This window comes from Anomalospiza imberbis, chromosome 27 (assembly GCF_031753505.1).
Source record: "Anomalospiza imberbis isolate Cuckoo-Finch-1a 21T00152 chromosome 27, ASM3175350v1, whole genome shotgun sequence".
NCBI classification, from domain to species: domain Eukaryota; kingdom Metazoa; phylum Chordata; class Aves; order Passeriformes; family Viduidae; genus Anomalospiza; species Anomalospiza imberbis.
The window spans coordinates 1,108,841-1,249,602 of NC_089707.1; the positions used below are offsets into that span (position 1 = coordinate 1,108,841).

Here is a 140,762-nt window from a genome sequence, read left to right on the forward strand (position 1 = left end):
AGGATTCCTCCTTGGCCTGCAGGACTAGGAGGGGATAAAGAAGTTCAGCAAATTTGTGAACAACTCACAAATCTTCTGAGGTTTCCAATTTTGTTGAATTTATGGATTTTTCTTGACTAGTCCCTTTAAGTCCAGTTGTCCATTACTGCCACCTCCAATTCTTGGGGCAAAATCAAAGGGTTTGTGAACCACTTTTAAATATTTTTTGTAGGGTTTCAAGCTTTCCAGGGCTGGGACACTGCTCCATCCCTCCTGCCCTGGGACAGGGGCACTGAGCCAGCCAAAACCCCTGAGCAGTGGGTACTTTGCAGCCCCAGCACTCTCACCAATAGAGCAGGAACTCCCATGGATGAAACAAAAAGCAGCTGCTGAGCCCTCCAATTTGCACTCCAGAGCATGAATGGGAGTCAAGACTGTCACACATGGAGGAAAACCTCATCCATCTCCCTGCCCACTGCCTCAGCACCCAGAATAGCCCCAGGGAGGGAAGTGGCAAACTTGAGCTGAGCATTTTAGGCTAAAATGTGTCTGTTGACACTGGCAAGAAGCATCTGGGTTACTGGAACCACTGAGTTTCCTGCCCTTCCCAGGGACAGAGCTGGGGCTGCTGAGCTCTCACCATGGTGGGAGCAGCAAGCTGGGGAAAGGCAGGAGCACCCAAAAGCTTCAGAGTGATGGCTGGATGATGGGGAGCCCCAGGGCAGGGCCAGGGGCAGCAAGGACAGTCCCATCCTGCTCTGGCACTTGGAGAGGCTCAGCTTGGAGCTGCCACAGGGGCTGAGGCCACAGTGCCCACGTGTGGGTGGGAGATAAGCACTGCCCTGAGCACTTCCAGCAGGGTTTGCCAGAGCACAAAGCACGTGGGGGAGCACTGGGTAATGCCAGGAGCCTGGGGTTGCTGGGAAGTGCCACAGGACCTAATCCTGTTTGCCAGTCCATCCCTTTCCCCGTGCCAAAGCAACACAGCTTCCCCAGGAGCCCAGGCTGGAGCAGCACAGGGAGAGATGGAGCCTGCAGGGGAGAGGGGAGTTCCCCACATCCCCCCAGACCAGTAGCCATGTCTCGTGTACCATCCTGCCTGACTGGGCTCTGCAGAGCTGGGAAGAACCAGGCACAAAATGTTTCACAAGGGGAAGGAGAGGGAAGAAACAAGATCAAATTCCTGGTGGATGTTTTTCCATGGCCATCTCCAGACCGGCTGCTGCAGCTCAGCACTGCCCAGCACCTCTTTGTTTGCTCCACACCTCCAGGGCACCCAGAGGGGCTGCCAGGGATCCTTCTCCTGCTGGGCACACCAGGGTGGTCTGGAGTGACTGGGAATCCCTTGGATTGAAGGGATAGCTGGCCCACTTTGGCTGCTGGACACACGGACAGGAGCTCCTGCTGCCCTCCTTCCCAGTGTCAAGAGAGGAGCCCATGTGCAGGTGATGGTGGCCACTCACATCCCACGGCACAGTGCTGAGCTCAGTTTGCCTCCAAGGATGCCTGGGAGCTGTGACAGCAGGTGACAGCGGGTGTGAAGCCACCCCTCTCCCCGAGCCAGCATTTTGCATTTCCGATGGCGGCGGCTCCACTGCAAGAAGGGATCCTGCTGCTGCTCATGGCTTTGCCCAGCTGGAGTGAGCCAGGCCGCTGCTCCTCTCCTGCCTCCAGCATCCTCGGTCTGCTGCTGCCTGCCTTCCTTATCCCACTGCTGCTCCGTGCTCCGGCTGCCTCGGCCTCTTCCCAGTGCTCCAGCTTTGTTCACTTGGTCTTTGTTCAGTGCTGCTTCCGGAAGCGCCTCTGGCAGCTCTGGCCTTTGGGAACAGGCGCTTCCCTCCTGCATCCCTTGCTGCTCTGCTCACCTGGAAGCACCTCAATCCCTTGTTCTCCTCCAGCCGGGGCTGCTCTCTCCCAGCAGCTCGTCCTCCCCACGGCGACGCTCTGGAACAGCCGTGGGCCATGTCCTGTCCCCTGCGGGGCCTCGGGATCTCCGGGAACAAAGCAAACCTCACCGAGCACCTCAGTCACTGCCCGGGGGGAGCGGGAGCACTGCTGCCACTCGCTTTGCTGTTTAACTTCCTTTTCCCAAATCAGAAGTGGCCGAAGAAAAGAGATGGTGAATTCAGCACATGAGTTTGTTTTTTGTCATGGAAGGTACAAGCCAGGCAAGGAAGAACATTCCCTCACTGTGGCTACATTCGCTTTTAGTGGCTTTCTGAGCCGAATCTGAGAATTCCTCTCTTTATATCCAGTCTCTCTTAATACAATTTTAATATTCTGGTTGATCCTAAAGATGCAACGTTAACTATAGAAACAGCAGCAGAAAAGCGGAGGGTACAAGACATGTTTTTATACAAAAAAAAAAAAAAATTTGTTGCTTACAAAACATATGCAAAAGAAGCTAAAAAAACCAAAAGGCATTGCTATTTGTTCTACATAAAAAATCTCATAACTAATGTTCTTTTTTTTTAAAAAAGAAATATCAAGCTTAGGCACAATTTTGCTGCTGGCTGCTTGTGAACAAGCCAAGAGAACACGCCACCCCCCTCCTAACTGAGTGATATGTATTGACTGTTCTGCACTTTATACTTAAGGCAATTTTTTGTTTCCGTTTTGTTTCTGACAAAGTGTTTTTTCCACCCCTTACGTCACGCCAGGATCCGTCTGCGTGTGTCAGTATGAGCAGTACTACAGTTTATGGTTCAACAGGGTTGCAGGTCACACCGAGGGTTTTCTTCCTACAGATCTCCGTATCCAGAGGAACAAAAAGATCTACAAATAAAATAAAATAAAAATAAGGAAAAGTCTGAAGTGATAGATGCCCAAATGAGAATAAAACTGTGCTTCTTGCACAGGGGGCCCCAAGGCTCCTGCTGCAGCTTGTCCCCGCAGGGCTGGGCTGGGCTGCAGCTGAGCTTTGTCTTTGTTTTGGTCAGGCCATCCCCAGGCACCCACTGGGGCAGGGGACACCAAGGGACTGTGTCCTCTCCATGTGCTCCATGGGATCAGCTCCTGACCTGCCACTCCTGGATCTGCTCAATCCCCCCACCATCTCTGCACTGCTCAGATGCTCCTAGGGTCCCTTAAAAATGGGAACAGCCCATGGGAGCCTGTGCCTGCCACAGCCTCACCAGGGGATTTTCACCTTCTCTGACTCTCTCGGCATTTCTGGGATCTGCCCGTTCCCTCTCATAGAGCCACAAGGAAAAAGAATTGCTGGTTTCCAGCAGCCAGCTGGGGCAGGACTGGGAGGTGCAGAGCAGAGCTGAGCCCACCCAGAGAGCTCCAAGCCCCCATCCCAGCTATGGGGCTACCACTCTCCTGTGGGCCAGAGGCTTTGGGTGTCCATGGAGCATGTGACACACAGAGAGAATCATGGAATGGGTTGGGCTGGAAGAGACCTTAAAGTTCATCTTATTCCACTCCCTGCCGCGGGCAGGGACACCTTCCACTATCCCAGGGTGCTCCAAGCCCCTCCAACCTGGCTTTGGACACTTCAGGGATGGGGCAGCCACAGCTGCTCTGGGCACCTGTGCCAGGCCTTGCACACATTCAAGTTGTTGGTTTCAGAGAAATGAAGCAGGGCCGTGGCTGCTGCTGAGGGAGTGGGGCTGACCAGCCAGAGCAGGGCATGGGCACAGGGCTGGACCCACGCTGGGATGTGGGATCAAAGGTGGGGACCGGTACCTTTACATGTGTCCAACAGGGTTGTGACCGTCTCCTAGACCAGGATGTGAGGCTGACAGTGTCATCTGGGGGTCTCCTACCACTCCGGACACTTTCTCCTCTTCCCGACGCTTCAAGCAGGCCGCTTTTGGGTTCAGATTGCGCTCTGTGCCCAAAACAGCAAGGGAGGGGAGCAACCTCAGTCTGGGCAACAGCATCACCCCTGGCAGCAGCATCCCAGAGGGACAGAGGGACCATCCCAGGCAGGCTTGTGTGAGGAGATGAGCCCCGTGCAGCGCTCGCTGCTGCCCGCAATCCCTGCAGGATCCTGCCAGGCCCCTGCTCGAGCAGAACCCCGGGCCCAGCTGCACCCCCACTTCAGCATGGAGTCATGGAATGGTTTGGGTTGGAAGGAATATTAAAGTCCATCTTGTTCCAACCCCTGCCATGGCAGGGACACCTTCCACTATCCCAGAGTGCTTCAAGCCCCTTCCAACCTGGCCTTGGACACTGCCAGGGATCCAGGGGCAGCCACAGCTGCTCTGGGCACCCTGGGCCAGGGCATCTCCATGTGCTTGTTACAGGAACCCCAAGTGCCTCAGCCAGCACTCAGAGTTAAGGACTGAATTTTCCAAAGCTGCATAATGGGATCCAGGTGCCAAATTATATTAAGCATGACCAGAGAGAGAGAGGAGCCTCAAATCCACCCCGGGCCGGGGCTGGGGAGAGCTCAGCAGCCAGAGGTGCTGCTGGCGCTGCAAACACACAGCTCAGACTGAAAGCAGGAGTCAGGACAGAGAAGCACGAGCATGCAGAGACAGGGGGAGAGCCAGGCCCCGAAATGCACCTGCCAGCGGTACCATACCTCGTACTTGCTGCTCCAGGCCCAGAATGACCTGCACCGCTTGCTGCAGGATGATCAGTTTGGTCTGTGCTTTGTCCGTTTTTAAGTGCATCTGGCACATGCGTCCCAGTTCTTTAAAGGCCTCGTTAATGTCCCGCACGCGCACCCTTTCCCTGGCGTTATTGGCCATTCTCCTCTCCCGGTCCCTCAGATCTTTGTCCTCCAGTGACAAGGCCTCGTCTGTACTGCTGGGTTCATAGCACCACAGGGGTTAGTCAGGGGGTGCCACCGAGGGGGGCTCTATGTTGCCGTGCTGGAAGTGCTCCGGGTGTCCACTGCAAATGGCCCAAACGGCCTCACTTTGCAAAGCCAATTCCTCCGGCTGCTTCCCAGAGCAGCCCAGGCTGTGTCACCTCTGCAAGCCCAGGGAAGGTGCTGCCAGCACAGGGCCAGGTGTCCAGGGGACTGGAGGAGCCACTGGGGGCAAGGGTGGGCATTGATGCAGCATCACCCACCCACACCTCCTACCCTCTGCAGAATTTGCCTTCCTGTTTGTTTTCAACTGAAAACTCGAAGACTGGGGGAGGCTCTCTGCCAAAAACATCAGGTTTGTCCCCCATGGAAAGATTTTGGCAGGAAGCAAATCCTTCTTTGTAGGATTTCCTTCCCGAATTCCATCTGCAGCTTCCAATGCTGGTGTTTGGAGCAGTGGTGCTGCAGCAGCAGGAGCAGCCTGGCCTGGCACCCTCTTAGGGGCCAGGGCAGGACTGGGAGCAGGAGCCAGGGCTGCTCTGAGGATCAGACTCGGATGCAGACACTGAATCCTGATCATTCCACACAGACAAAAGCCTGCCAGGAGGGGTGATTTTTTTTTTTTCAGGCACAGTCAGAAGCTCTGGGACAGCCCCCACTGCTGACAGCACCCCAGGATGCCCGACACAGGCAGGGATGGGGGAAGCAAAGTTGTGCTGGCAGCATCTTGAACCGAGGCCTTGCCCATCCCCTTGAAAACGCCAATTTAAGCCCAGACGACCTTCTCCCCCAGAGCAAAACTTCTTGCAGGAAGACACCTATCTGAGGAGGGTCCTTGGGTGAGTCCTGACACTGGGACAGCCTGTGGCCTCGGGCTCCTGGGGGGCCACGTGGGGATAAGCCTTTAGCAAAGAGGGGCCGCAGAGTCAGAGCCCTCCTGGAGAGCCTCCGGACAGTGCACGGCCATGTGAAGGGGGAGCAGGGGCTCCCTGGGCAAGCACTGCCTGTGTGGGTCAGAGGGCTGCCCACTGGCCCTGCTGCACCCTCTCCTCGCTGCCTTGTCCCTGCCTGTGTCCCCTCCTCACTGCCCCAGCTGGCACTGCCACCTCCTCTCCACATGCCCAGCACAGGTTGGGGGACAGGGCCATCCTGGCACCTGTGCCCCACGCAGGACCCCAGATCCTTCCTCCAGCACAGGCTGGTGGCTGCAGGTCCTTGCTGGTGGCCAGTCCTGGCTGGTGGCTCCCCCAGCAGGGACAAGGCTTGGATGTCACACCTGGGCAGGACAGAGCTGTGTCCCCACCACCAGCACGTACCACTGGCAGCTTGCACTGTGTGAGGATGGCATGCTCAGGCTGCCTTGTGCCCCTGGGGGTCACCAGCAGAGGTGACTCCTGGGGGTCTCCTCCTTTCCCTTCCTGCAGCTGCTGTGGCAGTGGGAGGATCCTGGCAGCCCCCCTGGGCACACAGGGACCTGGTGGCAGTGCTGCCAGAGGGGGTGGGAGGGTGGGGTTCTCTCCTGGAAAGCAGCACAAACCCAAGGAGGGGACACTGCCTGTCTGCACTATTTGCTGAGGGAGCCTGCAGGGCTCAGCCACCTCTCTGGCTGCCTCCAGGAAGGGTCTAAAAAGGGACAAGCATGGGAGACCAAAATGAACATGGTGCCAACTCTGCCTAAGCCCTGCCCCACCCTCAGTCCTGCCTGGGATCCGTGAGCAGCAAGTACTAGGTAGAGTGGGACCACCGAGAGGTCACGGCTGGGGCATGTCTGTAGGAGATTGGAAAGAACAGAACCAAAAAGTAAAAACTTGAAATAAAAAAAAAATCAAAAGGAAGGGGAAATTAAAAAAGAAGACAGGAAAAAATATACATGTTATGAAAGGCAAAAAATTACAAACTGAGGAGAGGCACAAAGGACTCCAACATCAAGGCACAGCAAGGCCAGCAGAGAGGAGCACAGGCAGGCACAGCCCCCGACGCGTGTTACACAGCTCTGCAGAGAGAAAGGGGTTAACCTGCCCCGGACCGCGGGGCAGGAGCATGCACTGCGGGATGGGGACAAAGCAGCCACGTCCTGGGGCGGGCCAGCCACCCTCCTTCCCTCCCTGCCACGGGTGCACACACACCGTGCTGCACACTCGCTCGGAGGGTGTCCCGGTGAGGGCAGAGGCTGCCGGCGCCCGCTGGCAGCTCCAGGCTCAGAATGCACAGTGCTGCCAGCCTGGGGCATCCGCTGCCCTCGCACAGCTCCCCTGGTCCCAGGGCTTTGCCAGGTGCCACGCTGCGGGGACAGGGGCACAGAGCCCCATCAGGCACACCGAGGGGAAAGGAACGGGCTCTGTGCTCAGAGCAGCCCTTGGAGACAGCAGAGCTGGACCCCTCTGGGAGATTCTCTAGTGGGGTTTCTGTCACTTTGCCGCCGAGCACTGAGCACAGGACGGCACAGGCGTCCCCGCGGGGACCGGCATGCAGCACACGCGGTGGCAGCGGGGGACAAAGGAGAGAACAGCAGGGATGGATGCAAAAAAGGCAAAAAAATAAAAAAAAAAAAAATAAAAGGACATCATAGCCTTGGGTTGTCCCCAAGGCTACAGGGGAGAGAGACAGTGCGAGGCACCACAGCACGTCACAGGAGACAGACAGACAGACAGCCCCGTGCCGATCAGGTACGTAAAATATCACCACTCCGGGACCCTCACTGACCTCTAACTTGTTGCTCCAGGTTCAGTATGACTGATACGGCCTGGTGTAGGATTAGCAGTTTGGTCTGCGGTTTTTCGCTGTTTAGGTGCAGTTGGCACATGCGTCCGAGCTCCTTAAAGGCCTCGTTGATGTCACGAACCCGCAGGCGCTCACGGGCATTATTGGCGACCCTCCTTTCTCTCTCTCTCTCGGCTTTTTGCTCTGGGGGAAGAAGATCGTCCTCCTCATCCTCATCTTGACTAATGGTTTAAAATAAGAACGAGACAGGGACATTCCTCGTGTGCACTCTCAGCACTGGTCAACTCACAGACAAGAAACACACGGTGACGCACCAAGATGCCGAGCCCCCCGTGTGCCCTGCCAGGACCTGCTGTGCCAGGTCCTGTGCCAGGTCCTGTGCCAGGACCACGTGCAGGAATACGCAGGGGCTTCAGAGAGAAGCAGTTAAGGCTCTTCTTCTGCCTCTTTTTTGTTTTCTTTTGTTTTTAAACAGCAAAGAAAGAAACCACAATGTGATTAAGGCCTGAGCTTGTTGCCAGGATAGTGCAGGGCAGCCCAGACAAGGTGAAGGCCAACACTGAAACCCCCGGCTGGAATTTGGGAAGATGCATCCCTCTGCCTCCAGGGCAAGAGTGGGGCTGGTGCTGCCTCTCTGGGCACCATCACCCTGCTGAGGTCTCCGAGCTGGTGGCAAGGCTGCAGAGCAGCCAACACACGGAAGGACTCCACCTGAGCCACTGCCACTCCTCTGGCTGGATGTGACAGAGGATAGAGGAACCCAAAGCAGAGAGCAGAGACGCCCCAAGGCAGGGAGGGGGTCAGACTGTGTCTGACTGGGGTTGAGCACTTGCTCCCTCCCTGCAAGGCCCCAAGTGCCCACACAGGCAGGTGGGGGATGAGGTGCATCCCTCTGCTTTAGGAGCATGAGGATGCCCTGAGGCCACAGGGACAGAAGCCAGCAGGAGGATGGCAGGGACCCTTCCCCCTGGGGCAGTAGCAGGAGCCCAGGCTGTGTGAGACCACACCAGGCTCCAGAGTGGGCAGGGGCTGGGGCGTCTGTGCCACAGGATGATCCCAGGCCAAGCCCAGTGCCTGGTGGGTCCTGGCAGCTGGACCCCAGCCCAAACACCCCTGGCCTGGGAACAGAGAAAGTGAAGGGAGAGACCTGTTCAAAGAGCACCTTGTTCTGTTCCGGGAGGGTTTCAGCTCCTTCTTCTCCTCTTCTGAGTTATCTGCCACCGACGTGTTCTCCTCATCCTCCTTCTCTTCCCTCTTTATTTCGCTCGTTCCTGAGGAGACGCTGCTCCGGCCCAGCCCCCCGGACAAGCCTGCAGAGAGAGCAGAGCCACATGCAGAGCTTGAGGGGCCTGACCCACAGAGGAGGCTGAGGGGTCCCCAGGCTCTGCTCCTGCAGTGGCATCCCAAACTCATCCTGCGTTGCTGCTCCACACTCAGGGAGGATGTGAGGGTGCTGCCTCTGCCCTGCTGATGCTCCCCGTTCTCCCTCTTACTTCCCTTACTTCCAGTTTGGGAACCAACCTACACAGCAGAGCACTGCAAACTGTGCACCCACACCTGGCAGGGGAAACAGGAAAATACAGTCAAACATGTAGGGTTTGATGGGATATTGGGCAGGAATTGTCCCCTGTGAGGGTGGGCAGGCCCTGGCACAGGGTGCCCAGAGCAGCTGTGGCTGCCCCTGGATCCCTGGAAGTGTTCCAGGCCAGGCTGGACGGGGCTTGGAACACCCTGGGACAGGGGAAGGTGTCCCTGCCCATGGGAGGCGGTGGAAGGGGACAAGCTTTAAGGTCCCTTCCAAGCCAGACCATTCTGGGACTCTGTGAAACTTCTGGAAAAGGGCCCAAGTAGAAACTGCCCTGTGAATGCTGCGAGGAAGCACCAGCCTTGCAGAGACATCCCCCTCCTCCCAGGCTGCACAGGCCTGGACCCAAGCCCCACAGGCGACTCCCCACACCCCCAGCAGGTGACCCTTAGCACCGGTGAACCCTGGGAGCCCCATCTGCAGAGCTGCCTTACCACTGTACGTGTCCTGCTGCCTGCTGAGGTCCGGGAGCGAGCTGGGCTGTGAGGGAAGTGTGACATGGTTGTGGAGCAAGCTGGGGTTGCTGGACAACCCATCTTCGGGGTGGCCTCCTCCCACCTGCAGCACAAGGAGCAGAGTGAGGCTCAGGGAGGGATGTGTCACGGCCAGCAGGCAGTGGGGACATTCACCTGAGCAGTCAGCCAAGGACAGCCCCGGGCTCCAGGGACCGGGCTGAGGCACAGCTGTGCGCTCCCCTCAGCCTCCCAGCCCTGCAGCTCCGGAATGCAGGAGGGTAGAGCCAGGCTGCTCCAGCACCAGCTCTCTGGGACCGTGCTGGGACCCTGCAGCTCCCTGCTCTGAGCAGGAGCTGCACCCAGCCCGGAGCTCCAGTCACTGCTGTCCCCTGCCCCGAGGAAAAGCCCCTCTGTGCCCGCTGCGAGGCCAGCACAGCAGAGAGGACACGTGTCCTGTGTCCATTGAGCACCACTGTGTCTGCCACCTCCCCAGTGCCACCGGAGCAAGGGACACCCCAGCAATGTGAACTTGGCTCCAAAGGGGCTGGAGGCAAAGGGAGAGGGGCCCTTCTGAGCCCAGGGCCCCGAGGCAGTGCCACACAGGTTGGGGACTGACAGGCAGAGCCAGCTCTGCTGGCTCCCCAGCTGGCAGCAGCCTACAGAGCATGCGTCTCATTCCCTGCTCAGGAGCAGAACCCAGGGAGCCTGGAAAGGGATCACAACTGGTTCTCTGGAGACTGGAGATGTGTCACTGCTGCAGCAGGCAAGTAGCTCTGCCAAAAATGTGCTGCTGTGGTCACCAACCTCTAGAAAAGGGGGGGCCCAGGTGACTCTGCATGGGACCCCAGCATCCACGTGCCCAGGGCACCCTGGATCCATCACATTCCCTGCACCTGGAATGAGCCCTCACACACCAGCACTCCCCACGTGCACAGAGGGACGTGGTGCCTGCCCAAACCATTGAAAGTTCCTGGTGACACCTGGCACTCCTGTACCCACTGGATCTCTCTCCTCCTCCCTGCATATCCCAGGGATGCCTTCAAGTTGTTTTGAGGGATTTTCAATCATGTTGCAGGGAAAGAAGAGCAGGTCTCTCACCATCTCTGCCTGCCCTGAGAAGGGGCACAAGGGAAGGGCACACAGAACTTGTGCCAAGGCTGGACTCAATGCCTCCAGAGCAGCTGCGGCTGCCCCTGGATCCCTGGCAGTGTCCAAGGCCAGGCTGGATGGGGCTTGGAGCAGCCTGGGACAGTGGAAGGTGTCCCTGCCATGGCAGGAGGTGGAACAAGATGAGCTTTGAGATCCCTCCATCCAACCCAAACCACTCTGGGATTCTATAACTCAGCTTTCCCTTGCAGGAACATGGGAAGTGACTTGTGTGCCTGTCACCCATGCAACGCTGCCAGCACCTGACCCAAGCTGGACCACACTGAGCTGCTCTTGCACCAAAGGCAATGTCCCTCTGAATGCCACGTCACACCACACGTGACACGTGTCCCCAGCGTGTCCCTGCCAGCTGCCACACTGCTCCCACACTCACCAGACTCGGGTGCCTGTTCCCCAGGGCCATGACTGAGGCAGGGAAGGCCTGGCCCAGGCTGCCCACGGCAGCACTGTGTGCTGGTGCTGAGCCCAGCAGCCCGTGCATGTCCCCGTGGTTGCTGGGCATGGCAGAGGTCTGGCCCACGGCGTGGTTCCTCAGCACGTGGATGGCTTCATCCAACCTGTCTTCCATTTTGTTTTGCTGGAAGGGCAGGACAGAGACAGGTCTGTGTTAAGTGCCCTATCCCTGGAGGTGTCCAAGGTTGGATGGGGCTTGGAGCACCCTGGTCTAGCAGAAGGTGTCTCTGCCTATGGGTTTATGATCCCTCCCAACCCGAACCTTTCCATGATTCCAATCCAATTCCAGGACTGCAATCCCATAAAGCCAGCAGCCCCCTCCTGCTCTGCAATACAGAATGGCTGGTGGCAATCCTGGACTCAGGTGCCACAGGGCAGGGATGGGGAGAAATAACCCCCCCAGCCAGTGCCATTCCCCAAAGGCACGACGGGTCACATGAGTGGAACTGCTCAGGGCAGGGAGGAGAAACCTGCCAGGAATCCCTTGGGCCGGGCCAGACCCCCGGGTGCCAGGGGACTCAGTTGCTGTGGGACTCCAGGGCAGGGATGCAGCACTCGGCTCTGCTCAGCTGCTGCTACCCAAATATCCATCCCTGGCCAACCCGCTGATTCCAGGTGTTCAGGGGAGAGGGCGCCACCCAAAAACCCTTCACCACCAGGCCCTGAGGGATGAGAGAGAAAAGGACAACACCGAGTTTTTGGTGCCACTCACCAAAGTGTGGAGGCTCCCTTCGTAACTGGGAGATAAGGCACCCGCTCCGCCCGCCCGCGGCCACTGCGACGAGCCTGGGGACAAACGCAGAGTTGGGGACCGACCATGGCCACGGCTGCCACTAGATGGGGCTGGAAGCTGGGCCACCGCGGCAGCACACCGGCCACCGTGCCACGCACAGCCCTGCTCGGGCCACACCAGCACCACCCGGCCCTGCACAGGCCACTGCGGCACTGCACGGCACTAAATGGATCACCACGGCACCACATGGGCCACTGCAGCACCTCACGGGCCACCACAGAGGTGTGTGGCACTGCGTGGACACTGTGGCACTGCGTGGCACTACGAGCTCTGCTCTGGCTCAGCCCTTCACCTCGAGAGGTGTCCCAGTGTCCCCGGTCCCAGTGACTCACTGTGACCTCGGGGCCAGGTCATGCTGCACCCCAGGCACAGGGAGCCTGGGCACCAGCTCTGCTGGGCACAACGGGACCTGTCCTGCCCGAGGGGACCAGGAATGGGCTTTCAGCAGGTGCTGAACATGGGGTTTAACACTTGGCTGCTTCCCAGTTCCCACTGCACTTCTTCCACGGGAGGCAAATCCAGCCACAGCCTATCTGAGATGGGACACGCAGGGACAGGGTCAGGAAGGGCAGGAGAAGGAACCGGGGTTGCTGCCAGCCCTGGGCTGAGGGTTTGGGGCTGACCTGGGAAATTGGCTGCCTGGGAGCTCCCCAAAGCAAATGCCACCCCCCTCACCCTTCACATTGTCACTCACCTGCGAGGCCCTGCGGGGACCCGACCGGGGTGGAGGGGTTGGAGGAGAAGTTATTGCTAGAGTGGTCAGGGGAGTAGATCTGCAGGGACAGAAGGGGGATGGTCAGCAGTGCCATCCTGAGCTAGCTGTCCCCTCCCAGTGGCATCCACCACCTGCTGGGACCTCCCTTCCCAAACCCACAGCCAGCACAAAGACCGAGCCCAGTTCCCCCCAGTTCCCCCATTAACCCCGGGGTCTCTCTCTGTCCCCACTGTCACCACCCCTGAGTGCAGCCTCTGCTCTTTGGGACCCCTCTCAGGAGGAAGCAGGAGCTCTCAGGAATTATTGCAGGGTGCACTGTCAGCACCCCTCTGCCACCGTGCAAAGATCACTGAACGGGACAGAGGCAACTCTCTGGTAACCCAGTGAGACCAGCGCCCTCCAGTTCGAACCAGCACCCACAGGGCAAGGGCTACTGGGACCTGCAAGTCCTGCCACAAGGTCTGTGCAGGGTGGTCTTGGCAGAGAGACCACCTGTGGGAGGGCACAGAGCAGGAAATGGGGCTGCAGGGCCACTATAACCTGCAGTGCCTCAGTTTCCCCATCCACCAAAAGGTGCCGGGACTGAGATGATAGCACATGGAGAGGGGAAAACATTCCCTCAGAGGCTGCTGAGGATTTGGGGTGCATTCACCAAATGTGTCCATGTTCCCTGCTGGTAGAAGGTCCCTGCAGCAGCAGGACTGGGATTGGGTCAGGACTGTCCCAAACTCTTACCGAGGCCAGAGCCTTCCCAAGCGCGTCTCCGGAGCTCCCGGCTGTGGTTCCTCTGTTACCTGCCAAGAGAGACACAGATGCCACTGCCAAGGCCCCAGACCCCAGCAGGACACAGAACCCTACAAGACCTTCTTTGGGGACACACGCTCTGGGGTGGAAATTTTCTGCTTTTAGTGCTTTGCTTGAAAATTAAATGTTTGTCCAGCTCGGAGCAGCTCGGACATGAGACACCTTCCCCTGGAAGCCATCAAGGGGCTGCAGGGACATCTCTCCAAGCTCTGGGCTGGAGGTGTAGTGCCACCAACAGCTATCAGACATCTCTGCTGCAGCACAGCCATCGCCATGGTGCATCTCAAACCCCCACAAAACCACCAAAGAGGCACTGGAAGATCCCAGAGGTCTTTTCCAACCTTAACGATACTTTCATTCTATGAATCCCAAACTTCTCCATAGAAAAACAAGGGTTTTTTCTACAAATCTATGTCAGGATCCTCATTTCCTGGGGAGCACAAGCTCATTTCAGTGACAGGTTCAGCAGGGTCAGAGATTAAAGCACATGGAGGTTAACGTGGTATCCAAACCCAGCAAAAACATTCCCATTCTGGATCTAGGGGAGCAGCTTCGCACAGCTGTAAATCCATCCCAGAACTCATCTAAGCCATAGCACCTCCAGGGGATAATACCAGAGCTGCTGGGCTTCTCCCAGACCCACCCCATGAGCTGTAAACCCCCAGACCAGCACCCAGGTGCTCCAGCAGCCGGAACCTCCCCGTGCCTCTTCCCCAGGCAGGGACTCCAGGCCCAGGTGACACACAAGGGACCAAAGGTGTCTGGGTGTGTTGGATGCCTCAGGCACCAGGTCTGCACAAGCCTTGCTTTTCCAGGTGAGCCTGTGCCCGGCCGTGGAGCAAGGGGGTCACTCTGTGACTGGCCATACCCATGATGGTGTCCGTGCCGCTGATCGGGGGGGTGTGACTGGACACTCCGTACGCCGTGGAGGCCGAGGAGAAGCCGGACACGGAGGGGAGCCCGCCGTTCACCTCTCCTGAATGCAGCTGGTAGTTCTGGCAGGGAGGGGGAGCGGGGTGAGAGGGGCCCTGGAAAAGCTGTGGGGTTCAGCAGCCAGGGCAGGACCCGGGTGGCTCGGGCCCACAGCCAGGGGAGAAGGTGCCAGGGAGGTGACACAGCCACGGGGACACGTTACCATGCGTTCGTGCTGGTGTAAACTGTTGAAGCCACTGGACTGTGGGAGTGGGGACGAGGAGCTGCCCAGCATGGCACCGTAACTCGACTGGCTCATGGCACCCGGGGAACTCCACAGGTCTGGCGAGTTATGGAGTCCATCTGCAAGGAACCCAGAGCTGAGTGGGGCAGGGACAGCAGCCCCCAGCACCCAGGGGGGAACAGGTCAGCCCTGGCTGAGGGGCTGGGACTGACCCCACCGTGTTCTGCCTGTGCTGAGCATCACCCACTGAGCAAATCAGGAAAATCTCTCTGGGACAGGGACAGGAGCCCAGGAAGGGCTGGAGCTGTGCCGGGGCTTGGCATGGAGCTCAGGGAAAGGTTCTTCCCCCCGAGGGTGCTGGCACTGCCCAGGCTCCCCAGGGAATGGTCCCGGCCCCAAGGCTGCCAGAGCTGCAGGAGCGTTTGGACAGCGCTGCCAGGGATGCTCAGGGTGGCGGTGTTGGGGTGGCAGTGCAGGGACAGGGGCTGCACTGATGGTCCCCGTGGGTGCCTTCCCACTCAGGATATTGGATGATTTTGGGGTGCATTGTGTCTCATGCACTCCTGCACTGAGCTCCCTTCAGATGTGCAGTCCCTACCATGGTCCATAACGGGCAAGGCTGCCCTGCTGTGCCTGGCTTGTGGATCACCGGGCTGGGAACAACTCACCTGTCATGTAAAAGGCTCCAGGATACACAGTGCTGGGAGGTTTCGAGGGAGTATATCCAGCTGGATCCCTGCTGTAGTCATCACCTGAGTTGGATGGATACACCTGTGGGGCAGGAAAGGGCTTGAAGACAAGGGCTTGCTCAGTCCACAGCCCCACACCCTCACTGTGGCTGCCCCCAGCCCTGCACAGCCTAAACTTCAAACTTCAGCAGTATTTGACCACCTCTCCCATGGCAACAGAGCAGCAAGTGCTTCACTCAACTGACCTTTCAAGGGATGGAGGGACAGCTGTGGCTGCCCTGGATCCCTGGAAGTATTCCAGGCCAGGCTGGATGGGGCTTGGAGCACCCTGGGACAGTGGAAGGTGTCCCTGCCATGGCAGGGGGTGGCACAGGATGGGCTTTAAAGTCCCTTCCAACCCAAACCATCTGATGTGTCCAAGAGCTTTGCTTTGATTCATCCCACAGCAGATCATGGTGGGGACTGGATCAGCTCAGTCAAAGTCCTCAAGGGACACAGCCCTACATAGAGCAGAGCAGGGGACAGGACACAGAGGACAGGGCAGAGGGCACAGATGACACAGCAGAGCGCAGAGGGCACAGAGGACAGGTCACAGGGTTCCTTTCTGTTTGTTCCTGTTGCCCTCCTTGGTCCCCAAAACCTGCCCAGCTCCAGCAGAAGTTTCGACTCTGGTCCAGTTCCGTTTTCCATGGTTATAACTTTTTCTGGGTAACCACAAAAGCCACCACTGCTGCAGTGACCCCACACTGGGGGGACAGGCTGGGCAGTGGCAGCAGGCACCTGTGTGGCCTTGGGACCCCTCTGTGCCAACCCTGCCCTGTGCCAGGCTCCTGAGCACAGCCCCTGCTCAAAGCCCTCAGGAAAACCAGGCTGAGGGGAAACTGAGGCACGTGGGGCTGAGCAGCCCCTCATAGCCATCATCACAGGGGAGGGACAACTCTCAGAGGGCTGTCAATCTGACCCAAGAGCCCTCACACAGCTCTTGGGTCAGATTTCTGCAGCACTGCTCAGCTCCGTGATTTAACAGCACATTAAGCAGAAGAAAAAGCTTTTCCTTCCCTTCTAAATTAATCAAACCCATCCTAGAAAGCCCTGACTGAAAATCAGCTTCTGCCAGGACAAAAACAGCCTTTTCTTTTTTTAAAGCAGAAATTCGACATGCAAAGAAACCGAAATGGCATTCAAAGAAACTGAAATAGCACTCAGATGATGTGAGAACTTTTGTCACAGGTTATTTTCATCTCCTTTGATTCATTCTGAAACCGATAATCTTTTTTTTTAATCCAGCCGAAAGCAGAGGTGGGGCAGGGGCCAGGCTATGCCTGGCACACACAGTTCTCTTTGGGAAGGAAACTTGCCTGAGTTTCTTTTTCCCCACAGCCAGCTGCTCCCTTCCAGCCCTTGTCCTCACCAGCAAAAAGGGACAAAATTGTTGGTGGGGAATAAAAGACACAATCAGAGAATCCTTAAGGTTGGAAGACACCCTTAAGATCAAGTCCAACTACAAAAGCAGCAGAACCACCATGTTCACCACCAACCCATGTCCTCAAGTGCCACATCCACGTTTTTTGAACTATTCCAAGATGGTAGCTCCACCACGGCCCTGGACAGCCTGTGCCAGGCTTCTTTTTGTTTAAAAAAACAACCCCAAAACCCTCCCGAAATCCAACAAGGGTCAGTGGAGCTGGGAAGGGTCTGCAGCACCAGGAGCAGCTGAGGGAGCTGGGGAGGCTCAGCCTGGAGAAAAGGAGGCTCAGGGGGGACCTTGTGGCTCTGCACAGCTCCTGACAGGAGGGGACAGCTGGGGGGGTCAGGCTCTGCTCCAGGGAACAGGGACAGGAGGAGAGGGAACGGCCTCAGGCTGGGCCAGGGGAGGTTTAGATTGGATATTGAGAAATTTCTTCACTGAAAGTGTTGGGAAGCATTGGAACAGACTGCCCGGGGCAGGAGGGAGTCACCATCCCCGGAATTTCCAATCAACGTGTGAATGTGGCACTTGGGGACATGGGTCAGCAGTGGCCTTGGCAGTGCTGGGGAACAGTTGGACTCTGTGACCCTTAGAGGGCTTTTCCAACCTTAATGACTCTGTGACTCTACAGAGAACTCGTAAAATAAAGACAAAAAAAAAAAAAGAGAGAGGGGGAAGGGCAAATCCTGACAGACACTGGCAGCTGCCCTTTGTCCCTTGCTCAAAAGAGAGAATTCCAGGCCTGGTCCCCAGGATGCTGCCGGGTGCTGTGGGCAGAGGGAGCCACGCGTGGGCTGGGGGGGATGGGGGAGGCACTGGAGAACGGGAATGCAGCAAATTGACTTTTCCTATAATTTGATTAAATAGCGGGAGCCGGGACAGGGAATGGAGTGCAGCACGTCTGAGAGCCCCGCGCCATCTGGCAGGGGCTGGCTCGGGGCCAGGCGCCCGGCAGCTGCACCAACAGCCAAGCCAGGAACCCACGGAGAAAACAACGGCGATAAAATGGCAGGGATGGAGGGACCAGGGCTGCAAAGCAGGGGGAGGTTCACCTTGCTGTGTGCCCACCCTGCTCCACCACCCCTGGAACATCTCCTGCAGGACCATGGGGGGCTAAGTTTCAGCACACTCCTGGCCCTGACCCCTGCCAATTGTTCCTTTTGCTGTCCAGCACAGGGGAGGCTGTGAAAAGCCAATTCCATTCTGTGCACGGAGCCGTGTGCGGGCACGGCGGCGGGGCCGGGCCGGGCGCTGCAGGCAGCTGGAAATCAGGGCCAGGCCCCGCTCCCCAGCCCCTGGCCCCAGCCCTCAGGCCGGCGGCCCCGGGGACCTCCAGGTGAGGTCATTTCCTCCGGTTAAAATTTGCCAGCGCGGCGAGAGCCGCTCGAAAAGCCCCAGAGCTGGGATTCGCAGCGCTTTGTGGTCTGGGGTTGTTTTTCCCTCCCTGTTTTTCTTGCTTAAATGCAGGAGCTGGGGTGGGACTCTGGGCGGACTGAGGCTAAACAGAGCAGTGACCAGACTGGGAATGCAGAGCCTGAAACAGCTCCCAGGCACTGAACTCACTGTGGCAATAAAATCCTGCAGGAACCAACTTGCACAAAATCCCTGCCCAGGTTCCTCTGGCACCGCAGCCGATGTGGGGCCACATCCAGCCCTGGATTCTGTGCCCAGACACAGCAGCCCGTGGCCAGGAGCTGCAGGGAGGCTCCCAGGGGCTCCATGCCCTGAGGGCAGCCCCAGTCCAGCACCTACTGCATAGAATCATGGAATGGTTTGGGTTCAGAGGGACCCCAAAGCCCATCTCATTCCACCCCCTGCCATGGGCAGGAACACCTTCCCAGGCTGCTCCAAGCCCTGTCCAGCCTGGTCTTGGGCACTTCCAGGGATCCCGGGGCAGCCACAGCTGCTCTGGGCACCTGTGCCAGGGCCTGCCCACCCTCCCAGGGAACAATTCCTGCCCAATATCCCATCCATGCCTGCCCTCTGGCTCCTGGAGCCCCTTCAGGCCCTGCAAGGGGCTCTGAGCTCTCCCTGGAGCCTTCTCCTCTCCAGGGGAGCACCCCCAGCTCTCCCAGCCTGGCTCCAGGGCAGAGGGGCTCCAGACCTGGGAGCAGCTCCATGGCCTCCTTGGGACAGAAGCACTGAGCCCAAAGGCCATGGGTTCCCAGCATGGGTTCCTCTGTGCCCGTCCCTGCCTGGCATTGCTGCTCACACTCCCTGAACCCCCTCACGCTGCCGCTGCCTCTCGCTGCCTTTGGCATCACTCCCTGCCCACCCACCCACCCTCAGCTCCTGCAGCCGCTGACCTCGGCGAGTTTTCAAAGCAGCTCGGGAATTACAGATTAAAGCACTTCATTTTAATAAGATGCTGATTAACCTATTTATTTTGCACGGGGTCCAGCGATAACACGGGGCGTGCTCCTGCATGGGCGAGTCAGACAAGAAAGAGCCTTTGATCCGCTGCCTTTGAGGCCACTCCTGCTTCACACTTCTCCTGCCGCCTAGGCACAGATCTGTCTCCCCAGGTGTGGAAGTTCAAAAACAAACCAGGAAGCTGGAGCTCCCAGCACAGGGAGGGTGAGGGAAAGAGGCAGAACCAGCCCGTGCTCTGAAAACTGGAGCTTTGGCATCAAGGGGCATTTGAGGCAACAGCCAGGGCAGAGAGGGAGATTTAGGTTGGATGCTGGGGAAAAATTCCTTCCTGGTACAGGTTTCCCAGAGAAACCGTGGCTGCCCCTGGATCCCTGGAAGTGTCCAAGGCCAGGGCTTTGAACACCCTGGGATAGTGGAGGGTGCCCCTGGCTATGGCAGAGGTGGCACTGGATGAACTTTAATGTCCCTTCCAGCCCAAACCATTCTACAATCCTATGAAAGGCTGGAGTGCAGGTGTCACTCAGACACAGGGAAGGGGCTGAGCTGTGGCAAACGCCAAGAAGCTCTTCCTGTGGGAATCAGGGCCCTCCAGGGCTCTGCCAGCAGGACAGGCCAAGCCCCAGCACTTTGAAATTCGAGGCCAATAAAGGCCATTTGTTGGGGCGATGTTTTCCCCACATGTCGACTGGGGTTTAAAGCTCCAAATTTCACACAGAAACTTGAGGCAGTGTCACAGATTGTGACTCAAGCAGGTTTTCCCTGTCAAAACACAGACTCCTGGAACTGGTTTCTGCCTCATGTGGATTCACATGGATCCTCCAACACCCCCAGGTCTGTGAGCTGAACCTGGCAAGGCCTCAGTGCCCTCCTCTCCCTCTATCCTCCAAAACCAGCACCTCGGGGTCCAATCCCAAAGGCAAAGCCTGTGGTGGAGGTTACAGCTGTGCACCAGCAGTCAGGGAATGCCACAGCACGGATTTCCTCCAGGGATGGGGGTGTTCCCTGGGGAATGGGGCAGTGTCACACCAGCTTTGGCAGAGAGCGAGGGCATGTCTCCAGCACAGCCCCGGTCTGGGGACCGAGCCCAATGGGACAGAGCCGTCCCCCTCCAAGCACGCAAACATTCCAGCCAGGAATGCAGCCCCGGCCGCCAGACAGCTCCCGTGTTCCTGCAGGAACCCTGCAGCCCGCTCCAATTAGCTTTCCTGGAGATCCCATTACTTGCAGCCACAAAGACATTGTTCAGTTTATTCCCCTGGAACAGCCGCGGGAGCAGGGGTAGCGTATTCCTGCAGGCTGCTCAGCTTTCCTATAAAGCAGCGCACACCTGGAGCGGGCTCAGCTGCCTGCCCCCAGCGCAACTGCGAAACCCGAGGCGCCGGTGTCGCCTTTCACCCGGACATAGCGGCAAACACGGCACTGCGGGCCACGGCTCCTTCCCCACGGAGCTCCCCATCCCATCGCTTCCCCACGGAGCTCCCCATCCCATCGCTTCCCCACGGAGCTCCCCATCCCATCGCTTCCCCACGGAGCTCCCCATCCCATCGCTTCCCCACGGAGCTCCCCATCCCATCGCTTCCCCACGGAGCTCCCCATCCCATCCCTTCCCCACGGAGCTCCCCATCCCATCGCTTCCCCACGGAGCTCCCCATCCCATCGCTTCCCCAGGGAGCTCCCCATCCCTTCCTTTCCCCACGGAGCTCCCCATCCCATCGCTTCCCCGTTCTCCCGCACGAGGATTCCCTTCCCCATTCCACTAAAATCCCAGCCTGCGATGCATGCGGGGCATGCAGGGTCCTAGTTGCCGGCAGCTTTAGTTTGGGAGAAATCCTGCAAAGTTTGCAAATTTTTAGGTTTGGCACCCCAGTGCGAGTGGCCACAAACAGAGGCCCTTTTCCATGGGAAGGAGAACTCATTTCCCCAGGGTCTGGCTATCAGCCCAGAGGTGGTGTTTGGGGCTCTAACAGCAGCAGGGTCCTAGCTGCTGGCAGCTTTGCTTTGGGAGAAATCCTGCAAAGTTTGCAGATGTTGGCGTCGGCACCCCACTGTCGGCCAGCTTGGGGCTGCAGGTGCCCGGCGGTTTTGGGGCAGAGGGAGCAGGGATGGCTCCCAGGGCACGGGGAAATGGGGAACACGCTGCTGCCACTTACCGAGGAGGGGAGTCCAGGAGGCACCTTCCGAACCTTTTTGGGCTGTCCATCTGTGTCAGAGAAGAGAGGATCTGAGTTTTCAAGGGGGTTAGAGGGAGGGGAAACGAGCTTCAGCAAAAGTCTCTGGGCTTGGAAACTACAGGTACAGACAGGGCTGAGATCCCAAATGTCCCTTGGCCAAGGAAGCATCAACAGTGAAAATGTCCAAGGATGAGTCTCTCCAAATCTTATCGGCTCACTTTGGGGGCAGGTTTCACACCCACACAGAGATCCCAGGACAGGAAGGGCTTGTTGGGGGAGACTGAGCCCATAAATATAATATCATTTAATGTTATAACCCCTCACTGGGGTTTTTTTGGAAATACTTTTAAGTTGAAGTGGGTTTGTGGAGAGAGGATGCAGAAAGGGAACGCATGCAGCGCTGGGCTGTATTTTCATTTGCTTCCTACACAGGGATAGACTTGGGAAAGCTTTACTGCTGCAGGAGGCAGGGATGTGCTTCCCAGGGACAGACCCAGCCCCTCCCTCCAGTTCCAGCTCTGGAGGGAGACACAGTGTCCTGGGGGAAGGGGACAGTTCAGGGAGGTGTTGGGGGAGCATTCAGAAGTGTCTCAAGGGGAAGCACTGGCTAAATTTAAAAAAAAATCTATTTTTCATAATTATTATTTTATAACTATTTTTTCTATAATTATTGTTTATTATTTTTCATAATTATTTTTTATTATTTTTATAATTAAGGAAAGCCCTGGCTGGGGGGTGCAGGGTGCTAACACAGCAACCTGCCAAGCCATCCCTCCATCTGCTGGGATGTACCTCCAGAGCAGAAATTAATCCCACAGAATGCTAGAGAATCATTTTCCAGGCTGAAGTGGCAGCACCAGAATAGGTGCCTTTTTCTGAAAAGCACTGAAAAATGCACCCATCACTGGGTCACTTCTGGTTTCACTCGTTGGGGAAAGCCCGAAATAGCAGCAGGAAAGTGGCTCTGGAGGGTGCAGGGGGAACTGTGATGAGAAACACAAATTCTGGGGAACTGGAGCTTGTGTTCCCTCTGAAGTTAAACTCACACCTGAGCCCAGCTTTTGGGAAAAGCTTATTCCCAGGTCTATGCAGACATGGGCAAGCTCTGCTTGGGAACAGTGGGGTGGGCAGGGGGAGTTCCTGGAGCAAACATTCCCTGAGTCCCAGGCACAGCTCCACAGCCATTTGCTGCTTTCAGCTAATCTGGCATTTTCCAGAAAGAGGAAAACCTGATTCTGAGCACCCCTTTTTTGAGGTTAGATATCTCTCTCTCTATATATATATAAAAGATATATTTATATGCATTCCCTCCCCAAAAAAGTGAATGCCAATTTCATGCCAGGGACACACATGGCAACATCAGTCCCTCGTTCCCAGCATCAATGTCCACATTCCCAAAGGCAGATCTGATGAGGGCACCTGCCCAGGTGGCATGGTGGCACCCAGGGGACACGCAGTCACTCACCTATGCTGCTCTCAGCACCTCTCCTGCGAGGATTGTTGGGGTAAGAGAAATACTGAGACCCTCCTTTTCCCCCCGTGGGGGAAAGTGTGCTCGGGCTGGCGATTCCCATCTCGCTGGGCAGGAAACCAGGCTGCAAACAAGGAGAGAGAAAAGCCCTTCCATGGAATTACACTGAAAACGACTCACTGGGAGAGAACAGAGCTGCTTTGAGCCACCTTCACACCAATTCAGCTGAGGGGAAAAATAAACACGAGCCAAGGGGCCAGGAGGGAAAGCAAATCCGTAAATATGGGGGTGGAGGTGGGGGAATAGGTGTGGAGGAACAAAAGAGGCTTTCAGCTTGTGCTTTCCTGCTGGACCCCAGCAAGGAACCTCTACCAACCAGGGATGCAAACCAGCAGGTGCCATGGTGGGGGACATCGTGGTGCCACAGTCACCTTGCAGGTGCCATGGTAGGACCAGTGTGGTCCCATGCTCACCTTGATGTCCAGGAGGACAGTTTGAGCCCCATGTCACCAGCCCATGTTGTGGCCAATGCCCTGGAACAGCGCTGCCATTGCTCAGGGTGGTTATCTCCTGAGTTTTATCAGGGAAAAGCCAAATCCCTCTTTGTAAAGCCAGGAAACTCCTCCCTTTGTTTATCCCAGCTGACCTTGGGCACGCTGGGAAGCAGCAGAGCCACAGCCCAGGGTGCTCCCTCCTGGGATGGAGCCTCTCCTCCAGCACTGCCCCTCTCACCTCGGGAGGAAGTTCAGTGTATTTACATGGAGTTGCACAGGGCTGCCAAAGGGCCCTCAAGTCCCAAAAGCTCAGCTTTGACCCATCTTCCGAGGGCAACACATGGAAATAAAGGAGGATTTCAGGCTTTTGAGAAACTGGAAAGAAAAACCTTTGCTTTCAAACTCCGTCTCCTCCAGAAAGGGGTCAGGGAGGGAAAGAGGAGCTCGTGTGTTCACAGCTGGTGACATTCCTGCAATCTGTTCCACTGCTCAGGTTTCCTCTGCTCTGGACCCGCTCCGTGCGTGGCCAAGGAAAGCACCCGGAGGGATCCCGGGAGCTGCTGCCCTGCTCCTCCTGCAGGCAGGAGACACACTGGGACTTTGAGGCAGTGTCCCAGCGAAAGGGGTTTTCTTCCTGTTTCCTCTCCCTGGGGATGCCCCAGGAGATGGTTCAGGGTTAAACAAAAGGGAAATGCCCTGCCAGCTCTACCCTACCAGAGCAGGGTACTTTTGGCAAGATCTTGATCCCCATCCAGGGCATCTCCACCAGACAATTTTTCATCTTTTCACAAACAAAACAAAACAAAACAAAACAAAAAAAAAAAGTCAACCCCCTCACTCCCCCAAACTGGAGACAGAAGCAACAACTGCTCTGGGGGCCACAAAGGCTCCATTGGCCTCCCCCCACCCCCCACAAGGGGGTTTTGTCTCCTCTCCACATCAAGTGGGATTTGCCACCCGATCCCCAGCCCTGTGCCCGCCTCTCCCGGGGCCTCTCCTGGCCATTTGCCCCCCCATTTCTGTTACCTTATATTCCCCCTCCTCCACGAAAGCCCAGCAAAACCATCACATCCAAAAGCAACACTTGGCACCGGGCCCGGTTTTCTTTGAGCAGCTTCAGTGGTAAATGAAATCCACTCTGGCACAGCCAGCACAGCTGCTCCAGCAAAGGAAACATCCTCACTTCAGAGAGGAGGAAATTATGACAAATTTGTGTAAAATTAAAACATGTAATATGTGTGTGTGTACATGGACAAAATAAAAGCTGTCCGGCCAAAAGCTCCTCCCTTGGCTCCAGAGCTGGGACTGCTTCCCCAGGGCCACGCCAGGCACTGAGGGGGCACTTGGAGCCACACATCAAAGGGAGGTGCTCACTCCTTCCCAAAAACTATTTCTGGATGCTGGTGGCAGCAGGGGAGGTTATCTCAAGGCTGCTCCACTGTGTTCTGAGCTTGGACTGATGCCTGTGGTATTCCCCACAGGAAGCAAAGTTGTTCCCCCCAGCAGAGCCCTGGGGTTCACATGGGGTGACCCAACAGGGCTGGGCTGTGTCTGCAAGAGGTGGCTCTGATGTGCTGGGTCCCTTCCAGGATTGTGGAGATCATGGAATCCTAGAAGGATTTGGGTTGGGAGATACCTTAAAGCCCATTCAGCTCCTCCCTCTGCAATGGGCAGGGACACCTCCCACTGTCCCAGGCTGCTCTAAGCCCTGTCCAGCCTGGCCTTGGGCACTGCCAGGGATCCAGGGGCAGCCACAGGTGCTCTGGGCACCCTGGGCCAGGGCCTGCCCACCCTCCCAGGGAACAATTCCTAATTCCCAATATCCCATCCATGCCTGCCCTCTGGCAGTGGGAGCCATTCCCTGTGTCCTGTCCCTCCAGGCCTTGTCCCCAGTCCCTCTCCAGCTCTCCTGGAGCCCCTTCAGGCCCTGCAAGGGGCTCTGAGCTCTCCCTGGAGCCTTCTCCTCTCCAGGGGAGCACCCCCAGCTCTCCCAGCCTGGCTCCAGAGCAGAGGGGCTCCAGCAGCTCCATGTCCTGATGCTGGCCCCAGGGCTGGACAGAGAGCTCCTGCTGCAGGTCCTGCATCAACAGCCCCACCATAAAACCAAAGCTCCACCTGACAGTCACTCAAATGATGCTGCAGCAGCACAGAAACCACCTCAGAGACCCTCCCCAGAACTGGGACACTGGACACTGGCCAGGGAGCTGGGAGGTGCTGCTGAAGAGGAAGAGGGAAAGCCCAGGGCAGGCAGTGGAGAGGGAAGGAGCCTCCTGGAACGTTCCCCTGCCCACAGCCAGCCTGGCACAGGGAAAGGTGTTGCTTGGATCTGACTCCCTGGAACTCCCCAGCAAGGCAGCGTGGCTGGGTCAGGGCTGACCAAATACAAACCAGGAGTAACAATAATGAAACGAGTGAGGCTGAAGAAGATTGGGAAAGAAGTGAGAAGCTGCTACAACCAACATTCTCTAACCTTTGACAACTCTTCTGAGCCAGCAGCACACACCAGTATGAATCCCCAACACTCCACAGAGGTTTTGGAGCAGAGCAGAGGCTTCCCAGAACCCCGTGAATGGAGATGAGATGTAAACCCAGGCTGGTTTTCATTACCAGACTCTCACTCTCGGGAGCCAGTAAATGAAGCAGAAAATCTCACTGCATTTTATCATTACCTGGTTTAGTCCTGGCATCCCTGTGTCTCTTCCAAACGTGGAGTATGAGGCTCTTTCACTGCTCTTCCCTGCAGAAGGAGAAGAGAAAAGACAAGGTTTGGGGTAAGAAGGAAGTGGTTGGTTTTTTTTCTTTTTTTTGCCCCCAGGCACCTGGATCCTGCCAAGGGACAAATTCTGTTGCCATGAGGCAGCTCACCCTGCCCTCCCATGAAGGGACAGCCTGAAAAGCTTGTGCTAAAGCAGGAGCTGTGTTAAGTTCACAGAAAGCAGGTCCAAAACCACCAAAAGCTCGGAGCTGCAGCGGCACAGGGAAGTGCTGGGGGCCGTGGAAACTGGCAGTGTCAGCCCGAGCCAAAACCTCCCTGCAGACACCGAGACCCGGCCAGCTGGGCTTGGCAGGGGCAGGGCTAAGCAGACCAAGGGCCAGGACAAGGGACCAGACCCTGGGGGTGCTTTCCAGACAACAGGACATGCAATCCCTGCAAACGAGAGATGAGCTCCTGCTCTACACAGGGCACTGGGCACCTTCTTCCTCTCTCCTGGGGGAGGTTCAACTTCCCAAAACCTGCGGCTCCTCACAGCCAGCTGGGGTCTGTGTGGGCACAGCCCCGTGCCAGCAGTGTCCCTGTGAAGCTACAGATTCCTAGAAGGATTTGGGTTGGAAAGGACCATAAAGCCCATCCAATGCCATTCCCTGCCATGGGCAGGGACACCTTCCATTATCCCAGGTTGGTCCAAGCCCCATCCAGCCTGGCCTTGGACACTTCCAGGGATCCAGGGGCAGCCACAGCTACTCTGGGCACCCTGTGCCAGGGATTCCCCACCCTCACAGGGCAAAATTCCTTTTCAACATCCCATCCATCCCTGCCCTCTGGCAGTGGGAAGCCATTACTCCTTGTCATGGCACTCAGGATCAATGAGGGCTTCTCTTACAACCACCTCACCATGCACACATGCAGCTGAAAATAAAGTTTTGAAGGGCCAAAAAAAAACTAGGCCGCATACCGGCTGGGATGTTCCCTCTCCAAAACTTCCTGGCTCTCCTGCCTCATGGTCACTGCCCCAGCCAGCAGCACCCAGGGGTGCCAGGACAGCAAAGGACACAAGGAAGGGAGGAAGGGAATGGTTCTGTGCTGTGCCTGCAGCAGCTGGAGGAACAACAGTGTCTTTTGGGATTCTGTCCATCCCTCTAAAGCAAAACCAGACACTCTTCTAGTGGGGAACAGGCACTCCACCAGCCCCCACCGCCAAACCCTTCCCAAAAAGGGGATCACAGATCACATCCTGCCTCTGGTTGGCTTAGTGAGCAAAATTGGGAGGGGCAGGATTTTGCCAATCTACTTAGCCTAAGGCCAGCCCTGAGGCCACTAAGATGCAGGTTAATGCACTGGGGCAATGCTGGGGCTGGCAGGGCCCTCCCCACACCACTAAGAGGTTTTGGGGAGCGGATGAAGAGGAGATGGGAAGCAAAATGCCTCAAACCATCCCCTCTGAAGCACAGGGCCAAGAGAATGCCAGAGTGGTTTGGGTTGAAAGGGATCTTAAAGCTCATCCCATTCTACCCCTGCCATGGCAGGGAGACCTTCCGCTGTCCCAGGCTGCTCCAAGCCCTGTCCAACCTGGCCTTGGGCACTTCCAGGGATCCAGGGCAGCCACAGCTGCTCTGGGCACCCTGTGCCAGATGGGAAAAGAGAAGAGGCTGCTCATTTTGCAACCTTACCATGGAGGTCTTGAACTCAACCCAAAAACTTTAGAGTGGATTCTCCCACTACGACCCCCAAGCCCCAGACCCCCATTCCTGCTGGGAAGGTCCTGGCATGGTGCAGCCTCCCCCTGTCCCTCCATCCAGGGACCGCCAGAGGCCCCGGGTGCTGCTGCCATTTCCTTTCAGAGGCTTAAATGTTAAGTAAACAAAGGTCAAAATGTCAGAGGATGGATCCCCTAAATGACCTAATTTCTAAAAGAGCTTAAGAGCTCGATCCACCGCAGCACCAGCCACGGGCACAAAGGACACAGCAGGTTGTGGCATCAGGCAGGTTCTGACTGCTCCTAAAGCAGAGGAAAAGCAGGGTAATGCCAGGGGGGGTGGGCTGGACAGCAGCAGCCAGGTCTCCCATCTGCTAACACATTGCTGCTTCCATGTGTGACTGCAGCGGGGAGTCACAGAATCACAGAATGGTTTGGGTTGGAAGGGACCCTAAAGCTCTCCCAGTTCCACCCCTGCCATGGGCAGGGGCACCTTCCACTGTCCCAGGGTGCTCCAAACCCCATCCAGCAGCCTCTGCCATTACCAGAGAACTTGAGCTGAACCAGGGGGCTCCTGGATGCGTGTGGGAAGGTGAAGGGACACTGGACAATCCCCAACCATTTGAAGTTTAAAAGGGCAAGTGTCTGATCCTGCCCTAGGACCAGGCAGTCCTGGATGCAGAGACACACTGGGAATGAGAGGCTGGAGAGCAGCACCATGGAAGGCACCAGGGGGTCCTGGTCAGTGGCAAGTTGGATCTGAGTCACTGCTCTGTCCTGGCAGCCCAAAGGGCCACCCTGTCCTGGGGGCACCAGGCCCAGGGAGGGATTGTCCCACTCTGCTCTGCACTGGGGCAGCCTCACCTCCAGTGCTGGGGGCACTTTGGGCACCACAAGGTCAGAAGGATCCAAAGCTGTTGGAGAGTGTCCCAAGGAGGGACACGGAGCTGGGAAGGGTCTGAGGAGCGGCTGAGGGCACTTGGCTCGTTCAGCTGCAGCACAGGAGACTGAGGGGAGGCTCCTCGGGGGCTGCAGCTCCTCCCGAGGGGAGGCAGAGGGGCAGGGGCTGAGCTCTGCTCTGGGACAGGGACAGGAGCCCAGGAAGGGCTGGAGCTGGGCCAGGCCTTGGCACGGAGCTCAGGGAAAGGTTCTTCCCCCCGAGGGTGCTGGCACTGCCCAGGCTCCCCAGGGAATGGTCCCGGCCCCAAGGCTGCCAGAGCTGCAGGAGCGTTTGGACAGCGCTGCCAGGGATGCTCAGGGTGGGGGTGTTGGGGTGCCTGGGCAGGGCCAGGGGCTGCACTGATGATCCCTGTGGGTCCCTTCCAGCTCAGCATATTCCAGGAATCTATGAACCCAGTGCCTGCTGTGCACTGCTCCAAACCCACAACCTTCTCTGGATGTCTCTCATTCTTCACTCAGCATCTGCTGCACCCTTGGGTCTGCGGGTGCCCCATGGGATGGGGGACATTGGGAAAGAGAGGGCAGCCCTGGCCAGCCCCAGCTCCTGCACCCTCCATCATCACATAACAAGGGAAAAAAGCAGTAAAAAACTCAGCAGAAGAGATTTTACATTTAACTGTCTATGAAAAGAAGGCAGAAGAAAGAATGGCAATTTTTTCTGCATTGGAATGTACCTAAGCCTGCTGAAATTCAAAAGGTGCACAAGCTGGGCAAGGAAAGGCTGGCCTTGCCAGCAGAAGGAGTTGTTTCTGTGGGCATGCAGATGGCACAGGTGGCAAGCCCAGACCCACCCTATCACCCTTTGGCAGCCACAGCCCAGGGCACCAACCAGGAAAAGTGGAAAAACCCCAGGTAGGAGGCAAGGACCAGGATGGATACAAGTCTCAGTAACTTGGGAAAAACCCACCAGGAATCGTCCCAAACCCCATCTTGCTCCCAGCAGAATTACTGAAATCCTGCAGATGGATGTGAAGGGATCTTGTGGGAGGAGGAGATAGTGGGAAGAAATCCCTTGAAAAGGAAAGGGGTTTCCTTTGGAAAGGAGGTGAAGCACAGTGGAGGCACCTCAAGTCAGTGCAGCCAGACACTGGCTGAGAGCATTCAGCATTTCCAGATCTTTCTGGCATCCCCCTCCTGCCTTTCCCCCTGCCAGCTCCTTCTCCTGCCCCTCATCTGCCTGTGCTGCCTCCAGCCCTGCCTAAAGAGCCGTTCCCAGCCTCTCTCCTCTCCCAGCATGTTCCCTCTTGCAGGATCTGGCTGTGTGGGGCTCTGGGAAGCCTCCCCCAGCCCTGCCTTCACCCAGGGCTTTTCCAGGGGAACCCCCCACGCCGTTTGTGCTGCTCCTCCCAAGTGCACATCTGCTTCTGAGCTTGGAGATGAGGTAGAAAAATAAAAACTGCTCTTCCCAGAGGTTCCCACCCGCTCTGGCAGTGTCAGGGATTGGCTTTGGCACCCTGGATCATGGCTGCATCTCACCTCCACTGGAGCAAACTGCTTTTACATAAACTCATGGGTTTGCCATTTCCCTCACAGACCACAGAATCACAGAATAGCCTGAGTTGGAAGGGATCCACAGGGATCATCGAAGTCCAACTCCTGGGTCTGCACTTGACAGCCCAAGAAAAAAATATTTAAATGCTGCCTACAAGTTTTTCCAGCACCCACTGGCAGAACCAGTGCCCCCACATCACCCCAGCCCCAGCACAGCTACCACCCACCATGCACCTCCCCCAGCCCCACACTGCTAATTCCATTAGAATTCCATTAGAATTCTGGCCTGGGGGAAAAGGGGAGGCAAAACACAGCCAGGGATTAAAAACGGGGAAGAAAAAAAGAAGTTAAAAAACCAGGAGCAGTGACAACCCCCTGATTAAACCCATTGTCCAGGAAGACCCCAATCTACCGGCGCTGACAATACCCACCCGATTAGGAACACTGCTCTGAAAGGCAGCTAATTACTAGAAATAATTACTAGAAAGAAATCTGTTATGGCTTATCAGTTTCCTCGCTGTTTAACCACCCCACTCTCCGCCTGTCCCTGCTGAAGATGAATGGCAAATTGTGAACCTGGTGAGTTAGAAAAGCCCTCCTCACCCTTCTCATCCTCTGGGATGAGCTGAGCTGGTTTGTCACTTTGTGGTGTACTGGCACCAAACCTGGGACAGCCAGGGCTGCTCCTGTCACCTCTCCCCACCCCAGGCTGGGCAGCTCAGAACTCCTCAGGAGGTTCCCTGTCCTCCAGCAGCAGCACCAAAGGCTCAAAGCTGGAAAACTTGGAGGAGGGAGCAATGGAGAGCTCAGACATTGGTTCTGCACCTGCTCACCTGGTTCAAAGCCCCCCACCCAGCAGCCTGGAATGCTTCTCATTCAGAGCACTGATGGTGTTTCCATTCAGGGGTTTAGAATCATGGAATCCCAGAATACCCTGAGCTAGAAGGGACCCTCAGGGATCATCGGTGCAGCCCCTGTCCCTGCACTGCCACCCCAACACCCCCACCCTGAGCATCCCTGGCAGCGCTGTCCAAACGCTCCTGCAGCTCTGGCAGCCTTGGGGCCGGGACCATTCCCTGGGGAGCCTGGGCAGTGCCAGCACCCTCGGGGGGAAGAACCTTTCCCTGAGCTCCATGCCAAGCCCTGGCCCAGCTCCAGCCCTTCCTGGGCTCCTGTCCCTGTCCCAGAGCAGAGCTCAGCCCCTGCCCCTCTGCCTCCCCTCGGGAGGAGCTGCAGCCCCCGAGGAGCCTCCCCTCAGTCTCCTGTGCTGCAGCTGAACGAGCCAAGTGCCCTCAGCCACTCCTCAGACCCTTCCCAGCTCCGTGCCCCTCCTTGGGACACTTTCTAATTTATTTTCTTATTCTTTTGACAAATTTAGGTTATTCTATCCAGTGCAACACAGCCCAGAGGTCCCTGCCCAGTCTGTCCTGCAGGAGCTCTGATTTTCCCCATCACCTGTGGAGCTGAAGCTGTGGCTTGGGGAAGTAACTGAAGATTCTCCCCACACTGTGGCTTTAATGAGAGCAGGAGGGGCATCACCCCCAGCCCTGTGGGAGCCTGGGTGGGGGAACATCTCCCCCAGGTGCTGTGTCAGTGCAGCCCCTCTCGGCTCCGTGCTGAAGGTGCCTCCTAAAGCCAAGCTCCCATCGTGCCCCATGTTCATCCAAAGAACATCCATGAGCTCAGACTCAACAGCTGAACAGAAATCAGTGCTTTTCCTATCAAACTGCTTTTGGATCAGGTGTGCACCCTGTGAGCCACAAGGTCACCACCCCAGGACTGGCTGGACTGGGGTGAGGAGCAGTGACCGTCCCCTGGGGCCACTGCAGGGAAGAACAGGGATTCAATCAGAACTTTGTACTCCCCCAGCTCCACCCCAGGGGCTGAGCACCCCTTCCTCACTGCCCCTGGGAGGGGACTCCGGCTGGGGAGAGGGAACCTGGGCAGGGGAGGAGGGCTTGGGCTGGGGTGACACCAAAGGGCTCAACCGGCACAGGAACAAAGGGCAGGGATGCAGCCTGCAGGGGTTTCAGGGATGTGCTGGCAATGTCCTGCTCCCCTCCAACTCAGACCTGCTTTCCTTCTCTCCTGGGCCAGGCAGATGCCTCCAGCCCTGCCTTTCCCACCGAGTTTGCTGCTCGTGGAGTTTGTGACAGCAGCTCCCAGCACAGAGACACACTGGGCAGAAATCTGGATGGACACATCCCACTGCTCCTTTACCCAAAGGGCCACTCCGCCCTGCAGCTTCCCAGTTTCTCTCCTTGCTCCCTGCTCCTGTCAGATCAGTCTGAGTGGTGACAGGAATTGTGCAGGAGGGTGAGCACTGGCTGCATCTGGGATCCCCCTCGGGATCTCCTGGGCCCCAAAATGCAACCAGCCTGCAGGGACAGGCCCTGGAAGGGATGTGGTCACTGCTTCAAAGCTCAGGCTGGCAGGAGCTCCTCAGCCCACCAAAGTCTGGTCAGAGCACAGCCTCCTTTTCCATGGGGAAAACTGAGACAAAAAATCACCATTTGTTCAATTTCTCCAACAATGCTGCCAGCTGTTGTGTCCCTTTGCTGGGGAAAGGTGCTCCCTGCCCCTAAAGCCCATTCTCAGAGGACAGGGAGCTGGAGCCTGGCCCTGGGACATGCACGGACTGCGGGAACACAAAATCCAAAGGATGGGGGTCCCAGGAGGAGCCATCACCACCCTGACTGCTCAGAGCCCCAGCACTGACTTTGGGGGGCCCTTTCAGCTCAGCCTCCCTCTCTACTGGCCCAAACCACCATTGCCAACAGAGAGCATCCAGGCTGCTCCCAAAATGGTTCCTCCCACAGTTCCTGATCCTCCTTGAATAAATAGAGGTTGAGTAGTAAAGAGATAAAAATCCTGATCTTGGAAAAGGGCTTAGTTGTTTCACACACCTTTCATCCATCAACAGCCACAACATGTTCATCCTCATCTGCTCCCTCCACCTCCTCAGATTTTGAAATTCCCTGGTTCCACTCAACCACCCCATTAACATGAACTTCCCGCCCTGAGGGGCATCTTGCTGGCAACCAGGGCCTGGCAGACAGGGGGACACATTTCCGAAACTCCATTTTCCCTCCCATTTTTCCTCTGCTTTTCAGAAGCATTATTTTATTTTCCTGCCTGTCCTCTCCCTCGTCCCTTTGCATTTTGCCACTCTAAAAGTTTTCAGATGCAGCTTGGAAAAGAGGAGGAGAAAATCTCACCCCTGCTCTTCCCCATGTCCGTCCTTCCCAGCACATGAGCAAAGAGGTTTATATGGGATATTGGACAGGAATTGTTCCCTGGGAGGGTGGGCAGGCCCTGGCACAGGTGCCCAGAGCAGCTGGGGCTGCCCCTGGATCCCTGGCAGTGTCCAAGGCCAGGCTGGACATTGGGGCTTGGAGCAGCCTGGGACAGTGGAAGATGTCCCTGCCATGGCAGGGGTGGCACTGGATGGGCTTTGAGGTCCCTTCCCACCCAAAGTACTCCATAATTCTTTGATTCTACAATGAAAAGTGATTTAGGTGTTTTGGAACCTGCTCCCAGAATCGATGCTTTCTACTTCAACCGTGTTCAATTCTAGAAACAAAAGGGAGTTGGAAATGTGAGGAACCCTTCCCCCCTTCCTGTTCCCTATTTCAGTGGTGGAGCTCCTGGTGCTGCCCCTGACCCCCCTGGGGAGATGCAGCCCCTTGAGCCTGGGGCCAGAGTGTGGCCACGGTCCTGCTGGCCACAGGGTCAGTGCTCAACCTTGGCCCCAGAGCCACTGGAAATCACCCACGGAGGCCCCACGTGCCGGGGACCGGTCGGGCTTGCAGGGAGAGCGTGGTGGCTGCCAGGGAGCTGGAGCCCCGGCTTTGGGAGGCAGCCAAAGGCGTCTTCCCCGCACACATCAAAGGGGGAAACCTCCGTGTTCCTCCCCGTGTTCCTCCCCGGCAGCTCCTTCTCAGCTGGAATCTCTCAAGGCTGCCTTGGCCCCAGGGGTGGGATGGGCTGGGATGGGTCCCCCCACGCACATCCCCCCCAAGCCCCGCTGAGCTGCAGCAAGGCTCCCCTGTCCTACCCAAAACCTTCTCTGTGCTCCACTTACATCCTCCTGGGGCACAGAGGGAGAAGGAAATCCTCCCTTGCAGAGGGACGGGGGAGCTGCTCAGAAAGGCTCCTCCCCTGCACAGATCCCCAAGGGACACCCAAAGGTTGTCCCCAACAGCACAAGGGGTGAAAGGGGGAAGCAGAGCTCACAGCAAGCCCCAAGGCCTGACCCAGGCCAGGAGGGGGTCAAGGTGTGGCCAGAATGACCCTGCTCTGCTGGTTCCCTTTGGCCACCACATCTACAGGGGGGATTCTGTGTCGGGGAATTTTCTGTTTCAAACAGGATTCCCTTTTCTTACTCCTCCCTTCCAACCACGAGCAAGCTGTGCCCCGGCCCCGCTCCTTCCCCATGTGCTGGAGCGTTTTAACCACCCCTGCGTGGGCAAAGATGGGGAGGACTAACCCCAATTCCTGACCTAATGCCATTAGAGCTCTCTAAGCCCTCCAGGAGGGATATTTTCTGCTTTTAATCTCTCCTCCCACCCCTGAGCTGGGAGATGTGACTGAGTGAATGGTCACACGCATCTGCTCATGCAGGATCACCGTCCCTGTGAGCTCCTCACGCTGCCTGCCTGGAGCTGGGGATGGAGGGGCCAGACAAGGCTGCTGGAGCCTGGCAGGATATGGGAAGAGGCCCCTCCAAACCCCACTGCAGCAAAGGCAGCACCCTCAGCTCTCTGGGAAGTGACACAGCCACCAGCACATCACAGTCACCTAGTGGGTCTAGTTGGAAGTGACCATGGTGGGATCAGCTGGTGCCACCTCCCCATTCAAGCAGGGTCATCCCAAGTCCTTAATAAATCCTTAACAATAAGCATCTCTCCCACCCTAATTCCCAGCTCCCAGGAGCACACTCAGCCCATCCTGGGGGGCATCGACCTGGAGTGGGCACCCCTGCCTCAGGGTGCTACCATAAAGCAGGGAAACATAACCACACACATAAAACAGCTGGCACAGCTGGCACTGATGGAACCCTCTGGGTGCCACCTCCCTGGACACAGCTTGGAGAACACCTGGAGCAGGTCCAGCAACGCTGTCCCAGCACTTCCCCACCACGTGTCCCCTGCCCTGGGGATGTGCCAGGCAGCTGCAGGCACTCACCCACGAGTCCAGCTCCCAGGAACGGTGACGAGGAGATGCTGTTGTGGGATGGCAGGTCCCGGTGCTCACCGTAGTGGGGGCCTTCTCCATAGCTCTGCTGGGACAACAGGGGACAGTCACACACAGCGTGGGGACAAAACACGAGGCTGCCAGGGCCCAGCCTCCCCCAGGAAGGGGCAAAGCCAAAGGCTCCTTGTGAAAAGGGCATGGAAAGGATTTTATCCTCTTGCCAAAAGAGAGCTGGGCAGTGCAGAGGCCGTGGCATTGGGAGGGAACCTGGCAGCTGGGGACATGGCAAGAGGGGACATGGAACCATGCTTTGCTCCATGCTGGCAGCTCTTTGGCACCCACCAGGTAAGAGCCAGGCAGCCCCTCCCTGAACCAGGGGGTGAAGGGGCAAGAAAAAGGCTGGATAAATATAAATGTATATTTTTAGATATATTTATATAAATATATAAATTCTAAATATACAAGTGAGAGTTGACATCACAGCCCCAGCTCTGCTGCTGATGGGAGAGGAGGGAAAGGTGCCATTGCAAAAACGAATCACACAAACCCATTAAAACAAAAATTACACCATTTCCATGAAGTTTGCAGCATTTCTCTCTTCCCATACTCAGACCCCAGTCATGAGTGTTGCAGCAGCCTCAACTCCTTCCCTGCAAAACCCCTCCCAAGTTCTCCATCCCCACCAAGGGTGTCATGGCCAGACAATGTGGTGGATTGCAGGGATTCCCTCCACAGGTTCCCAAAGTCTTGTGGGGTGGATGCTCAGGAAGCTTTGCCATCAGATGAGATCCCTCAACCCACTCAGATCCCTCGACCCACCCATCTGTGTCTCCCCTGGGGACCTGTCCCACCCCCTGGGTCCCCTCTCCCCACACCAACACCGCGTGCAGGGAGGGAGATGCCTGAGCAGGTCTGGGAGAGGTTTTTGGAGGAGAAACCTCAAGGCACCAAAGCCTGGGGAGATGGGGATGGGGACAACCCTAGAGAGTTCACAGAACCCATGTCCAAAATGGAGCAAGAAAAGCTGCTCTAGGGTTAGACCCAAGGCTCTGAAAGGCCTGGGAAAGACCCCGTTTGCTTTGGTTGGAGCTTGGTGTTTGTGCTTTGTCCTTACCCTTCCTTGGTCAAACGTGGAGCTGTTTTGATCTGCCGTTCCCCAGGAACCTGATCCCGGTCTTTCATCCAAGCCTACCGAAAAACAGGAAGAACAAAGGTTACTCTTTGCTTTATCAGCAAAGCCTCAAAGGTGTTCTCGTAAAATTAACTCTTCCTTCTACAAACAAAACAATATTTTCATTAATAAACCACTTCCACTTGGCGTGACCGAGGCTCCCCTCTGCCTCCTCACCTTCCCACTCCCACTGGGAGTTATTCCACAAACTTCAAAGCAAATCCTACCACAGCCTGGAAATGGTTCAAAACATGGGACAGTGGGAAGAGGAGAAACAAGTATTTTAACTCCTTTATTCCAGAGAGCACCCTTACACACCTCCTTCCCCCGGAGAGTGACAGTGAAAGGGACTGAACTGCAAATCAAAAACATATTGCATCCATTTGGATGCTCCAACAGAACTTGACTTTTGCCCATGGTGGTGTAAAATCATAGGCCACACTCTATTCAACCTGGGCAGAGTGAAAGAGTGCCCAGAGGGGAAATCCTCAGGTGGGATTTGCTGAGGGTCCAACGTTACAGTCACCTGTCCAGGGGGGCTCTTTCAGCCCCTAAAGGTTCCCCTGAGGAAGTGGGGCCATCAGAGCACACCCCCAGCCTTCTCAGCTTTAGACCTCCCGAAAATATCCTCAGCAAAAAGGGGTCCAGCCCAAACAGCAGAGGAGCAGGCAGGAGGTTTTGCAATGTTTCTGCACAGGCTGCGGTGGGAGATCGGCTCCTTTCATCCCCTGCCAAGTCCACACAGGTGGCACCTCCTGGGCTGCACCCAGGGGAGTCAGAGAACCATGGAATGGTTTGGGCTGGAAGGGACCTGAATCAGCTCATGCCATCCCCTGCCATGGCAGGGACACCTTCCACTGTCCCAGGCTGCTCCAAGCCCCGTCCAGCCTGGCCTTGGGCACTGCCAGGGATCCAGGGGCAGCCCCAGCTGCTCTGGGCACCCTGGGCCAGGGCCTGCCCACCCTCCCAGGGAACAATTCCTAATTCCCAATATCCCATCCAGCCCTGCTCTCTGGCAGTGGGAGCCATTCCCTGTGTCCTGTCCCTCCAGGCCTTGTCCCCAGTCCCTCTCCAGCTCTCCTGGAGCCCCTGCAGTGAGCTGGGAATGTCCACCATGACACAAAAACCTTGGGATGTTGCATCAGCACAGTTCCAGCTGATACCACAACCACACGGAAGGAACCTTCCCTGGAAAACAGCCTCGACCTGACTCAGCTGCAGGTTCTCACTGTGCTGCTCCATCTCCTGCTCCTGTGGGTGACCAGGTGCTGGGGAGCAGCACTTGATGTTCTAAGGGAGCTAATCCAGGATGTGAGAGGGGCTGGGCAGGGTGGGGGCATCCATCATCTTCTGAGGTGCTGCACAAACACTGTGACTCTGCTGGGTTGGACAGAAGAAATCCCAGATCTGCAGAAGGCTGAAAGTGAGGGTGGCAGCAGCCATGGGCACTTCCCAACCCATGGACACCCCCAGTCCCCACCAGGGGTCACGGCCACACTGCAGTGACACCAGACTCTCCCAGCAGCATCGCTCTGTGGCAGCACCAGGGTCCTGTGGCTCTCTGGGGACCCATCCTGTGCTGGTTCTTCCAATGGGATGGCACCTCCAGGTGCCCCAGGATGCCCTTTTGGGAGCAGGGAGCTGGGTGGCAGCAAGGACATGGGGGCAGGGGGTCAGGGCTCACTTCCATTTTGCTTGGCAAAGCTGATTATTATGGCAAACATGCCTCAGATTTGTCTCCTCCACTCCCCTCACTGTTCATTTAACCAGAAACTTCTTTCAAATTACATCCTTCTATTTCTGTGCCTTTGTGTTAATCATTTCCCCGGAGAATTGGTGTTTAATTGCTGTCTAATTTGCATAATTATGCATATTAATCTCCACACCTAATGAATATTCATAATTCTCATTTAGATTTTGTTTTCTAATCAAAAATTTCCAATGTGATTACTGTGCAGAGCAGGGATAAGCCTCTAATAATACCTTGGATACTAGGGAGAATTACTGCCAATTCTCCCACCTCCTACTTCCTAGAATAAACTTTTGCTTTGCTAATGTGTTTTTCCAAAGCAATTCATCTGCAATCCCTGGCAAGGCAGGAGGCAGAAATGCTCCTTTGAGTAATTTTGCTGTCATGGGTGGTTTTAAAGCTCCCCAAGGGTTGGGGAGAAGACATGAGCAGGATCAGCAGCCTTGGACATGGTTGGAAAAGTGGTTCCTTCGGGCTGGAAGGACAAGGGCTGCAGTACCACAGTACCCATGAGCAACCCCAGGAGCCCCAGAGGCAGAGGGGGAGCCAAGGCGTGGGGGTCCAGACCCTCACACCCATCCCTGCCCCACGCAGGATGGGCTTTGGGGGGGCCGGGTCACCCTGGATCACCCTGACCTCTCCCAGAGCCCTCAGTCCTGCCACCACCCCACCACCAGCAGAGCAGCATTCCCAGGCCAGAATATGCCTGGAGAGGATGCTCAGGGGGCTCTGGAGGGAGATGGGGTGCCTGGAAGACCAGGGAAATTTTCCTCAGGTTGTTGAGTCTTCCTTCCTTGAATGTCCCTTCAGATATTCAAGAACCTTCAGATATTCTCTTGAATTATGCCAAAACAGTCTGGACACAATCCTGTGCCCTGTGACATGGGCCCAGATGAGCCACTGTGGTCCTTGCAACCTGCCCCATTCTGGGATTCTGTGCCAAAATTCCTGAAAAATAAAAGTAAACCCTTGCCCGCTCTCCCCAAGGAAGGAAGGAGAGGAGACAGCGAGTGGCACAGGGGGCAAAGGCTGAGGGTGAGGGTCACACGTCCCTCGACAAGGACAAACCCCTGGCACGAGCTGCTGCACCCTGTGGTGCCACCACCATGGCAGAGACCCTGGAGAGGGTCAGGAGCAAGGCCAGGTCCCCCAACCCCTCCTTGGCCCCTTTGTGACCCCAAACGGGGTCGCAGCAAACCAACCCTTTTTTTCAGGAAGAAAACAAGGAGGGCAGGCCCTGGCACAGGGTGCCCAGAGCAGCTGTGGCTGCCCCTGGATCCCTGGCAGTGCCCAAGGCCAGGCTGGATGGGGCTTGGAGCAGCCTGGGACAGTGGAAATTGTCCCTGCCATGGCAGGGCTGGCACTGGATGGGATTTAAGGTCCCTCCCAATCCAAACTGGTCTGGGATTCTGGGATTCTATAACCCTCAAGGAAACCCAAAAGGTTTCTTGTACCCTCCAGGTAGTTCCTGTGGCTGCCAAGGTGAAGTGAGGCTCCACTCTCCCACCAAAGCAGCAAAGAGCTTCCCAAGGTTCTGGAAGCACCTCTGAAGGTGCCCATGCCAGCTCTGTCTGATGTCTCCTGGAAAATAGAGTCTTGCACCTTCCCCAGCCTGCAGCCACGGCTTGAAAAGTGCCAGCAAAAAATCTCCCCATTTTCAGCACCTGCAGGTGTTTTAGGAATTCAGGGATTTCTGGGATGAAGCCAGGAAAAAAGCAGACTGCCCTATTTCAACGTCTGGCATCTGTCCTACATTCCCTGCCAGCCCACTCTTCCCTCCCTTCGTATTCCTAAGGATCTACAATTTGGCAGCAAATGCCCTCGGCCAGCCCTGCAAAATCCCGGTGTTTGGCCATGGGCAGCTGTGTCTGGAAGAGCTCCCCTCAGCAGGATTTGTTCCACTCACAGCACAAAGCCCCCTGGGCACGGTGTCACCCCAAACACAGTCCCACATCCTGGCTCTGGGAGCACGGAGCAGCCAGCCTGGGCACGGGTGAGGGAGAGGAAGGGGAGAAGAGAGGGAAGCTGCATGGGAAGGACATGGCTCAGCAGCTCCAGAGCTCATCCAAGGGCACCCCAGCAGCTGTAGAGGTGACCCAGGTGCCCAGGAAGGGTCAGAGGCACCTCAGGGCACATGGGAATGTGTGTCTGCCTCTGGGCATCACCCAGGAGCTCCTTCAGATGAGATGGAGATCCCTGAGAATCTTTCTGGACCCAACTGCTCCATAGTTATGGACAGATCTGCTGCCTTAAAACACCCCCAAGGCTGGCAAAAAACCCCATAAATCCAAGTCACCAAAGAGAGATCATGTCCAGAGGAGCCACGGAGATGCTGGAGCCCCTCTGCTCTGGAGCCAGGCTGGGAGAGCTGGGGGTGCTCCCCTGGAGAGGAGAAGGCTCCAGGGAGAGCTCAGAGCCCCTTGCAGGGCCTGAAGGGGCTCCAGGAGAGCTGGAGAGGGACTGGGGACAAGGCCTGGAGGGACAGGACACAGGGAATGGCTCCCACTGCCAGAGGGCAGGGCTGGGTGGGATATTGGGAATTAGGAATTGTTCCCTGGCAGGGCGGGCAGGCCCTGGCACAGGGTGCCCAGAGCAGCTGTGCTGCCCCTGGATCCCTGGCAGTGTCCAAGGCCAGGCTGGACGGGGCTTGGAGCAGCCTGGGACAGTGGAAGTTGTCCCTCCCATGGCAGAGGGTAGCACTGGGTTGGCTTTAAGGTCTTTCCCAACCCAAACCTTTCTGGGATTTTGTGCTTCTGTGGCTGAAAACTCCCATGGCACTGAGCTGAATTCTGTCTGCACTAGAGAGCTCCATCCTGGCAGGGCTTGGCTTTGCCACTCTTCCAGTGCTCTCCCACCCTGAGCTGTGTGAGTTTTGGAGACACCCATGTGCCCATGCTGCTGACAGGAGCCAAACTGATTTTAAAATAACCCCACTTCCCAGCTACCCAAGTTAAGGCATACTTTCCAATTGAGAAATGACAAAAATAGGAGCTACCTCCTCTCACCATTAATACAGTTATTAAACTGAGTACAGATTAATTGTGCATTTTAATAACCTGAGCATGAATATTCATAACACATTTCTTGCTCATGTTCTAATTAAAACATACTAATAGAATAAGATGTAGCTGTCAGACAGTAATTTTTTTTCCTCACGGTTTTCCTGCCACAGCAAGAAGAGCTGACAGACAAGAGCTGTCCTAAGCTTCAGCAGGGATAAAAATAATTTAACCACATTTAGGCTCAGAAAAGCCAACCTTAGTGCAGCAATGAACCATAGTAAAGGCCATGGACAGTGGCACAGAAATGACAGCTGTTCCCATCCAGCAGGAACGGAACCACGTTGGACACACGAGTCCATCAAGAAAACACAGGAGAGTGACAGGAAAGGGGAACTGTTTTTACCTAAAGGAGGACAGATTTACTTCAGATACTGGGAGGAAATTCTCTCCTGGGAGGGTGGGCAGGCCCTGGCCCAGGGTGCCCAGAGCAGCTGTGGCTGCCCCTGGATCCCTGGCAGTGCCCAAGGCCAGGCTGGATGGGGCTTGGAGTGAGCTGGGACAGTGGAAGTTGTCCCTGCCATGCCAGGGGTGGCACTGGATGGGCTTTGAGGTCCCTCCACCCAAACTATTCCTGGATTCTATGTAAAAGCATTAAAAGGGGGCAGGGCTTTGTGATCCATCCCACATCCTTCTAGCTCAGTTCCTAGCCTGTGCCATCCACAGGAGCCAAAAATGCTGCACTAAGAGAGGCTGCCCTGGTTTAACAACCAGAGTCCCCAAACCCACCTGGACACAGGTGCTGGTCCTTGAGCCCTGAGCTCTGAACGCCCTGGTCTGAGCACAGCACTTGGAGATGGTGTGGAGGGAATGTGGCTCTGGAGGCAGCTCTGACCACCTGGACACAGCCAAGGACCCCACAACCTTTGTGTGAATGGGACAGGGTCACGAGTTGGACTCGATGGTCCTTGTGTGTCCCTCCCAAATCAGGATATTCCAGGATTCTGTGAAAGGTCTTTTAGAACAAGCTCAGTCCCTAACAATTGCTTTGCTCAAAGCAAAGCTCAGGGGGTGTGCAGCCATCTCTCTGGATCCAGAGGACACACAGGGATGGAGAACGGGATGTTTTGCTCCTGAACCCCTCTCAGATACCATTTGTAAAGCAAATACAGAGTTTTTGCTCTTAAATCCTGTACCAAGGGGTACCCTGAGGAGAACATGCAGTGCTGGATAGCTGCAGTGCTGCAAGCTCCAATCATGGAATGGGTGGGTGGGAAGGGACCTCAAAGCCCATCCAGTGCCACCCCTGCCATGGCCAGGGACACCTTCCACTGTCCCAAGCCCCATCCAGCCTGGCCTGGAACGCTTCTAGGGATCCAGGGGCAGCCCCAGCTGCTCTGGGCACCCTGTGCCAGGGCCTGCCCACCCTCACAGGGAGAAATTTCTGGGATTTCTTCCTGTGACTCTAAATGTCTCAAAGGCAGGTACCTTGTTTTCATGTGTCAGGAGGAGGAGGCATTGAGGGACCCTCCCAGCAGCCCCAGGGGTGACACTGGGGGACACTGCTGGGGTCTCTGTGCTGCTGGAGCTGTGACTGAGCTGGCTCAGCCTCTCCCTCCCCCTGGCCTCCACAATCTGCCCTCCCTAATCTGATTCCAACAAAACTACTGGGCCAGGCTTTTTTTTTTTTTTTTTTTTTTTTTTTTTATTCTATTAAAGATATTTAGGCCAAATCTCTCCTGTGGCTGGAGGAGGTTTGGAAGCAGCTGTACCTGCCACAAAGGTGCATCTTCCATCCTCAGAGAGATCACACAGTGCCCATGGTGGGGATTTGAGGGCCAGGAGGGAAATTCCAGCTCTGCAGCCACAGCAGTGCCTGAGGGCTGGAGCAGGACAACGATGTGGTGGCAGCTGGGAGTAAAAAGCCCAAAGCCAGCAGCTTTTCCAGCTCATGGAATACTTAGATCCATAGAATGCTTTGGGTTGGAAGGAGCCTTAAAGACCATCTAGTTCCAAACACCCTGCCTTGGTCATTTAAGGCAGAGAAGCCCTGCTGCCCACCTGCCTCCCTCGGGGGTGGGACAGCACAAGCCACCACAGACAGGGCCACCGGTGCCACCATAATTTGATTTGAAGCAGAGGTGACAGAAGGCTGCTTGATAAACACTTCCAAATTAAGCAGCTTTGTGTGCTAATCGCTCTGGCAATCAGCCCCACAGCAAAATCTCTGCTAAAAGGGATTGGAAATCAATAAAATTAGTTGACTAGTAATTAGCTTTAGTCCCAGGAAAACCAGCAAAGTTGTTTTTCTTGATGAGAGTTTGCTCCACTTGGTGAGGAACAACCCACCCAACCCACTCTGGCAACCCCAAGAAAGGCTCTGAGGTGCTGGCACAGCCCCTGCAAGAGAGAAGGGGGTGCTGGAAGCAGCTCCCAGAATTCCTGTTTATTTACCAGCCCCATCCACCCCCAAATAGGAAAAAACAGCTGTGAGTGGAAGGCAGCCGGGAGCTGTTTACAGGACGTCGATTGTAGAGGGGACCATACAATTTGTTCACTTCCTTTTCCCGGTGCATGACAAAACAATTAAAATAAAAATAAGGGGGGAGGCGGATAAAAAAACCCACCCTGAGCACCTGGAGGGCAGCACGCGGTCCCTGGAAATGCCACCCTGGAGGGCTCTGTTCATGGGCAGGTCAGAGGATGTTTTATCCCCTTCACTGCCTTGAAATTTGAGGTTGCACCAGAACTGACTGGTTGGGACAGTGAGGCTCAGCTGTTCTGCTGCCCTGGAAGCGTCCAAGGCCAGGCTGGATGGGGCTTGGAGCAGCCTGGGACACTGGAAGGTGTCCCTGCCATGGCAGGGGGCTGGAATGTGCTGCCACTTCCTGACCTGTCCAAGGATGTCAAAGGGGCCAGGTGGCATTTCCCTCTGGGACAGGGACAGGAGCCCAGGAAGGGCTGGAGCTGGGCCAGGGCTTGGCATGGAGCTCAGGGAAAGGTTCTTCCCCCCGAGGGTGCTGGCACTGCCCAGGCTCCCCAGGGAATGGTCCCGGCCCCAAGGCTGCCAGAGCTGCAGGAGCGTTTGGACAGCGCTGCCAGGGATGCTCAGGGTGGGGTGTTGGGGTGGCTGTGCAGGGACAGGGGCTGCACTGATGATCCCTGAGGGTCCCTCCCAGCTCAGGATATTCCAGGATTCCATAAACAGATGCTCTGGACTAGGAGAGACCAGTGACATCATCCCCCAGACCAGGCACCCCAAGGGGGACACAGCAGCACCCACATTAAACTCACAGATCCTGCACCATTTCTGGGCCAGATTCTGCCCCTTTATCTTTGTGATGATGAATGAACCCAGAACCACAAACAGGCCCATCCACCCCACACACAGCCCTGATTCAGGGAAGCACCTGCTGCTGCCACCCCCTCCCCAAATGTGCACTCAGGGATAATTTTTGACTTCAAAAAGCTGATGCCACCACTTCGGTGATTGTCAATTCCTCTGCTCAGCATCTGCTTGGCATCTCCTGCATGTATTCCAGTTCAGCAGTTTCTGCACACACAGATGGGGTTTAGGAAATGTTTGGGGCTGGAGAAAAATAGGAGAAAGCCAGGGAAGGAGTGGGGAAAAATGATCCATTCCCCACTGGCTTTCCATGAGGGATAACTAGGGGGAGAAATTGAACCTACACCAAAACCAAACAAAGCCAGAAAGAGGGGGAAAGAGTCAAAGAAGATCTTTACCAAGTCCTGGTCTTTTGGAAGATGCTCTGGCATCACTGAAACTGCTCTCAAAGGACAGGGCAGGCTCCATGGCAGCCCCTGAGCTGGTTTTGGGGGTGCTGGTGTGACATCCCAGAAACAGACTCCTGGAATGTTCTGAGCCAGAAGTGAGCCACAAAGGATTACTGAGTCCAACTCCTGGTCCTGCTCAGGACACCCTAACAATGCCACCATGTACATAAACAGTAATAATTATATGCAATAACAAATGTACAAACCAGTGCCCAACACATGGATGAAGAAGTTTTAAAAAAACCAAAAAAACCCAACCAGCAAATTTGGCCATCACTCACTTTAGACACAAATCATATTTGCAGATGTAAAGGAAGGTCCGCATTGCATTTTACAGAGTGATTTTATGGTAATCAAAATAAAAGCTTGCCTTTAAGTCATCATTAAGGAAATTAATGACTTGGGCCAGCCCAAGTCTCATCAAGGCCTTGCAGAAGAACTGCACAGGGCTCCCATGGGGGCACGTCACCGCCACCATCCCCTGTGTCCAGAACATGGCCAAAGACCTGAGTCAGGTGCCAAGGTTCACACCAGTAGTGAATTGTTGGGCTGTGATCCTCCAGGAGAATGGGTCAGACTGGACAGGATTTATTGAACTAAAAAAAAGGGGATGGGTGGATGGATGGATGGATGGATGGATGGATGGATGGATGGATGGATGGATGGATGGAAGCAGCCCTGGGGGAAGGATTGGGGTGTTGGTGGGTGAGAGGCTCAGCCTGCCCCGGCCATGGGCACTGACCCCAGAAACCCCCCTGGGCTGGGCTGAGCCCCCAGCGTGGGCAGCAGGGGAGGGGGGATTCTGCCCCTCTGCCCCGCTCAGGTGAGAGCCCACCTGCAGAGCTGCCCCAGCCCTGGGGAACCACAGCAGGAGGACGTGGAGCTGCTGGAGCCAGGCCAGAGGAGCCACGGAGATGCTGCAAGGGCTGGAGCCCCTCTGCTCTGGAGCCAGGCTGGGAGAGCTGGGGGTGCTCCCCTGGAGAGGAGAAGGCTCCAGGGAGAGCTCAGAGCCCCTTCCTTCCCCGTGAAGGTGGGCAGGCCCTGGCACAGAGTGCCCAGAGCAGCTGTGGATGCCCCTGGATCCCTGGCACTGATCAAGGTCAGGTTGGTTGGGGCTCAGAGCAGCCTGGGATGGTGGAAGATGTCCCTGCCATGGCAGGGGTGGAATGGGATGTGCTTTAAGGTCCCTTCCAGCCCAAGCCATTCTAGGAGTCTGTGATAAAAATTCAGTAAGAGAAGTGAAGGCAGAGAGGCTTTTGGGCCTCCCAAATGCAGGGAAGATCCTTCTCCTTCCAGCAGGAAAGCCCCGAGAGCAGCAGCCAGTCCCTCTCCCAGCCCCTGGGAGAGCCAGCAAGATGCCACACGGAGAAAGAAAACAAACCTGTGACGACAACCAGAGGGAAGAAAATAAACTTTAAAGCTCAAAACACTTCCCCCAGCTGTAAAAACAAAGGCCAGCAGTGACCAAACACGAGCACAAAGGAGCGGCAGGAGAAGGGGATGGAGGATAACACAGTCAGGGCTTTCTAAAGGTCATCAGCCTGTGGGACGAACCCACCGTGTCCCTTGTCCCCAGCCTCTTCAGGACAAACCTATCCATGTCCCTCATCCCCAGCCTCCATCCAAGCCTGACAGCTCTGCAAGAAGCAGGATGTCAAGGAGGGTCCAAGGCACAAAAGTGCAGGGAAACAGACCAAGAATAACACTGGGCTGAGTCAGACCCACAACAGGTGTCAGAGGAGTCGCTTTTCTGCACTGTCCCTCGGATCAGCTGTGTTCTGGAGGGGCAGCTCTGCTCCCTCCGTGCAGATGGAAACAGAGACCCAGGGTGAGGTGAAAGTGGGGACCCCACAGCCAGGCTGGCCAGCCCTGCGATGCCACTGCACTGTGACAGGGTGGGTGACAGGGACCACAGAGGCTGGGACAGCACAAGGGGATGTCCCAAAGCTCTGGGACCAACCCTGCAGAACAACAAGGAGATAGTCCAGACCTGAACCTTTGATACCTCCTTTACAGGAAGGTGTCACACAGCACAATGTCTGCCATTATAGAATCATGGAGAGGTTTGGGTTGGAAGGGATGCTAAAGCCCATCCAGTTCCACCACATGCCCTGGCAGGGACACCTCCCACTGTCCCAGGCTGCTCCAAGACCTGTTCAACCTGGCCTTGGGCACTGCCAGGGATCCAGGGGCAGCCCCAGCTGCTCTGGGCACCCTGTGCCAGGGCCTGCCCACCCTGCCAGGGAACAATTCCTAATTCCCAATCTCCCATCCATGCCTGCCCTCTGGCAGTGGGAGCCATTCCCTGTGTCCTGTCCCTCCAGGCCTTGTCCCCAGTCCCTCTCCAGCTCTCCTGGAGCCCCTTCAGGCCCTGCAAGGGGCTCTGAGCTCTCCCTGGAGCCTTCTCCTCTCCAGGGGAGCACCCCCAGCTCTCCCAGCCTGGCTCCAGAGCAGAGGGGCTCCAGCCCTTGCAGCATCTCCGTGGCTCCTCTGGCCTGGCTCCAGCAGCTCCACGTCCTCCTGCTGTGGTTCCCCAGGGCTGGGCAGCTCTGCAGGTGGGCTCTCACCTGAGCGGGGCAGAATCCCCCCTCCCCTGCTGCCCACGCTGGGGGCTCAGCCCAGCCCAGGGGGGTTTCTGGGGTCAGTGCCCATGGCCAGGGCAGGCTGAGCCTCTCACCCACCAACACCCCAATCCTTCCCCCAGGGCTGCTCTTGATCCATTCTCCCATAAACACACAGCCCCATGGAGAACCTTCCTTATTTCTGCCTCACACACACTCAACATCAACCCATTTGCTACCACAAAACAATTGAAATTCTGTAGATATGGGGTAATTCCCAAAGCCAGGGGTTATATTCCATTAAACAGAAAGCTTCAGGGAGAAGACTGAGTGTAAATCCACATGCTGGTTTTTCCAGGTCATGTATTGTACACAGAGTTGCACACTCATGGCAGGGCAGACACTCCACACTCACACCTGGATTGCTGTCCAAAGGGAGAAAACTCATTCTGCTGAGTGAGCAAGAGAACTCAGCAGCCTGAAGGCAGCGAGGACTGAAACACACCGGGTCCCCTGGGACACTCTCAGAGACCTCTCGTGTTCCTCCAGCCACGGGGTGTTTTGCACACCCCCACAGATGCATGGAGGAGCTGCAACACCCCCACTTACTCCGCTTAGCAGCACCCACCTCTACTTCCGCTCTGATTTGCATCTTTCCAAGTATTGTTTAATTTGCAATGTAAAATCAAATTACAGCCGCAGAGATGCAACCGGAACACTGGGGAACAGAAATCTTCTCCCACTTGGTTTCCATTACTCACCAAGAAGACGAATGGGGACAGAAACTTGTTTACTTACAAGTGACCAAAAAAACCCCCAGAAGTTTGCCAGAGAGGCATTTGAGATCAAACAGGCAGGCAATGCCAGCCGTGTGTACGTGAGCCCTCCCAGCCATGCACTGCTGCAGCCCCACAGGTAGGGAGGCCAGGGGCTGTTAAAAATTAGACAAATTAAGGATGGCTTCCAAATAATGTAGAAATTACGCGAGGAAGTGGCCAAACACACGTACACCCCACCAGGGTGGCCTTGGCAATTTGTTTGTGAGCCTCCTCTCAGCAGGGAGAGGGATGGTGGGGAATGACTTCTGCACTAATGCACGAGTCCCTGTGAGCTTCCTCGGGAAAAACAGACCCCAAAGGGGTGAGGAAGACAGCCAGGGGTGGTTGTTCCAACCCAGGGGCTGTGATCCTGCGGGGTGCTGGGCCCCTGTGGATGCCCCCAGGGCGCAGGATGCGGCCACGGCCCAAGAGCCAGCTCTGGCCCAGACGATGATTCAGCCCACAGGAAGGATCATCTCAGAAGAATTGTTGGACACAATGAGGAAAACTTTCCCAAACAAAGCGTTCTCAGCACCACCTGCCTCCCTCACTCAGCCCTGGCTCCTGCTCGCAAGTAACCTCTAGGCTCTGGTCACCACAACAAAAGTCGGTGTTTTTGTTTTCCCCTTTCTCAAGGTGAGTGTTCCTGGGGCACAGCAGGCTCAGGATCCCATCCTGGTCCCCAAGAGCAACACAGAAGCTGCCAACAAACCCCTGGCCATGTCCAGTTACAACCAGCAACCTCAGGCTGCAAACTTCAGGAGCTGGATATACCCAAAATATACGAGCCAGGCTTCCTAAGGAATCCCTAAAGCAAATCCATGGGTCAGAGCACACCAGGTGCAGAGTTCTGGGGATAACTGCATGGAGGAGTTCTCCCTCCCAGACAGTAGCTCTTACAGAATTTGGCCCACGTGACACCACACAGTGAGGTATTTACCTGAAGAACAATTTAAAGACAGATGTGACCTATTTAGAGCTCTGCCAAATATTTCTGTAATTGAATAGACCATTGATTATTTAAATTGCATTAAAAAGGGCTGAATCCAATCCACTTGCTCCTACAAAGCACCATTTCCATGAACCACAACTGTCTTCCCCTCCTCTTTAAACATAAACACTTCAAGATGATCACTTGTCCCTTGCCCTGAAAGGTTCCACATCTTTCTATCACCATACCTCATGCCCTAAATTCCCCTTGTAGCCCTAAAGCCAAAAGGACGAGTCACAGGAAGAGTTTACCTGAAGACAAATCCCAACCCATCAGCTTTCAGGCTACCAAGGCTTATGGTGTGTATGGGGCAGGGCCGTCAGCCCTCATGACCTTGGCAGGAGCCACTGAAGCATGGCACTGTGGGTTTAGGCTGCCAATCAGCCCTCGAGACCTTGTTTGCCACACACTGTTCAGGGGACACCAAAAAGTTGCTCCAGCCCCTTGTGCCCTCGTCCCCTTGTCCCTAAATCCAGCTCCCAACACACATCTCCAAGCAGTGCCTAAGCACTGGTGGAGGGATTAAGGCACCGAGCTGGTGGGGAGGAAGGTTTTATAAATGTCAGTGTGTCACCTGGGATGTAGAGAAGTGCCCGGGGCAGCTCCAGGGAGAGGCCAGGACAGAGCCAAGGGCAGCCTGGATCCAACCTGTGTGTGATGGATCGTGGTGGCACCAGCTCTGGCTGGCACGTGCCACCCTCGGCAGGTGTTGCCAGGCTCCTCCTGCCCTACGATGGGCAGGGACTGCACGGCTGAGAAGCAAAGGGAGCCCACCCTCACCATTCCTGCACTGACTGTCCCTGGGCAAATGGTGGCACGGGTGAGGTGCCAGTAGATGGCACTCAATGAGTAGCACGGATCCTCCTCTTTCCCAGGACTAACCAGCACCTTTCTCCTGCCTGCACATTTCAAACCATTTCCTGGGTGCAGCTTTGGCATCTCTCAACAGTGACTGGCAGGAGCTGGTGCTCCTTGGTCTCATCCCTTGTGCTGGGCAACAAAAAAAGCACTGAAAAAACCCCACAGCCCAGCCCCCTGAAAGCCCCAGAGGTGTCAGGAAAGCGGATTTTATTATTTTTATTGACATCTCTCATGCTCTGGGCACATGCTGGCCATTGTTTGGGTTGTGGATAGGTGACCCCAGGAAGGTGGGAAGCAGTTTCCCCTCCCTGCTGCACAGCCAGCATGGCAAACCAACAGCAGCATCAGCCTGGCCTCACAGCCCATGTCAGCCCCTCCAGGGCTCTCTGCTGCTCAGAACAAGCTGGAGACAAAAAAGAGACCCATTAGATTATCTTGTCTGTGTCTCCTCTACATGAGGCTTCGATTTCTGGTGCTTTTGTCAAGCCAAGCACTAACACTCCTTATCAGGAATCCTAATACAACTGTCTAGGAAAATTGACAATTAACAAGCTCCTCTGATATTTTGCTCAAAGATTGCTTTCTTTTAACTATGAGAAGCTCAAAGAAATGTTTTCCTACATGAACAAAAAGAGCTGCAGCAGTTAAAAACCTGGAGCTGCAGTTTGCTAGGATGGTGAGAGCTGAGCTCACCACTGTGGATGAGAAGCTGCTGTCTCAAAGGAAAGTGGCTGCATTTTGCAAATGCAAGTTTGAAACAAAAAAAAATTAAAAATTATATGTATAAAAATGAGAATGGAAAAGAAAAACGCATGCAATTCTCAGACTAGTGTTTCAAGGAAAACAAAGACCAAAGTCATGCCCAAATCCCTGGACTGCCTCCAGCATGTGAGCTCTGCTGGCAGCTCCCACCTCTGCTCTGGGGACACCCAGGGCCATGCTGGCCCCTGACAAAGCTCCTTCCAGATCCTCATTGCACCAGGTTCCTGAGTGGCTCAGGGCAGGGCAGCACTGGCTGCTGTGGGAGGAAAGGGACCTTCTCACCCTGCATTTCTCTTGAGTGATTTCTGGGCTTGCTGGACTTTCCAGGGGCTGCTGAACACGTAAGGCAGCAGGAAACCCAAAGAAAATCGGTTCCCCATTTGGAGCACAACGTGCCCCAGAAGCCCCTAAGATGGGGCAGGCCAGGATGGACGGGAAGAGGAAGATCTCAGCTGGCAGCTGGTTTGCAAAACCACAGCCCCACACCTTCGCCTCTCAGAGCCCCAGCGCTGGTGCCACCATGGCACAGGGAGCAGGGACAGGCTGGAGGGAATAAACTGCCCTGGCTGCTCCCACCAGAGCCCTCCTTTCCCAACAGAACCAAGGGGAAACAAGTTGTTAGCAGTCTCTCTGGTGCCCAGGATCCACCACACTCTGGGGTTGTTCATCCAGCTCCTGACCACACTGCTGTGGTCAAGGTGAGGAGCTCATGGGAACCTGCTCCTGGGCTTGCATGGCTCTGTCCACCCTGCAATTCCCCCTGATCTTGCAGCATCCCAAAGCCTCAGCTGCTCCCTGGCATCCCAGAGCCCAGTCTGCATCCAGGATGCTGCCTCACCTACACACAAGCCCATGTTTATTTAAAACTCAGAGGTGCAGATTTCCCAAGGTGTCCCAGTACCCCACCTCAGTTCAAAGCAGGCACCACATGCAGCAGACTAAATGATTCCTCTTAAGTTACAACTCCACGCACAAAAAAAAAAACTCCAATCAAAGCCAGACCACCTCCAGGGAGCTGCGCCTTGTTTGATTCATGTCTAAAACCACCTGAAATATAAACCATCCCACGAGCCCCTTGTAGGGCAAGGAAACCCCACATCCAGGCCATGTCACCACAGTAATTAACAATACAGCAATTAACTGTGCCAGCAATGGGCTCATGGTGTGGGGGCCATGGGTGACCCTACACAGGACACCCTCAGCTGGCACCTGAACTTTGTGCTGTGTCACCAACCTTCAGACCCCTCTCCTCCTGCAGCCCTGCCCTGGTCACAGCTATAACAGGTTTAGGGGACCAGGGCACACACAGTGGGGAGGCAGCAGACAAAGCTGATCTGTTCCAGCTCCCAAAAGGGGTTGGGTGTCCTCAAGCAGCTTTAAGGCTCTCAGTTCCTGCCCACGAGCACACGTGAAGAAGAAGATCCCTGCACAATTCCAGCCTGACCCTCCACAGCCCACCTGCCACCCAATCCCTGGAGAGTGCAACTCCCAGCCCACCCACTACAAACCACCCTTCCACCCTTTAGCAAAACATCCTGCCAGCTGTGTGGCAGGAGCACGTACCCCTGGACAGCTTGTTCTGGGCTGCCATGTCCCCGGAGCCGCTGGCAGTGAGCAGCCTCGGTCCCTGCGCCGAGCGCTCCAGCCCCAGCCCCAGCCCCAGCCCCGGGGAGGGAGGAGCAGCTCCCGGTGCCTCTGTCCTGTCCTGCCCACCGCTGCCTGTCTTTGTTTGGGGGACTGCAGAGAGTTCACTGCTGGGACAGGCAGAGGCAGTGAAAGGAAAGTTAATGAAGTTTATGGGGTGGATCAGGTTTACCAGGGAGTTTATGAAGCGCTGCCTGGAGAGCAAAGAGAAAATGGACAGCACCTCTTCCAGATCAGGATTGTTCCTAGGGAGCACTGGAAAAAAAATCACCCAAGTGCTTCAGTCATGCTCTGATCGACAGATGAGGGTGGGCAGGCCCTGGCACAGGGTGCCCAGAGCAGCCGTGGCTGCCCCCGGATCCCTGGGAGTGTCCAAGGCCAGGCTGGATGGGGCTTGGAGCACCCTGGGATGGTGGAAGATGTCCCTAGGCATGGCAGGGGGTGGGATGAGATGATCCCTAAGGTCTCTTCCAGCCCAAAGCACTCTGTGATCCCATAATGTTCTCTTCTTGTTATCCCCTTGTCAGGAGCCCTTTAAAGGCCAGGTCAGCACCGGTGCTGCAGCTGGAGCAGTTTTTGCTCTCTCACAAAAGCCACCTCCACCCCATCCTGCACAGATCTGCCATGGTGATCCAGGAACTCCTTTGGCACAGCCCTGGGCACTGGTTATTGTTTGGCTTTCGTTTATCTGCAGATCTCAAAGCATTTTGTAAATGTTAAACCTTGAAGCCTCTCCAGGGAACAAAACTCTTTCTGCTATTGTACAGATGGAGAAACTTGCCCAAAAATGAGGGCAGAGCTAAGGGAGGCAGCAGAGCCCAGAGCTGAGCCAGCTCAGCTTTTTACTGGCACAAAGTACAGTGGCACAGATTATCCCTGGAAGACCTGCATGGACAAACACAGCTCCTGGGAGAAGCACCCACTCTCCAGGTGGGAAAACCTGTCATGCTGGAATACCCAAAAATTTATTTACAACTGGTGCTCCAAACCACAGCATCTCAGCCATCTTTCAGTTTTCTTTTTTGGGTAAAAAAAAAAGAAAAAAAAAAAAAGAAAAAAAAACTAAAAAAAAAAACCCAGTTCTATAGTTTCAACTTTTCAAACAATTATTTAAAGAATACAGAACAAAAAACCACAACTATTTTAAAAATATAAAGCAAGCAGGGGGAGAAGTGCTCTTCTCTATTTCTGAGCTGAGCCAGGAGGGCTGGGCAGGGCAGGGAGCTGGGGGAGATGCTCCTGCCTGGTTCTCAGGTCCTGCTGGCCATGGAGAGCTCCCTATCATTTCACCCAGCTTTATTTCCCACACACTTCAATTTAAAGGAACCAGCAGGAACTGGGAATTCAGTGCCACCCAGCATGGCTTTGCCCAGTGCTGCAGGGAAATGCTGCAGTGAGCCAGATGGGATGGAACTGTAGCAGCACTTCACTCGGGACATCACTCAGCGCCTGGAAGCTCCAGCTCAGGGAGAAACCCCACATCACTGAGTGTCTGGGATAGGAAGGAGCCAGCACAAGGGTGCCCTGGCAGCTGGAAAACCTCACAGGAACGAAGACAAGCAGCAGCAAGAGCAGCCCAGCACAGGCATCCTCTGGGATGCACAAACCTGCTCTGCTTGGGCTGTAAGGGTGTTGGGAGCAGCTCCCACGGGAAGCAAGCGAAGTGCCAGGCCTAAGGAACCTCCAGTGGTGACCAAGACAGCAACCAAAGAGAACCTCAGAAGTTTGCTGTGAACTCATGATTCCAGACATCACTTCCCTGAGATGCCTCAATTCCCAGACACTCCTCAGAGCATCATCTCTCAGCCCAGGATCTCAGGTGACAGACACTCCTCCAGTTTCTGACCTACAGCCAGTGCTCTGCGCCACAGGAAGCCTGGAAGAGCAAAACTGGCCATGGAGAAGGCATGGAGTGACAGGACATGGGGGGATGGCTTCCTACTGCCAGAGGGCAGGGTTAGATGTGATTTTGGGAATAAATTCTTCTCTATGAGGGTGGGGAGGCCCTGGCACAGGGTGCCCAGAGCAGCTGTGGCTGCCCCTGGATCCCTGGAAGTGTCCAAGGCCAGGCTGGACACTGGGGCTTGGAGCAGCCTGGGACAGTGGAAGGGTGTCCCTGCCCATGGGAAGGGGTGGAACAGGATGAGCTTTGAGGTCCCTTTCATCCCAAATCATTCTGGAATTCTGTGAAGAGCATGTAAAAACCCCACAGGACAGAATTCAGGACTCATTTTCCACTCCAAGCTGCTCATATCCAAGTGGTGTTTCCAGCACGACAGAACTCCACTTGGATCAACCTCACGCATCCCAGTAGAGCCAGGCAGTTCCTGGAAAGTCAGCACAGGGACAGCAACACCTCGGTGCCACGAGCCCTGGAAAGGGGGAACACCAGAACTGCCAGCCTCTTCCAGGACTTCCCTGCAGCTCAGGAAGGAGCCAGAGCTGGAGGGGACACGAGGCAGCTCTTGGTGACCGACAGGGAGAGACCGGGCAGAGGCTCCAGGCACCTCAGCCAGAAACAGCAGCTTAACATTCAACAAGCCCCAGGTTGTGAGTTCTGAACTAATGGAAACTGAGAGGACCTGAGCAGGGTCTCTGCTGCCCACAAGGCAGCCCAGGCTCCTTCCCCTTCAGCTGTTTCACCCCTGGTCGCTTCTGCAGCTGCCCCAGCCTCAGAGGCTGCTCCTTACATCACGGCCAGGCAGCAGAAAATGAAGGAAACACAGCTGGGTCGGGCACCACTGACTAGCTCCACACTTGGCCAAAAGGAAATTGGATTCAACCAAACCCAAATCAGGAGTCTCAGGCATGAAGGTCAAGCAAGAAGGTGCAAAGTGGAGCTGTTTGGGTGAGGAGAGGCTGTGCATGGCAGCCTCGGGGTGCTGGGGATGCTCCCCAAGCAAGTTCAACATGTAGGTACCCCCTCAAAGGTTCAGATTGGCTCAGCTGACCAAACCCACCCTGCCCTTTCTCTCCATCCTGCACCTTCATTCCCCACTGATTTCCATGGAAGCACTTAATTAATTAATTAAAGTGGTGACGGCTGCTGGGCTTCATATTACCAACAGTGAATCAACAGCAGGTGGGTGAGCAAAGGGACGGGGGACAAGAGGCAGGAGAGCTCCAAGGTTTGGGGCAAACACTGCCCAGATGGGATCACTGCCACTGGGAGAGCAGCCACACACCTGAGGACAGGGGCCCAGGATCCACTCCTTCCATGCCCACCAGTGCCACATCCCCAAAGCTGGCTGTGCCAGGATGGAGATGGCTTTTGCTCTGCACATCCCTGGGCTCAGGTGATACCTTTGGATTGTCCCAAGTGACCCTTCAGAGAGGCAGAGATAACAAGGCTGACCCAGAGCTCGATGGTGCAATCCCAGACCAGAATAACTCTGCTCCTGGGATGCACCTCCCATCCCAAAGCATGCACAGGGTACAGAGGTGACAGTCCTCCCATTAATGGCACAGCCAGAGCCTCCTGCCTCAGTGCCCAGCACCTATGAGGCCAGAGAGCCTCTCATGCCATGGGAAGGTGCCCAGGGCACAGCACCCAGCCTCTCCTGGGAGAGATTTTAGAGTTAAAGCAACACCGGTAGTGGGATTGTCAGCAGCACAAATGCACAATCAGGAGGGGAAGATGTGGGGGGAAAGCATCCAACTGGCAAATATAATACTTGGAAGGAAAAGTAGATTTTTAAAAAAATAAAAAATGAGGGGGTGGCAAAAAAAAAATCTCAGGAAGTCATCTAGTCATTCCTGCTCTTTGCAGAAACAATAGACTCGGGATGCTGGCTAAGTTATAAATAATCCTGCTGGCTACACAACACAAATCCAAGACAGGAGCAGGGTAACTATCAGCTCCATGGAAAGTGAGTCACTACCTTCTTACAGCATTCCCAAAAAGGGAAAACACCACAGCCCCATTCCCGCTCTGCTCCACTGGCCAGGACCCCATCCCAGAGGGCAGGAGCAGCTCGGTGACACAATGTATGACACTGAGCCACAGCGAGCTCCAGCAGCAGTGAGGCTGATCCCAGAGCACAGCAGGACACACAACCTGACACTCACAGAATCACAGAATGCTGGAATATCCTGAGCTGGAAGGGACCCTCAGGGATCATCAGTGCAGCCCCTGTCCCTGCCCAGCCACCCCAACACCCCCACCCTGAGCATCCCTGGCAGCGCTGTCCAAACGCTCCTGCAGCTCTGGCAGCCTTGGGGCCGGGACCATTCCCTGGGGAGCCTGGGCAGTGCCAGCACCCTCGGGGGGAAGAACCTTTCTCTGAGCTCCGTGCCAAGCCCTGGCCCAGCTCCAGCCCTTCCTGGGCTCCTGTCCCTGTCCCAGAGCAGAGCTCAGCCCCTGCCCCTCTGCCTCCCCTCGGGAGGAGCTGCAGCCCCCGAGGAGCCTCCCCTCAGTCTCCTGTGCTGCAGCTGAACCAGCCAAGTGCCCTCAGCCGCTCCTCAGACCCTTCCCAGCTCCGTGTCCCTCCTTGGGACACTCTCCAACAGCTTTGGGTCTTTCTGACACTGCGGGATCAGTGGCAAGAAAGCTCAAATTGGGGAAAATAATGGGAAGCCACCAACTCCACAACATCCTTCTCTTTTTAGAAAGGAAGTTGCCATTGTGAGATGCTCTGGCTGAGCTGTTTTCCAGATCCCTCCTCTGAACCTGAGAGCAAGCACAGAGATGAGCAAAGCCAACATGCCTCAAGATGCTGGTGGAACAGCCCCAGGAAGGGTGGGTGTGCCAGGGCCTCTGCCCCAAGCACAGCCCTATGGGAGGGACACTGCCGCCCTGGCCTGGCAGCTCTCAGGGCAAAGGGAAGACACATCTTTTTGGGCACCCGGAACATCTTTGTCACTTCTCTGTGTTTGTGGCCAACCTGGACACGGAGCACAAAGTGCAGCACCCTGGACCAGGGTGTCCCTGCATGGCCACAGCCTCCAGAAGCCCCCATGTCAAGAGCTGAACATGGAATCATGGAATAGTTTGTGTGGAAATAGACCTCAAAGCCCACGTCATTCTACCCCTGCCATGGGCAGGGACACCTTCCACTATCCCTGGGTGCTCCAAGCCCTGTCCAGCCTGGCCTTGGAAACTTCCAGACTTGCAGGGATGGAGAGCCCTCAACCTCTCTGAGTAACTGATAAAGGGAAAGAGCTTCCCAACTGGAGACTTGGAAGTGACATAAGTTCTCCTTTCTTAAAAAAAAAAAAAAAAAAAAAGCTTCCTGACTTGTTATTCCATTACCCAAATCTGGAAATGTAATCATATTAGTTCAGCTGCATTAACACAACAAAAAACCCCAACAAAAACTGTCTTAAAAACTGAATTGATCTCCAAGGAGTGAAGAGAAAGGAGAACAAAAGTCAGAAACCCAAAGCGAGCAGCTCCCCCTGTAAGCACCATGGCCAGCCCGGCACCCAAGACACTGTCCGACAACAGATTCACAGAGGATGTGAAATAATCAGGATGTGATGTGGTTTTTAAGAGCTTTTTTTGCCAGGTAGGTGAGGTAAAAGGTCAGTAAGAGTCATGTAAGCACACCCAGCTCATCAACATAACGCTGAGTTTGTCACAGAGCTTAACTCAGCTTAAAGAGACCTCAGTCAAGGGGAAAAATCCAGCCTCGAGCCAAGTGGGAAGTCCAGGCTCTGAGGGACTGTGGGGATGTGCATAGTTGGCTCAGCAATCCTCTGGCTCCCAAAGCCTTCAGCAGCCCAAGCAGCAGCAAAGCCCTGCTCCTGTTCTCTGGCACCTGGGGAACACTGCCCAAACCATGGCCCTGTGTGGGAAGGGGCTTGGAGCAGCCACTGCTCCAGCTGAAGTGAAAAACCACAAAGCCTCAAACCCCAGCCTGGGAGCTGCAGCCGGGGCCCTTTCAGGGAACAGCAAGAGCAACGTGAGGGGCTCCTGCACAAACCCACCTGATGGGCTGGGAAAATGTACTGAATCCCACCTGGTTTGGGCTCAAAGGGACCTCAAAACTCATCCAGTCCCACCCCCTGCCATGGCAGGGACACTTCCACTGTCCCAGGCTGCTCCAAGACCCATCCAGCCTGGCCTTGGGCACTGCCAGGGATCCAGGGGCAGCCCCAGCTGCTCTGGGCACCCTGTGCCAGGGCCTGCCCACCCTCCCAGGGAACAATTCCTAATTCCCAATATCCCATCCATGCCTGCCCTCTGGCAGTGGGAGCCATTCCCTGTGTCCTGTCCCTCCAGGCCTTGTCCCCAGTCCCTCTCCAGCTCTCCTGGAGCCCCTTCAGGCCCTGCAAGGGGCTCTGAGCTCTCCCTGGAGCCTTCTCCTCTCCAGGGGAGCACCCCCAGCTCTCCCAGCCTGGCTCCAGAGCAGAGGGGCTCCAGCCCTTGCAGCATCTCCGTGGCTCCTCTGGCCTGGCTCCAGCAGCTCCATGTCCTCCTGCTGTGGTTCCCCAGGGCTGGGCAGCTCTGCAGGTGGGCTCTCACCTGAGAGGGGCAGAGGGGCAGAATCCCCCCTCCCCTGCTGCCCACGCTGGGGGCTCAGTCCGGGACACAGCCAGGAATGGAGCTGCCACCAAAAACAAGTTGCTAAGAGTAAATCGAGTCCATCTCCTCGTGGGACTGGAGCTCCAGCACCTCACAGGCCTTGCAATGACCACCCAGCCAGACAAATCCAGTTTGGGAGGAAAGGTGTGAACACTTTGAACCATGGGACAAGAAATAAAGGAACCCTGCTTTACAATTTTTTCTTTAAAAAGGGAAAAAAAAAAAACAACCAACCATATGTGATGGGGAGGCACATCCACCTTCCCACAGCTTTTCGGGCCATTCATCATTTGGATAAAATCCAGTTTCACATTGAAATTCAGCTGGACTTTCAAATGCAAATCCGAGGAGGAGAGCAACATATGGTAGAGGTTAGTGCGTATTTTTCCTAATTAGATGGCAAACTGCTGCTTTGTATAACAATGTTAACGGGGCAGGAGGAGCCTTTGCAAGGGAGACCACATCACTGCAGAATAAAATGTCCCAGAAAGCAGAAGGGGCCCAGGCCACCCCCGCTTTCAGGGAAGGTCATGCACTCACCGCCACCAGGATGGGTTTTGTCACTTGTCAAAAGTGAGATTTGTCCTCCCCAGCTTGAGAAGGATGAGGCAGAAAGGTAAGAGAGGGTGTTGGCAACACCAGTGACCCCAAGGCTTGTCCTGAAGGATTTTGGCTTCTTCCAGGTCAGGTTGTCCCCAGGGGCAGCCCTGGGTGCCACACACACACCTGGGAGGGCTTTTGGAGGGGGAAAGCGTTACCAGTTCCTCACCCCAGGGGCCAGGGATGGAGGAATGATGGGCAGAAGATGCTTCAGAATTCCCTGTGAAGGGGAGGAACAGCTCTGATTTGAGCAGTGCCCAGCAGCCACCACTAAACCTGCCCCAGGAGTGGCAGATGCCACCACCAGAAGTGACCCCTGAGCTTGCTGGCCACATCCAGTGCCCACAGACAGGACATCCCCCACTCTCCTGGAAGGTTATTCCCAGCTAGGACAAATCAAGGTTTATAGATGACTGTCCCTTGCCCTGCTTGGTCCCAAAAAAGCCACCTCGTCATGTCCCTGTGTGCTGGAGGCTGCCCTCCCTCCCAGCCTTGGCTCCAGAGGCTCTGATACAAAGCTCATTTATTTATTTTCAGTCCCTGTCTAACCAGGCAAACTCCCCTGCTAGAAAAAGCTTATGCCACATTAACTTCACCTCCTTCTTACTCCTGACGCAATCCCCAGCTAAATTTAGAGGAAGACATTGCCTGAGGTCACTTTGGAAGTGGGGATGTGCTTCCCAGGTTTCACAGGCAGATGGACAATGTTTTTTACATTTTTCTCCCTGCTGGCTTTGGAGCTGGGCCTACCTGGCGAGTTAATTGAAAAATTCAGGATTAAAAAATGAGGGCAGATGTCCTGGACTGCCTCTTTCCCTTCTTTACTGGGGAAGCGAGGCAACTTCCCTCCAGAAACATTAATCAGGGCAGGGAGAAGAGCATCCAAACAGCCACTGCAGAAACTCTCAAAAGGTGAACCAAGAAATCTCCTCTCATGGCTCAGATTTTCCCTTTCTGATGTTTGTTCAGATGTACTTCCACCCTGCAAGACAGGGACAGACGGACCAGGATCTCTGCAACCCACTGGCAAAAGCCCCACCCTCCATCTACCCCAAACCCGAGGCAAATCCCTGTTTGGATGGCAAAGATGATGGCTCCAGTGGCTGCTCCTGGGGAGACACACCTGGGGACACTGCCACCAGTTTGAATCCTGCCCAGGAGTTGGATCCTCTGGCAGAAAAACCCCAAACAGTGGGGCACCTGTGGGCACAATGACATCTTTGGGCCCTGCTTTGCTGTGATGGGGGAGTTGGCCTGGTCCCCACTGGGAAGCATTATGGGGATTCTGTCCCCTGTCTGTCCCCCAAATGGGCTCTCTGCTGTCACATAGCCCCGCTTTGGGGCAACGAGAGCTCCGTGCCTGGCTTGCCTCAGGTGATCTCCCATCCTCAGCTGTGCTCCCAGGCCCCTGTACAATTACACATTCAGCACCACAATGTATTTCAAACTGTATTTCATGCCTCATTTGGCAACAAAATTAATTAAACTCTAAGTCACCAGTGAAGGAGTGCAGCACCTCTTCTCTCCGTGGGTGTATAACTCAATTTATTTAAGCTAATGTGATAATCAAAGCTTGCCAGGTATTTGGGGACCTCCTGGCAGAGGGGGCTCTGAAGTATGCACAGAATGGGCTCTGCTTGGAGGGGACCGGGCACTCACTGTCCAAGCACAGGGCCTGCCACCAGCCTCTGAAAAAGCTCAGATTTCCTAAAATCCAATCTCTCCACCAGCACCAGGTACCTGCAATGAGGCCAACTTATCATCCCAGGGCTTTGAGGGGCTGGGAGATGCCCACTAGCTGGAAATCACAGAATTCTGGAATATCCTGAGCTGGAGGGAACCCCCAGGGATCATTGATCCCAGTCCCTGTCCCTGCAGAGCCACCCCAATACCCCCACCCTGAGCATCCCTGGCAGCGCTGTCCAAACGCTCCTGCAGCTCTGGCAGCCTTGGGGCCGGGACCATTCCCTGGGGAGCCTGGGCAGTGCCAGCACCCTCGGGGGGAAGAACCTTTCCCTGAGCTCCGTGCCAAGCCCTGGCCCAGCTCCAGCCCTTCCTGGGCTCCTGTCCCTGTCCCAGAGCAGAGCTCAGCCCCTGCCCCTCTGCCTCCCCTCAGGAGAAGGGGCACCAAGAGGATCACTGCCATCCTGCCTTCGCAGGCTCATCAGATTGAGGCTGCTGCATGGATCCATCTGGGCTTGGGATGTGCCAGGGAAACCATGGCACCCATTCCTGGCACTGCCCAGGACCCTTGTCCTGGCCACACAAACACTGGTGGGCAATTCAGTTACCCCACTCCCAGCTGTTTGGAGTTGCTGGGAGAGGGCAGGATATCCCAGCCCAGACATATGGGAATCCAACAGGCAGACAGAATCATAGAGTGATTAGAGTTGGAAGGTACTTCAAAGCTCATTCCCACCTCCTGCCATGGGCAGGGACACCTCCCACTGTCCCAGGCTGCTCCAAGACCCAGCCAGCCTGGCCTTGGGCACTGCCAGGGATCCAGGGGCAGCCACAGCTGCTCTGGGCACCCTGGGCCAGGGTTGCCCACCCTCCCAGGGAACAATTCCTAATTCCCAATATCCCATCCAGCCCTGCCCTCTGGCAGTGGGAGCCATTCCCTGTGTCCTGTCCCTCCAGGCCTTGTCCCCAGTCCCTCTCCAGCTCTCCTGGAGCCCCTTCAGGCCCTGCAAGGGGCTCTGAGCTCTCCCTGGAGCCTTCTCCTCTCCAGGGGAGCACCCCCAGCTCTCCCAGCCTGGCTCCAGAGCAGAGGGGCTCCAGCCCTTGCAGCATCTCCATGGCCTCCTCTCCACCTGATGTGGGTAAACATTTTGACATTTCTGAGACAGCTCTATTGTCACTACATCCACCACTGGCTCCCCCTTGACTCCCTCCCTCCCCATGATGGAAATGGCCCTCAGTGAATCCGTCCATCCTGCACCCAGGGCAGGGAAGGAATAAAGAAGTTTCTCTCCAGGCCACCAAGACAACAGAGATAACAGTCAGGAACCAGGTATTTATAGTGTCCTTCAGTTGTGTGCATTGGGGTGGTGCCAGGTGAGAGATGAGTAAGAAAATAGCACTTTGCATTAAATCCACCCCCTTAAGACACCAATTTGTTGCCTCTAATTAAAAATACTACTAATAATTGCAGTTTGAGTGTCACTGGACACAACCATTAACAATGGAGATGCACCAGGCTGAGGAGCTGGTCACACATGGGACACGTGCTGCAGCAGGGCACCCCACAGGGCATGAGGAATTGCAAATTAGCAGCAGCGAGGTCCAGCAGCAACACTTGCCAGACCTGCTGGGCCCCTTCCAAAGCCATCTCTCCCCTTTGGAAAGAGCACAACGAGCATGGAGGCCTGGAGCTGGAAGGCCGAGCCAACATGTGCTGCTTGAGCAGCCCTGGGTTGGGGCAGGATTAGAGGTGAACTCAGGCAGAGCTGCACCAAACCCCAGAGTCCTGCCCTCCAGAGAGCATCTAAGAGCTCAGAATGGAGATGAAAGCCCTGAGGAACAGGGCAGTGACAGAGGGAATTCACAGAATCCCAGAATGGTTTGGATTACAAGAGACCTTAAAACTCATCCAGTTCCATCCCTGCCTCGGCAGGGACACCTTCCATATCCCAGGGTGCTCCAAGCCCCTTCCAACCTGGCCTTGGGCACTGCCAGGGATCCAGGGGCAGCCACAGCTGCTCTGGGCACCCTGGGCCAGGGCCTGCCCACCCTCCCGGAGCAATTCCTGCCCAATATCTAAGCTGAACTTACCCTCTTTACTTACTAATTGCTGCCCACCATCTCATCTCATTAAAGACAAGGCAGTGCTGGAGCTTGTACCTGTTCTTTTAGAAGGTGCACACCAAGCCCAGCTTCCCCTCAGCCCCTCAGATTTTTACACAAGACACACTGATCCCATCAGAGCCCCTCAAGCCTCACTGCTGGAATTGCCTCATCCAGGAAAGAGCTCTGCCGGGAAGAGAGCCCTGCACTGCCTCAGCAATTCTGGCAAAGTTAAAACTGTGCTTAAACAAGGTCTGTGGCAAACTGGCAGTTTCTAAACAAAAGCTGTCACTTATCTCAGTACAGCTTTGGCTCTGGCACCCCCAGCATTCTCTGTACTCTTTCCCAGTTAAAGATCTTAAATCCAGTCAGGAGGATTCTTCTCCAGGTGAGAGATGAACAAACCCAAAAGAGCCCCCCAAAACCTTCCCTTGAAAACATGCACCCTTCACCCCTCAAATTAAACACACATTGAGACAGGGACTAGGTTATATTTGCCTCTCCCCAGCTGCTAGAGCATCCCCACAGCACTGTCACCATGTCCCTGCTCTTCCCAGACTTGCTCCTTGTGTGTCCATTAGAACCCAGCCGTGCCTCTGGCAGGACAGGACACCCTAACTCCCAGTAGTGAAATAAAATACAAGGGGAAGCAATTAATTGTGAGAAAGAGAGAGCCCTTCATATTTCAAGCCAGGTTGGACAAGGCTTGAAGCAACCTGGGATAGTGGAAGGTGCTCCTGCCCATGGCAGGAGAGAGAATGAGATGGGCCCAGATCATTCTGGGATTCTGTTTCAACATCACTGCAAAGGCACAGGAGAAGCTTCTGTGCAGGTGGGGATCCCTGGGAGGAGGAAGATGCAGCCCAGGGCACGAGGATCAGAGATGGGGTGCGACCCTGGATTAAGGCACACAGGTGTGAAGACTTTCCCCTGCCATTTGTTGCCCCAAACATGTTATTTCCTGCCGACCTGCACTCCCTGTCCCCAGCTTTTGGGCCCTCCAACTCTTTTCTTCCAGACCTTGATTCCATATCCTGGTAAATGGGATGCACCCCACGGGAAAAACAGGGAGCAGAAAGGGAAGAGGGAGGAGAACAGGAGCTTCCCAAGGGCAAAGACAAAACCAAAGCGGAAAGCCCAACTCACACAGAGGAGATGAACTCACTGAGAGTGCCCAGGCTTTGTTAGCAGCAAGGTGGGGACTGCAGCACACAGTGTGTCCCTGCCATACCTGGAGCATCCTCCTGCATCTCGGGAGTGGGCTCTGCCAGCAGCAGCAATGGAAAGGCTCCAGGGCTGTGGAGAGCAGGGGTGGCAGGGACTGTACTTGGAGGCAAAGAGACTGCACGGTTTTGCAATCTGGACCTGGCCATGGCAAGAGTTTTCCATGGAATCCCAGAATAGTTTTTGGGTTGGAAAAGACCTTAAAGCTCCTCTCCTTCCAAACACCTGCTGTGGCCAGGTTCACCTTCCACTGTCCCAGGCTGCTTCAAGCCCTGTCCAGCCTGGCCTTGGACAGTGCCAGGGATCCCAGGGCAGCCCCAGCTGCTCTGGGCACCCTGTGCCAGGGCCTGCCCACCCTCCCAGGGAACAATTCCTGCCCAATATCCCATCCAGCCCTGCCCTCTGGCAGTGGGAGCCATTCCCTGTGTCCTGTCCCTCCAGGCCTTGTCCCCAGTCCCTCTCCAGCTCTACTGCAGGGGCCCTGCAAGGGGCTCTGAGCTCCCCCTGGATCCTTCTCTTCTCCAGGTGAGCACCCCCAGCTCTCCTTTGATTTCAGTTGATAATGGCTAAACAATAACATTTACTTTGAAACAAATGGTCCCACCAATGGCCTGGCAAGTGAATTTTCCTGCTTTGCCTTTTTCTGTTGTGGTGGTTTTGTCTTTGGTTTGTTTGGTGACAGTTTGCACGGGCACACCACAAAAACACGCAGCCTGGATCCCAAACTTGAACGGGAAGTGCCAGTTCTAAATATCAAGTCCCATATTGCACACCTCATGTCTGCCTTTCATCATCCATCAAAATAGCAAGCGGAGCCCAGCACTCCCACTTCAGCATAAGCAAAACATGTGGGAACTCGAGGCAGTTAGTAGGAAAACGTGATACAGCCTTGCTAATAAAAGCTCCTGCTTTCCTCACTATGGAAAACAGTTGCAAATGGGTTTCTGCAGCCTGGGACTCGACTGCTGACAGCACGGTGACAGAATCGTTGTGCTTGGCTCTTCCCAGCCCTGCCTGCTGTGGTGTCCCTGCAAACCACCCAGCTCCAGGAGCAGAGGGGAGCCCAGCACCATCCTTCTGTACCAGACCCTGCCCATCCTGCTCAGCGCTTCCCAATGCAGGGCTGCCTGCACGCTCGAAATAATTAAACCTTCAAACAGCTCCCCCATAGCACCAATTAAAGAGACAACCCCAGCTTTCAGAGAATTTATGACTCTCGGTGCTGCTGCCACAGGTATCCACGTCTGTGCGTTGTTTAAAGAGAGTTTCAAAGGGGATCCGGGTTTGCCTCCCTCCAGGGAGAATCCATTTGCTTTGTTCACCAGACTATAACTTAAAATTTGTTACATGCACCAGCTTGTAAGCCTTTGAAAAACTCCCTGCTTCACCAGCTTCAAATGGACTTGATGAACTTCCCCCGATCAAAGCAATTCCCTCACAGGGAGCCTCAGCTCACCAGCAAGGAAGCACCCAATATATTTTGGGGGTGGGAATCACAGCATGGGCCAGGAGGGGACTCGCCCTCCCATAGCCACCTGAGAGCCCAAGCAAAGAGACCAACCCACTTTGGCACAAGGCATGAAGAAAAAGGCATTAATGCTGAATTCGCTTACTTAAAAGAAAAAAAAAAAAAAAACTAGCAGAGGCTTCTCTTGTTGAGAGCAGAATAATTTGTCAGCAGGAGATCTCATGGCTTCCATCCCATCAGGACCCTGTCCTGGCACCCCATAACATTTGGGATGGGAAGGGAGATGGTTGCACACCCTCCACACTACCCACAGATGGAAGTGCTGCTCGTGTGGTGCTCCAGGAGATGTTTTACCTCACACACAACCACGTGCCTTGGGTTTATTCCCTGCTCTGCAGAGCCCAATCCCCTTTGCTGGAGCAAAGGTGCAGCCAGCACACACCAACCTTGCTGAAAACTCAGCAGCCACGAGGCCACAGCACAACTCTGCTGCCTCCGGCCACTCCCACTGCCTCGATGTCAACTAAAATGGTCATTTCCATGTGAAATTCAGCCCCAGTGGTTTCCTGCTTGAGGCAGGGCTTGATGAAGCACTAGGAGGGAGCTTGCTGCAGCTCAGATTAGTCATTTATGAACTATGATACGACGGGGGACACGCTTTGAGATGTTTTGCTACTGCAAGCAACAAACACTTTTTGGAGGGGAAGGTGAACCCCTTTGAGGAGCAGGACAACAGGCATGGGCTGAGCACCCTGGCTAAAATAAAACCCCAGCAGAAAACAGCCCATGCTGGAAAACACTGGTTGCAGCTCCCAGCCCCAGGAAGACCAACTTCCCGCGGTGACCTATATGTGCTATAAATGCTGCAGCCACGGGCTGGGTGACGTCAGCTCCATCCTTGTGGCAATTGTTGGGTCTCTCCTTGCCAAGAAAAGGCAAAGCGGAGGTGCTGAATTGTCCATGCGGCAGGGGAGCGAAACCAGTTCCTCCCCGGAGCATTTGAGGACAGAAATGAGGGAAACAGTGGCAGGGCTTAAAATAAAAGCGGGAGGCAAATAGGAAAGCAAAGGGATCTTGAAGCTGGAGGGTTTGCATGAACACTTTGAATTTTTCTGGCCTCAGGGAGAAAAAGGGGTTTCCTTGGTAAAGGGGCCACCAGCAGCTTGGCCAGGGCAGTTATTAGAAACACTGAATTGTTAAGGTTGGAAAAGATCTTAGGATGCTCAAGTGCAACTGTCAGCCCAGCACCATGTTCACCACTAAAGCATGTGCTCAAGTGCCACATCAACATCTGTTCTCAACACTTCAGGGGATGGTTATTCCATCCCTGCTCTGGGCAGCCAATGGTTAACAACACTTCTGGTAAAGAAATTTTGAATTTGAAAAGGATTTGAATTTGGGATAATTTTATCACTGAGATTGCCTTTTTCAAATGTTTCTGTTCCTTTATTTACCAGTTGGACTTTGGAAGCAAAAATCTCATTTTGGTCAGGACTGATCAGTCTGTGCTTTGCTCCCTTCCCTCCTCACTTCCCTGGGGAGGAAAGAGCCTGGAGATAACAGCTCTTCTGGAGGGGAAAAAGAATAAAAGCTGCACACTGCCCCAGCATTTCCACAAGGAGATGGGAAGAGGGAGATCGATCATGAATTCCCATGTCCAACCCAATTACACCCAAGCCAGTGACTGGCTGCCATCCTGGGGGAAGGATAAACACCAATATTTCTTGGCACACGAGACAACATCAATTTGTTACCTTGAGGTTACCACAACAAGCCCAAATAAAGAGATCCTGACACTGTGGGGCACAGCACTGAGCTAAGACTCAGACATATCAGTGTTTGCTTCTCCTTTGCAGGCAGAGGGGAAATGCTGCACTGCCTTCACTGCTGGTCCTGACTGAGAAGGGCTTGGAACACATGTGGCACATTAAAGAAGAAGTCCAGGCCTTCCTGCATGGCAAGATTTAGAGTGATCACCTGCAGGTCCAGATTATGGTATGCCTGTGAGGTGCTCTGCTCCCTCTGCAAGCCCAGATCCCCAAATCCAAGGATCATCTGCTCTCCACCCTCTGACCACATCAAGGTTAATAATCAAGGTTAATAATTTTGAGCTGGATGACTGCCTGTGTCTTGGGGGATGAACTACCCTGGGGGATGACCAAGGCCAGGTTGGAAGGGGTTTGGAGCAGCCTGGTCTAGTGGAAGGTGTCGCTGCCCATGGCAGGGGGTAGAAAAGGATGAGCTTTAAGGTCTCTCCCAACCCAAAGCTTTCCATAATTCTGCAATTCTAACTAGTACCTGACTGCATCAGTGAATAAAGCTAAACCAACAAACCAACAGTCTGTGAGAACAACCTCTTGCCATTTTCTAGGGCCTTGTTTAGACACCTTGGATCCTTCTAACAGACAGAGCACAGCCTTCTGCATGGCACAGCTCGCTGATGTCTTACTGCAGTTACCCACCCACCAGCAAAAAGCCAAAGATGCAGGAGCAGGAAGAAGTCCCAAAGCTGACACTTAGATGAAATTTGTCCCCGGAACTCCAGGTGAGGCCAAGGATGGCTGACCAAGGGATAAATCTGCTGCTGGAGCAAAGCTCTTGCCCTACACCCAGCCCTGAGCTGCATTCCCAAGGCAGGATGCCTGCAGCAGTATGAGGGAGCCTCTGCTGTGTCCGAGGCTGGGACAGCAAGGATTGTGCAACGTCCCTCAGTGCAGTTGTATAACATCAGTGCTCTGTTTTTATGAACTGCTCCCAGTCAGGCTCAGAGAGCAGCAGCCCAGAGGAAGGGTGGTGTCAACATTACCTTTCACTCACCGAAAGAAAAGAAGGGGTGGGGGGAGAATCAAAGATTTGGTTTTGTTTGGGCTGAAGAGGGGTCTGGCTGTGCCGCAGGGCCCCACTCCAACCTCTGCTCCTGGCCAGCACCACGGAGCTGGCAGCCAAGGCAGGCTCTGAGCAGGAAACGGGTTAATGGGAGCTCCTGCACTGCTCTACTCCCCCCAGTGTGTAGCACGTCTTTTGTGGATTATTTTAACAGCAGAAGGCACACAAGGAACACTCGCTGAAGAGATCAGCTTCCATCTGGGCTAACCCGAGAGTTTTCTCCCCTCCAATTTCCTCCAGCACCCACTCAACAGCTTCCCTCCCTGCAAAAGTGTTTGCTCAAAACCATCTTGACACGCAGCTAAACAGCTCAGTCTGAGAGCATCACATTTGCCTGGTCCAGGAGGGCAGGAGCAGGGCAGGACAAGGCAGGGCAAAGCTCCCACCCTGCTGCTGCAGGTTCCCCAGTGCCCCACTGGGGCATCAAAGCTGCTCTCCAGAAATCCCAGCCCAGTCTCTGGGATGCTCCCAGTGTCACAGCACAGCCAGGAGTTTCCCTGAACAGCTGGAGCCAGCCCAGGGCAGGGAAGGTCAAGTTTTAACCATCCACAAAGTATTCAGCAAGAAGGGCAGATTAGCTGAGCTTCCCTCATGCCAGGGGCTGTGTGAGCCCTGCACAGAGCAGCTTCCCTGGGCATTGAAACCCTGGCTCAGCACTGTCCAGCAATCCTCCCCGAGCCTCAAGCCAACCAGCACATTTTCAGCCTCCAATTGCAGCCACTTCTCCAGCCCACTGCTCTGCTCTCAAAGCCCTTGGATGTTGGCATCCCTGATCCCCTCTTGGCACCCTGGAGGGCTTTGCAAGATCCCTTTGGGAATGCTGAGATCCCACCCAAGAGCAGCGAGCTGCTGGAGGGGCTGCATGGAGCAGACCCCAAAGTGAGCCAGGAATGAGCCACCACCACCCCATCTTCAAAGGGGAACAGCAAAAGTCTTCCAGGGCAGTGCAGACACATCTAAGCAGCTTAGAGAGCAGCCCTGTCTGCTCCCAGGCTCCTGGAGCAGTGGGACAACAACCTCCAGCTCAGGCAGCAACGTCTTAATGGGAGACAGCTCAGCAAGAGCAGCTTTGCCCACCCAGAGACACATGGAGCAACAAGGAAACCATCTAGAGAAACAGCAGCAGAGCATCACCAGAAAAATACATCACCAAAATATAGAACCCCCTCCCCTACGGCGTCTCTGGAACCAAACACAAATTTATTGCAAGAAACATTATGGTGTAAGGGGGAAAAAAATGACAGTACCTGATCCTCCAAACTGAGTGCTCGCAAGGGTCGTGGGTCTGTTTTTTCCATTAGCCACTGGCAAGGGAAACATCTAGAAAAACAAGGAGATGAGAGAGAAAGGAAGACAAAAGAGATTTCAGTATGTTGGTTTTACTGTGCTGCTGCAAAGGGGTCACACTGGGGGAGGGGAGGGGGAAGGCAGCCCGTTATTGATGCAAAAACCTTTCCTTGTGTCCCTGCTCAATCACTCAGAGGGGCAGGAGGGAGGCACAGTCCTGCTCTCACACACATCCCCACATGCACAACCCCTGCTTCTGCAGGGGCAACTGGAAACCAGCCAAGGAGCATCCCTGCCATGGTCCAAACCAACAGTTTCATCCCAAAATTGCTCACTCTGGCTACAGGTGAGCCCTGGGGAAAGGCCGACTCCATTCATAAAAACCAGCAGGATAATGACAGCAAAGCTGTTTTATCCCTCCCTATCCCAGCTCCCACAGGAGTCCTGGTCCCATCCCACACCTCCAGCCACATGCAGTGCCTGGGCACAACAAGGGCTGCCTGTGGGTCCAGCTGGACAGCAGGGAGGGCTCACGGATGAGACCCCAGCCTCACAGAGCAGCTCCCACCCTGCTGGTCCCACCCAGGACCTGACACAGCCTTGGGGCCTGGGGAGAGGAAGCTGCTCCAAGTGCAAATATAGTTACTCATGATTTAAAAAATTAATATATTTCACAGAATTGGTCACTCTGGGGACTTGTTTGCTTTATCACTACAGCTTCATTATCACAACTGAGCCTCTCCTGCCAGGAGCTTCCTCAAAAACACACCTCGTCACCTAACCTGTATAAATATTTTTAATAAAAGTTGGGAGAGTTTCAGAGGCTGCTATTTAATAATTTACATGCACCTGTGTGCAGCAGAAAAGAAAACTAATTCTCCTGCACACAAACGGAGCTCCAGCCAATAAAACAACTGGTGGGAAAACGCTTAGTGAATTAACATTTTAATATCCTTTTTCTACTCAAGATACTTTCACCACTAAGTCATTTGAATTTTTATTATTTTTAGCTTTGTAATGTCTGAGTAACCCAAAAGTTTAATGCTTTGAAGATTAAACAATGTAATGGCACAAGAGCCTACAGAAAGGCAGCGTTTCATGCCCTGACATAGCTGATGTCTGGCTGTGGTCAGAAACATTCCTTTGTACAGAACCGTCTGCCCAGCTTTGTTTTCACAAATGCTGGGGAGGAGAAAAAACCCAACAAAAAACAGTTAAATGTGGTAAAGATGCAAAGAGAGTAGTTAAGGAACCAACTGCCATTCATAAAGAGCACAAATTTGGGATCATATATATGCATGCAGGGTGTAGATGTTTTATACATGGATTTAAAAGAAGGTGTAAACAGTGTTTAGTGCTCATCCCGGCTGCCTGCACACACCTGCCCTCACCTGCCTGCACATGGCCCCCTGGCCCCCCAAGATGTGCCCCAAGGCTGCTGCTCACCCCAGGGGCTCCCAAGGTGTTTGGGGTGGCCCAGCAGCCCCACCATCGGATGAGCTTTGTTTCCTCAGGAAGTTGGGCTAGAAAATAAAAACAAACCCCAAAGATTGCAGCTCACCTTCCTCTGCACTGCTGCAGGGCTTCCCTGCGCCCCCCTCCCCCCCGCAGGGCAGGAGGGGGGTTCTGCAAACATCTCCAGTAGGGCTGAAAATTGAACTTAGGTGGCTGATCCCACCCTGCCGATCCCACCCTGCCTGTGCTCACTCTCTCTTCTCATGGTAGGGAAGAAGATTGAGATCAAACTCCCTTTTTGCCAAGTGGCAAGAGGCAGGTCTGCATGTGCGAGCAGGGGGGAAGGGATGCACCATGAACCAACCAGCAAAAAGCACACTCACATACACAGAAAAAAAAAAAACAACTAGAAAAACCCACCAAAAAACCAAAAACAAACAAAGAAAACCCCCCAAAAAACAGCACTGCTGGCTCTTTTCATGTGCATTTCTGCTCAGCACTTGCTGAGGCTGAAAAACACAAGGTTTGAGCAGCAAACATGAGTGGAGGAAAGGAACAGCCTTGTTCCATTGTGCACCCAGCACCTTCTGCTTCTGCAGAACAGGAGTGTCCCCCCAGGACAGCAATGCCCAGCACCCCCAAAACAGCCCCACACAGGCTGGGGAACCCCTCCCCTCCTCCAACTGCTTGGAGAGAGATTTTGAGGCTGATGCAACACCTTCCTGCTCTCCCTCCCCAGGGGATTTAGTAGTCATGGACCCCTTCCTGCAGCAGGGCAAGTAGAGGTGCAGAATCCTGGAATATCCTGAGCTGAAAGGGACCCACAAGGATCATCAGTGCAGCCCCTGTCCCTGCACAGCCACCCCAACACCCCCACCCTGAGCATCCCTGGCAGCGCTGTCCAAACGCTCCTGCAGCTCTGGCAGCCTTGGGGCCGGGACCATTCCCTGGGGAGCCTGGGCAGTGCCAGCACCCTCGGGGGGAAGAACCTTTCCCCGAGCTCCATGCCAACCCACTGACACAACCTCATGCTGTCAAAGAAGGGTGATGGAGAGCAGGGAACCCCAGGTTACCCCTCCACACCTATCACTTGCCAACCACAGGAGGCGTTTTGGGCTTTTTTCTTGCTCCCAGCCTCTTTTTCCACTGTGGTGTGGGCTGAAGCTGCCCCGAGGAGCCCGGCACAAGTCATACGTGAAGTGCCTTCGCTGGCGTGTGTTGTTCAGAGGCAAAGTTCATCCACCCACTGCAAATTTCCTTTCTGCTTCTAAATGCTGCTTTAAAAATAAACTGGGGGGAGGGAGGAGATGAACCGGAGCTGGCACCTACCAGGGGACCCAGGCATTGAGGGACCCAGGCATGAGCTCTCAAGAGTTGTAATTGGGTCATTACTTGGCCTTTGTTAGATTTGAATAATGTAGATTTAAACGGTTATGTAAAATCCCCTATCTTAAGTTGCTGTACTCCGTTTTTCAAGTCCTATCTCCAGCCTCCCTGAGGGGTGACAAGAACTTCTGCGTTCCCTCCTAGCTCAATTTCCACCCTTTCCAAAGAATTTATTCTCCCTTCACTTCTCCCTGGGTAAAAGAGGCAAATCCAGAGCATGAGAAGATCCAGATGCCTGCACCCTCCCCTGAGGAGGTTATAGCCAAGAGACCCCACACTTCATACAGCAAACTCCTAAGAAAGAAAGGGAATTTGCCAGAAACGAGGAACATCAAGCAGCATGACATTTATTGTGCACATCTAGAAGTGCACCTCTTTTCAAATTAAATCAGTGCTCATTCTCTCTCCTCTCCCACCTGACGAACTCCAGCATGAACCAACCTCAGGCCTGAACTCCAAGCCTGAAATCTATTTTGCAGCATGGAAAGCATCCAGCTGTTAATTCGGGGAGAAGAGGGAATTTGACTCAAAATACATTGCCAGCAGGACATTTTATACATGTTCACTTAAGACAGACCTTCCTGACTACAGTCCCAAATGCCCACTGTGTGCGTAGTTAAACTTTAAACTCCACAGCTGCTTCACTCTGAACAAAACTCAGTTTTATCATGGAAATGCAGGCATTGGGCCTTGGCCGGAGCAGGGCACGGCTTCAGCATCCTCCAGCAGAGCAGCAGGAGTTGCTCCAGCCCTGCTTGCTGCCAGCACTTTGGCTCCCACCCCCGGATCCGGGGCTGGAGCCGCGAGAGCCGCGGCGCAGCGGGAGCAGCCGCGGGCGCAGCGATGAGCGGCAGGTCCTGTGTGACTGCTCAAGCCCCTGCCCACCCTGCACTGAGCCAGAAACCCCCTCTGCCAGGCAGCTCCCCGCAGCATATGGTTAATACTCTGCTAATAATCATGGCTGTTAACAGCACCTCGCTCCTGCCAGAGCCCCCGGCTGGCACTGGCACGCGGCCGTTCCCAACTCGGCTGGCACTCGGTGGCACCAACACACCCAGGGCTGCTCTGCTCCCCTGTCCCCTGCCTGGAGTGTTCCTGTCCTTCAGAGCAGCCCAGCCCAGCCCAGCCCAGCCAGGACGCCTGTGTGGCACCTTCCCACTGCACACCAGCGCTGGCACAGCTGAGACACTGCCTGGGATAACTGGTAACCACAGAAAGTCCTAGAATCCCAGAATATCCTGAGCTGGAAGGGACCCACCAGGATGGAGTCCAGCCCTGTCCCTGCCCAGCCACCCCAACACCCCCACCCTGAGCATCCCTGGCAGCGCTGTCCAAACGCTCCTGCAGCTCTGGCAGCCTTGGGGCCAGGACCATTCCCTGGGGAGCCTGGGCAGTGCCAGCACCCTCGGGGGGAAGAACCTTTCCCTCATATCCAAGTCCTTGTGGTTGAGCACCTCCCCCCATAGACAGCCTGTGCCCACCAGGCTGAGCTGCAAAGCCTGGCAGCCACCAAAGCCCAGCCTAATCAATAGGCTGTGCTGCCCACTCGGGTCTATAGGCAGGATGTTTTCTCGAAAGCTCCTCTCCAGATTTGCCAGCCCATCTGGGCCTGCTGCCAGGGAGTAGTGGTGAAGGCAAGCTTACAAATTACCTGCACTTTGGGGCAATTAGAAAAGGCAATTTATCAGCTGCCATGCACACCCCAAAGCATCACTGGGCTTCTCCTTTGACTCCTGCTCACTTACAGATTCCTTTGATTTTTACCCTTTTTGGCAAATTACAGTGGCACAAAGCTTTTGGCAAGTGCTTTGGAGTTCAATGTCTACCCAATGGATTTATTTATTAAAGAGTCTCTTCTTTCAGGACTGCAAGCCCAGTTTGCAGCATCTCACACAACCCTGTCATTTACTGACCCCAGGAACTCATGGCAGGCTATGCCACCCCCTTAGGGCCTTAAAATTCCCTCCCTGCACAGCAAATACATTGCAGGGCTGGACCACAGACTGCTGGGGCTGAACACATTTTCCCTAGAAAAAAGGAATCAAAATACTGATCTGAAGCAAATGCTTCCAGCTGCTCTGAGTATCTCTACTTTTCCTTCCCCTCTACTCTCCTGGAGAGGATTACTGAACCAATGCTCCACTCCTGTTTATTCAAAGAAATATATAAATACACTTGAAAAAAGTGAGCTTTGTGGTTAAAAATCCTGTATCCCAAGGACACAGGGAGAGCAAATCATGGAGCACCTCTTCATAGACCCATCTACTCTCTAGGAAGCTTTGCCATTTCAGCTCCTCATCCTTGAGGAGAGCTGTTAATATTCCCTTTATGCAAAGAGAGGAGAAGGGTGTGCGGAGATGAGGGTTTGTGAAACAGAGCTGGCTGCAGTCCAGGCTGCGCCGGAGCCCATCGGCCAACGGATCCTGCAGGGAATGTCTTCAAGTCATTTGCTAGCAAATGACATTCGCAGGCCCTGGTGCTGTGAGCAGCAACCCCCAGCACCTCCACACCAGCCTTGGAGGAGCACAGGATGAGTTCTGGTCCTTCCCAGAATTATGCCAGTGGAAGAAAGTTGAATCCAACCCCAAAATTAAGCTTTTGTTGTGGATTCACCTCCAAGGACAAGCATTTGTGTACAGAGGGACCAGGTCAAGATTCCTCCCGGGAATACAGCTCTAGGCATGCAAATGAGGATGGTTGGCTAAATTAGAAAATAAGATCTTGGGGTTTTTTTAAAGCTCCAAATGGTGAATGGGATTTGATTTTTTTTTCCAAGGAGGAAAAAAAGCAAAGCGGGAGCTGCTGCAGCCCCTGTCAGGGAGCAGATTCTGGGTTACTGACCCAAAGTGCAGTTGATGGAAAGCCCCAGGGCTCCTGCCAACCTGCAGGATCTCTGAGAGGGACAAATAACCACAGGAAGCCCTGAACAGATTCCTGGTTTTACAGGGATACCATCACTGCAGTTCCTGTACCCCCTTTAAAATGTTCTACCAGAAAAGCCCATTACCAGCAAATTAACTGGTATGACTACTTCTCCCAGTAGAAGTATGAAACTGGGCCTCTCCTGCAGAATTGTTTTGGGGGGCTGAGAGACACTCCCCTGCCCCTTCCAGCACAGCGCTCTGTCAGGACAGGTACAACCGCCAGGTGTAGAAAAAGGTTTATATCCCAGGGCTGAACCTCAGCGTGTGGATACAGAAAAGCAGACGAGCCTCAGCACACCCACAGGTGTCACAGCCACTGGGACAGCAGGTGACCCTAGCTCTGCCACCACTTTTTGTCCCTTCTCCTCCAAGGAGCAGGAACATCAGCCCAGCAGGGCTGTGGCTGGGTGACCCAGGCTGGGGTGACTCTCACGGCCATTCCCCCTCCTGGAGCTGCTGTTTCTATCTCTGCAGCACGTTTGCTTATCTCGACAGCAAGACACGCGCTTCGAGTGCCATGAGGGTGCAGCACACAACAGAGGAACCCAACAGACAGTTATTTGCCTTTGAACACCAGCTCTGCCCTCCACGAGTCACCTGCCAAGGAGAGGCGGCACCACTGGCAGTGCCACAGCGGGATGTGCCAGGGACTAACCCCGCTCTGCTGTGACTAAAGGGACTTCTCCTCCCTCTGAGCTATGCACACCCTTCGGGGGGAACTCTTAGGTCCTGTTTCTTTGAAAATAAACAGCTCCTAAATGCAGCTCAAGGTTTCCAGGATACAGAAGAGCAGAGCATGGGGAGCACAAGTGTCCAACTCCTGCAAAAATAACGCGCTGGAGAGCTTGGACATGTTTCAAACTGTGACAAAATAACCTGTGGGAGCAAAAGTTTAATAGTCTGGATCTAGGGAGAGGAAAAAAGCTCGATTAATCAGCTACTGAAGTTACATCTTTGCATGGCTGCAGAAACAGTCACCCAGTGAGCATTTAAACAGAGAACACACGACTCTGTTAATTCCCCCAAAATTTCCCATCCAGAAAAGAAACCTCTCTGCCTTCCCTGTGAGGGAACAACACACATTTGAGGGGAACAGGGGGAGAGGAGGGGCAGAGGCTTTGCTTTAACTTGAAAATAAACAAGTTGCAGCACATGTGCACGCACACAAACACGGCACATCTGAAACCCATCATGTCCAATTTACAGGCTCACATTTCCTCCCCTGTGCAGCTCCCAGCCCCGGGGCTGCACAGCCCCCCGGCCGCGCTCGCTCACCATACTGAAGTCCAGCAGGTCACTGAGCTCTTTGTCTGTCCCAACTGCAGCCATTCTCTGCTGCTGCTGATTCATATTCCCACAGACTCAACAGTGGCAGTCCTGCAGAAAGCGAGGGGGAGGGGAGACAGATATTTTAATGACTACAGCAAACTACCCACCCCATTGATGAATATTTTAAAAAGACAGAGTGGAGGGGCAAGAAAAGAAAAACCCTGAGCGCGTCGGCAGCGTCCAACTCCGGGGCCAGAGCACAGTCGGAGTCCTCACACAGCACCCAGCGGCAGGAACAAGCGTTCTATTGACCAGACACACTTGTATGTTAGTTTTTTGCTGCCAATTCCACTAGTTCAGGCCAATTCTGTTCCTGGCGTGTGGCGAATGAAGGGGGGAAAAGGAAAAAAAAAAAGGGGGAAAAAAAAGAGTCAACTCATTTATCAAAGGGTTCAGGCAAGTTATCACTCAGGCGCTTGTCTGGCTCAGCTTGCCCCCTCGCCTTCCCCCACACTTGCTCCCCGCAGGAGGCTCTCTTGTCCTTGCCGAGTTTTGTTTAAAAAAAAAAAAAACTAACAGGAAAAAAAAAAGTCTGATGTTACAGCTCTTTCCTTCGGGTCGCCGAGCACCTGCAGCTGCTTTTTCAGGGGCTGTGTTTGGGGATGCCCAGCCAGGCCGTGCTCAGTGAGAACTGAACCTCTCCACTCCCAAAAGGGGCTGGAAACAAAAAAATTTTGTTTTCGGAGTGTTTTTGCAAAAATAAAGCCCTCCAGGCAACCTTGCAAGATAGGTAAATATTATTCTTCCTAATTTTACAGATTATTTTTTTTCAAAAGGGAGATTGATCTTTTTGGCCAGCTTGCTATGATAGAAAAATATTTCTTTGGGAGGGAGGAAGAGAGGCCTGGGATGAGATAAAAGATTCCTTTTTTTTTTTTTTTTGGCCTTTTTTTTTAGGAACTCATTCATGGTTACAAAGGGCAGCTGGCCAATAAATTTAACTCATTAATCGTAAGGTTAAAAAAAAAGAAGTAAAAAAAAAAATAAAAAGAAAACTCCACACGATCCAAAGTGTTTGTAGGCTCAGCCACTACATTTCAATGAAGTTTCATAAAAAAAGGCTGAAATCAGCCCAGTGTGTAAAAAGCCTTCACCACTATAAAAAAACAGCCCGGGAATTCTGTTTCTTTTTTTTTTTTTTTTTTTTTCTTATATTCATTTTCTTTGAAAAGCCTTTTTCAAAGTGTCATCAGCGCATCTGGTCAGTGTTTTTAAAGCCACTTTCCCACCTTCTGCCCCAGTGCCTCAAGTGGGGCAGGGGGACACGAGACCCCGGAGAACCCGTGGAAGTAGGGAAGGAGGAGGGTACATCCCTTCCCAGCCCCCAAACCCTGCACCCCCGAGGCACCCGGGGACAACGTGAACAAAACCCTTGACCGCCCCAAAGCCAGGCTGGGAGAGTTATTTTTATTTATTCCACACACACTTTCTGACCCCAAAGCAGCCCGCGGGGCCGGGGCGCCGGGCCAGGACCCCCTCCCAGATGTCTCCGCGCCCCCGGGGTCCCTCCCCAGCCCGGACAAAGGCTCGGCTGCCCCGGGACGGGCGCGGGACGGGGATGAAGTGGTTTGCGGCCCCCCACCCGCGACCCCCGTGCCGTAGGGAGGGGGGTCCCGGCTGGCAGCCCCCGCACAGACCGGGGAGCGCAGGAGGGCGAAGCGGCCCCCACGAGCCCCCTCCCTGCCGGGGTGGAAGCCGAGGCAGCCGCCCCCGCGCTGGGTCCCGCGGCTCCTGCAGCCCCCGAGCCGGGAAGGAGCTCAGAGACCCCCGGGGGGACCGCGGCGGGCCGGGGGCGGCCGACGGGCTGAGCTCGGCTGAAGTTCGCAGCAGGACCGAGCACCGGGCCCCCCATCCCCGGCGGGGACCGCGCACCCCCTCCCAGTGGCCCGCACGCCCCCCGAGCCCGAGCCCGCCCCGCCGCTGCCGCCCCCCTTCCCCCGGCCCCGGCAAACTTTGCCGAGGGGACAATAGCGCCGAGCCCGTCCCGTCCCGCTCCGCGCCCGCACCCCGAGCGCTCCGAGCCCCGCCACACCGGCACCCACAGCTCCGGCACCCCCGCTCCCGCTGCGCCGGGACCCCCCGCTCCGCGCAGCCCCAGGGCGGCGCGGCCGGCTTGGTTATTATTTTATTATTTCTACATTTTATTTTGTTTTTTACCTGTTCCAGGCCCGGCGCGCCCGGGGCAGGGGAAGCGCATGAAGGGTGTCGGGGGGTCGCGGCGGGGGCGGGGGCGGCCGCGGCGCCCAGGCCCGGGGGCGGCGGCGGCGCCTATTGTTCTCCGCCGCCGGCGGATACAATGTAGCGAAGCGGCGCGATCGCCCCGCACCGGGCGGCGCGTGCGCCCCGGCCCGCCCCGCGGCCCCGCCCCGCGCCGGGCCGGGCCCTAACGCTGCTGCTGCTGCTGCCGCCGCCGGGGCCGCCGCTGCCGCTCCGCCTCCCGCCGCTGTTCCGCCCGCCCGCCCCGCGGTCCCTGCATAGTTCCCCGCGCGGCGGCGGCAGCAGCAGCGGCGGCGGCGGCGGCTCCCCCCCGCACGCCCTCACGACTCGCGGCCGCGCGCCCCGCCCCCGCCGTATCGCTCCGCCGCCCGTACAAACAGCGGGGAGCCGGGGGGAGGAGGGGTGATGCCGCCACGAGCACGCCTCGCGGAACCGGCACGCGCGTGGCCGCGCCCGGGGCGGCGGAACGGGGCCGAGGCGGCGCGGCGGGGGCGCCGCCGGGGCGGGGACTATATTTCCCAGCGGAGGGGGACAGGCGTCTGGTGGCACGGTGACGGTGACGACACCAGAGCTCCGCGAGATGGACTGATAAGGCAGCGGGGCCCTAGCCAATGGAAATGCCCCGCTGCTGTGATTGGCAGGTGATGCGGCCAACCAGGGCGCGGGCTGTCGCGGTCCCCGCCCACCGAGCGGGGGGCGGGCCGGCCGAGGCCGCTGGTTGCCGTGGCCGCCCACAGCTCCCCCCGCGGCGCCGCCGGGGCCCCCGGTGGGGCCGGGGTCCCTGGGGGTCCTGCCGCGGCAGCCCCCGCCCGGCAGCTGCTGCCTCGCAGCCGCCGCCCCCGGAGCCCTCGCCGAGGGGCCGGAGGGGCCCGGCGGGACCTGCGTGGCGGCTGTGGCCCGGCCGCGCCGCCCGCTCGCGGGACCCCGGGGTCACCTTCCCCGCGGCTGGGGCTGGCGGTCCCCCGGCACAGCGCAGCCTCGGGGGCTGGTGGAGCCGGGCCCGGGAGAGCCCCGGCCTGGAGCGGCCAGCGCGGCTGCGACCCAACCCCGGACGGGCCCTGCAGTGCAGCGGGGCTGGGATGGAGAGGCCGTGTGTGACATCCTGGAGTCGCCTCGGAGCGGGTGCGGTGGGGAGAGGCCTCAAATTGCGTCTTGTTCCAGCCCTGCCATGGCAGGGACACCTTCCACTGTCCCAGGCTGCTCCAAGCCCTGTCCAGCCTGGCCTTGGGCACTGCCAGGGATCCAGGGGCAGCCCCAGCTGCTCTGGGCACCCTGTGCCAGGGCCTGCCCACCCTCCCAGGGAACAATTCCTAATTCCCAATATCCCATCCAGCCCTGCCCTCTGGCAGTGGGAGCCATTCCCTGTGTCCTGTCCCTCCAGGCCTTGTCCCCAGTCCCTCTCCAGCTCTCCTGGAGCCCCTTCAGGCCCTGCAAGGGGCTCTGAGCTCTCCCTGGAGCCTTCTCCTCTCCAGGGGAGCACCCCCAGCTCTCCTGGATCCCACTGTCTGTGTTACCCATAGAACTCCACACCTCCCCACCCGTTTACCTGCCCACTTTGCTGCTGCAGCCGATGCTGGCACTTGGAAGCAGCTGGCAGGTGTTTGGCTTCAAAGATGCCAGTGGTACTATAGAATGTGTGTCTGCCTGGCCCTCTGGGGTAAGGGAGTTTGTATCATTCCCCAGGATCCTAGGATCTGCTTCCACCACCTCTTCTCCAGTGGGTTTTTGAGGAGCTGGGATTTGGTATGGGGGTGGAGAGATGATGCTTTTCCCAGTTACACGAGGTTCAGGAGGTGCAGGTGCAGAGGCACAAACACATGGTTGCAGCAGGTGTGGGCAGGGATTCACCTCTCCCTTCATCCACCCTGGATCCCAACAGAGGGATCTTAGAGGAGCTGGGCTGTTCTCCCTGGCAAAAGCTGCTTCTCCTGCCCTACCCCGGCAGCTCCAGGCTCGTCTGTCAGCAGAGTTGTTCTGGGTTTCCCTGTGCCTGACCCCTCTGCAGCCAGATCTGGGGCCAGCTGTCACCTGCAGATTTGGGCCATTTGGCTTTTATTTTCTTTTTTTTAAAGTGGAAAGAATTGCCCGCATTTAAATGGGGTCACTGACCAAAGTCATCTGCTGTCATCAGGGATGGATCATCGCAGGGGTGAGGATGGCCCCTGCCCCAATTCAGCAAGGATGGGGGTGTGGGCTGGCAGCAAGGTGCTGGTCCAAGGCACATGGAATCATAAAATCATGGAACAGTTTGGGTGAAGAGGACCTTAGACTTCATCTTGTTCCATCCTCATGCCCCAGGGAGGGACATTTTCCACCATCCCAGGCTGCTCCAAGCCCTGTCCAGCCTGGCCTTGGGCACTGCCAGGGATCCAGGGGCAGCCCCAGCTGCTCTGGGCACCCTGTGCCAGGGCCTGCCCACCCTCCCAGGGAACAATTCCTAATTCCCAATATCCCATCCCTCCATTCCCTCTGGCAGTGGGAGCCATTCCCTGTGTCCTGTCCCTCCAGGCCTTGTCCCCAGTCCCTCCTCAGCCCTGGGCAAAGGAAGGTGAGCATTGCCTCGTTGCTGCTGCTCTGTAAAAAGGAGCCATTCACCTCCTTCTGCTGCATTTCCTCTGGGCCCAGTGGCCCTTGGGGCTGGTGTCACCCCCCAGCACCCCGAGCCCAGCCACTCCCCCCGCTGTGAGGCCTCCTGCCAACATCATCCCTCTCCTGCTGCTCCCTCTCTGCCTTCCGCTCCCGGGGATGACGGGGAGAAGACTAAACATTTCCCTAACACAATTATAGTCTAATTTTGCATCTGTGGCCATAATTTCCCTGTCAGCAATTGTAATTAAACCTCTGAGCTTCGCTCTCCTGCTGCTGGTGGCTCAGCAAATGAAGTGATGGGATGGGATGGGATGGGATGGGATGGGATGGGATGGGATGGGATGGGCCTCACTGGCTTTCCACAGGCATTCATGGCCATGACAATGTGGGATGAAAGCAGTGAGATTTTCCTTCTCTGAGCTGTTTTGGTCACTTGGTCTATGTTGAAAATAGAATTTGTGTTTCACAGAATGGTTGGGGTTGGACAGGACCTCTGGAAATCATCCAGTTCAACTCCCTGCCAAGGCAGGGTCACCCAGAGCAGGTGACACAGGAAAACATCCAGGTGAGTTTGGGAGTCTCCCTCTCTTGGGCAGGGACTCCACAGCCTCTTTGTGCAGCCTGTTCCAGGGCTCTGCCACCCTCATGGAAAGAAGTCCTTCCTCATGTTGAGGTGGGACTTCTGGTGGTTTAGTTTATGGCCACTGCTCCTTGTACTCTTGCTGGGCACCAGAACAGAGTCTGGCACCGTCCTCTGACACCCCTTGGAGATACTTGTATGGATTGGTGAGATCCCCTCTCAGCCTATTCTGGATTAACCAAGCCCAGCTCCCACTGTCTCTCCTCACCAGAAAGAAGCTCCAGACCCCTAAATCATCTTTGGGGCCTCTGCTGGACCCTCTGCAGTAGCTCCTTGTCCTTCTTGTGCAGAACTGGACACAGCAGCCCAGATGTGCCTCGCTAGGGCTGAGCAGAGGGGCAGGATCCCTCCCTGCCCTGCTGGCCACACTCCTCCCGATGCCCCCTGGGTCCGTGTCCCCCCTGGCCCCAGGACGCTCTGCTGGCTCAGGGACAGTTTGTCATCCAGCAGGAGGCCCAGCTCCTCCTCTGCAGAGCTGCTCTCCAGTGGGTCACCCCCAGCCTGTGCAGGCCCCTGGGGTTGTTCCTCCCCGGGTGCAGGACCCTACACTTGCCCTTGTTGAACCCCCTTAGGCTTCTCTCCACCCAGCTCCGCAGCCTGTAATTAATTAGTCTATAATTAATAATGCCTCTTTCCTGGTGGGTGGCAGCATCATGGCAAAAAGTGTGTCCCCAGGCCTGCTCGTGGGGAACCAGGACTGCTTAAAACTCCTCTGACATTGTGGGGTTTTTTCTTGAAGCTGAGAAGTTCCCCCTTCCAGTTCACAGCATGGCCCCCTCAGTTTCCCATTTCAGGCTATTTTAGTAGGGCAGGAGGAAGCAGAGGGGGTAAGGGGATGCACAAAGGAGCACCACGGGGATGCTTGCAGACACGTCCACCCAGAGGTGACACCAGAGGGGCTCTGGTGACATTCCCCACCTGGAGGAGTGCTGGAGCCTCAGGCTCAGGAGCAACCTCAGCATCCCCTGGGCACCTCGTGAGGTGGGTTGGGCCATAAACACAGCATGGACAACACAGAACCACAGAATCCTAGGACCTCCTGAGTGGGAAGGGACCCACAAAGATCATCAGAGTCCAGCTCCTGGGCCTGCACAGCCCCAAGAACTATCAAGATTCTCCCAAGAACCCCAAGAGCATCTTGAGTTCTCATTGTTTCCATCTTCTGTACCTTTGGGATGGGGGTAGCAGTTTTCACCATCTTCACAATTGGTTATGCTGATAACACACAGCTGATAAATAAGAAAATAATGCTGATGTTGTGTCCAAGTGCTGGGAGCTGTGGCTGAAATGAAGCAGCTTCACAGTGACACTGGCAATGCTCAGAGCTGGCAATGCCGGGGGAGAAAAGTGTAGTGGAGGCTCCAAAGGCAGCACTGTCCAAAGGAGGGCACGGAAAGCTTCCCCCACAGGCAGGTCACTCCCACAATGTCATCCTCAGCTCTGCTGCACAGAGCAGCTGTGGCTGCCCCTGGATCCCTGGAAGTGTCCAAGGCCAGGCTGGATGGGGCTTGCAGGAACCTGGGATAGTGAAAGGTGTCTCAGGTGTCGCAGGTGTCCCTGCACACGTCAGGGGGTGCAAGTGGATGGGCTTTAAGGTTCTTCCCAACCCAAACCATCCCATGACTCTGTGATCTCCCCTGGAAGAGGAGCAGTTCCTCTGGCTGGGCTTTTACCTCTGTCCCTGGTCTCTGTGCCTCAGTTTCTCCTCTGTGTGATGACATCAGGGCCACACTCTGCTCATGTGGAACCCTTGGAGACCATTGTAAGTGCTGTTGGGTGTGAGCCCACCATCCCTGGGCAGGGGAGCCCTGAACAAGCCTCAGGCAGAACCTGCCTGACCTGGGGGGGGCTGAATGACATGTCCTGGGCCCATTCCCAGAGCCAAAAACCAGTCGAGGTCACTGAGATCAGCAAGGAGTTGCAGGTGCCATTTGTGTCTTCAGAGCTGCTGGTGCAGAAGGAAAGGCTGAGACCTGAAGATGGATGGATGGATGGATGGATGGACGGACGGACGGACAGATGGATTGTTCAAAGGTAGGTTGTTCTGCCTCTGACCCCCCTGTCAATGTCAATGGGCCTGTCAATGTCCCCAGGGAACATTCCAGGGGTTCATGAGGGTCTGGGGAAGGCTTAGTCAGTCCTTGGCCAGGAGAGCTGGGCTGGTCCAGCCTCTGTACAGTGGAAATGAGTGGGAGAGGCTCTGTTCCCGGTGGAGCTGTGGGACACCAGCAACTGCCCTCAAAGCCTCCCACCCCCTCTTACAAAACTGGAAATTAATAAAGTACAACTCAGTGCCGGACAACAAAATAGGCTTTAGAAAAAAATCATATATATACTGGAGAAAAATCCCCATTTCCCTGGAATTTCCTTCAAGCTGGGCTGGGTTTCCACCCTGTGATTCCCTGACCATGGCACTGCCAGGACCCACGGACCCAGACCCTTCTTCCTTCTGTTAGTGACTGGGAACACTGTGACAGCCACCCAAGGCAGGGACCTGATGCCTGGTCCAGAGGGGAAGGATGGGCTGGGAGCACCCAGCGAGGCCGGTGGCTGCACTGAGCTCCCGACAGCCCAGGGAGGTCCCCTCAGCGTGGGGACAGTGAGGGGCACAAGCACGCAAGTGTCCCACCCAGAGCCGAGGTCTGGTGGCCCCGTCCTGCCCCAGGCTCCCTGTTGTCCCCGGGGAGGTGAAACAAAGGGACTGCGGGCACTGCTCGCTGCAGATGCCCATCCTGGAATGGCCAGTGCCCGCCCGGGCTGGGTCACTGGCAGGGGGCCAGTGGGAGCTTGGGGCTCCTCGATGGATCCCGAGGACTTTAAGGAGCAGGTTTGAGTTCATATTTGCATTTAGTCACAGTGTGAGTCAGACATTCCAGCCCCGGCTGCCGAAATGCCTCAGCTCTGACTTCTGATTTCCCACTGCAACCGTGGGTTGGTTTTTGATTTTCTTTTTGTTTGGAGTGTTTTTTTTTTTCCTCCTCTTTTCTCTTTCCCTTTCTTTTCATTTTCTTCCCTTTCTCTGTCCTTTCTGGCCAGCCTCATTTCAGAGGCAGGTCATTGGCACCGGGCACAGGTGGATGGGGCAGAGGGATGGGCAGGGGCATCCCACAGAGTTTATTCTTCCCTGGAGCAGTGGGAAGCCAAGGGAGAGTTAAACCCTGCCAGGTGGAGGGGGTTGAGCCAGGGAGCCCCCACATCCCTCCAGCAGTGGTGGGGGGACACGGGGGTGGCACTGAAGCCACCAGCAGCTTTTGGCTCGCCTGGCCATTGCAGAGAGGTCCCAGGGCAGGGCAAAACCGGGGGGGAGGAGTGGGAGGAAATGGGACAAACTGCCAGGACAAGCCCAGCAGACCCTCCCCTCTGCTTCGGGGTACGTGTCCGGCTTTGGCAGGTTTGCTCGTCCTCAGCAAAACACCAGTTCTTGATTTGTAAAGTTTTTAATTAAAACTGACCTGGAGCTCAGCAGGTTCGGAGCAGGAGCTGCCTCCCTCTTGTGTCCCCCCCTTGCTGTCCCCCTGCACCCAGAGCCGGCTCCCACGGGGACATCAAGGTGTCCAGCCCAGACGTGGGGGCTGCGGGACCCCCGCACCGGGGGCTGGGAGCAGGAGCTGTGCCGAGCACTTGGCCAGAAAGGCGATTTTGTTTTTGGTTTCCTGGATGATGCATTCCACATGGCGTTGCATCACGCACAGCTGTTACATCACTTTAGCCAGGAAATTTAAAACAAGTGGCCTGGGCTGGAAATGGTGCTTTAATTATTATTTATGGATAACAACAACAACAGCGAGAGAGAAGAAAGGCCTCAAAACCCTTTTCTTTTTTTCTTTCTTTTTTTTTTTTTTTTCCTCTTTTTAAAGCCCGCCCATCTCTCACATTACAGCGACTTTGTCCCCAGCTCCCTCCCAGCCCCTGTGGTGGGGAGCAGCCCCCGGGATGGGCTCCCAGCGGGGGCGACTTCGGGGCTGGGCTTGGCTGCTCTGGCCACACTGTCCCCCTCCCCTTCGAGGGTGTCCCCTCCTTCCTGGCCACCCCCGCAGAGCTGGGACACCCTCCTGGCACCCCCGGGGACACTTCCTGCACCTAAGGGTGAGCCCAGCATGGGCCACAGCAGCTCCCTCGGAGCATCCTTGGCTTCGCTTGCCATCCTCCCTTCAGGTGCCATTTGTCACCAGCAGCCCCCGCCACTGTTCCGAGCCTGCCAGCTGAGTTGTGACAGTCACTATCCCCCGTGGGACACTCTGGAGACACAGGACAGATCCAGTTCATCCCTGCCTGCTGGGGCTGCCCCACAGGGCATCTGAGGGACATTGGTGACAGGGATGGTTCCCTCTCTTCAACCTATTTCACTCCTTTTTCCTTCCAGCTGTGGGGACAGAAGCGATGCTAAAATCATTGTCATCCTCATTGTCCTCCCTGCCAGGAGATGTCAGGGACCCTCTTCTTCCTCTCTCCCATTGGGCACAGCATAGAGCAGGGACACCAGTGGCTCTGCTCCCCCCCTGCCACCACCTGGGGGTCCCTGTCACTGGGCAGGACACCCCCCTCCATCGTGCTCTGCTCCTGGCAGTGTGACTGATGGCTGCACATGGCCAGGGCCACTGTGCCCCCAGGGCCCGGGGCTGGGCAGGAGACAGCCCTGGTGTGAACTGCCCAGGGGGTTTGCACAGCCCCCAGCCCCATTTGAGCTGGGGAAACCAAGGCAAGGACAGTGGGATGGGCACTGAGCATCCGCAGGCAGCTGCCAGGCAGGGCCACATCCCTGCGGAGCAGCCGTGGCATGGAGGGGACACAAGGCGGGGACAGGCCTGGAATCCTCACTTGGGACCCAGCCTCCAGCCCAGGCAGAGCTGGATGGAAACTCCTCCACCCCACGTCAGAGAGCCTCGGCGCAGCTCACTGGAAAGTTCTGGGGGGAATTCTGAGTGCAAGTTTTGTGTGGAGTGCTGAAAAATGCAACAGCGCTCCACCGCCACACTGCTGCTGTGACAAAACCCCTCCAGCCACCTCCCACGGCCACCACGGTGCTGCTCACCCTCCTCATACCCACCATGATCATCCCAAATCCCTTCATTTGCTGGTGGGACCTCTGGAGAGTGCACCCCAGCCCTGAGCACACTCATGGGGCTCCAAGAAGGTGGTCCCCAAATTGTCACGTTCAGATGATCTTGTTGTACAGGAATCCCACCCTGGGCGACTGTGGGAAATGGATTTGTAGAGAATTTTTAGTTTGATTTTTTAAAATTTTTACAGTTTGCTTTCTCTATTTGTCTTTTCAAATCCATTTCCCACAGGTGATCCAGGTGAGGACCAGGTCCTTCTGCTCTATTTTCCCCGAGTGGTGGGATATCACCCCACACAGGCACAGCAGAGCCTGGGGATCTTTGGGGAGCTGCTTTGGGTGTTCGATCCTGCCCGGGCGGCTCGGAAAATGGCTTTAAAATCGACAAATAATGAGCTGGGCTGATGAGAGCGCCCTGGGAATGGTGTGGAGGAGGAGGAAACGCGGCATCCCCGGCCCCAGGTGGGGTCCCCCGGCGCGGCTGCAGCCCAAGATAGAATCCGCCCACGGGCAGGAAACCCTCAGTTCGTGTTCACGGGGCGGGGAAATCTCCTCTGAATGGAAAGGAAAGGCGCCCTCGCCCCCAGAAACCATCTCAGCGCCACCCCCGAGGCCGGGGGATCTCCAGGGCTGCCCCGGGGAGCCCGGTGGGACCGTGTTCCCCCGGCAGGGCGTGGGGCGAAGCTTGGCTGAGGCAGCGTGTGGTGGGAGAAACCTAGAAAGGGTTGGGAGAACCTGCTGAGGGAGCCTGGTTCGGGCAGGGGCACAGGCAGGAGGCTCTGGAAAAGGGGATGGGGACAGGGGGAAGGACAGGAGGGAAGGACGGAGAAGGAAAGTGAGAGATGGAGCAAAGGAGACAGCTGTCATGGCATGGAGTAGGGGACAGGGACAGAGCCTTGCCCACAGAGCTGTCCAACATGCCAAATGGGGCATCCAGCACCTTCACAGGTGAAAACAGCAGGGTCTGAGGCAGCTGTCAAACCTGAGGGTAAATATTGCCCAAGGAAGAGGACAGCACCCGGGACTGCCAATATATTCCCTGCCAGCTGGACAAGTCCCAAAGCAGGGGTGAGTGCCCCACAGTGAGGAAGGCACAGGAGAGTTTTTGCCTGGCTGAGTTGGAGTTTTGGATGTCACTGGGGTGTGAATGTGCCATTCTTGAGGCACTTTTCCTCGTTCTTCAAGCTAAAACCTCGGTGAATCCCTCATTCCCAGGAAGTTTCAGCCTGCAAACGTGCCCTGAAGTGGAGCTGATCCAAGCCCTGGGACACCGGGACCACGGTGGACTTTGTGCCTTTGCTTCAGGGGGAAGGAGAGGACACCGTGGTGCCTCTTCGGGACCTAACAGGGGATTCCCCCTCCCTCCCCAGATTTCTTCTCTTAGTGGGTTTTGTGATTTGATGTCAGGTTTCAGCTTCATGTGAAGAGTAATAGAAACCACACAGTGAGGTGAGTCCCTGCTCCAGGCTCTGTCCTCAGTGGGAGAGGCTCAGCAGATCCCAGTGACAGCTCTGCTGCAGCAGGAGAGGGCTCAGCCAGGAAAGGGGAGCCCCATGTTCCATTTCATCCCCATGTTTATCTCAGCCCCATTTTCCATCTCAGCCCCATGTTCCATCCTTCTTTCTCATGGTCTCAGCCTGTATCCACCGCTGGATCCGGCCCTGCTGGCATTGGGAACATCCCCTGGCTCTGTCCTGTTCCACACTGCACCATGTCCTTGTCCCACTGCGTGTGACTCTGGCATGGATGGAGTCCTGGAATACCCTGAGCTGGAAGGGACCCTCAGGGATCATCCAGGCATTAACCAGGAGACCCCAACTCTGAGCATCCCTGGCAGCGCTGTCCAAATGCTCCTGCAGCTCTGGCAGCCTTGGGGCCGGGACCATTCCCTGGGGAGCCTGGGCAGTGCCAGCACCCTCGGGGGGAAGAACCTTCAGCGCTGAAAACTACCCCCATGTGACCCCTGAGTGACCTAAATTCGTGGCTCACCTCCCCAGCAAAGGGGCTCAGGGCTGGGTGTGCTTCCCTTATCCTGGTGGGCTGGGGGCTGCAGCCCCAAATCCAGCCCTCTGTGCCAGGGAGGGCTGGGCACAGGGTGCCGTGGCTGTGCCAGCCCTTGCCCCTCCTCACCACAGCTGCAGATGTGTCTGTGCCGTGCCCTCCACCGCGGCACCGCTCCTCTCTCGCTTCCTCAGGCTGAGATGTTGCGTGGGGGGAACGAACCCCAGCAAAGTGAGCGGGCAGAGCCCGGCAGCTCGGGCCCCGGCGGGGAGAGAAGGGAGCGGCAGGAGCTGCTGGCAGGGCTGAGCTGGGCTGCCGTGCCCAGGGCAGCAGGGCAGCCCCCCCAGCTGTGCCCTGTCCCCGGGCAGGCGCTGGGGCTGCTGCCAGCGCGCTGGCACGGGGCAATGGGCAGCAGCCTGGCCGAGGGTGCCCGCTCCATGGCTGAAGCTGCCGGGTCCTGGGGGAAGTAGTAAAGGTAAGAAGAGTTTTAGAAAGCTGAAAAAGCAAACCTTGAGAAGAAGAAAACCCCAAAAAACTGACTGCAACAACAAAACCTAAAAATAGAAAAAATTACCATAACATAACAAAAATTACAATAAAACCCAAAAAACGAACTACAACTACAAAATTTAACATAAAAAATATATATATACAATCTTGTATTATATATAAGTATATATATAATTTATATACAATATTGTATTATATACAATAGTAAACAAAAATATTCAACAATAAGTTTTAAACTTAACTAAAATAAACGTTAAAACTACAAAATATACTTAACAAAATAATAAAAAATTTAAAACTTAATATTATTATTTAAACGTATATATTATAATTAATATCATAGTATAATAATTAATATAAACAAATATTCTATATTATTAATAAAAACCCAAACAAACATTATATAAAACAGGACCCAGCAGCACAGCCCCGTGCCCCGAGCTGTGGCCAGGAGTTTGTCACTGGGGGTCAGGAGGTGTTGGAATAAGTTTTTTTCTAAATCTTACTACAATGTATCTTTCATAATTCTATTTTTTTAATATCGAATATTTTTAATGAATCTATCTTTTAAAACTCATTTATATTTTTCTCTTAAAAATATATTATTCTATAATAAGATATTTTGTCTATCTTATTCTATAATAGTTCTAAATCAATATTTCTTATCTTAAAATTTACGTATAAATAGTAGTTCTATTACACTTTAAACACTTAATGTTTCTATTAAATTTAATAATTTAATAATTAAGAATTTAAGAATTCTATTACATTTTAAACAATTTCCACTAATCCATTTCCCACAAGGAGGGGGACACGAGCACCCCGGGACTGGGCTTGGGGCTGTGCCCGAGGGATGTTTAGGATTTCGGAGGGTGCTGTGGCCGTGGGCTGGTGGCTTCCCAAAGGGCTGGGGACACCTGATGGCCCCCATGGCACCGTGACCCTCAGCCCGTGTCCCCACCGGCCCTGCCACCCCCGCCCTGGCGAGGGGAGCCCCGAGGGGCAGGGAAGCACATTTCCCTCTCTCAGCATTTTTCATAGAGGAGCACAGAGGAAAGAAAGAGAAAACAATTTCTGTTTCTGCTCCTTGTTTTTCCCATGTGGAATGTGTTTGGAGAATTGTTTCCCTGGGGTGATTGCTTGGTTGGGTTCTGGTGAGGATTGTTTGAGCTGGTGGCCAATCCAACCCACCTGTGGCTGCACTCTCAGAGAGGTCCACGAGGTGTGAGGAGTTAGATATGGGAGTTAGAACAAGTAGGTTTGTAGTTTTAATATCTCCTTTAAATAGTATATGAATGTATTATAGCATAGTTCTAATACAGAAATCATTCAGCCTCCTGAGCTGGTGTTGGACATCAGCATTTCTTCCCACCGCGTTCGCCTGCGTTTACAATAGAGGTGGGCTGGGGGAGGCTGCAGGAAGCAGATTAACGAAATGTGAAATGTAGGGCAGCCCCATCTGTCAGCTCCCGTTCGAGCCCGGCTGCAGTGCCTCCCCCACCTCCTGCAGCCCCTCCCCACCCTTCAAACCCACATCCGGGGGGGCTGTGGGAGCATCCTCCGGGGGAGAGGAGGCCTTGGGCTGTTAGAGGGGCTTTTGCCTTCGTTAAACCCTGGTTGTGCCCTCGTTCCCACAGGCAGCCCCTGGGCACGCGGCTCGCCTCCAACCCTGAGCTTTGGCACCCAAGAGTTTTCTCCTCTTCTGAGGTCTCCCAAAAGCTCCAGCTCGAGGAGTCAGGGGGTTTCGTGACAGTTTTATTTAAAATTGGGAGTTTAAGGAAGAAAAAAGTACATTTGGAGGTGGGAGGGTAGGGGCAGAGAGGTGACTTTGGCTGCCCACACTTGTGGCTGAGACCCAGCCCTGCTATTCCTGGACTGGCTCTGGAGCTGCTGCCAGAGCTTTTCACGGCTGGCAGCACTGGAGAACGCCCAGGAGCTGCTGGGGACAGATCTGCCAGTCCTGCCAGCCCCAGGAGGTGCCAGGGGTGCCACTGGCTGGAGCATGGAGGAACGGGGACAGGCTGGGAGCTGCCCTGCCAGCCCAGCCCCTCACCAACCCAGGGAGAGCCCTCAACCCCTTGCTGAAACTGTGAAATACAAAAATCCCGCCTGCCCCAGAAGCTGACCCTGTCCCACAAAGCATCTTGCTCAGATTTTGAGCAAAATCAGGCAAAAAGCAACTTGGAACCCCCTGGCCCTGCCATCAGCTCTGCTCAGTGTTTGGCACTGTAGGAAAAGGTGCCAGGAGAGGAGTGAAGAGACAAAAATCTGCCTAAAATGAAAATGCACACCTGGGGGTTGCCCAGAGGTAGACAGAGTGCTCAGAGATGGATGCTGTGGCTGCCCCATCCCTGGAAGCACTGGAGAGGTTGGACAGGTCTTGCAGCGGTGTGGGACAGTGGAAGGTGTCCCTGGCCATGGCAGGGGGTGGGACAAGATGGGCTTTGAGGTCCCTTCCAGCCCAAGCCAGGCTGGGGCTCTGTGTGCATAACCTGGGGCTGCGGGGACGTGTTCACCTGCCGGGCTTTGCAGTGACCTCAGCTCACCTTGGCAGCCTCTGACACCTTATCTTATCTCTGCATCGAGCTGTGCTGCAGTGAGAGTGCCAAGTGCCTGGGCTTCCCCTGCACCTGCCTGCCAGGGCACCCAGATCACCCCGGTGGGACACCCACAGCACCCTTGGCAGGGCACCCCCAGCACCTGTGGGACACCCACCGCATCCCTGGGGAGCACCCACACCATCTCTGTGGGACACTCACGGCACCCATGGGGGACACCCACGGCACCTCTGTGGGACACCCACACCACCCCTGCCAGGGCACTCAAATCAGCCCTGGGGGACACCCTCAGCACCTGTGGAACACCTACAGCACCCTTTCCAGGGCACCCCCAGCACCCGTGGGACACCCACAGCATCCCTGGGGAACACCCACACCACCTCTGTGGGACACTCATGGCACCCATGGGGGACACCCACACCACCCCTGCCAGGGCACCCCCAGCACCCGTGGGACACCCACAGCATCCCTGGGGACACCCACGGCACCTCTGTGGGACACCCACACCACCCCTGCCAGGGCACTCAAATCAGCCCTGGGGGACACCCTCAGCACCTGTGGAACACCCACAGCACCCTTGCCAGGGCACCCCCAGCACCCGTGGGACACCCACAGCATCCCTGGGGAACACCCACGGCACCTCTGTGGGACACTCATGGCACCCATGGGGGACACCCACACCACCCCTGCCAGGGCACCCACACCACCCCTGCCAGGGCACCCCCAGCACCCGTGGGACACCCACCGCATCCCTGGGGGACACCCACGGCACCCGTGGGACACCCACAGCATCCCTGGGGACACCCACGGCACCTCTGTGGGACACCCACACCACCCCTGCCAGGGCACTCAAATCAGCCCTGGGGGACACCCTCAGCACCTGTGGAACACCCACAGCACCCTTGCCAGGGCACCCCCAGCACCTGTGGAACACCCACAGCATCCCTGGGGAACACCCACACCACCTCTGTGGGACACTCATGGCACCCATGGGGGACACCCACACCACCCCTGCCAGGGCACCCACACCACCCCTGCCAGGGCACCCCCAGCACCCGTGGGACACCCACCGCATCCCTGGGGGACACCCACGGCACCCGTGGGACACCCACAGCATCCCTGGGGACACCCACGGCACCTCTGTGGGACACCCACACCACCCCTGCCAGGGCACTCAAATCAGCCCTGGGGGACACCCTCAGCACCTGTGGAACACCCACAGCACCCTTGCCAGGGCACCCCCAGCACCTGTGGAACACCCACAGCATCCCTGGGGAACACCCACACCACCTCTGTGGGACACTCATGGCACCCATGAGGGACACCTACACCACCCCTGCCAGGGCACTCAAATCACCGCTGTGGGACACCCAAATCAGCCCTGGGGGACACCCACTCCACTCAGGCACAGCTCCCAGAGCTCGGCACAGGGACAGGAGACACACGTGGGGAGCATCTGCTCCATGCAGGGGACCAGGGATGTTCCCAGTACTCACATTCCTCCTCCATCCCCAGCAGCTCAGGAGGCGGAGGATGAGCTGCCTGGCACCGCCCTTGTCTCTGTTCCCCCCATCTCTCTGGTTTCTGGCTGTGCTGCAGCTCTGCGGGTGCCCGGGCCCTTTGGGTGCTGTGCTGCCTTTGGGGCAGCCAGGATGGGCTGTGGGGCAGAGCCTGGCGTTCATCCCTAATCCTGCCCCCGTCAGAATAAAGCCCTGATGCAAAAGGCTTCAGCTGCTGCAGCCTCTCCTCAGCAGGACATCTCTGGGACTCAAACCTTGCTCTTGTCCTTGTCTGGTCCTTTATAAACCCAAATATTGGCATGGTTTTCCCAGAACAGTGGCAGGAGACAGGGATGGGGTGCTCAGGAAAGGAATCTGAGAGCCCTTCACCCCACAAGCCATGCAAGGTGGGTGGGTGTTGAGTTTTAATTTTTCTTTTTTTTTGTTAGGGCTGGGATTAAATGTGTAAGATAGTATTTCTTGTTCAGACTTAGATGTTTGTTAGTTTTTATTTATATTACAGTCTCATAAACTGTCAGTTTTACAGTACTTTACTCAAATAAACTAAAAAATGAGTTCTTTTTCTTTACAAGGTTTTTAAAGGTTAAATTGTCTAATTAAGAAAAGACATTCAAATTATTTTTATTTTTAATCTAATAACTAACTACTGTGGCTTGTAATGTGGACTTTTTAATCTATTGTATAACATCATTTAAACTCATGAAGAAGAAGGTGAAGAGAAGGGATTAACTTCTGTCTCAAAGCTTCTATTTTGCTTTATATAGATTACTGCATTCTAAAACTTTAAACTCTAAGTTTTTTACTATGTGATATTACACACTTCTATTCAAACCACACACCCATAATCTCAGTTTTATAATTCAGTTTTGGAAGCCTTCTCCACAGCCTCAGGTCAAGCGCAGTGTTCTCTCGGGGGTCAGTGCCTGTCAGCACAGTAAGGCTGAAATTCTCAGCAGCCAGGCTTCCAGCAGGTCGATGCTGTGAATAATTTCCATTTTCCCGGCTGCAGCCGGAGCTGGGCAGGGGGACCTGCGCCCCCAGCCCTGCCTCCGCTGCCGCTGCGGTTCCTGGGCCCCCCGGGGCAGGGTGACAGCGACACGCAGAAGGCAGGATGTCACCTCAAACCTCAAGAGGAGCTGCTGCCGAGGGGGAGGGTGGCCGGGATGCTGGAGGGGGTTTCGAGGCACCCAGTGCAAACACGGGTGCTCCTCTCCCAGCCGGCTCCTCCCGCAGCCCCCGTGGTGCTGGACATCTCCTGTGCCCCCAGGGGGACAGGGCATGGCCAGCGGGGTGGGGACACGGCCCTTTGCAGGGCTGGGTGGGGTCCGTGGACTGGAGAAAATGCTCTGATGCCCTCAGGGATCCTTCTGGGCTCGTGGCATGAGGGTGTCCCCCCGTCTCGGGTCCGCACAGCGCCCTGATCCCTCGAATCCACCGGGAGATGGATTTGGCAGCTTTGGGACAATGGGTGGGGACCCTGCAGCCCCCGAAGCTCCTGGGAGAGCAGGAGAGAAATGGGGCAGTTCTGCCCTCAGCCCTCTCTGTCTCTGGGCTCCTCAAGAGCTGGTTAGATACCCGTTTACTGCCCATCACCACCACAAATCCCTTCTGTTCATCCATAATCCACGAATCCCTCCCCAGCCCACCTGGGGCACAGGAACCCTGAAATCTGGACCCGGGACCCTCGACCACATCAGGGTCTGCCACCCCCCGGATGTGGGGCTGGGACGCAGCAAGGAGGGGACCACGAGTCATCCCTAAATTCCTAAAACACCTCCAGAGCCCTGCTGGCACCCACTGACCCTAACAGGGCTCAGGGGATGCTGGGGCGGGGGGGGAACACCGGGGGTGGCAGTGCCCACTGTGATCCCACAGCTCCGATGCTCCTCGGTGGAGGTGTCACCCACCTGTACAGGTGCCCCCAGGGATGGAGCAGCCTGGCTTTGAGCTTCCCTCGGGAAAAGACAGCGATGTCCCACTGCTCGCCATCCAGAGGGAGAGCACGGGGCGGAGCAGCCGAGGCACGGCCGGTGCTGCCCGCCCCGTGCCCCGCTCCAGCGGGAGCTGCGGGTTTGCGGCTCCGCAGGTGCGCGGTGGGGCTGGCTGGGGGGAGAGGGGGGAGCCCGGTGGGTTCCAGGGCTGGCACGGGGAGCAGGGGGTTGCGTCTGCCACCCTGGGCAGGGCACCCGGCTGTGCATGAGGCTTGTCCTGCTGGGGACAGCTCCACCCGCCCCGTGTCCCCTGCCAGTTGTGCAGGGCAGGGAGGACCGATCCCTGTGAGTGAGCCAAGGCGATGCCCGGGGTGGGGATGAGCTCAGCTCCGGCTCCGCGGATCCTCAGAGAGCCAGCGAGGCTCCAGCCCCGGCCGCAGCTCCCTGGCCACCCTGGCCACCGCTGCATGGGGCAGGGCGACCACGGGAGGGGGTCCGGAGCCTGCGAGCAACAACTTCTGCGGCTTTGAAAGCAAAAAAAGAGCCCTGCATCCGCAGGAGCAGCTGCTCCTGTTTGCCTGTCTCCTCTCCTGCTTTTATTCCCTTTTCTCTTTAATCATCTTCTCTCGCCTCGACCGCACCGACGCTAAGATGGAGCCGCTTCCCTCCATCCAGGCTCCCTGCGCCTCCCCCAGCCCGCACCGCACCTCGGGGGTGACAACGACAGCTGCGAGGGTGGCGGGTGTCCCTTCCCCCTCTCGCACACCCCTTCCCGTCCCCCTCCTGTCCCCAGCCCCCCGCCGGGGCCGAGCCCCCCGAGCCGGGCGGCCCCGCAGCCTTTTGCCTTGACATTTGAAAAATGCCAGGCTGAGCCGGAGCCGGCAGCTGCAGGGTGGCACGCGGCCAACTATTTCTTTTGGGTGGGTTTCGGTTTGTTTTCCGTGGCGGACGCCGCTGCGGGAATGAAAGGGGAAGGCTGAGCCCCCGCGCTCGCCCGCCAGGTCTGGGGGCTGCCCAGGGGGGCTCGGGGGAGGGCGCTGACCCCACGGCCAAGGACCGGTGGCTCTGGGGCTGGGGCATCACCTGCGTGGCTCGGAGGTCTGGCTGACAGCTCCCCAAATCCTGGGGGTACCCGTGGGTCGTCCCCCACCTTGGAATCACCACCTTCCCGGTGTCCCTGTGTCCCTGTGCCAACCCTGGCCGCGTCCTGGCCCCCAAAGCACTCGTTGTGGGGGGAGAGAGGAATGAAGGAGGTGATGATCCCGCGCTCAGGGCAGCAGCACGAGAGGATCCCGATGTGTTCAGAGCCCGGCTCCTTGCAGAGCCGTGTCACCAGGGTGTCGCTGGGAGAGCCCCACCACACTGGGACCCCGCAGGGAAGAGTCACCTCCAGGCTTGGGTGTCCCCAGTCCCTCTGTGGGCACCGGGAGCCGGCATGGCCCTGGCACTGGGGTCTGCTGGGGGTTTGCCGGGGGCTGTGGCACGGAGGGAAGGAAAGGAAGGAAAGGAAGGAAAGGAAAGGAAGGAAAGGAAGGAAGGAAGGAAAGGAAGGAAAGGAAAGGAAGGAAAGGAAGGAAAGGAAGGAAAGGAAGAGAAAGGAAAGGAAGGAAAGGAAAGGAAGGAAAGGAGAAGGAAAGGAAGAAAGGAAGGAAAGGAAGGAAAGGAAGGAAGAGGAAGGGAAGAGGGAAGGAAGGGAAGGAAGGGAAGGAAGGAAGGAAAGGAAGGGAAGGAAGGGAAGGAAGGGAAGGAAGGAAGGGAAGGAAGGGAAGGAAGGGAAGGAAGGGAAGGAAGGGAAGGAAGGAAGGGAAGGAAGGGAAGGAAGGAAGGGAAGGAAGGAAGGGAAGGAAGGAAGGGAAGGAAGGAAGGGAGGAAGGGAGGAAGGAAGGGAGGAAGGAAGGAAGGAAGGAAGGAAGGAAGGAAGGAAGGAAGGAAGGAAGGAAGGAAGGAAGGAAGGAAGGAAGGAAGGAAGGAAGGAAGGAAGGAAGGAAGGAAGGAAGGAAGGAAGGAAGGAAGGAAGGAAGGAAGGAAGGAAGGAAGGAAGGGAAGGGAAGGGAAGGGAAGGGAAGGGAAGGAAGGGAGTTGTTTTTCCCCTGGCCTGTTGCAGGTACCCAAGTCCCCGGCTGCTGCTGTGCCTCGGCATTGGGCAGTGCCAGTCGGGATGGCACAAGGCATGGAGACGTCCTCAGTACCCCGTGCCCTCCTCGGCTGGGGACCCGGAATTGTGCCCTGTGCCCTTCTCGGCTGGGACAGGGACAGCAGCCGGCAGCAAGGACACCACTTGGATACTCATATTTTTTTATTCATGTAAGCACCATAAATCTGCCTGGCTGCTCTTTCCCTGACAATAGAATTCATTATGATGGAAATATCCTCCGGAGGACTGCAGCTTAATTACCTCCTCATTTGCATTTTTGCATATTAATGACTGCGGAGCTGCTAATTTTGCTGCATTATTTTAAAGGCAAAGCAGCCCCGCTCCTCCGTTGTCTCTCCTGCCATTTTCTGTTCCCTCACTTTGTCCCGCTGGGGCCGGAGGCGGCTCAGCCCCGGGCTGGCCGGTGCCCCCGGGCGTGTGCCCGGTGCGATGGCCCCGCTCTGTCCCAGTGCCATCCTCGGGAATTCCAGCCCTTCCTCGCGGTGCCTCCGTCACCCCTTTGGGCCACCCAGCGCGTGGGTGGGGTGTCCCTCGGCTGGGATGCCCAGGCCAGGAGCCCGTGCAGAGTCCCCAGGATGTCCCCGGCTCCTTGGCGAGCGTTGGGGGCGGCGTGGCCGCCTGCGTCCTCCGCGCTCCCGCCCATTGTTCTGGCGGCGGTTTTTGGGCAGCGGTGTCACCGCCTGTTACTTCCAGTCCATGGCTCCAACCGCAGCTCCGGGAGGAGCGGGGGGCTTTGCCTCGCTCGCTCGCCAGCCCCGCGCAGCCCCGACCCCGCTGGCACGGGCGGGATGCGCAGAGGTCACTTCCCGAAATATCGGCTGGGACCAGGGAGGCACCGGGGGATGGGGGATGCGGAGCCCTCCCCTGCCTCTCCACGCGGCGCTGTGCCCCTGCTCCACCTTCCCCTCTGTCGCTGTCCCGGGTGGGGTTTAGGGCCCTGGGCTGCCGGGACCCAGCTGAACCCCAGCAGGTCCCCAGACGTGCCCCGACCCAGCCCCTGGCGGGGGTGTCCGCTCCCTTCCCGTGTCCCACCCGCGCCAGAGGGGCCGAAGCGGAGCCGAGAGTTTCCCCGAGGAAAACCGAGCCGAAGCCCGAGGTGCGGCCGCGTGTCCCGACCGCCGGGTGACCCAGTGCCACCAAGCCAGGGCTGCCCAGCGTGGCTCAGCCTGGCGGTGCCACCAAGGGCGGGTGCGGAGAGGGGCTGGGGTGTGAGCCCCCGCGGGATGCTGAGCACCAGCCCAGCGTCAGGGGTCAGGGACGGGGCTGGGGACAGGGACAAGGGATGGGGCCGGCCGTAGGGACAAAGACAGGGCAGGGGCTGGACATAGGGACAGGGCTGAGGACAGAGCTGGAGAACGGGGCTGGGCACAGGGGAAGGGACGGAGCCGGGCTCAGGGACGGGACAGGACAGGGACAGGGCTGGGAAGAGGCTTGGAGATGAGGCTGGGGACAGGGACAGGGCTGGGCACAGAATGGGACTGGGGAGGGGGACAGGGCTGGGACGGGGCTGGGGACGGGGCTGGGGACAGGGCTGGGACGAACAGGGATCGAGTCGGGGCTGAAGACAGGGACGGGGACAGGACAGGGGGCAGGGACAGAGCCGGGGTCGGGGCTGGGGACAGCGGCAGGACAGAATCGGGTCTGGGGTCGGAGACAGGACAGGGCTGGGGACAAGGCAGTGCACGGGAGCAGGGCTGGAGACAGAGCCGGGCTGGTGACAGGGACAGGAACGGGGACAGGACACAGGGACAGACACACAGACACAGGAACCGAAATACAGGGACAGAACAGGGACAGACACACGGACAGACACTGACAGTACAGAGGGACAGACACAAGACAGGACAAGGACAGACACACGGACAGACACGTGCAGGACACAGGGACAGACACATGGGCAGGACAGGGACAGACACACAGACAGACACACGGACAGACACAGACAGGACACGGGGACAGAAACACGGACAGGACACGGGACAGACACATGGGCAGGACAGGGACAGACACACAGACACACGGACAGGGCACGGGGACAGACACACGGACAGACACAGGGACAGACACGGGCAGGACAGGGGACAGGGGGACAGACACACGGACAGACAAACGGACAGACACGGGTAGGACACGGGGACAGACACACGGACAGACACGGGCAGGACACAGGGACAGACACACGGACAGACATGGGTAGGACACGGGGACAGACACACGGACAGACACACGGACAGACACGGGCAGGAAACGGGGACAGACCACACGGACAGACACGGGCAGGACACAGGGACAGACACACGGACAGACACGGGCAGGACACAGGGACAGACACACGGACAGACATGGGTAGGACACGGGGACAGACACAGGGACAGACACACGGACAGACACGGGGACAGACACAGGGACAGACACACGGACAGACACACGGACAGACACGGGTAGGACACAGGGACAGACACACGGACAGACACGGGCAAGGACACAGGGACAGACACACGGACAGACATGGGTAGGACACAGGGACAGACACACGGACAAGAGCCGGCCGGGGAGGGCTCGAGGCGCCACCTGGCGGCCGCTGGGGGCATTGCAGGGCCGCGGGCCCGGGGCTCGGGGGGACCCGGGGGGCGCGGAGGGACCGGGGGGACACAGGGAACCCCGGCGCTGGCCCGCGGGCCCCACGGGGGATCCCCGAGGATGGCTTGGGTGGCTTTAACTCCAGAGCCGCTCGCAGCTCCCCCCATCCCTTCACCCCGGGACCTGTCCCCGACGTGACCCCCCGGGGACGGCAGTGGTCCCACGCGGGGTCCTGGGGACAGGGCGCAGGCGGCTGCGGGAGCCCCAGGAGAGGGGACAGCGCGGGGACAGCGCGGGACAGCACAGCCGGGAGGGGCAGGACCTGCCCGCTAGAGGGCAGCGGAGCCCAGGAATTGGGGTCCCCGGCGGGACCTGCGTCCTGCACCCCTCCCCTTGTACCCCTCACCTTGCACCCCTCATCCTGCACCCTCACCGTGCACCCCTGCAACCCTCACATTGCTCCGGCCTGGCCCCCACAACCCCTCACACTTCACCCCTCCATCCTGTCCTTCGCCCTGTGCCCTTCATCCTGCACCCCTGCACCCCACTACTCCTCATCCTGCACCCCAGAACCCCTCACACGGCACCCCTGCATGCCTGCACCCCTCCATCCTGCCCTGCACACCTCCACCTTTCATCCTCCACTCCCCACCCAAACCTCCTCCCTTGACGTCTCCCTGCTCCCCCCTCTCCACACCCCTTCCCTTCCCTTCCCTTCCCTTCCCTTCTCCTTCCCTTCCTCCCTTCCCTTCCTTCCCTTCCCTTCCCTTCCCTTCCCTTCCCCTTCCTTCCCTTCCCTTCCCTTCCCTTCCCTTCCCTTCCCTTCCCTTCCTTCCCTTCCCTTCCCTTCCCTTCCTTCCCTTCCCTTCCCTTCCTTCCCTTCCCTTCCCTTCCCTTCCCTTCCCTTCCCTTCCCTTCCCTTCCCTCCCTTCCCTTCCCTTCCCTTCCCTTCCCTTCCCTTCCCTTCCCTGCCTTTCTTCCCACTCCCCACCAGCTCCCATCACTCCCGTGTTCCTGCTGTGCCACCCAGGCATCTCTCTGCCTCAGTTTCCCCAGAGAACACCACACCCGCCCTCACAGGTGATCTGGCACCCCCTGGCATCCCTTGGGGTCCCACCTGGGCTGGCAATTTAACCCTCACCCTCCCCAAACCAGCAGCATCCCACTAACGCAGCAGCCTTGACACTCTGACCTGCCCCAGCAGCCCCCTGCATCCCAGAGCCCCCCATCTATCCCTGGGGACCCCTGGTGTCACCGTGGCAACCAGTGCTGGTCAGCAGCCGGTGACCTGGGTGCCCTGGAGGGAGCCCTGGGCCTGCCCGGGGTCAGCGGGGTCAATCAATCTCATTGCTATGCACAGGCCCTTCGGAGCCTCCGGAACGAGTGCCAGGGCTGGCAGGCCCGGGAAGGGGGGAAAAGGGACAAAACGGGGCCAAAATGACAGAAAAGCAACTCAGTGGTGTTTTCCCAAAGCCTGTGCCAGTGTCCCCCGGGACGGGTCCCTCCAGGGCTCTGCAGGGACCTCAGGACAGAGGGATGTGCTGGGTCCCTGGGCAGGGTGGGGGGACTTCCAATTCCCAAATCCCCCTGCCCATGTGGGTGACCCAGCACTCCCACCGGGCTCCCCACATCCTGCCAGACGATGTCAGGGAGGGCTGGGGGGAGAGGGGGCTTTGCTGCACCCCAGCAGCTCCCCCTGCCATGGAGGGGAGGGGGGCAGACAGCCCTGTGGCCCCCCAAAATGGGGAAGGCCCCTGGGCACGGCTCAGGGGGCTCTGATTGCTGACCAGGGGAGCTGATGGTAACCTTCCTCCATCCCCCTGCTCTGAGCCTTCCTCCCCTTCCTCACCTTCCTCCATCCCCCTGCTCTGAGCCTTCCTCCCTTCCTCCCCTTCCTCACCTTCCTCCATCCCCCTGCTCTGAGCCTTCCTCCCCTTCCTCACCTTCCTCCATCCCCCTGCTCTGAGCCTTCCTCCCCTTCCTCACCTTCCTCACCTTCCTCCATCCCCCTGCTCTGAGCCTTCCTCCCCTTCCTCACCTTCCTCCATCCCCTGCTCTGAGCCTTCCTCCCCTTCCTCACCTTCCTCCATCCCCCTGCTCTGAGCCCTTCCTCCCCTTCCTCCCCTTCCTCCATCCCCTGCTCTGAGCCTTCCTCCCCTTCCTCCCCTTCCTCACCTTCCTCCATCCCTCTGCTCTGAGCCTTCCTCCCCTTCCTCACCTTCCTCCATCCCCCTGCTCTGAGCCTTCCTCCCCTTCCTCACCTTCCTCCATCCCCCTGCTCTGAGCCTTCCTCCCCTTCCTCCCCTTCCTCCATCCCCCTGCTCTGAGCCTTCCTCCCCTTCCTCCCCCTCCTCCATCCCCCCGCGGGTCCGGGTTCGATCCGTGGCTGCGGGCCGTCCCGGGCTGCCCGAGGCCCAGCAGAGCCATCTCCCAGCCGATCCTGCCTGCCGCTCCTGCCTGCCCTGCCGGGCCGAGCAGAGCCGGGCCGAGCCGAGCCGAGCCGAGCCGAGCCGGGCCGAGCAGAGCCGAGCCGGGGGATGGGATGGGATGGGGCACCCAAAGCTTCCCCCAGCCGGGTGCTGCTCCTGGGGAACCCCCCGAGCTGCCAGGGCGGGGGGCACCCCTCAGGCTGTCCGGGAGGCCAACGGGGTGGGAACCCCGACTTCCCCTGCAATTCCCATCTCAGGATGCTCCTCCGTGGCTCAGGGGTGCAGCCACCCCCGGACGAGGTCCCAGCCCAAAAGCCACCGGGTCCCAGCAGAAGCTGCTCGGGCCCTGCATTGCCGCCCCCTGTCCCCCAGCGCGAACCCCCGGGGGAGCCCGGAGCTGGGGACGGCTTTGGGGCGCGGGCAGTGGCTGTCCCCATAACTCTGCCGCTGCTCCCCGAGCCCCGCACTCCCCCCAGCCCCGCTCGGGGGCTGGAGCCTGCGGAGGACAGACACGGCGTCTCCAGCACAACCACACTGCCTCGGGGAGGGGAGGGGGCTGCTGGGAAGAGGCTCCCCCCGCCACGCGGGGCACTGCCGGCATTTACCGGTACTGGGCCGGCAGCCCCGTCTCGGGGCCTTCCCAGTTCCCCCAGCTCCTCCCCAGGGAGGCAGCGGCTCCGAGCCCGCTGGGGTCCCGCGTCCTCGGTGCGGTGACAGCCCAGTCCCTCATTGTCCCCCTGCAGGACAGCCCCACACAGAGGAGGGCACCGGACAGCCCCACACAGAGGAGGGCACCGGCTGCTCCTGTGCTCCCCGGGCACGGCCCCAAGTTCCCAATTCGGCTCCAGCCCCAGTGGGCACCCCGGGGACCCCCCAGGATCCCGATGCTCCCGTTCCTGCTCCCCCCACCCCCGCATCCCGCCCGGAGCCGCCTGTGGCCGGCCCTGACGGCAGATCGCAGCTGACGGCTGGAAGATGGATTTATTGCAATGATGCAAAAATTAGTTTATAGAATATATATAAATAAAGATTTCCTTCCTTGATGGGCAAACTCAGCACAGCAGCAGCTCTTCTGGCAGGATTTATTAATCACCCCGGTGCTGCCTGTGCGGTGGCAACAGTTTCCCAGGGCAAATTGGGCCAGTGGTGCTCTGAGAAGGGGCAAAAAATCCTCAATTTTAGCTCTCCTGGGTCCAGAACCGGTGATTGCTGCTGTGGACAGGCCTGGCAGAGCATCCCCCAGCTCTGGAATTGGCTGGAAGGGGAACATCCTTCCAGCTTCCTTGGGCATCGGTGGCAGGACAAGGGGGAAAGGCTTTAAGCTGAAGGAAGGTAGAATTAGAAGGGATATTGGGCAGGAATTGTTCCCTGGGAGGGTGGGCAGGCCCTGGCCCAGGGTGCCCAGAGCAGCTGTGGCTGCCCCTGGATCCCTGGCAGTGCCCAAGGCCAGGCTGGACGGGGCTTGGAGCAGCCTGGGACAGTGGAAGGGGTGGAAGGAGATGTGCCCTCCATCAGCCCCGGACACCCAAATCATACTGGGATTCTGGGGTTCGCCCTGCTGGATAAACGTGGGGAAACTGAGGCACGGCTGCAGCCTCACTTGGCTGAAGCTGTGGCGAACCGAAGGGAGGATGTTGGAGGCTGCGCCGGCTGGAGCATCAAAGGGGCTGAGCTTCCTCTTGGACCCAGGGGGAGGAGGCAGCGATCCCGGCGGGACCCTCCCCTGCACCTGCCCGAGGTGAAGCAGGAAACCCCCGGGATGGCTGTCCCCTGTCCCCAGCATCCCGCGGGGGGCCGTGGCACGCAGGGGCAGCCAGCGGGACCCCCCGGCCCCCGGGCAGCCTGGCGGGGCGCCGGGCAGCGGCGGGGTACGGGCTGCTGCTCTCTGTGTCTCCTTGCTGGGCGGTCGATCCCCAGACAGACTCCTCGCCTTGCTGCGTGTGCTCTTTCGAGCCCATTGATTTCCCTGAGTAAGTGAGTTTGTATGGATCATGCAGCATGCAGGCTGGGCTGCCCAGCGGTGCAGCAGCCGGCGGGGGGGAGGGCTGCGAGGGGGGGGCACCGGGGAGAGAGCAGAGCCGATCAATACGGACAGTGTGAAGTGAATTAATGGAAGACGTAGAGCCTGGCTGACAGCGCTGCCGGGGCCGCGCTGCCCTTCGGGGGCTGCTGGAAGGCAGCTGGCCATGCCGAGAGGGGTCCCCGGGGGCTCCAGCCCTGCCGGGGATGCCGCTGGGGCAGGGGACGGCTGCAGGGACCTGGTGGCTCTAGAGTTTCTCCCCAGAGCGAGGTTTGGTTCTTGAGGCTGTGCCCAAGGGTTCCCCCATGGGATCCCAGCTTGGCGAGGTCACCTGTGCCCACAGGCAGGCAGCTGGGGGGTTAAAGTGGGGCGAACACAAAGCTCTCAGGGAGGGTGTTTGCTCAGGGTTTCCGCGAAAACGTTCTGGGGATGTGATGAAATAAAAGGGGAGAAAACCCCCGGGTTTCTATGAAAATCTGTTGGCTTTTCTTTCAACAGGACTCCCCGTGCGAGCAGACCCTGCCTACACCCAGCTCCCAGCTCCTACATCTTCTGGGCTCAAGGCTCCAACATCTCTGCACAGTGTTTTGTTGTGAGCTTGGAAAAAAGCAAAACCTTAAAATCCCCCCCAGAATGTTTCCCGCGGGGCTGAGGTGGCAGGAGCAGCCTGGCACAGCCGCTGGCAGCAGCGGCCGCAGCTCATTCCCAGCTCGTGGAATGCTCAGCTCGGGGTGCGGAGGGGGGAGATTCCGAATTCTGGCAATGCCAATCAAACAGGAGCACGTGGTCAGAGCAGAAACCTCCCAAACTCCCCCCAAAATGAGGCGCTTTGCGGCCCATGCCACTTGCTGAGGCTCATTAGGATCTTATTAATTGTCACGGAGTCCCAGAATGGTTTCAGTAGGAAGGGACATTAAAGCTCACCCAGTGCCACCCCTGCCATGGCAGGGACACCTTCCACTGTCCCATGCTGCTCCAAGCCCCGTCCAGCCTGGCCTTGGGCATTGCCAGGGATCCAGGGGCAGCCACAGCTGCTCTGGGCACCCTGGGCCCCTTCACAGCCAAAAATCTTTTCCTAATATCTGATCCAAACCCCTCTCTCGGTGGGAACTCATTCCCCCTTTTCCTGTCACTGCAGTTCCTGATGAAGATCCCCTCTCCGGCTTCCTGGTGGTTATCCTTCCTCTTCCTGCCTTGTCTTTGCTGGAATTGAGACATAGAGGAGGGGTCCTCGGCTGGCATCGTTGGCTCTCGGTGTTCAGGGATTTAGGAACGCGAGGGTTCCCCTGCAGGGCTCGGGGCTCGTTCTGCTCGGGCTGCGCCGGGCGGAGCTACCGCGGCCACCCGAGAGAGCGGCTCTGGCTGCTGCCACCTCGTTGTCACTTTTAGATCGGGACCACGAGTGCCTGGGGGGATGCGGGCACAGCCCCGGGTGTGGAAATCCGGGACGCACGGTGGGATTGTACGGGATGCCTGGAGTGCAGAGCAGCGGCTTCTGGGACGCTTTTCCTGCTCCAGGGAGGGCTGCAGGGAGGCCATCGCCACTTTGCGGGCTTTGGGAGCTTTCCCCCGTGGATTTTGAGCAGGAGGAGAAGCTATTGGCAGAAGTGCTTTGAGAGCCAGGCTGGAAACACACTCCAGGTGCTCTGGAGGCTCTCAGTGAGATCTCTCTGAACTCCAGACAAAGTGGGGATCCCTGCTTGTCCCCCATTTATTTTCTTTTTACTTTTTCATCTGTTAATTCTTCTTCCTGTGTCCTGGCTGGCTCCAAGGGCTGGAAGAGAATTAATTGTTGCATCTTTGCTCTGGAGCCAGGCTGGGAGAGCTGGGGGTGCTCCCCTGGAGAGGAGAAGGCTCCAGGGAGAGCTCAGAGCCCTTGCAGGGCCTGAAGGGGCTCCAGGAGAGCTGGAGAGGGACTGGGGACAAGGCCTGGAGGGACAGGACACAGGGAATGGCTCCCACTGCCAGAGGGCAGGGCTGGATGGGAGATTGGGCATGCTCTGCTCCCCGGTACCCGAGGAATCCTGCTGAGCAGGTGGGATGAGGGAGTGTTGGATGCTGAGGAGGGGAAAGCTGTGTCCATGCGGAGCTGCAGAGCAGGGAGGAAGCTGCTGGTGGTGACAGAGACGTGCCCTGGGGATGGCACCCACGTGTCCCTTCGCGCTGTGGCACAGGGACGTGGCACGGAGGGACGTGATGGGTGCAGGGTGTCACCACCAGCCTGGCGTCGTGTCCTGCCTGGCAGGTGAGACCTGGGGACACGAGGCTCCTCTGGGCCGTGCCACGAGGCACATGGGGCTGGGGAGGGGGAGGAAGAGGAGCTCTGGCCCTTTAAGAGAATAATTTCGGAGCTGGCCTACTGAGTTATTGATTGGCGCTATGGTAACGTATATTAGATTATGTATGGCTGGAAATGTGTTGTGGACTGGGAGCCTTGTTTGGGAAGCCAGCACTCCTCTTCTTGTAAACCAGCTCCCCGCAGAGGTTTGGGCTGTGCTGGCTCTGTGGAGTGGCAGCTCCAAAGGAGCTGAGCGCAGGCAGCGCTCGGTGCACGTGGGGGGATCCCTGGGATTCTCCCCCGGGGGCTCCTTGGGGCACAGGGACCCCTGAAGGGGGTGTGTTCAGGGGGTGTTATCAGGTGGGGTTAGCTGTGGAATTGGGCAGGAGTGGTGAAAGCCCAGAGCAAAGCCTTTCTTCCCGAAGCAGCCACAGCTATCCTCACCTCTGGCATTCCTTGGGAAAGGCCAAACACCCGGGGAAGGAGCCAGCCCCATGAAACAGGGCAGGTGAAGAGTCTGGGGTCACCCCAGGCTCCCCTCTGCCAGGGCTTTGCCTTTGGAGCTGGCCAAACACAGCTTTTCCCTGTGGCACAGGGGGGCTGTGGGCAGGAAGGGACCTGGTGGAGGGGTTTTGGGTTTGCCAAAATCCTTTTCCAGCCAGGGGCTCCTGCTCCAGGTCCTTTGGTGAGTCCGAGCCCTGCAGCTCCACGCCCTGGGTGCGCTCTGGCAGGGCAGGAGAGGCTCCTGCAGCCTCTGGACTCGCACAGACCCTGAGAACAAGGAGAGGAGCTGGGCTTCCACCAAAACCCCCGGGCAGCAGTGCCAGCAGGGAGCAGCTCCTGTCCGGGCAGGCAAAGCTCCCAAATCCCTTCAGAGCCCTCTGTGCCCGCTCCCTCAGCAGGAAGAGCACGGGCCGTGGCTCTCCCTGCTCCTGCTGGGCTCTCCTCCCCAGGCGAGCCCGGGGCCCCGGCAGCCCCGATGCTCCTCTGCGGGATGAAGGCTCCACGCGGATCCCGGGCTCTCTCCCAGCCTGCGGCAGCCTCGGGAGGCACCGGGGCATTGTGCCGGGCTTGGAAGATGAGAGACCTCGGGATCGTTTGGAAGTGGGGAGGGAGGGGAAGGCAGCGGGGAGAGGCGGTGCTGGAGAGGCTGAGGGAAGCAGGGTCAGCCCAGGGAAGGTCAGAGCTGCCAGAGGGGGGTGAGAGGTGCTTTGGGGTGTCCCCACAGCAGCCTTGGTGGGAGCTGTGCCTGTCCCTGCTCCTCTCTTTTTCCTCCCTATTTGCCCTGGAGCCTTTCTGGGTCCTGGTGCTGCCGGATCCAGGGGAGCAGCTGCCCCATGAGGGGCCCTGACAGGGTGGGGGTCCCCAAACACCCCTGCTGGGACTGACGGTGCCGTGTTTGGGGTCAGACCAGCAAACCCAGGCAGTGACTGGGATGCACTGGAGACAGGGAGCCAAGGGAGGGACAGAGAGACAAGGGAAGGGACAGAGAGACAAGGGAAGGGACAGAGAGACAAGGGAAGGGACAGAGAGACAAGGGAAGGGGACAGAGAGACAAGGGAAGGGGACAGAGAGACAAGGGAAGGGGACAGGACCCTTGGTGGTGCCCATGAGCAGTGCTGGGGCAGTGGGACACTGGTTGGAGATGGGACAAGGGAATCTGGGGGACAAAACAAGGTTATTTGTGGCTTCCCTTTACAGCTGGCCCCAGTGCTCGCAGCTGGAGATTCAGGGCTGAGATGGGACCTCTGGGACCCACCAGGGTGGAGATGCTGCACTCCAGGCACTTTCAGCCCCAGCTCCATGGCCAAACACTCTGCCTGCTCCTCCATCCTCTCCTCCCTCACTTTCCCATTTATTTTTACCCTCCTCCTCCCCGTGTAAGATCAAATCCCATCGATCCCTCAGCCGGGTGCTGTGTGTGAGGGGAGAGGGGTGGATCCTGTCGTTGGTGGGAGGGACTGACCCCGAAATGCCAGCAGCTGAAGCACCTGTGCCACCTGCACCTGGGATGCCCAGCAGCACCTCCCAGCTCTGTGGGCCAGCAGGGATGGCCTGGGCAGAGCCCAGGAGCTGCAGGGCTGGGGCTGAGGTCCTGGGAGTCCTGAGCTGCTCCAGGAGCCGAAGTAGCTTGGACAGACATTGCCTGTGGCCAGGCTGGGGATTGGTTTTTAAAGCCTCAGGCCCTGAGTTGTGGGAGGCTTTCAAGTGCATTTCTGGTTTTCCAAGTAGTTGCTTGATGGTCTGGAAACTCTGGGGAAGCCCCTCTGGGGGCTCTGGGAGCTGTGATGGCTCCTGGGTAGCACAGCCACAGCAGTGCTGGGAGTGGGACATCCCCAGGTCCCAGCTCCTCACTGGGCTGGTGGCTCTGGAGGCTCTCAGTGAGTCTCTCTGAACTCCAGACAAAGTGGGGATCCCTGCTTGTACCCCTTTCTTTCCTTTTACTTTTCTGTGTGTTAATTCTTGTTCCTGTGTCCTGGCTGACTCCAAGGGCTGGAAGAGAATTTAAAGAAATTGTTGCACCTCTGCTCTGGAGCCAGGCTGGGAGAGCTAGGGGTGCTCCCCTGGAGAGGAGAAGGCTCCAGGGAGAGCTCAGAGCCCCTTGCAGGGCCTGAAGGGGCTCCAGGAGAGCTGGAGAGGGACTGGGGACAAGGCCTGGAGGGACAGGACACAGGGAATGGCTCCCACTGCCAGAGGGCAGGCATGGATGGGATATTGGGAATTAGGAATTGCTCCCTGGCAGGGTGGGCAGGCCCTGGCACAGGGTGCCCAGAGCAGCTGGGGCTGCCCCTGGATCCCTGGCAGTGCCCAAGGCCAGGCTGGACAGGGCTTGGAGCAGCCTGGGATGGTGGAAGGTGTCCCTGCCATGGCAGGGGTGGAATGGGATGGGATTTAAGATCCCTAATGCCCCAAAACATTCTGGCATTCTATGAAAATAGAAAATGGCATGGAATGATAAAACTCCCACCCCTGCTCTCAGGTGGCTGCACACAGGTGCCCTGCCTCAAGCCCCTGCAGGTCCTGGGAAGTGGCTGTGCTTTGGGCTGGGGGTTTTTGGTTCTGTTGGTTTGATTTTCCCTTCCAGCTGCCTTGGGCTGCTGCAGGGAAGGATGCCCAGTACCAGGGCCAGGAGTGGGGCTGGCCCTGCCAGAGCCCCTCTGAGGGCAGCAGGGGCTGCTTGGGCTGGGGAGAGGAGAGCAGGGAACTGCACCGGGGCAGTGGATGGGGCAGGAGACAGTGCTTGGCTGCCCAGCGTGCCTGGGATGTGCAGCCTGGAGCACTCCCAGGCAATGGAGCCAATTCTCCTGGACACCCTTGGATCTATTTAAGGTGTCTGACTGCCTGGGAGCAGCTGCTATAACTTCCCTTCCCTTCCCTTCCCTTCCCTTCCCTTCCCTTCCCTTCCCTTCCCTTCCCTTCCCTTCCCTTCCCTTCCCTTCCCTTCCCTTCCCTTCCCTTCCCTTCCCTTCCCTTCCCTGAACTTCCCTGAACTTCCCTGAACTTCCCTGAACTTCCCTGAACTTCCCTTCCCTTCCCTGAACTTCCCTGAACTTCCCCACTTTTTTCTTTTCCCCTCTTCACCCCCTTCCCTTTTTTCTCTCTCCCTTTTTTTCCTCTCATCTCCTTTTTCCCTCTTCCCCCCCCCCTTTTTTTTTTTTTCCCTCTTCTTTCTTCTTCACGTTTTTTTAGCCACTTTCTCATTTTTGGCATTCCTGGGAGGAGCTGGCACTTCCAGACCCATCGGGACATTGGGGAGAGCAAACGGGTGGGAGGGGAGGGGGAGAAGCCGCGCTCCGGCTGCGTTTGTCAGACCCGTATTGGCAAGTGGCCACTTCCTCCGCTACCCGCTAGCCCCGTGAGCCCCGCGAGCCCCGGGGGCAGGAGCGGGAACGCCGGCAGGGAGGAGAGCGGAGAGGAAGAGGAGGAGGAAGGAGAGGCACGGGGTGCTCGGGACATCCCTGCCACGGGGAGGGCAGGATGTGTCCCCTTGAGCAGAGCCTTGTGCTGGGGGGTTCCAAGGATGTGGGAAATGGATTTGTAGAGAATTCTCAAAGCCTGGCAGAAGGCTCGCACAGTGTGCACCTGTGTGCAAACCCTGAGAGCAGAAATGCTGACTTAGAAATGCCAGGGAATAGAACAGGCATTGCTGAGAGAGAAATGGAACCAGAAACCAGTTTCAAAGGGTGGCCTTGCAAAAAAAAGACTGGATACTTTGGAGAAATAGAACTATGAAAGATGCATTGGAGTAGGACCCACGAGGGGTAATTTTAGATAATTGGCTTTAAGGCATCTACAGCATGGTGCAGCTGAAACTGATAAACCAAAAAACACTTACAGTATATTGTAATTAGGAAAGCGCTGGCTTCTGATTGTGATGGTGTGAATTATAACCCTTCACATGAGACTAATGGAATAAAAGTTTTTAAAGCACCTCTCAGTTGCCCCATCTCTGGGTCAGAAAAGGGCTTAATCCAACAAAAGGACACTCCCAAACCCAGCAGTGCCACCACGCTGGAGCAGCTTCCATCCCTCCCTCATCCCACCGGGCTCTGGTGTGGGTCCTGCCCGGGCTGGAGAGGCTGGAGTGAGACCATTCCTGCCGTGGGGGGAGCGTGGCAGCACTGCCCTGCACCCGGAGCTGGTGGCACTGGGGTGGCCGTGTTGGGAGGCAGCTGGGACCGGCAGCAGGTGCCAGCAGGGCTGAGCCCAGGTGCCAGAACAAGAGGAGGGGTGACAGTCCCGCTGGCTCCTCACAGCATGGAGCGGAGCCAGGGATGCCACCAAGCTGCCCTTGGTGGCATAAATGGAAAGGAAGCAGGAGGAGGGAGGAGCTGTGGGGCTGCAGGAGGGTCCCATCAGGGTTTGTCCAGATTTTCCACCTTTGGAAGTGCTCAGGGCCAGGCTGGATGGAGCTCTGGTCTAGTAGAAGTTGTCCTTGCCCATGACAGGGGGCATTTAACATGAGCTTTAAGGTCTCTTCCAGCCTAAAGCATTCTGGGATTCTGTGATTTTCAGCCCAGGAGTGAGGAGGAGGAGGAGGATGGGGGATGCCTCCTGAGTATCCAGCCTTCCTGGGAGCAGGCTGCTCTGTCCTGGGGTTCCTCTCTCACTCGTCCACCCCAAGGAGAGGGGGACGAACACTCCCCTCTCAGGGCAGAGGGACCACTGGTGCCATTGTCCCACTGCTCTGCAGTTTGGGGACAAACACAGAGAAGGTGACACAAGAGCAATGGGGGTTTTAAGTCCTTCTTTGGCTTTAAGTGCTCCTGGGGTCACCCATGGCCAAGGCGGGCCATGAGTGGGACCAAGAGCCTCCGAGGAGCCCCGTCCTCCCAGCACTCCTTGGCACAGCTCCAGCTCCCCTCTCCTGATCCCCTCATTAGCTGCAACACGGAAAGTGTTTTGAAACCTTTGCAGAGGGGTTTGTCCCCCCCCTTCTCCCGCTGCCTCGGCCACTTTTCCCGTCACGCTCATTAGAGCCCTGAGTATCAATCAGGGGGAGATGAAAGCCAGCTGGGGATACATTACAACACCTTGGGAAGGGATGAAAGCACCTCTTTAGTCCTAACAAACCTCTCCAAGCCCGATTGCATATGGATGCGAGCCTGGCGCTCTCACTGCCTTTCATCTCAGTTTTTGCCTTTTGGGCTCTTTGGCTTCTGCCCCCACAGCAGTGACACCACGAGTGTGACCAGCACGGTGGCCTGGGGAAGATGGAATGAGTGGCACAGCCTGCTGGACTCACCAAAAAGATTCTTAGGAGGTTCTAGAGGTCTCACTTTGCCCATTTGTCCCCTCTGATATTGGAGGGCTGAGAGGATGAGCCAAAATACGCCCAGCAGAAGGAATTTCCATGGACACCTCCAGGTGCACATTGGTCCCATCCCAGCTCTGGGTGGTTCCCACCGAGGGAGGGAGGCAGGATCAGGCTGCCTTGCAATGGATTTTAAATTTAGAAATTGTTCAGATTTGTACTTTGGAAAAAAAAAAAATCCATGGGCCATTAAATATTTACAGAAAATCAGCAGCTGCGTAAATAATAGAAAAATCCAATATTCGGCGAGTGGACCGGTTTTCAATAAATTTGAAAATTTTATGATATTGTTATTATTATTTATTGCCTATTTTATTTGCTGGTGTCTCTCCTCGCAGGCTGCATGGATCTGGGTGTAGGACCACCTCGTGCCAGGCCAGGGGTCAAACTCCTCCTGCCCAGAGCTCTGCCTGCTGAGCCCATCCCGCTCGCCACGCAGATGGGATGTGCCCGGAGCAGCAGCCAGGGACAGCATCCCTCTGCCACTCCCTGCCCCGCTGATGCCCACCCTGGCACGGCCCCACAGTGCCACGGGGGTCCCTCAGGGCCACGGGAGCCCCGTGGGAGCAGAGGGCTGTGGAGGGTGATGGCAACATAGCACCTCCTCTAATGGGATCCTCTCCACAAGTAATTAAGCTCCGGCTAATGCTAACCGTAATGTGATGTATGTATGCCTTTAACTAATCATTTATTAGCCTCGTTGATGGTTTGTCAATATTAATTCATTTATTTAAACAACTCCGAGCTGTAATGAAGATGTTTGCTTTAAGGGGGGAAAAAAGAGATGGAGCTGCCAGGAGATTTTTTTGTTGACTCGATGTGTGTCGCCCTGCCCCGGGTGACGAGGAGCTGCTGCCAGCGCTCAGCCCGGGGCTGGTGGCCTGTCCTGGCTGTCACTGCTGGAACTGGGAACCAGGAGGAGCGCAGGGAGCTCCAGGCTTCCCGCACCAGCCAGGGCAGCGGGATCAGGCGCCGCCTCCCGCCCTGGGGCGATGGGAACGTGCCGGGGGATGCGGGGCTCCGGCACAGCCCGGCTGTGCCAGCTCTCACTGGAGCAGCTCCAGCGCCAGGCAGCTCTGGAGAAACTTTGGGAAAATTTCCCTTGGTTTGACCTTAAAACGTTCGAGCTGTGCCTCAAAGCCTGAAATCAAACCCAAACGTGCTGCCTGACCCAGAACTATCGGTTTTTGCTCGACTTTCGATTTGTTAATGATTTCGGACCAGTTTTCATTTCAAATCAAAGACTTTTATTTATCTTTTTTTGGAGCTGGGGAGTGGAAAACTGCTGATAAACTGGAAAAAAAAAATACTTTTGGTCCTGTTTGATAAGCTCAGGTTGGATCAGATTTGGTCCTTGTTTCGTGGCCGCTGGGTGCTGCAGCAGGTGGGATGCAGGAGCAGGGAACGCCGTGGGAAGCATCCCGGGGCAGAGGGGTCCTGCCCCGGCTCTGGGCTGAGCAGATCCTGGCACGGAGCCTCTGGCCAGACGTTGGATCAGCTGCTTCCAGCTCTCCTTGGCAGCTTCTTAATATCAACTAGATCACCGTATTAAAGTTAACTTTCTCTTAAACAGGCTTAATTAGCGTCCTTCAGACGAACATAAATTAATCCTGGGTTGCTCAGGAGGACGCAGAGTTTCCCCTTGATCGATCGCCAGTCCTGGCTGGAGACAAACTCCTTGGAAAGCCGGGGCATCCCTAAGGCTGCTCCTAACCTGGAGCTGTGAGCTGGCTGCTCCTCCTGCCCCAGGCTGTGGGCACAGAGAGCTGGCTCCGGATGTCACCACTGCCACGTGTGACCGTGTGTGACCACGTGTGACCACGTGTGACCAAGAGTGACCATTCACTGCTGTGCAGGACAATGTATGACTGTGCTCAAGCACACCTGAACATTCCTGAGCATTCCTCATCATCCGTGACCACACACAACCACACACAGCCCAACATTGCCATGTCTGACACTGACCTGTGTGACCTTATACAACTACGGGTGACCACACATGACCACTCACCACCACGGCTGACCATGGATGACAGTGTATGACCATGGATGACCACATATGACCACTCACCACCTTGGCTGACCACTCACCACCATGGCTGACCATGGATGACCATGTATGACCACAGATGACCACACATGACCGCTCACCACCTTGGCTGACCACTCACCACCATGGCTGACCATGGATGACCATGTACAACCATGGATGACCACATATGACCACTCACCACCTTGGCTGACCACTCACCACCATGGCTGACCATGGATGACAGTGTATGACCATGGATGACCACACATGACCACTCACCACCTTGGCTGACCATGTACAACCATGGCTGACCATGTATGACCACAGATGACCACACATGACTGCTCACCACCATGGCTGACCATGGATGACCATGTACAACCATGGATGACCACACACAACCATTCACCACCATCTATGAACGTGCACAGCCACTGACCACCATCTGTGGCCACACACAACCCTATATTACCATGAATGACCACACATGACTGTTCCCCACCATCCATGACCACACACAACCACTCATCACCATCCATGACCATATACAACTATGGATGACCATATGCAACCATGGATGACCATGTACGACCATTCCTCATCATGTAGAATCATGGATGACCACACCACACACAACCACTCACCAACATCCATGACTATGTGCAACCATGAATGACCATGTACGACCATTCCTCACCATCCATGACCACAGAAATCCACACACAACGTTGCATAACCAAATGTTACCTTGAACAACCATGTATGACCACACAGAGCCACTTGCCACCATGGCTGACCATGTACAACCACAGCTGACCATGCATGACCATTCACCACTGTCCATGACCACACAAGACCACACATGATCACAGACATCTCTAAGTTCCCATGCACAACTCTGTATGTCCACACACAACCACTCACCACCCTCTGTGACCACACACGACCACACTCAACCCTATACTACCATGTGTGGCCACTGCCATGTATGACCATGAACAATCATGGATGATCACACATGACCACTCACCAACATCCATGACCACACACAATCATGCATGACCGCACACAACCAAATATTGCCATGCACAATTGTGTATGACCACACGTGACCGCTTGCCGCCATGGCTGACCATGTACGACCATGGATGACCGCGCATGACCATTCCCCACCATCCATGACTACACACAACCCCAGATGACCACAGACAGCCCTATATCACTGCCCAGCTGTCTACGACCACCCATGACCACACACAGTCGTGGATGACCACTTATGACCATGTGTGGCTATGAAATGTCCCCCCCCACCACAGATGCAGCCCCAGCTACTCCTTCAGCCCTCAGGTGCAGGGTTGGTGTCTTGGCTGTGCATGGCCATGGTTAGTTTGTCTCCCATGAAAATGTTCCTTGTTCCTGACCACCCTTGCAGTGTCTGCAGCATCTTGCTGTCACAGGGGACATTTCCACGGAGAAGAACCTTCTCCTGCATGGTCTGATCCTGCTGCCTGCTCTTTTCCTTTGGTGCCCTTCATTCTGTCCAAGAGGGACCAGAAGGCAGGCTCCTTCTCTCGGGGAAAAATAGGGGAAAGAAAGATGGAGGTTTGATAGGAGGTCAAAGGAACCTGCGGGTGAAAATCACTGTGTTTTGGGAAACTGCTGAAAGGCTTCCAGCACTGCAGGAACCTGCATGGATCCCTCGGGAAACAGGGATGGAAGAAACCGGGTTAATTCTGTTCAAATAGTTGGTGGCATTTGCCTGTGTTGATAAAAGCAACAATTAAAGCTACTTGAGACTTCTGAGGCCTTCAGTCTAGAATTCTGTAGGAAAAGGGGGTGAAAATCCTTCACTTTGGAGGCAGGGAAACTGAGGCACTGAGGGTTTCACAGTCTTTTTGGGGTGCCACACCCATCTCAGCCCCAAAGTCCTCATGCAGAGGACACAGAGCCTTGGAAGTCCCCCAGAACAGAGCAGGATTTTCCCTTGGGAATCACCCAGCTCTGAGGACAGAGAAGCTCTGGGTGGCTCAGCACCCCCCGGGGGGAGGTGATGGAGGGATAAAGGACCCGTGGGGGGACATGGGCGCCGGGTCCCCTCAGGGTGAAGGCGCACAGGGAGCCAGGGACCCCATGCCAGCCCCGGGGTGAGCGGAGGGATGGGAGCGGGGAGGGGGAGGCGCGGGGCGGCCGGAGCTGCCCGGCCTGACCCTGGGTCACGGAGCCGGGAGCGGGGCGAGGTGCCGAAGGGATCGATAGCAATTCTAATATCATACGAGTCAATTCTGACCTGTCATGGGCAGCGCGGCAGGCTGACTCCAGAGCTGCAGGACCTGATAAATGGGCTCTCAAAACCATATTTATAGCAAGAAAAAGCTCATAAAATGGAAATAGGGGCAGGGCGAGGGAGGAGGAGGAGGAGGAGGAGGAGGCTGCAGCCTGGCCGCTCTCCGGCCATTATGTTGGCTGCGGGAAGGGGAAAGGGATGCGGGAAGCTGCCCGCCCTGGGGAGATGTTTAGGGGCTGGGATTTGGTGCTGGAGGGGTTGCGGGGTGGAGGCTCTGCCCATGGGACAGGGGAGCACCAAATGATGGTCTGGGTGGGGGACAGGCGTGAGCATGGAGGGACACACGGCTTGGGGGGAGTGCTGGGTTGCTAACACAGCAAACTCCTGCCCCAGCCCTCTGCACACCCCCTTCAGCCACACACCGCAGGGACACGGCTGTGGGACAGCTCTGGGGCCACCTCAAACCCCGCAGCAGGGTGACCTATTCCTGGGGAACACACGTGAGCTGTTCCTCCTCATCCCTCCCCAGGCAAAACGAGACCTGCAGCTGCTCATCCCTGCTCCCATCCTGTCCCATCCTGTCCCTCCTGCTTCCCCTGCTGAAGATAAAAATCCTGTCTGACATTTCCAGGAGCAGCAGTTTTCCTCCAGGCCTTGATGAGGAAAGAGAAAAATTGGGGAAAAATGAAGACAGGCAGGTAGGTGTGTGCGGGACATCAGCTCACCTGTGCCCAAAGAGGTTTGTCCCCTCTCCTCTGTGCCAGCCAGCAGGACACCCAGGGGTGACTCCTCATGCCAGGAGTGGTGTGGTTCCCCTGCCTTGATTTACTCCTTCACCTCTCTCCCACCTCTTTAGCCTCCTCCCTATGGATCAAACCCCACACTGTGCTGTGCTGTTTCTCTTCTCCACCGTTTTGGGGCATTTTTCCTGCTGAAAATCCTCCCCAAATGTTGCTCCCAATTAACCAGGGAGATTTATCACCCTCAAAGGCCCCTCCCAGGAGGTGGGCAGGGGGAGCAGGGGGAGGTGAGCTCCTCTCCATCCTCTCTGTGCCTTCCCAGCTCCTGTGGATGCCTGTGGGCACTCAAGGAAAACCAGAGCACTCAGACACGGTGTCTCATGATTTATTCCGTAACCTCATGTGGATTTAACCAGGCTGGCTGGAGCTCACCTGTGTTACAGGTGTGATGAGATTGCTGGGCTCAGCTCGGGTCCTCTGAAGGGGGGCTTGTGAAGGAGGGCTTGGGAGGAGGAGGAGGAGAAGGTGCTGAGGGAGGGTGTGACATGAACAGGGGTTGGATTTGCCATCCAAGGTGCTCCCATAGCTAAGACTGATCCTCTGAGCTGTGTTCTCCATGTGCCTTGTGGCATTTTTGGGATGCTCCATGCTGGCACTGGGATGGAACTGCCAGGAATTTGGGATCTGTTACTTTGCCTTCATCCAGAACAGTAGAAGGGACAGGAAAACTCCTACCTCCAGATTTTCCTTCCTTGTTATTTTCATCCCCTTGGAGCTTCTCTCCCCCTCCCCTGTGCAGCAAATGCAAAGTTCTGATCACACCTGGATTGATGCACCCTGAGCCAATCACCCTGAGAGGAACCTGCTGCAAACCCAGCCCTGTTCTCTGCTGCTCCTTCCTCTTTTCCCTCCTCACCCTCCTCCTCCCAGCAGCCTCACACTCTCCTCCTGCTCCCTCCTGCACCATTGGCAGCAGCCTGGGGTGGCTTTGTCCCCTTATCCCTGCTGTGTGACATTGTGTGGCTGCCTGTGCTGCGGTTACATGGCCATGCTCAGCTCTAGGGGACTACGGGGTGAGGAGGGGATGCATCCCCAGGCTGGTGCCACATCCCAAAATCCCAGACAAGCTGTGTCCAGCCTGGCCCTGGACACTGCCAGGGATCCAGGGGCAGCCCCAGCTGCTCTGGGCACCCTGGGCCAGGGCCTGCCCACCCTCCCAGGGAACAATTCCTAATTCCCAATATCCCATCCAGCCCTGCCCTCTGGCAGTGGGAGCCATTCCCTGTGTCCTGTCCCTCCAGGCCTTGTCCCCAGTCCCTCTCCAGCTCTCCTGGAGCCCCTTCAGGCCCTGCAAGGGGCTCTGAGCTCTCCCTGGAGCCTTCTCCTCTTCAGGGGAGCACCCCCAGCTCTCCCAGCCTGGCTCCAGAGCAGAGGGGCTCCAGCCCTTGCAGCATCTCCGTGGCTCCTCTGGCCTGGCTCCAGCAGCTCCACGTCCTCCTGCTGTGGTTCCCCAGGGCTGGGGCAGCTCTGCAGGTGGGCTCTCACCTGAGCGGGGCAGAGGGGCAGAATCCCCCCTCCCCTGCTGCCCACGCTGGGGGCTCAGCCCAGCCCAGGGGGGTTTCTGGGGTCAGAGGTTGAGCCTCTCACACCCCAAGTCCTTCCCCCCAGGGCTGTCAGAAGTTTGGGAATCCTGGGGAGCTGCTCCCCTGCTCTGTGCCTGGTCGGACTCTGCTGTGCTGGGATAAAATCCCCCCAGGAATATCCCCAGGGAATTCCTGCTCCAGGGGCAGCACGGCAAGCTGACATCCACCTGGAACTGGTCCAGGCAGATTTCACATGAACCAGCAGCTGACACCAAACGGATCGAGTCCAGAATGAATAAAATAACCCAAAAATCAGAGGATTTCTGGCTGAGGAGGGACTGAGCCGCTGCTGCCGCTGCGCTCCCGCTCCTGGCCAGGAGGAGGGCTGGGAGCTCCCGTGGGCAGCAGCGGCCGTGAGGAAGGAATCAGCTCTTTTCTCGGGTTTTGGTTCATGTATTCTCACAAAATGTGAAGTTTTCTGCTTCAAAAAGGAGAGGAGAAAAGAAAGATCGGTGTGTTGGAACAGACAATTCCTGTTCTGTCTTCCTCCCATCTTTACAAGAAAATCCACTGGTTTATTTATGAATTAGGCTCACAAAAACCTTTGAGCATCTGGGGTATTTTTTTTTTTTTTGTGTTAAAAATGAAATATTTCCCAAAAACGTTTTATGTATGGATTTCTATTTTTAAAATAAATATCTCTGGAAAGAAACAATGTCTTTGAAGCCCTATTTCTCACTGTGTGGGCAAGTTTATCAAGCAGGTTGTTTGCAGGGATCTTGGTGGGGGTGAGACATTTTTCCCAAGCTCCCTGCTGGCAGCAGGCGGGGAAAGGGATTTCCAAAAGGCAGAGGTGCTGGGGGCAGCCTTTTGGGATGGAGCACGGTGGGGAGCAGGGTATAGGGATGGATGCAAGGATTTGGTGCTGCTCAGAGTGTTTGTTGCACTGCAAAAGCCTTTTCTGCTCCCCGGGTGGGGAAGAGAAAGTCACAGAATCATGGAATTGTTAAGGTTGGAAAAGACCTCCAAGATCTTTGAGTCCAACCATTAACCCAGCTTTGTTTCTCCACCGAACCACATCATCAGGTGCCACATCCACACGGCTTTTGAACACTTCCAGGGATGGTCACTCCCTGGGCAACCTCTGCCAGTGCCTGACCACATTTTCAGCGAAGGAATGTTTCGTATCCAATCTGAATGTCCCCTGGTGGAAGGATTTTCCAGGAGTTCAATTGCCACAGAGACTTCTGCAGCAAGAGCTCTGGAACTCTGCTTTTTCCCTCTGGTGAGGATCTCAGGAAAGCATCTGAGCAAAAGTTGGGCCATCAGGACTTGGTTTCCCCCTTTCCTCTTGGTGGGCGCCTTGAGGACCTGGAAGAGGCTGCCTGGCTGGGTAGGATATGGAGGATTTCCACCCCTCTGCTGTTGGGGTGCAACAAGCGCAAGAGCCTTACAGAAATCAGGAATCCGTGGCCCCCAAGAGCTGCCAACATGCAGGGACCAGTGCCCTGCCATGTCCTGCCTTCCCTTCTCCACATGGCCACCACTGACACGACCCAAAGGCTCCCAACAGCCCTGCCCCATTCCCATCTTCATGCTCCCACCTTCCTCATGTCCCAAACTCATCCTGTCCCAACTTCATCCTGCCCCATGGGCCTTCCTGATGTCAGGAAGGGTATTTTTGGATGGGACAGAAAGAAGGCAGGAAATACCAGTTTGGAGCTGGTATCTGGAGAGCCACCACTGTGGTGGGAGGTGAACTCATGACCAGCATCTGCTGGTCCTGATTGGAGCTGAACAGCTCCTAGGTGAGCCCTGTTTCTGTGCTCATGGGCACTTTTGGGCATTCATGGTGTTAGGCAGGTGTGACCCTGTGTCCACCACCAGCTGCACCATCTGCTGCCTAAAGGGTCTCCAGCAGCACCAGCTGCCACCACGCCAAGGACTGAGCACCGCAGCTCAGCTCCTGTCCCCCGGGATGGACACACAAAGCCCAAGGCAGACAACGGCCAGGAAAAAAGAGTTTTCTGCAGCGCTGAGAAGCTGAGCCCAAGCTCCTGAGATGAGCTCCACACTCGGCTGGGGCACAGTCCCTTGCTGATGGAGACAGATGTGTCCCAGAGGTTCTGCTCCATCCCTTCTGCTCCTTGGCCACCTGGGAGAGCCCTTCCATGTGTCCTGACCAGTGCTCCAGCCTGGCCAGTTGGACATAACCCAACCACCACCATCCCAGGCCTACCTCCTCCACGAGGTCCATGCCCTCCATTTCCTCCACTACCCATTACTGGGCCAACATGCCCCTGGAAAAACAAGCCAGTTGTGTGGAGAACCCAAGCGTGGCAAACAACGATGAGCCCGGGAGAGGACACCTCCCCATCCATCTCCTCTGCCAGGCCTTATCTCGGAGGGAAGGCGCATCCGGAGGGAACGAGGAAGAGCTGAAGGGGACATCTGGCTCTTCGAACCCTTGGCCCCCATCTCCATGTACCCGGTGAAGATCCTGGCGTCCTCTTGACGGAAGCTAGGCTGCATCCCCGGCCTTCCTATCTCCTTGCAGAGCATGGCAGTTCCTGAATTGCCTGCCCGTGGCGGGCCCTAATGGCCCAGAGCTGATGTTTTATTGTCGGGTTTAAAAGTGTAATTAGTTCAAGTGTAAACAAAAAAACCTTGCTTAATTAAGAATTTTTAAACAGGGCACAGAGAGATTCCGGAAACATTAATGAACCCCAGGCAAGCACCATAAAATTGATCGAGGGAAGAGAGACGATGAGGGCTGGGGGAGGGCTGGGGTGGGATGAGTGAGTGAGGAGAGGGTTTTACCGCAGGAGTCGCCTCAGTTTACTTTGGCCGCTCTAACACCGGAGTGCATTTGGAGGCTGCGTTTATGGCGATGGGTCTCCATAGAAATGCCTAATGATTTTTTATGCATTAATGGGGGAGATGGACGGCGGCAATGCATTGTTTAAGGAGATGGAGAGCATCCTTTTAAGGCTGGTGTGTTATAGATCAAGAGTGACGAGGCAGGCCCTGCCATGAGGTTCCCTCTGCCATGGCCTGGTGGGGCCCACACCCGAACAAGGAGAAAATGTCAGGCTGGGCCTCTAAGAGTCCACACAAACAACAAGTAAAACCAAAATGCTGCTTTCTCAGCACCCCATCCCTGCTTTCAAAGCTCTTTTTGGCTGGTGCCAAGACAAGTTAGATACATCTGCCTTTCCCATCCACGGGTAGGAAAAGGGTCTGACCTTTTGCTATCCAGGCACTTCCAGGTGTGTCTCCACGTTCTGTGTAGGTTGAAACACCTGAAGCAGAAGAAGATGCCTGGAAGATTCTTCTTCCTGTTGACTGGGAGGCAGCCACAGGCTCTGTTGGGCTCTGCTCAAGGCCAACCAGCCTCTCCCTGGACAGCTGGGTTGTGTGATGGGAGGTGCCGGTGAAGGTCAGCCTTGAAGACTTTGTGCATGGGTGTCCCACTGAAGATGGTGGGTGAGAGAACTGGAAGGGCCGAGAGTAAAATGAAAGAGGAAGAAAAGTGACCTTCAGGCTTGGGAAAGGTCATCCCTCTTATTCCATGAGCAGGGGTGAAGAGCCTTTTGCCCATGGAAGGAGTCCTGCTGCCTCTGGCTTGGGCTGAGAGCCCAGCTCTGCTCCAAGGGAAGAGCAGCCCCTGCTGTGGGCAGCTGAAGGACTTTGAAGGTCAAGGTGTGTCTTGGCTTTTCCCTTCCTGGCCCAGCATAAGGCCCCAAGGATGTCTTGCCCAGTACTTTGGAGTAGCCAAGTCCTGGAGAAGTTCAGAAATTTCCTGTTCTTCTGGTCAAAGTTCCTTTTGGAGACCTCTGTACCACATGTTTATCTCTTGGAGTTCTGCAGGAATGTCCACCTTGTTCTCCCACAAACCTCTGTAATAATCATGTTCAGGGCCACCAAAGGCCACCAAAATCCTCAGAGAGAAGCTGGCTGCTGCCCAGGAGCCCATCTTCAGCCTGGCTTGGTTTCTCCTGTCCTCCCCTTATCTGAGATGGAGAAGAAACCAGCCAGTGTTGTGTCCTTCTGGATTTGCTGCTCTATCTTGTCCCTTCTGGAGCACGTGAACTCACTGCCTTCTACCCTTTCTCAAAGGCCAAACCTCCTATTCCTGTTCATTCCCTTCATGGTTCTCCAGTTTGTCCACATTTTCCTTGTAAATCTGGTGCCCCACCCAGGGGAGAGGCCCCAGTGGGGCCCTCGCTGAAGCTGACTGAAACGAGGTGTGGCTGCCAGGTCTGGTGCCTCACCTGGCCTCCGTGCCCTCCCCAGCCTACTCAGGGCTTTTCCCAAGAAATCAGGGCACTGTGGGCTCCACTGAGCACTCAAACCTTGCTCTTCTCAAGGGACTGGAATGAGCAGGGCCACCAGGTGACATATCTGTCCTCAGTGAGACCCCACTCTGTGAGCTGTCAGCTCCACAGCAGGGTTGGGCAGAGAGAGGGTGACCAACGAGAAAGAAAACAAGTCACAGAATCATAAAATCCCAGACTGGTTTGGGTTGGAAGGGACCTTAAAGACCTCGTTCCAACCCCTTTCTTGGGCTGTCTAGACCAGCCACTGTCTAGACCAGCTTCACTGGATGAGCTGTGCTCAAGCTCACCCTTCCCACAGCTCTGGGAGGCATTATCCAGAGGCTGGAAAACGAGGTGTGGGGAGCTTAGACCGTCTCTAGAGGCAGATGCAGCACATGGGACAGGCTGTACTGCCAAGGGAGGGACAAAGAGGGAGGTGGAGCTACAGCCCGAGCTGGTGGGAGAGATGCCCGGCCAGCAGGCTGCTCTCTGGGCGCTGTTCAGGTCTCCCGGGGGTGCTTCTGTCACTGGAGCCACACTCAGCGCTTGTCCCTCTCCCGACGATGGCGGGCAAGCAGGGACAGTTGGCAGCACCTCCCACCCCCAACTAGTCTGGGATTTTATCATTCTGTGACTTGTTTGGTGGTCGGTGGAGCTGCTGGGAGAGATCCCAGGCCAGCAGGTTGTTCCCTGGGCGCGGCTGGGGTCTCCTGAGGAGCGACACTCAGCGCTTGTCCCTCTCCCGACGATGGTGGGCAAGCAGGGACAGTTGGCAGTGCTGGCCCTGGGCACTTCGCCGTGCTCAGGGTGCCCAACAGAGGACAGAGCCCACACCTTGCTCCCCAGAGAGGCTGTGGATACCCACGAGAGAGTCCCTGGCACGCTGTCACCGCTCCTGTCCCGCCACCCCCGGGGTGGAGCAGCTCCCACGGCAGAGCTCCCGCGGGGCACGCCGGCCTCCGTGGGCTCCCCGGCCTCTCTGCCTCTTCCTTCATTATTTCCCCGCTCCTCCCACCCTCTCCCTGCCTCTCCTCCTTTCCCTGCTTTTGTTCCTTCTCTTCTCTTCCCCTCCCTCCTCCCAGAAGCCTTCCCCCATCTCCAATCCCTGCTCCGGCTGCCCAGCCTGTGTCAATTAAGTATCGATCCCCTGTTCTCTATCAGTAGTCAGCTGAGCTAACCAGTCCTGCTCGCTGCTTTTCACCGGGATGAATAATAACAATAATAATAAAGGGGTAGGGGGGAGGCAGCTGCACTTCGTGCCTGCAGCCCTTCACCTCTCCCTACCCCGCACACGCCCGCCCTCGCCCCCTCCACAGCTACAGGCAAAATCGATAGCTCGCGGAGTCAGGAATGGAATATTTTTATCCTCTAATTGGGAAATGTGCTTTGACAAAGCCCGAGGAGCAGGGAGGGGGCCGGCAGATACTGTACCGAGAGCCAGGGAAGGCGGCAGAGCCCGGCCAGAGCAGGGACGCCGGGGATTTTCTGCGGCAGCTGGGAGGAGGTGGAGGTGGTGGGCATCTTGGGTGGGTCCAGGGCACGGCTCTGCAGGACTGGGGCAGTGCTGGTCCCATGGAAGAGCCAGTCTTGACCTAGGGGACGCCAGTACAAAAATGAAAAGAGGACAAAAAAGCCCATCCTCCCCCTCAATTCCCTGCCGCTGCAGCTGCAAGGAAGGAGGGAGGGAAGGCAGGCAGGGTGTTCCCTGCTCCTGGCTGCACCCCAGGACTTCACAGCCCGTGGCACTTGTGCCTGCCCAGGCCAGGTGGGACAGTGAGGTGTCCCAGGAAGCCACCAGCCCTCCCCTGTCACACCTGGAGATCCTGACCCTGCCAGGCTCGAGGCAGCTCGTCCTGATGTGGCTGCAGAGATGCGGGTTGGACTCCAGGATCTTAAATTTCTTTTCCAACCTGAATGATTCCATGGCCTGGAATGATTCCATGCCTGCCCAGGTGGCAATCCTGCCACCAGCCTCATGTGCAGCTCCAAGTTTGTCACACCTGGAAGCACCTTCCTGTCTCCAGCTGTGCCAGAGGAGATGTGTTATCTTTGCCCATGGCAGGGGTTGGGGTGTGATCATCTTAAAGGTCCCTTCCGACCCAAACCACTCTGTAATTCTTTAAATTATCCCCTTCCTTCAGTCAAACCACCTCTGGCAGGTTCTCAGGTGGGATTTTCACCACTGAAACCACACAAAGACACCGGAAAAACACCAAGACACAAAGCCCAACTTCTGGAGGGATTTAAAGGAGATGTGGATTAGGGACATGATTTAGTGGTGGGTTAATTGTTGATGATTTTGGAATCACAGAATCATTTAGGCTGGAAAAGACCCCCTGGAGCTGCTACCAGCCTGAATATTGGGGCTACACTGGGCACATTCTGGAGATGGAGATTTGAGTCTTTTCTCCCAGGTAATAAGTGACAGGAAGAGAGGAAATGGCCTCAAGCTGCCCCAGAGGAGGTTTAGTTTGGATATTAGGAAAAATTTCTTCCTGGAAAGGGTGGCCAGGCATTGGCACAGGCTTCCCAGAGCAGTGGTATAGTCACCATCACTGGAAGTGTCCAAAAAAAGAGCATGGATGTGGTGCCTGGGGACGTGGTTTAGTGGTGAACACGGGGCTGGGTTAATGGCAGGACTCTATGACCTCAGGGGGCTTTTCCAAAATTAATGATTCTGTGATTCCACCGAGACCTGACTCTGCAGTCCAGCCCTGCTCCCTTCCTCAGGAGTTTGGAGTGAATCCATTTGTGGTCTGAATTGGTTTCCAGTCCTCAAACTGGGAGCATGTGGCACCCTGCTGGCTTTTACTGAGAGTGCCCAGGCAATGCCAGGGTGGCAGGGCTGGACAGGAATCCAGCTGGGAACGTGCCAGGACCTCAGGCTTTCAACAGCTGCTGAGGCAGGAGCCTGGCTGCTCTCTTGGAGGAAAGCTGATGTGAAAATCAAAGCAAAGATGAGCAGAAATGGAACCTGTGATGTGACAAATCCTTCATCAGACAAACACCAGGAGCTGTGTTGACTTCAGCTGGATGAAGTGGGTAAGGGAAAGCTCCGGAAGGAAATGCTATTTAAAAGCTGAAATGAAATACTTTGACCTGCCAATGCAGGATGTTTCAAATGGTACTTAATTTCCATGTGTAAGGTGCCTGTAATGCTCCTGAGTAAGTGAAGAAGTTACTCGGGTTTAATCTAATTGTATCTTCCCCGGGTTTATTTCAGGGCAGATGTTGACAAGCTGTAGCTTCAGGGGAAAAAAAATAAAGGCTGAAAATGATTTTTCTTCTCATGGCTCTGGGCCAGACATGTGGAGGTTCCTGCTCCCTTTCAGCCCCGTGCGTGGGACCTCAGCAGAAGGGTTGCACCTGGCTTATCTGCTCTGAAGGAACCTGGAAGAAACAGAGTGTGACCCAAAAACGTGGCCCACCTGCAGATTTGGGGATGCTAAAACCTACTGGAATTCTGTCCTCAGCAATAAATGGCAGGAAAGGGACAGCAGAGCCCTCCGGTGCAGGTGCTGCTTTGGAGGGGCTTTTCAGGTGAGCTCAAGAGCATTTGGGTAAAGACCAAGATGATCCTAACCAGGCACCAGAGCATGAAACCCAGAACCAGCACTAACAAATCTCCTCACCCAGCTTGTGAGTGAGGTCTTGGCTCCCCCAGAGAGCAAAGGAGATGGGGCTGGACTGGCCAAGGACCCAGAGGGGTCACAGCTGCTGACGGGAGAGGAAGGGTGGATGGACAGCCCAGATCTCCCCACACCATTTACTCCAGCCTCAACCACCATCTCCTTGAGAAGTCTGAAGTGATCTGGAAAAGCCTGAGGGGTTTTTACACCATGCAGTGCCTGTCTTTTTGATCTGGTTTTAGGTTTGCTTTCAAACCTTTTAAACATCTCATCCTCTCACATCCAGCCCGTGCTGTCACCCTAAGAGCACTCTCTGGCTGCCCTTGGCTGGGTTATTTTTATTTTTAAGCATCTCTGCCTTGTTGTGGTCATGCTCATGAAACCTTTGCACCGATGGAGGGGGAGATCCAGCATTGAAACCACAGCTCTGCTCTTTTCCACCCACTTCCAAACACTTGCAGCCCCCAGGTTTTATTTTTTAATTTGCTCCTGGCTGCCCTTCACCAGCCCAGCAGTGCCCAGTGGGTGAGATGCCAGTTTGCCCACCCAAAGAGAGACTGGCTCAGGGCATGCCTGGGGCTGGGGCTGAGCCAATCTTCTCAGGAATAGACAAATCTGCAGCTCTGCCTCCACAGCAGGGCAGGGAGTGATGGCAGTTGCCATAGCAGTGTCCTCTCCCTCCAGCCCTCCCTGCCAGCCTGGTTATTTTTGGCTATTGTTTTCCAGGCTGTTTTGAATGGAACCAGGAGTGAACTGGAGGGAGGAACAAAATGAAGTTGGATTTCTCTGCTTCTCCCCTTGTCAAGGGGTGCACAGGGGAAAGCTACTGGGCAAATGGAGGTGGTTGTGGGTCTGCTGCACCCTTTGGGACACAAGGAGGCTGAAAGCCAGGGGGAGGTGATGCAGCATCTCCATGGCTTGGCTGGGAGTCACAGAATCCTGGAATATCCTGAGTGGAAAGGGACCCCCAAGGATCAAGTCCAACCCTGCCCAGGCACCCCAGCAATCCCACCCTGTGCCTCCCTGAGAGCGGTGTCCAAACGCTGAAATGAAATTAAATACTACTGAAATTAAATACTTTGACCTGCCAATGCGGGATGTTTCAAATGGTGCTTCATTTCCATGGGTAAGGTGCCTGTAATGCTCCTGAGTAAGTGAGGAAGTTACTTGGCTTTAATCTAATTTAATCCTGGAGCTCTGGCAGCCTTGGGGACCATGGTGGGGAGCCTGGGCAGTGCCCAGCACCCTCAGGGGTAAGAACATTTCCCTGCTGGCCACCCCTGCACCACGCCAGGAGAAAAGAGTGGTGTCCAGTGGGTGTCATATCTGCCCCGGCAGGGGCTGGAACCAGATGATCTTTTAGGTCCTGTCCAACCCAAACGAGTCTGGGATTCTCTGATTCTGTGAAAATCCAGCTCTGCAGGTTCCAGGCCAGAATTGCTCCCATGGGATTCCAGGCAAGGAGATGAACAGACTGGACAGACAGACAGACATGCTCATGCAGGACAGAAGAAAGGCTTGAAGACAACCCCTCCATGGCAGAAGTCTCTTGCTGGGTGAAGGATCTTCCTCAATATTCCTGTTTATCTTACAGCACCTGTTGCTTCTTCCATGTTCTCCAAAAGTAGATCCCTTCCCAGGCAGGTTTGCTTCTCCTGGAGAACCTGGGACCAGGAACGTGACCAGGTGGTGCCTGGACACCAACCCTCATGGAGGATTTCCATGTGAGGTGTGCAGGGACCCACCCCGATCCACACAGCCTTAAATAGTTCAGGAAAAAAGCAGAAAATTCAGCAATAAAGCTTGGTGAGGAGGCAGGAATTTTCATGGAAGTTGCTGCAAAGAACGATTGGGAAAGTTTGCAGAAAGATCTAAGGGTTATGAGGAGTCTGGGCAATAAAAGGGCAGATGAAATACAATGTTGATAAATGCAAAAATGCACAGGGGGAAAACAACCTTAACCCCTTCTGTGGGCTCCAAATTGGAGCTGCTGCTGCCGCTGCTCAGGGAAGAGCTCTGGGATTTAACGTGGGGAGCTCTCTGAAAATGTCATCTCAGTGCTCAGAGCAGACAAAAAGACAAAAGGGAGGTTAGCAACAGCTGGGAGAGGAGCAGAGGAGAAATCAGAACAGATCATTTTAGTCCTGTGTCAGTTCATACTCGATAACCCTTCTGCTCCTGCCCTGGGAGCTGAGCCAGGAGAGGCACCAAGGCTGGGACTCACGCGCAGGGACATGAAGGGGCATTTGAGGAGCCCTAAAGCTTGAGATCAGCCTGGAGAAGAGGGGACTTGGTTATTCTCTTGCTTTCCTAAGAGAATGTGGAGATTTCCAACTCTCTCTGAGGGCAGGCTCAGGGCAAACCAGGAGGAATCCTTTTGTCTCTGTGCTTCCTCGTGTTTAGGAACTCCCTGAGTGCGCTTGGAGGGGCTGCAATAACCCCTGGGGCAGCTGCACGAGGCCAGTGCAGCCTCAGTGGGGTCACTCAGGAAGCTGAAGTTCAGGAGAAGTGCTTCAAAGTGACAAGGGTCACCTTACTTGTCACCAGCTTCCCTCTGGCATCAGCCCCATGGGACAGGGAGGGTCCCAAAGCTCTCCCCGAGCTCAGGGCAGAGAGGAACCAACCTGTGGGGCAGCAGGAGGGTGGCAGAAGGAAGGACTTCACCTCGTGAGTTGGGCTCATCCTAACCCCACCCCCAACCCTGCCCTGGCCTGGTCTGGTGCTGGGCTCTGCTGGGTTTGGTCTGTGCTGCCTGAACCAAACTCCAGACCAGGAGAGCTGGTCCTTCTTCCCCTTCCTGGTGCCAAGCTGGGGAACTGTGGAATCTTTTCAGGTCAAATGCAGTGTTCTCTCGGGGGTCAGTGCCTGTCAGCACAGGAAGTCTGAAATTCTCAGTAGCCAGGGTTCCAGCAGGAAATCAGCTGAACAATCCCACATTTCTATCCTTCCCATGCAGGAGCAGCGAGGTTCCCTTGCACCCAAAATTGGAGAGCTCTTTTGGGAGCCCTAGGGCAGGGGCTGAGGGCTATCCCTCCTTCCCAGCCACTTCAGCTTCTCTCCTCAGCTCAGCTTAACCATTTGTGAGGCAGAGGAGAGCACTGGGTAGGAGGCAGAGAAGGGGAACAGGAGGCTCCTGGAGAGAGGAGGGCTCTGGGGACCCCAAGATTCCCAAAATTCTCAAAAAATTCCCCCAAAAATCCCAAAAAAAATCTCAAAGAATTCCCAAAGAAGTCAGACAAGTTGCCCAAAAAAATTTCCAAAATGTTCCCCAACCCCAGAACTCGTCTGTGGGGAGGGGTGTGCAGGCTCCAGTGCCACTCCCACCCCCAGCACTCCCCTTAATGCCTCCACACTCCCTTGTCTGTCCGTGGCAAACAATAAAGCTCAAGGTGAGCATCACCTCTGCCCTATCTCAGATTTGCCTCTCTCCTGTCCATCCATCACTCTGCTCTCCTGCAGCCGATTGCAGCCAACCTGCATCAGCTATTGATTTATTGACACAGGCCGGGGCTGGAAGATTCAGGGAAGCAGCTCCCCACAGAAACGCTTTTCAGAAGTAGAGATTTGATTTTTTATTTATTCTTCTCTTCAATGTATGGATTTAACAAGCTCTAGGCAACAAAGAACTTACTTCTCCAGCACGCAGGCTCTCACACTCCCTCCATCTCCTTCCCTTCTCTGGCACAAAATTCATTTTTAAGGGATTACTCTTTAAGGGCAGAATGCAGCCCTGTGGATGGAGCAGCTCCCCAGGGCTCAGATGCTCCATAACCTCTGTGCTGACCTCTTTCACAGGGGTAAATGTCTCCCTGGCTCTCCGTGTTTGTCATGCATTTGTGTTGGTGTCAGCCTGGGACCAAAATTCCCTGGGTTTTTTCCCTGTATCCTGATGCTGAACTTGCAGCCCAAACAGGTGCTGTGGGCCACAGGCACCTGTGGGTGAATGGTGCGAAAAAAACCCACAATCAAGACATGAAGTGATGTATTTCCATCATGAGTGAGAAAATATGTGTGGAGAATATCTTAAAAATCCTGTTTTGGGAGGTTGCACACAGCTCCTGTGCTGGGGGCTGCCCCAGCAAGGCAGGGCACAGCTGGCAACATCTGCACCTCCCCTTTCCCGTGGCTGCTGGCGAGTTCAACACTTGGTTTGTTTTTTTCCCTCAGGAATTCACTGCCCAGGAGTTTGGAGAGACCAAAACCAGGGGGAAAGGCCCTCTGAGCCTGGTTTTTCTCAGCCCCAAACCACCACTGAGCCTTCAAAGCCAGCGATTCTCCTGCCCCAGCTGGGGTGGCACTCCAGGCTCTGGTTCTCCCAGCACATTCCCTATCCCACGTGTCCCTCCATCACCTCTGGGTGCAGTGGGGCCACCCGGGAGCTCCAGGACGGTGTGATGGGTGGGCAGGGGGTTGTGAGGAGGAGGAGGAGGAGGAGGAGGAGGGTGAGGCCAATGCTGCCTCTCCAGAGTGATTCCCATGGCCAGCCCTGAGGTGAGGGGGCAGCAGAGCCCATGGGGTTGGGGAGATGCTGCCTTAGCAAGCTGGAAGTCAATTCCTGGGAAAGCAGCAGGTTCTGAGACCTCACCTCACCCACCCCTCATCCTTCACAAAGCTGTGTTTTTCTGGCTCATATCTCTGGTTTTGCTCCAAATACCCCAGCTGGGCTTTTCATCAGAGCCATCCCCTTCACAGGCTTTGCAGGCAGGTGGAGCCCCATGAGCAGAGCATGGCTCTCATTGCCCACATCCCAAAAATGCGGCACCAGCCCCTCCCCAGCTCCCCCTGCCCTCAGTCCAGGGGGATTTGTCGGGCCAGTCCTTTACAGACTTCTTGGTTTGAATAGTTAATGATGGGTGATTTCATTTGTGGCTGCATTAAACATCTGATTACTCTCCTGTGGAAGACTAATTTGCAGGCAATGGAGACAGATGCTTCCCAAACTATCAGCCAAAAGGCCTAATTCCTGCACAGCCAACTTTTTTAATTTGCTTCCTGGCTGATTAAAAACAAATGTTTTACACAATTGCAGGGGTCAAGGTAGTTCCAATCCTGTCAGAGACTCTTCAATGCCATCTCCGCCCACGAGCTGCCAGCACCTGCTCTGCTGCTTTGGGAAGCAGCTCTGGTGCTCCAAGGGTGGGATTGCAGAGAATTCCAGAATCCCAGAACTGGTCTGGAAGGGATCTTAAAGCCCATCCACTCCCACCTCCTGCCATAGCAGGGACAACTTCCACTGTCCCAGGCTGCTCCAAGCCCTGCCCAGGCTGGCCTTGGGCACTGCCAGGGATCCAGGGGCAGCCCCAGCTGCTCTGGGCACCCTGGGCCAGGGTTGCCCACCCTCCCAGGGAACAATTCCTAATTCCCAATATCCCATCCAGCCCTGCCCTCTGGCAGTGGGAGCCATTCCCTGTGTCCTGTCCCTCCAGGCCTTGTCCCCAGTCCCTCTCCAGCTCTCCTGGAGCCCCTTCAGGCCCTGCAAGGGGCTCTGAGCTCTCCCTGGAGCCTTCTCCTCTCCAGGGGAGCACCCCCAGCTCTCCCAGCCTGGCTCCAGAGCAGAGGGGCTCCAGCCCTTGCAGCATCTCCGTGGCTCCTCTGGCCTGGCTCCAGCAGCTCCACGTCCTCCTGCTGTGGTTCCCCAGGGCTGGGGCAGCTCTGCAGGTGGGCTCTCACCTGAGCGGGGCAGAGGGGCAGAATCCCCCCTCCCCTGCTGCCCATGCTGGGGGCTCAGCCCAGCCCAGGGGGGTTTCTGGGGCTGGGGCAGGCTGAACCTCTCACCCACAATTGTCTCAGAAGTGTGGAGCACCACTGCCCACCTTGAGGGATGTGTAGGTGATGTTCCAGAGCTCCAGTTGTGACTCTGAGGGCTTCCAGCCCGTCCCACCTCCACCCATCTCCTCCCCATCGTCCTCCCACCGCCCTGCTCCCTTTCCCCACTGCAGGAGGGACACGCAGAGTTGGTCATTGTGGCCACCACGAGCCCTCTGGGTCCTGGCAAGGGGACCTCCCTCGCAGGGATGTTCCCTCCCCGAATTGGGAGGGGGTCTGGGAGCGGCCGCGGGGCTGTGCCTGGCCAAGGTCAGCTGCTGCCTGCAAGGACATTTGCAGCAGAGCCTGGCTCGTGCTCTCCCCCAGCTCCACACGAGCTGCATTGCTCGTAAGGGCTTAATGATTACCCTTAGATAACTTTATTGGCTGGGAATTATTGGCTGGCTCTGCTGCAGCGCCAACCTCCCTCCTCCCCGCGCAGCCCGGCACGAGTGAGCCCCGGCAGGCAAGGTGGGCCACAAAACCCCAGGCTCCCGTGGCCAAGGGCTGTTTTGGGGGGCTTCAGGAGGATTGTGGCTCAGGGTGCCTTTCCTTGCATGGAAACAAAGCTGGGTATGTCCATCCTTGGCTGGGCAAGCTCTGGTTCCATTCAGGTTTCTGAGCACTTTTCTCTGGCGCTTCTCATTGCCAGAACACTTTAAAGACAGGATCTAATTAATTCCTGGGAGCCCCGGGGGAAGGAGCCAGGTAGGGAGGTGGAGCCGGGATCCACACGGGCCCACGGGCAGCTGGGAGTTGTGATTTCAGCTGTGGCCTGCGGGAAAAACAGGACGAGGATCTTCTCCAAGGCTGGACGTGTGATGGTGACACCTCGCTGCCACTTGGTGTGAGGGGCAGAACCAGCTTGAGGGGGCTGAGCCCCATTCCTGAGGCCGTGAGGGCAGCGGGACCCCCCTGAGCAGGGGGAGATGCCGGTGGGACGGCTGCCCTGGCCGGGGGTGCTGAGAGGGGTCCCCAGCAGGGCGCAGGGTGGTGGGAGAGCAGCCCATCGCCATGGAAACGGAACATGCTGTGGCCAGGCGCATCCTGCCAGGGTGGGTTTGCTCTCCCCTCCCCTCCCCTCCTTCTGCGAGCCCTCGGCATTGATCCGGGAACGTGCTCTTGGCATGTATGATCCATGCAAACACCGTGTTCCTATTGATCAGCCTCCTCTGCTGCCTGGGCTCTGTGCTGGCAGCAGAAACAAAGGAAGGAGGGGAGGAAATCACCCAACCCCACACCGAGCCAGCAGCCTTGGCAGCACCCACGGGGTCTCGCTGGGCTGCCTCCTCAGCCTTGCCCATTCCTCCCATCTGCCTTTGGTTTTTCCCCTCCTCCATCCCTTCTCCATCTTCCCCCTTGGTCCTGCACGCCAAAAAGGGGACAAATTCCCCTCTGTGCTCCTTTTGGGGCTGTCTCCAAGAACCAAGGAGCCAACACGTCCCTGTCCCAGTCCCAGGGATCTGGGGGGACACTGAGTGGGCTGGGGTCCCAAACCCACCTCCTTTGCCAGTCCAGCTCTGTGTAAGCCTTAATAATTACAGTGACGAGTCAATAACAATTAGGCCTAACAGCCACTCAGCAGAATTGACGCAAATTATTTTAATTTTATGTTTCTATCGATGAACTTTTCCAGGTTGGCACCTTCTCCCCCATTCCCAGCCCCCCACTTCCTGGGCACACTCCCAGGATAGGGGATCACTGCTGGGGACTCCTCTTCCCACATCCTTGCTGCACTAATCCAGAGCTGTGTGCAGGAGAGGATGTTTGGGCACGGGCAGCTTTCTTCTCTCAGGAGAAAAACCTCTGCTCTTCCAGGGAAGGTGGTTCCCAGTTGCTCCTGAGGCACAGCCGGAGGGGAGAGGATGGGTTCAGGCTTTGTTCCAGAGAGCTGAGTGCAGCCTCCTTCCTACAACAGGATTTTAGGATATTCTACACACATATTTTCTCGTTCGTGGTGGGGATACATCACCTCAGCTTTGGCTGGTACCGTGTCAGATTTTTTTCACGCCATTCTAATACAATTGACCCGCTTGATACATTTATATTACACAGAAATTATAATGAATCCAAGCCAAATGATGCCTCAAAAGCAAAGCTTTTCATGTCTAAGGCTGGCTAAAGTGCCTCATATGGGAAATGCAGCCACAATCCCGTAGGTTCGGGCTCTGTGCTGGGTGTTTGCAGCACCTCCAGCCCTCCTAACAGCCAGAACCAAACTCTGGCGTGGCACCCCAAGCAGGGCAAAAGACCCGGGTCATTTTTTGTCATGTGAATGATTCCTGGGAGTTTTTCGTTCCTGTTTACGGGACTGAGCGTGCCCCACATCCCCAGGGGTGCTGCAGAGCTCCACATCCGAGCAGTGACCCTCGAGCTGTGCTCATCGAGGCTCCCACCCGTCCTGAGGGAGCCCTGGCGAGGCTCATCCCAGCTCCTTCCCTCCTCCTGCCTCTCGGGGTGTTTTTCTCCTGTCTCGGCGCTGGGAGCTGGCCCTGCTCGGCTGTAAATTGCCGGCATCCCGGCACTGCTGACCTGCATCTTTTCTCCTCTCCTGTCATTAGGGCGAGGCAGCCCATTCAGTGGGTGACAGGTGCTCAATTGCTCTTAAGTGGCTCCCAGATAATTGGGGAGGTCTTTAGCTACTTGTAACTTCCAATAATAAACAATAGAGAGAGGAGGAAATATCCACATAGAGCACTTAACTGATGGCCTCGTTGTCAAAACTGCATTAGGGCTCTTCTTCTTCCCCTGGGCCAGCCCCAGGCCATCGCCTGGGTGACACTGTGCCACCCTGACAAGCGAGAGCCACCTTCTCGCTGTCACCTGGAGCTGCTGGATGACAAAGGGTGAGACCCCGGGCTCAGCCCCACCACCGCTGGGATTGGCGGGGGGTGCTGTGTGGCAAGGTTCGGAGCTCTGTGAAGCCCTCTCGGGGGTTTTGTTTGGGTGGAGGGGGTGCAGGTGCAAATCTCAGATGCAAAAGCCAACTTTTATGTGTCAGGAATTGCTGCTGCAGCAATTTCTGAGCGTGTTCTGACCTAGCCCCATCCCTGCAGGTGTCCAAGGCCAGGCTGGACAATCTGGTCCAGTGGAAGGTGTCCCTGCCTGTGAAAAGGGGTGGAATAAGATAGGCTTTAAGGTCTCTTCCAAACCAAACCATTCCATCATTCCATGATCTGTTCTTTAAATCCAAACCCGCTCTGAGCCAGCTGCAGTCAGTCCCTTGTGAGGTCCCTCTGCTCTGAGCAAGGAAATTCCCATCCCAAAAGCAGCTGAGAAAGGGCCTTTCCCCAAAGCTCCTCAGTGGCTCTGCAGGGAGAATTGTCCATGGAGCTTCCACCCCTCTGCTGGGTGCTGCTGCTGCTGGGAGCTCATCCCTGGCAGGGGAAAAGCAGAAAGATGGGATGGACCCTGCAAAACTGCCCAGCTCAGGTTTAAAACTACAATTCCCTCACAAAAATGCTCTCAAAACCACTTCTTTGCCTGATGGGATGGGATGGGATCAATGGGATGGGAAGCAGGGCTCATGGCAGCATTAGCTGCCCATGCAGATGCAGAAATGTGATTTCCCCTTGCCCTGCTCCGGGTTAAAGGAGAGCTCAGAGCCAGCAGGAGAGGTGGGAAGAGGGTCCAGGTCCTCTGCTGGAGCTTTCCTTGGTTTCCCACTCAGCAGTTCCCTGGAGCTCTGGAGTGGCTGCGCTGGGCCTGCCCTGGAGCACCATCCCGCTTTCCATTTCTCCAGAAGAGCTTCCTCACCAAGGGAAGCCCCTGCTCCAGGCTGCTCCTAAAGGAGCCAGAGGGGATGGGAGGAGACACCTCAGAGCACGTCCTGCTCTGCCAGGTGACCTCTGCGTGTCCATGGGGTCCTTCCCCTGTGGCTCAGGTGTTGCTGGGGGGGTCTGGAGTCGCCCCTCGCACATGGACTTTTGTTTGGGCTATGAATACTGTTTTGATTGTTTTGTTAAACTTTTGTTGGATATATTGAAGAAGATAAGGTATAAATATTATGAGAATTATGGTGATGATTAGTATATATATATGTTTATTTTTAAAGTTTTTTTTTTAATTGATGTAAAGTTTAGTTAATTAAATGGGTGATATTATTATGATTGTTTTTTTTTTACTTTTAGTTTGGTTATACTTTTTTGTAATTGTTGTATGTTTTTATGTGTAGATATCAAATAGAATGATTAATATAACACATTATTAAAAATTTTATATTTATGTTTATGTATTAATAAAATTAATTGTTCTGTTTTGTAGAGTTGTATGTCTTATACTTTGAATATTAGTTAATAAATTGTTTAGTGTAAGAGAAATGGTATAAGATTGTTTACTTAGCTAACAATTTAGTTAATTTAATAGTTTTAAGGTTGTTTTCGAAGTAGTTTGAAATAGAAGGAAGGTTTTTGTGAATCTTTTCCCATGATTTAAATCTTAAAGTTATTATTATAGTTAGGTCTACATTGTTTCTGATTTAAGGTACAATTTTTTGGGTCTTTATAAAATTCTCTTTTGGGATAGGCCAATTAAAATTTCATTGGAATTATACCTTGCACAAAATTTTGAATCACAACACGATTTACACTGTGCTTTCGTTAGCAAGGTTCTATGGTGTTAAGGGCGCTTACACTTTTTCTAGTGGTGCAAAAGACCATCCTCCCCTTGTGCTGCTGTGCCTCCCCCAGGCAAGGCCAGGCTTGACTTTGGCCAACAACCAGCGAGATCCCTGTGGCCGTGCCCGGCGCTGGGATCTCTGTGCCCGAGGCCCACAGAAAGGTGATGGATCCCCAAATCCATCAGCGTCACCATCCCCCAGTTTTTGGCAAATACTGCTGTCCCCACAGCCAATGCCCCCCAGTAGTGAGGATCCTCGCCCATAAATTCTCCATTGATTCCCCACCAGAAGGAAAGGGCCACAAATATTATTCCTGATGAATAATTCAGGCAGCTCCAAGCCCTGCCTTGCGCGTTCATTACCCTCCACGAGGACCTGGGGGATACGGCTTGAAAGGCCCTATAAAAGGAATCTGGGGAAGATTTATTTTTAAGGATGGGCAAATCCCGATAACCCATGGTGGGAGGGGTCGTGCCTGGTGCTGCTGGGGCCGCTCAGCCCTCGCTCCGTGCTCCCCCTCGCCGGGGCTTTGTTAAAAAAGGAAAGCACTTACGGTGCTGCCGGGGCTCAGGCCACTCTCCTTTCTTCCCTGCCGAAGCTTTCAGGGATGAAAGCACTCTAAAGTGCTGGGAGCTGAGGAGGGAATAATGCTGCTCCTTCAGCCCTCTGCCTCCTGCGAGGTGGCGGCAGGGTCACCGCAGGAGCCAGGAGAGGATTCTCACACTGGGCTTGGTGCCCTGGGGAGCCCACGGGGTGCTGGGACCCACGCGGTGCCACCAGGATTTGGGGTCCAAAACTGGGAACGCGGACAGGCATGAGCAGCTTCTGGCCACCCTGTCTCGGGGTCAGGTCCTGCTGGGGCAGGGGCACCGGGAGTGCTGCAGTGCTGCCCTCTCTGCATGACTCCTTTCACCACCCCAAACCCCTCCCAAGGGAAGCCACTACACCTGAAATTTGATTTTTGCTGGCTGAAGCTGCATGGAAAGAGAGGCGATTTTCCTGGAGAATTGCCTTTTATCTTGCAGGAAAAGTACAGGGGTTTTGCTTTTTTATTTTCAGGAAATAAACTCAAAGGGAAGGTCGAGGTTTCGATGCGAGTTGGATGCTGCTAAGATTTGGAGTCAGGTGCTGTCTCTACCCCTGGTCCTGCAGCTCGCCCTGTCAGTACAGAATCCTGGAGTGGTTTGGCGTGGAAGGGACCTCAAAGCCCATCCAGTGCCAGCCCTGCCATGGCAGGGACACCTTCCACTGTCCCAGGCTGCTCCAAACCCCGTCCAGCCTGGCCTTGGGCACTGCCAGGGATCCAGGGGCAGCCACAGCTGCTCTGGGCACCCTGTGCCAGGGCCTGCCCACCCTCCCAGGGAAGAATTTCCCCCAATATTCCATCTATCCCCCCTTTCTTTCACTTTAAATCCATTGCCTGTCCATGCTGCTGAGGTCCTTGGAGCGGGTCCTGTCCCTGGGCATAACCCCCTGTCCATAAATCCCCCCTGTCCATAAATCCCCTGTGCCCCCATTACAGGGATGCTCCTGTAACAAATGACACCTTCTGCTGACCCCACACTTCCCTGCTCATCCAAAAACCACCTGCATTTCACCAGTGCTGTGCCCACGAACCTCCTGGACTCGGAGACTTTCCCTCCCCTGACCGGCACTGCCTGCTCTGTCATCCCTGCCAATAAAGCCTGCTCTGAGGCTGAGCCCTGGATCAGGTGCCAGGATCCATCTCCGACCCCCTGAGTGGGATGAGTGTGGGGTGGCTGTGGCAGCTGGGTGGGGACATTGGTCCTCCTGGAGAGCACCTTCCATCCTGGCTGTGGGACAGCGGCTGTCAGAGGGGACACCTGGCTCTCTGAGGGTGCAGATCCTGCTCTGGTGGCCTCAGCCTGGAGACTGCTCTGGATTT

At 56.1% G+C, this 140,762-nt stretch overlaps 1 protein-coding gene and 1 long non-coding RNA gene across 11 annotated transcripts; one reads left to right on the forward strand and one right to left on the reverse strand.

The window, feature by feature from the left end:
* Positions 1-2,312: 2,312 nt before the first annotated feature.
* On the reverse strand, positions 2,313-80,018 carry TCF3 (transcription factor 3). 10 transcript variants are annotated; one of them, XM_068174163.1, is made up of 20 exons: positions 79,702-80,015; positions 77,491-77,592; positions 70,411-70,483; positions 36,436-36,509; positions 35,313-35,409; positions 25,929-25,996; positions 22,760-22,889; positions 21,274-21,323; positions 15,262-15,364; positions 14,573-14,712; positions 14,306-14,432; positions 13,369-13,427; positions 12,613-12,691; positions 11,838-11,911; positions 11,046-11,249; positions 9,485-9,608; positions 8,613-8,775; positions 4,514-4,737; positions 3,670-3,814; positions 2,313-2,754 (listed from the first exon to the last, which is right to left on the reverse strand). In XM_068174163.1, the coding sequence occupies exons 2-19, from the start codon at positions 77,563-77,565 to the stop codon at positions 3,672-3,674; spliced, it is 2,007 nt and encodes a 668-aa protein (XP_068030264.1). In that variant the 5' UTR covers positions 77,566-77,592; positions 79,702-80,015; the 3' UTR covers positions 2,313-2,754; positions 3,670-3,671. The 10 variants fall into 10 exon arrangements, with proteins under 10 accessions (XP_068030264.1, XP_068030262.1, XP_068030266.1 ...); XM_068174161.1 differs by having other exon boundaries at positions 4,514-4,740; XM_068174165.1 differs by having other exon boundaries at positions 4,514-4,740; positions 8,628-8,775; positions 79,702-80,014.
* A 2,730-nt stretch (positions 80,019-82,748) lies between these two features.
* LOC137463056 (uncharacterized) lies at positions 82,749-88,444 on the forward strand. The gene is made up of 2 exons (XR_010993838.1): positions 82,749-82,915; positions 84,934-88,444. It is a non-coding gene; the product is annotated as an uncharacterized lncRNA (long non-coding RNA).
* Positions 88,445-140,762: the final 52,318 nt, after the last annotated feature.

What these genes read in the sequence shown, in the direction of transcription:
- TCF3 (XM_068174159.1), bottom strand. Translation starts at nt 77,565, where the DNA reads ATGAATCAGCAGCAGCAGAGAATGGCTGCAGTTGGGACAGACAAAGAG. An exon ending in AGGTGCTGAGAGCAGCATAG is followed by an intron (nt 21,324 to 22,759) that starts GTGAGTGACTGC and finishes TCTCTGACACAG; the next exon opens with ATGGACAGCCCAAAAAGGTT. An exon ending in TTGGGAAGGCTCTGGCCTCG is followed by an intron (nt 12,692 to 13,368) that starts GTAAGAGTTTGG and finishes CTGTCCCTGCAG; the next exon opens with ATCTACTCCCCTGACCACTC.